General features: G+C 52.0%; 7 protein-coding genes across 13 annotated transcripts in view; 5 read left to right on the top strand and 2 right to left on the bottom strand.

Moving 5' to 3' along the window:
- Positions 1 to 20,684, bottom strand: part of TBC1D16 (TBC1 domain family member 16) — a 26,894-nt gene extending 6,210 nt beyond the window's left edge. The window contains exons 1-6 of one of the 5 annotated variants that reach the window (XM_075719660.1): positions 20,501 to 20,684; positions 18,818 to 19,448; positions 2,886 to 3,083; positions 1,897 to 2,044; positions 1,570 to 1,584; positions 677 to 841 (exon numbers count right to left, since the gene is read on the bottom strand). In XM_075719660.1, coding sequence (XP_075575775.1) covers positions 677 to 841; positions 1,570 to 1,584; positions 1,897 to 2,044; positions 2,886 to 3,083; positions 18,818 to 19,448; positions 20,501 to 20,678 — 1,335 coding nt within the window. In that variant the 5' untranslated portion in view covers positions 20,679 to 20,684. Of the gene's footprint in view, positions 1 to 676; positions 845 to 1,569; positions 1,585 to 1,896; positions 2,045 to 2,885; positions 3,084 to 18,817; positions 19,449 to 20,500 lie in introns of all 5 variants that reach the window. The other 4 variants (XM_075719663.1, XM_075719659.1, XM_075719661.1 and 1 more) reach the window with 4 other exon arrangements.
- Positions 20,685 to 28,283: 7,599 nt separating this feature from the next.
- Positions 28,284 to 41,064, top strand: CCDC40 (coiled-coil domain 40 molecular ruler complex subunit). The gene is made up of 19 exons (XM_075719869.1): positions 28,284 to 28,382; positions 29,094 to 29,225; positions 29,591 to 29,762; positions 29,916 to 30,094; positions 30,621 to 30,704; positions 30,793 to 31,012; positions 31,867 to 32,024; positions 32,860 to 32,982; positions 33,356 to 33,477; positions 34,222 to 34,465; positions 34,574 to 34,756; positions 36,061 to 36,306; positions 37,077 to 37,290; positions 37,808 to 37,977; positions 38,101 to 38,192; positions 38,787 to 38,907; positions 39,557 to 39,745; positions 40,009 to 40,167; positions 40,803 to 41,064. Exons 1-19 carry the CDS (start codon positions 28,284 to 28,286, stop codon positions 41,046 to 41,048), a joined length of 3,153 nt encoding a protein of 1,050 aa, XP_075575984.1. The 3' UTR covers positions 41,049 to 41,064.
- Positions 41,065 to 42,011: 947 nt separating this feature from the next.
- On the top strand, positions 42,012 to 49,294 carry GAA (alpha glucosidase). Its single transcript, XM_075720169.1, has 19 exons — positions 42,012 to 42,383; positions 43,126 to 43,271; positions 43,643 to 43,808; positions 44,216 to 44,312; positions 44,397 to 44,516; positions 44,675 to 44,793; positions 44,934 to 45,065; positions 45,197 to 45,307; positions 45,498 to 45,611; positions 45,728 to 45,812; positions 45,931 to 46,048; positions 46,444 to 46,577; positions 46,711 to 46,862; positions 47,102 to 47,250; positions 47,346 to 47,487; positions 47,664 to 47,762; positions 47,966 to 48,130; positions 48,620 to 48,772; positions 49,235 to 49,294. The coding sequence occupies exons 1-19, from the start codon at positions 42,012 to 42,014 to the stop codon at positions 49,292 to 49,294; spliced, it is 2,634 nt and encodes an 877-aa protein (XP_075576284.1).
- A 1,157-nt stretch (positions 49,295 to 50,451) lies between these two features.
- Positions 50,452 to 56,789, bottom strand: SGSH (N-sulfoglucosamine sulfohydrolase). Its single transcript, XM_075720043.1, has 9 exons — positions 56,716 to 56,789; positions 55,962 to 56,101; positions 55,496 to 55,656; positions 55,190 to 55,295; positions 54,465 to 54,615; positions 54,041 to 54,197; positions 52,353 to 52,434; positions 52,066 to 52,269; positions 50,452 to 51,011 (listed from the first exon to the last, which is right to left on the bottom strand). The coding sequence occupies exons 2-9, from the start codon at positions 56,047 to 56,049 to the stop codon at positions 50,452 to 50,454; spliced, it is 1,509 nt and encodes a 502-aa protein (XP_075576158.1). The 5' UTR covers positions 56,050 to 56,101; positions 56,716 to 56,789.
- Positions 56,790 to 56,908: 119 nt separating this feature from the next.
- On the top strand, positions 56,909 to 64,755 carry SLC26A11 (solute carrier family 26 member 11). The gene is made up of 16 exons (XM_075720168.1): positions 56,909 to 57,100; positions 57,391 to 57,583; positions 57,776 to 57,861; positions 58,775 to 58,854; positions 59,677 to 59,819; positions 60,104 to 60,279; positions 60,435 to 60,507; positions 60,927 to 60,977; positions 61,780 to 61,840; positions 62,220 to 62,275; positions 62,396 to 62,536; positions 62,661 to 62,788; positions 63,202 to 63,301; positions 63,881 to 64,017; positions 64,362 to 64,434; positions 64,661 to 64,755. The coding sequence occupies exons 1-16, from the start codon at positions 56,909 to 56,911 to the stop codon at positions 64,753 to 64,755; spliced, it is 1,785 nt and encodes a 594-aa protein (XP_075576283.1).
- Positions 64,756 to 68,646: 3,891 nt separating this feature from the next.
- RNF213 (ring finger protein 213) lies at positions 68,647 to 122,643 on the top strand. Its single transcript, XM_075720066.1, has 67 exons — positions 68,647 to 68,766; positions 71,171 to 71,353; positions 71,477 to 71,634; positions 72,190 to 72,876; positions 73,524 to 73,705; positions 74,448 to 74,591; positions 74,872 to 75,065; positions 75,250 to 75,530; positions 76,737 to 77,005; positions 78,101 to 78,289; positions 78,813 to 79,011; positions 79,690 to 79,745; positions 80,016 to 80,169; positions 80,671 to 80,826; positions 81,521 to 81,619; positions 82,426 to 82,548; positions 82,956 to 83,136; positions 83,744 to 83,917; positions 84,199 to 84,357; positions 84,648 to 85,240; positions 85,544 to 85,709; positions 86,355 to 86,572; positions 87,132 to 87,272; positions 87,480 to 87,641; positions 88,095 to 89,235; positions 91,493 to 91,686; positions 92,085 to 92,228; positions 92,933 to 96,526; positions 97,445 to 97,581; positions 97,906 to 98,001; positions 98,437 to 98,555; positions 99,157 to 99,267; positions 100,000 to 100,079; positions 100,909 to 101,056; positions 101,421 to 101,556; positions 101,994 to 102,182; positions 102,649 to 102,788; positions 103,231 to 103,385; positions 103,746 to 103,955; positions 104,342 to 104,523; positions 105,319 to 105,439; positions 105,550 to 105,650; positions 105,922 to 106,101; positions 106,639 to 106,802; positions 106,898 to 107,000; positions 107,714 to 107,828; positions 108,903 to 109,113; positions 110,119 to 110,309; positions 110,628 to 110,756; positions 111,611 to 111,721; positions 111,965 to 112,207; positions 112,910 to 112,991; positions 113,619 to 113,653; positions 113,983 to 114,077; positions 114,838 to 114,997; positions 115,315 to 115,495; positions 116,334 to 116,428; positions 117,011 to 117,262; positions 117,577 to 117,709; positions 118,413 to 118,496; positions 119,400 to 119,580; positions 119,705 to 119,906; positions 120,054 to 120,131; positions 120,447 to 120,644; positions 121,437 to 121,526; positions 121,650 to 121,828; positions 122,360 to 122,643. Exons 1-67 carry the CDS (start codon positions 68,664 to 68,666, stop codon positions 122,511 to 122,513), a joined length of 15,615 nt encoding a protein of 5,204 aa, XP_075576181.1. The 5' UTR covers positions 68,647 to 68,663; the 3' UTR covers positions 122,514 to 122,643.
- A 649-nt stretch (positions 122,644 to 123,292) lies between these two features.
- On the top strand, positions 123,293 to 134,353 carry ENDOV (endonuclease V). Of its 3 annotated transcripts, none has more exons than XM_075719814.1 (9): positions 123,293 to 123,333; positions 123,758 to 123,929; positions 125,104 to 125,238; positions 125,681 to 125,720; positions 125,823 to 125,935; positions 126,042 to 126,110; positions 126,767 to 126,892; positions 132,970 to 133,046; positions 134,134 to 134,353. In XM_075719814.1, exons 1-9 carry the CDS (start codon positions 123,293 to 123,295, stop codon positions 134,159 to 134,161), a joined length of 801 nt encoding a protein of 266 aa, XP_075575929.1. In that variant the 3' UTR covers positions 134,162 to 134,353. The 3 variants fall into 3 exon arrangements, with proteins under 3 accessions (XP_075575929.1, XP_009483846.2, XP_075575930.1); XM_009485571.2 differs by having other exon boundaries at positions 134,131 to 134,353; XM_075719815.1 differs by having other exon boundaries at positions 132,970 to 133,050; positions 134,134 to 134,161.
- The last annotated feature ends 2,571 nt before the right edge of the window (positions 134,354 to 136,924 follow it).

Genomic DNA, 136,924 nt, shown 5'->3' with positions numbered 1-136,924 from the left:
TTATGACTGGTACAGTTTTAACCTTCCCAAAAACAGCAACAAGAAACTGCCAGCTACTATGCTTTGGTGGCTTTGCAGTTCTTTCCTGACAAGTGAAGCCTTGATTCAAGCTCCTGCAATTTGCACATGTTTAGAGGGAAAGTGCTGGCCTTCTATTCCCAGACAAGACACAAATCGGGCTCATTTCAATGTCAATAACCCCCCCTGGAGAGGCTCTATGATTAACGTGTCGTTCTCATGTCACGGCTTAATCCCCAATCTTGGAGACACTGCATTTCACTGCAAACTTCTCTCTCAGGACCTGGACCCAGTGGTCCCCCACAAGCCCTGCATTATTTCATACAGTAATCTCAATTTTTCTTTCTTTGGTTTGCTCACACTGCATTTTGCAAACACGTCTTAGCACTGCACGCTTTGGTTTACTAATTCCAGCTGGCAGCAGAAGCCGGACAGCTCGCCCTCCTCGGTCAGAGAGATGCTCTACCATCCTGCCCGTGGCGGACTCATCTGCAGGCCCAGCAAGACCTCCAGCCAAGCCCTACACGCCAGTCTTTATACTCTCAAGCACCCCGTTCTTGCTCCCAGCATCAAAGCAAACTCTTGCAGCTTCCACCTGGGGACTCGCGCTCTGCGGCAGGAGAGGAAGGATCAAACCCGCAGCAGCCAGCCCTCTCACCTTCTGCAGTTTGTACTCCTCTTCCACCTGTCCGGATTCATTCAGGTGATGGAGCCAGGCAGACACATCGAGACGCTTGTACGTGTTCTCCTCCGGGTGGGTTTCCGAGGAGGGCAGCTTGGGACGGCGGATAGAGAACTGCATACATGTTTTCTCATCAGTAAGCTGCTGAACGGGGGGAAACGAAACAAAAAAACTGGAGGTAGGAGTCAGTGGTAGCAGCAGAGTATAAAACCCAGCAATTTTCAGAGCAGGAAAACCTTTTTGCATGGTTCGTGTAGGATTAAGCACTGAGGCGCTGCACTTGGGAAGTTTTTTTTTTAAATTCCAACCATTACAATAGCAAGAGTGATTAGAATAATTAAAAATCTGAGTACCACAAAACAGCTTCGTCTTAAAAAAAATTGTTTCCATTCCTCCCCCAATCTTATCCCTGACCTGAAACTGAATTAATGCTGCTTACAGCAAAACTTCACCCTGCCAGGAATGCCTGCAATAAATTACATATGATTGGCCATATACAAAGGGATTGCTGTTAGGCAAGCAGGGAACTGCACTGCCAGGCTCTCTAAGGGCACTCATGATCCCAGTGCAAGACTGCAGCTGACATTTAATTTAAAAATCAAAGGTTGTTCAATGCAAAAAGTGAGCCCATGCGACCATAATAAGAAAAGCAGCAGGGGGCTCTGTGGGAAGGATGGAAATTTAAAAATCACTGTTTCTAATAAGCACATACAGTATCTTAAACAGATAATTAAAGAGCTCTTATCACATTTGTATGTAGATTGAACAAAATATGGCAAGATGCCTTGTCAAAACATTTTCCAATGCAGTGTTGCTACGCTTCACAAAATGGATGAAAGACTCTGACAGAATTTCAGACCTACCACTGCAGATTTCCCAGCCACCTTACATGCCTAAAGCATAGTGCTGACCTGTTGGGTCTAGCAAAATAACTGCTTAAGCAAGTCTCCTGGATTATCTTCCCCCATCTTCCACAGGCAGAACAGAAATGGATGGGGACAAGCAAGTACAACAGAGACCTCGCGTCCGGCGCGCAGTTGCATCCTAAACAACATCCAACACATCGTAGCTTTCTGCCTGACTTGGTGACACGAACTCATAGCTTCATTTCTCCAACACACTCCCCTGGCTAAAAACCTAAGTGTGAAACGTCTGCTGGAAAAGCCCCCTTTGCCCCATGAGCCTTGCTCAGGTACCTGGTCCTTGAGATGGGTCTCTGTGCAGTACTTCCATTGCTGAAACACCTCGGACAGTTTATCCAGGCCACCATGGTGAAAATGGAAGATCTTGTACTGGCTCTCCCTGCTCGCAACCACCAGTTGTCCACAGGTGCACGCCTCATCGCTGTGGGGCAGAACAAGGGGGAAGAACAACCTGCATTTACCACCCAGGATAACGAGGGGCCCAGCAGGAACGGGGAACAGCAGATGAGAGAGAGCGGAAAGCAAATTACAAAGAAGCGTAGCATCAAGTTGTTCCTTAAAACAGGGCGCAGCAGTAATTTCACAGCTCCGGGACTCGATGATCCTTATGGGTCCCTTCCAACGTGAGACATTCTATGATTCTATGACAGGGCCATCGTGACCATTTTCCCCAAGAAGCTCCACTCATGCCTGGTAACGGCACTCTTTTACCCTTCCACCCTGTGAAGGAATTAAATTTTGTCTTCCCTGGAGAAAAAAACCCCAAGAAGTCTGCCACAGCAACGCTAAGGCAGTACGCAAAGTCAGCTCCTAGCGATGAGCTGACCTGGTCGCACACCGCATTGTCTAAAGAAGCGGGGAGCGAGAGCAAAAAGAGAGAGTAAAAATGTTTTTAGTAACTTTTGTAATAATTTGAAAGATAACTGAGGAGGCTAAGAGCAGCAAGACCCTAGAGGAGCCTGGGTGAGGGGCAGGCAAGGGAGAAGGTACCACAGATAAAGAGACGTTCTCCACACCTCCAGGTTATTTTAAACATTTTTGGCAAGATAGCTAAGAGCAACCTTTACCTTACTAGGGAAAAAAATCCTTGAGGCCCCATAACTGTAATTCAGAGGCTCTCCTGGGGAAGGCTGACACTCGCTTTCCTGGAGACAACCATTAGGGAAAGACTTCCAAGGAGGATTGCAGAAGCCATCTGCCCCCGGAGCCCAGCGCGCACTGATCCAGAGCACACGCAAATATCACACGCATGAATACGTTACCTAAAGAAGAGGCGAAGGGATCTCATTTGTCCCAGGTCCACTCTAAAGACACCACAGACTTGCTCTAGGGCGAACACTTTCTGCTGTTCGTCCCATCTGGTGCTCTGCGTTTGCCCATTATTCTCCTGGCACTGGGCACCGGTGTCGAGGCTGGAGGCAGAGCTGGTGGAGCAGGTCATGCGATTGTCACACGTGTCCCTGCAGACAAGAGCATGGGGGAAGAGAGCCCCGCAAGACGTCAGGCAAAGACGCCGGCAGTTACGTGCAATATCCAAGTTAAAACGCTCCAAGTTAAAAATCCTTTGACAGAGCTCTGAAATTGGAATTCAGTGCAGGTCTAAGGACTCAATAACCGACAGCCCACATAAGAGATGGAATTGGGTTTATTTAAATTAACTCCCTACCATCCCCAAAACCGATGCTGTTTTTGGTCCGTTCCTGAATTCCACACAGAACCGGGGAGAGCGGAAACCATTCCTCAAAACACTGACTTTTGAGAAGGCAAAATTCAGAAGCCCGGAGCGGGAAGAGCCCAGAGTGCTCCGAGGAGCAGCCCGGCCCCTGCTCCCTCATCGCAGCACAGACCAGTTTGGGGATCCCGCCAGCGCAGCAGGCGCTTGCCGGCCCTCCAGCCCACACCACAGAGCCCACGCCACTGCAAACCCTTGTGCCTCTGGGACTGACGACCCCCGGGCTTGGAAAGCGTCGGGCCGTTGACAAAACACGGCTGCAGAAGCACGGGCGCTCGCCAGGCTGCTTCAGCAGCTCCAGCAGCACGCAGCGAATAGCTTCCAAAGGAAGAGACTTCTCGCCCCACAGCTCAAGCAACCTCCTCAGCACGCAGCTCGGCTGCTCCGCGCCGGCCCGGGGACGGGAGGAGTGAGCGCGTTCAGACGGCGGCGTTGACTAGGGATCCCGGCTGGCAAATTCCCTCCGTGACCGGCAAGATCCAAAGGTATGTCCCCTGAACTCGGGTTTCTCATTCCGCCTTTGCAAGCAGGCCTGACAAGCCTGGATTCATGTGTATAAACTTCAGACAAATGGTTTCCGCTTGTAAACTCGAAACTTCGGAGAGTTAAGGAGCGGGAAATCACACCTGAGCTCTTTAACCCACTGCAAAGTAAGAGAAAGCGAACCCAACCGTCTTCCAATACTCTAGGAGCTCACCGTGCCCCAGATATTTAAGAGTAAACTCAGTTTAGATTAAAAAAACCCACATGCCTGCCACCAGCCCCGATCCCAAAAGAAAAATATCACTACTTGGAGAATTAAGTGAATCTGAAACTGTGACCCCTTGATTCTTAAAAAGGCCAATACATGTGAACAATCTCAGCGCAAGCTCTGAATGGGTTCCGCTGTGAAATCAGGGTTTGCAAAACAAGGCAAGTAGCAGGTATAAAGACAGCCCCCTGCAATGCCACTTTATGCAATGTTTTCTAATCCGCTTATCTAACAATGTAGGCACTGAACGCTGAAAATCACACACTCAGCATGCATCTGCAGCACACCACATCAGTATGCTTTCCAAGCCCGGCTCCAGCGCCTCTTCCACAGGGACGAGCCTTATTTGCAGCATCTACCCATGGTTCAGGTCATTGCATTCCAATGGACAGGTCTTTGGACATCCCAGTTAGTTGTGGGTTAAATTTTTAACCAAGCCCCTGCGAGCCCCCCAGTTCAAATGTACGACTCAAAACCTTGGCGCCCACACGCATGGGAAATAAATCCCCGAGCCCCCTTCTCTAGTTCTGCAGCATTATGTAGATGAGACGAAGTCTGTTTTACTTTCAGCTAAAAGAGCGGCTTCGCTACTCTGTTCATGAAGTTCTGCTGCTCCATTTTTCTGAAAGAAAGCATCAAAGCAAAACTTACATTCAAGCCGTTCGGAGGTTTTGGTCTTAGCAGTGACATGGCAATATCGCCGTGTGAGCAGGGATCGTACGACATGCCCAAACTCACTCAAAGAGGAACGACAGGAGTTTCTCTAGACACTGGGATGCTTCCAGTCTCACAAGCGTGGCTATACGCCACCACCTGCACCTTGCAAATTTTTCCGTGAAAATTGTACTGGCCTTTGTGAAAAATCAAGCGTTACTTTCTGATAAAGCTGCAAAATATAACGTTTTCCTACAACATTTAGTATCTCGTGTCAATGCAGATGTAATAGGAGTCCTGGTACAAGACACTTGTGCTGGACTGCTTGCTATAAGCAGCTGGTATTTATGGAGCAACACTTCATAACAGCCACAGCTGGTTACACAGGATTTTCCTGGAAGAGATGACTCAAGCTAGCTCAAAGACTAAACAGAGGCAACCAATTTTCTAAAACTCTTGCAAAGATGAACTGGCCAGTACGACGAAGAGCTGGAAGATGCGTTGGCTGCGAGGACTGTCGTCCCTGCGGTTCCCTTGTCGCAGAGGCCAACGTGCCCGTTCTTCAAGAGCGTTATCTCAAACGGCCAGCGGGCAGACGGACGACTGCCAAGAAACGATAGTTACCAGCAGAGCTGGGCAGCTCGCTTTCATCCCGGGGACTCGTGTAGCTCCTCAGTATGGAATGCTATTGCCAGCTGCAGTTACTTGCCACGTAACCAAAACCTGCTTCAGGCACACAAGTAGCTACCCGAAAACTCAGAGGCTGGAGAGCCTGGTCACAAAGGTGCTGGCAATGTTGTATTTTCTAGAAATGCTTCCTCAAGAGAAACGTTTACAGTTCACATTTAGCCACTAGTTACAAGCTTGTACACGCATCCAACGTACATGGAAGCGATCTGAAGCAACACGTGTAAGCGGATCTGCCCTTTCTGGACAGCAAAAAGCCAGTGAGTGTAAGCACAGTGCCTCAGAGTGTGCAGCCCGGGGAAATTCCAATGTTTTCATTGATGTAGAAGATGAAATCTGAAAGAGACATCTGTGCGCCCCATGCCCTTCAGAGAGGTCGATAAACACGTACATTCACACAGAGTATAGAGGAGAGAGAGCACCACCTCGCACCTTGGTGCATACTCAGTCACTGGGGAAATTAAGAAAAAAAGGCTCACTGTGTTTAAAATTACTTTTTCCTGTATATATTGATTGAAAAAACCTGAAATTATTCTAATCTGTTGGACTACTTTTTAAAATAATTCTAACATGGAGATCATCCTGTACTTAAGTAACAACAAGTAGTATGAATGCTAATTTCATGGATTTTGGGGAGTCCTCTAACTAGGCACACAAGATACACAGATGCAAGGGACGAATTCTCCAATTTATTGTTTGTCAGACTATGATATCTGTTAGATGAGGGATTTATACCAGAGTGCCCTGCAAAAGCAGGGAGCTGAAGCTCTGCAAGGCAAATAGCTGGAGGAACATTCCAGAGAGACTTCGGGTTGTGAGATCCAGGAAAAACAGAGCGCCAGCTGATATACAGCACTGCTCAGCAAAACAGGAGGACAAGTGCAATGGTCCATGGGAATAAAACAGACAGGGAAAAAAAAGTAGGGAGGATTAGCAAAACCTGAGGCAGGAAACCCGCGGACATATTCACGGTTCCACTTAAGACTTTTCCCCTTCCTTAAGTCCCATTACTCTTTTTTGTCTCAAAATACGTCTCACTCTTGCTGGTGAGCAAGACCAGGCGGTGATGTATTTTCTCCACTCAGCAATCAACGACAGCAATCAACCCTACCTACATTCCCCGAGCTTTTGTAGCCCCTAAGAAAGCAAGCGCTTGCAGAAGGCAGCCACCGTCCTCCTCTCACCGCACGGAAACTCTCGCACAGCCGATCGCGGAGGTCAGCCACGCTCGGCAAGCGAGACTTGCGACGTGCAGTAACGCAGTAATGGGACCTGACTTACTGTTCGGTCAAAGCATTTGTAGGCACCTACAGCATAAAGAGAGATAAAACCGATTATTACTTCTGTTATAGAGCCAGGGCAGAGACCCGCACCAATTACATGGGAAGACTATTTCAGCAACAAAGATCTAATAACTCATTTTACGACACGATGCGACAAATGTAATTATAAGAGGCAAAGAGGCTGGAGGTTACAGCCCTGATGTGGCACTCCCCTAAGCTGTCGGCGCGCACTGCCCGATTCCCAAAGAGCCTCTTGCAAGAGCCAAACCCTCCCCACTGGCTCTCCATCGCCACTGTACTAAAGCGTGCCTTCACTAATAACAGCTTTCCTCACAGCCCGAGCTACTCCTGCACACTGGCTTGTGAAGCATCGTTTACAGACAATAAGTATCATCATCATGTATGAGCATCCATGTAATGGGAATTACATGCCCTTTTTCCTCCCCAGGGGTGAGCATTTCTCTGTTTCTCCACTATTCCCCACAGGCACTGACCTTCTAGGTTCCTCTTCTTTCCAGCAAGGTGAAACAGCTCGTGGCGGCATCAGCTACCTAAGATGTCTAAGACAGATAGCTTCAAATAAATAATCCATCAATAAAAGTTCAAAGCTATCCTGAAACGCCTAAAAATTTAGCGCAGCAACTATTACAAAGAGGTAATACGGGGCAGCTGGAACCCAAATCTATTGTTCTGCTTAAAGAAAGTGTCCTTGACAATATACATATATAATGAGTTGTGAAACATGCTGACTTCAGCAACATATAAAAGAATGTGCAAAAGAAAACAGATTGGTAATTTGGGATTAGGAACAATTTGTCGAAACATTTCTGGTCGTTCCGAGTCGCGCTGCAGAGAAGGACTGAAGGACATCGTGGGATGGCACCAGCTTCCAGCGGATCGTGGCCACGCAGAGCCAGACGGTGACAGTGAAACGCCGCAGTCGCGCCGGCTACTCGCATCTGATCGGCACAGACGAGGAACTAGGTTAAGAATTGTGCTAAATTCACCCTTTGGCTGAAAATATTTGGAACTCAAAGTCCCTTTGCCTCAGAGAGCCCGAACAGCATAGATTTACACTGACCTCGGTGAATCGGGAAAAAGGTGTTAGATAGTCTGGATGAAAGCCTAACCAGAATTTCTGAAATGAAATGTCACAACATCCTCGCATGGAAGCGTAGCTACACGTCTGCAACACGCGTGGAAACGAATCTAACCATTCTTCCCATTTGTCCGGGAAACCCGTGAACAACTGCCCAGGACGTTACAGTACAAAGTACATGAATGTCAACACGGACTTTCCAAAAGCTTGTTCCACAGGCTTTCCATTGATCTGTTTGCTTTCAAAACATAAATTTCCCCACGTCAAACTGCACTAAATGCTATTTAGTAGCTAATTAACTTTCTGTGCTGAAAACCTCCTGTAATTGCACTTCTTTCACCTTTTTTAGCCTGCGTCCTCCAGGGAACCCGAGCTGTCCTACAGCATTTGTTCTGCTCATTTCTATCTCACAGGCACAAGTTCCTTCCTGACACCGGGCTGCCAATCACGGCTGCAGAGGTCACTGGAGACCAAATTAGGAGCACTCTGCCGCTGACAAACTTGCTTTGCTTAGCTTGCCGTACAGGGAAAATAAAAGGTTATGAAAAATAATTGTATCCCTTCATGCTCGGCAGCAGGAAGCAGATTCAACGGCGCTTCTGGAAGTCAGCGTGTTGTTAGTCACTCTTCGTATTAACGATATTGGGAGGACAGGCTGTGTACATCTCAAAAGCGCTGGAATCCCTCCCGCTCCCCGCAGAGGAAAAGAGCAGGAGGAGGTTTGTGGTCACCGGCCACCTCCACCTCGGCCACCTCCCCCAGGCTGCGGGGAGGGCAGCAACTTCTGCGCTCCCCCTCTGACCCTGGACTGCGACAGCAAGTTGACGATCAGGGATGGGGCTCCGAATTAACATCAGCTCTGCGAACACGAGCCCGACAAATACAGCGTTTAAACGCAGTGAAAGGAGGGACTCGCGGAAACCCGGTTATAGAATCATAGAATCGTAGAATGGTTTAGGTTGGAAAAGCCCTTTAAGATCAGCCAGTCCAACCATTACCCTACACTACCAAGTCTACTCTAAGCCAACCAAGGGTAGACCAGACTGAACCATGTCCCCAAGTGCCACCTCTGCCCGTTTTTTGAACACTTCCAGGGATGGGGACTCCACCACCTCTCTGGGCAGCCTGTTCCAATGCTTGACCACCCTTTCCGTAAAGAAATTTTTCCTAATTTCCAACCTAAACCTCCCCTGGCGCAGCTTGAGCCCATTTCCTCTCGTCCTATCGCTAACTCCGCGGGAGACCAACACCCCCCTCACTGCCCCCTCCTTTCAGGTGGTTGTAGAGAGCGATAAGGGCTCCCCTCAGCCTATGCGGCGTTGCCTTCTGATAGGCGTAATTAGTTCGTCCTTGAGAAATGAAGATTGAACCAATTTGCTACGCTATCGCAACCCGCACCCACAGCACCCCGACCGCCTTCCCGGAGCACGCACGCAGCCGCCCAGCGCAGGTAGAGCCCGCGGCGGCCGCCTCCGCCGCCGGCGCATCGTCCCGAAGTCATCGTCCCAAACCTGGGATGACCCACCTCCGCGGCAGCGCCGGCTGCTGCCGTCCTGCCCCGCTGCGCCCAGGAGGGCGGCAGCTGAGCGAGAAGCCTCGCTACACTGGGGGCTTTGTTGCTCCGGATTCCTTCCTCCACGTCCTCCTGGCCTGAAGGGAAGCCGAGCGGTTCCAGCCAGCGAGAGGGGGCATTAGAAAAACAGCCCCGCTCGCCTCCGAAGGGTTCCCCCCAACTGCTGTAAATCAAAGCGAAAGGAAACCAAAACAAACAGAATTCTTGAGTTAATTATTTTGAATGTAAATGGGAAGGGGGAAGGGGGGGAAAAAAAAAAAGCAGATGTTTGTAGTGAATTAATGTGCGTTTTAATCTCTTCTACCCCATCGAATCCTGGAATGTGACACGCACGTGCCCTCCGCTGAAAGACAAGCAATCTGTTTTTCACGGATGCGACTTCCAGACAGGTGGAGGCTACTCAGGCACAACCCAAGCAAGGTTCTTCTCTGTGACTTCTTGTTGCAGCGAGGCAGCGGGGGCAGAATTAGCAGTTTGATGCTTATGAATAAAATACACACAGCTCCCGCGAAGCCAAACACAGCAAATCATTTAGAGCCGAGCGTATGCTGCTCCATGATGCAAATGTTACCTTCATTTGAAGGAAGGAAAATATTCCAAAAGCCGAATGGCAGATTTTTACAATCCATGCAGAGAAGGGGCACCTCATGCCTAGGCTTTAGCTCATTAATAAATCAATCGAAATGCAACACTTAAAAAAAAAAAAAAAATTCCTTAGATGGAAAAAGTGATTTGTCAGCAAAGCCCGAAAAAGAATGTTTGCTTTTCAGCCTATTCCAGACTGGAAAAGGGGACCTTTCTTACCAGTGTTTATTTTATATTTAAAATCAATGGATTATTTTGCTTTTTTCTTTCAGTTCTATCCATGCAAAAATAAAATTCTACACTAATTATGCTAATTACAATCAAGCCTTCAAAGCGCCGGTCCCTTGAAAGCCCTGAAGATTACCTTTGTTCTTGCATTCTTGGCTCTAAGCAATGGATTGGGAATTTCGGGGGGACTTTTTACTGAGAAAGTTAACCAAGCCGCCGGACTCTGCGCTGCCGCCGCCCCAGCATTAGCAGGGCCAGCACCACCCAGAGAGCTGCGCCCTTTCCACAGCACAATGCGGATTTCCCAAGGGGAGAGCTTGCTTCAAGTAGCAGAAAAGGGAGAGGAAAAAGGAGAGCTGCCTAAAAGCGTGTCGCAGAGTTATTGCAAATGCTTGGTGCTGTTATAATTGCGAGGACCGGGCCAAGACGACGGAGACTATGCAGATTTATTCGCATATGCTGCTGTACTTTTCGAGGGGACGTGCTCTTTATTTTGATCCACTTAACGCAATTCTTCCCTCACAAAGCTGTGGATACCTGCCAGCGCCATTTATCGCCGCTCTCGGGGTTTCTGGGCGTTACGATCGTACAAACAAGCACCAGAAGAAACGCACGAACATCCTGGGAAGGGCACTGTATGGCAATGCCCCCGCAGCCCCTGCCAGCCCGGGCCCCCCAAGCCCCCCGCCCGCTCGGAGCGGCCCTGCGCTCCCTCAGCAAGCCTCCCTGCCCCCGGGACGAGCCCACGCTGCCGTCTGCGGCAAACGACCCCGTCCCCTTGCAGCCGCACAAGCGAGGGGCGCGGGCAGGGACCCCCCCGCCCCTCAGCCCCGGGGGCCGCGGCGCCGGCCCCGCGCCCTCGGCCGAAGCGCTGCCCCGCGCGGCTCCGCTGCGGCACGGCGGGGCCGGGAAGGAGGGGCCGGGCCCTGGGCTTGGCCGGCCCGGCGGAGAGCGGCTGCCCCGCCGCGGGGAACCGGGCCGGGGGGAACGGGGCCGGGGGGGAACCGGGCCGGGGGGGAACGGGGCCGGGGGGGAACCGGGCCGGGGGGGAACCGGGCCAGGGGGAACGGGGCCGGGGGGGGGAACCGGGCCGGGGGGAACGGGGCCGGGGGGGAACCGGGCCGGGGGGGGAACGGGGCCGGGGGGGAACCGGGCCGGGGGGAACGGGGCCGGGGGGGAACCGGGCCGGGGGGGAACGGGGCCGGGAAGGAACCGGGCCGGGGGGGAACCGGGCCGGGGGGAACGGGGCCGGGGGGGAACCGGGCCGGGGGGGAACGGGGCCGGGGGAACGGGGCCGGGGGGGAACCGGGCCGGGGGGGAACCGGGCCGGGGGGAACGGGGCCGGGGGGGAACCGGGCCGGGGGGGAACGGGGCCGGGGGAACGGGGCCGGGGGGGAACGGGGCCGGGGGAACCGGGCCGGGGGGGGAACGGGGCCGGGAGGGAACGGGGCCGGGGGGGAACGGGGCCGGGGGGGAACCGGGCCGGGGGGGAACGGGGCCGGGGGGGAACGGGGCCGGGGGAACGGGGCCGGGGGGGAACCGGGCCGGGGGAACCGGGCCGGCGGGGAACGGGACCGGGGGGGAACCGGGTCGGGGGGGAACGGGGCCGGGGGGGAACGGGGCCGGGGGGGAACCGGGCCGGGGGGGGGCGAGGGGCTGCGGGGCCGGGAGAGCCCGGCCGCGCCGCTGGGCAGAGCCCGCCCCCTGGCGGCCGCGCCCGGCCCCCGCCCGGCCCCGCGCCCTCGGCCTCGGCCACGGCCACGGCCCGGCCCCACGGCCACGGCTCAGCCCCACGGCCCAGCCCCACGGCCACAGCCCGGCCCCACGGCCCAGCCCCACAGCCCAGCCCCACGGCCACGGTCCGGCCCCATGGCCACAGCCACGGCCCTGCGCCCACCACCCGGCCCCGTGCCCACAGCCACGGCCCAGCTCCGCAGCCACGGCCCGGCACCCACTGCCCAGCCCCGTGCCCACGGCCACTGCCTGACCCCACGGCCACCGCCCAGCCCTGCTGCCCACGGCCACCGCCCAGCCCTGCCGCCCACGGCTACAGCCACGGCCTGGCCCCACAGCCACAGCCATGGCCACCACCCAGCCCCACGGCTATGGCCACAGCCACACCACCCAGCCCCATGGCCACCACCCGACCCCACGGCCACTGCCCAGCCCTGCGGCCATGGCCACAGCCAAGCTGCACAGCCACCACCTGCCCCACGCCCACTGCCTGGCCCCTCGCTGACAGCCACGGCCACGGCCCAGCTCCACGGCCACGACCCAGCCCCCACGGCCCAGCCCCACGGCCACAACCCAGCCCCACGGCCACGGCCCGGCCCCATGGCCACGGCCCGGCCCCACAGCCTGGTCCCACAGCCACAGCCAAGCCCCATGGCCCAGCCCCACGGCCACGGCCTGGCCCCATGGCCACGGCCCAGCCCCACAGCCCGGTCCCACGGCCACAGCCAAGCCCCACGGCCACCACCTGCCCCACGCCCACTGCCTGGCCCCTCACTAACAGCCATGGCCACAGCCCAGCCCCACGGCCACGGCCCCCCAGCTCACCCCACGGCCCCTGCCCGAAGCAGGCCTTTAGAGCATCCCCGTCCTCGTGAGCAAACCCGCACCATGCCCCAGGAACATGAGGGGGCCAAAGCGGTTCCTCTCCGCTCCTCCATCGCTCCTGTTTGCGTGGCCGTGGGATCTCGTCCTTAGGCATCACCTGCTCTCGTCACTGACTATTCCTCCCCCAAAGTCCTGAATAAATAGCTTCACGATCGCGCTAGCTGCAATTCCCGATCTCAAGTTAGCTGTCACTATTTTCTTCCACAGAAATCTGGCAGCGAACCAACGGAGGGAAAAAACAAACCTGCTATAATTAATGTTCTTGCTGTTCAAATATTTATATAAAGCAAGATAGAGCCGTATGCCTCTGCAATCTCTTAGATCTGTCCGACCTTCTCAGCTTTGCAGCTGGTAACAACTTTAATTGATTACGCAGCATTGCTGACAGCAATCGGCTAAGGCCAGCTCCTCTTCCCGGTACCCGGCTCTGTGCAGACCACCTGAAAGCGCTGCCTTAGATGAAGTTTACACCTACCCCATGGCTTGGACAGAAGGGAGAAAGGACTGTCCTTCTGACGGAAGAAGGATTTGGGGATATTTTTTTTCCCGGGCATTGGTTTGGATACAAATGGTGCTTTGGTGTCTTCCATCATAAATTGCACCAGTTCAGGCAAGGTTCTGGGGAATCGGGGCCTGAACCAGAAGCAGCGAGGCACCCGTGCACTCATCCTCGAGGCTGAAATCATAAAAAGACAGCATGACACAAGATGCTGCAAGAAGTTACAGGCAATTTGGAAGTCTGTGGCCAATTCCGCTGGTTCTAAGAATATAATCACTTCTGTTACAACAGCGATGAATTCCCAACCTCTTGATGACTCCAGAGCTCCTGGCAGTTCACACTAATTTCAGCTCATTTCCCCTATAATTTTGCCTCCTGTTTATTCTGCAGAGGTCTGAACGGCACTAAGCCTTTCAGGTGAGCTGCCAAAACAACATGATGCAACACCGTACGCTCTGTTACCGCCCGCTCTGGCAGCTGCTGCCACCCTCCGTAACGCTGCGCCTCCGCTCCCTCCTGAGAAGGTAATTTACTGATTAGCTCCCTGGGAAGAGGCTTAACAACAGGATGTGCAACACATCTGTAAAAATTGCATCAACTGTGACGCCAAAGGAGTTTTTCCTTGTGTTGTGTGCTTTGCCTAGACCATCTGTAATCGTTCTGTTATGTGAATTCGTGTCTGCTGAAGAACATGAGAACTGTACCGTTGTTTAGCTGCATTACGAAAATGTTTCATTATTTTTATTACTGGTTGCTAAAATTATCACCTTCTTATGAAAGACGTTTCCTTCGTGCATTGATATCCATGACCACATCGGCGACATCGCTTCTGCTTGTCCATCAAAGCAAGTGCTGTGGAAGCGCGAGCTGGCATCTATTCCATTGCCCGCGGGACTGCTCGCAGAGCTCCAGCCTCTGGCCAGATGTTGCCCCAAGCTCCACTCACACAATTCCACCACTGAGGCTTCTCGGTCCAAATTCTGACTGTATCGGCCAACATCCCAACCTGAAGTCAGTGAAGGAACCAACGCCAGCGCTTATTTGTCCTCTTCAGCATTTTTATATGGTGCTCGTCAGGTAACAGCAACTGCAGTTTATTACCAAAGCGAAAAGCCTTTGGCAGCCCTCCCACCCATTGCTAGGGAAAGCTCCTGTTAACCAGGGATCACTCCGGCACGTAACAAAAAAACCCCAACAACCCCACTTACAGAGCACTAAGTACTTCTGCAACCGGTTGGTATAGATCTGATGTCACGGTCAGTTCAAATAACTTCAGAAGCGTTGGTTGAAAGACATTATATAGGTGTCAGATGCTATTTGGTCGCCAGGGTGTAACAAAAGGCTTTTAGCTTCACTTTACTGATGGGGAAAATGGAAGCTGAGTAATTTAGCAGGGCAGCGACAAGCCAAAGCTAGGTACAGAGTGCAGTTGTCCTGAATCAGTGCCCTTCAGACCACAAGGCAAATGTTTCCTTACAGACAGCAAACAACGATGACGGGAGAAAAGGAACAGAACGGAACGATTTTATTTCCAGTATCCCCCTCCTTTCCTACAGAACTGCGGTCAATGACAAAGCCACTATCAACACAGGCACTTCCCACACTGGCTACCTCCCTGCAGGAACCACGTACTAGGAGCAGAAAGGGGCCCCCAAAGTTAACAAGGACACAAACCCCAAGAGAGTAAAGCCACCTTTCCACGAGAGATGAGCGCGCTACGCAGAAGTGCCAGACTCATCTAAAAAGAGAAGCAAGAATGTGTGCGCTGGTGATGGGACACTCCCATAGCTCCTAGCCTGAGGAGTTGTGTAAATGGGAGGAAAGCATCGATCGCTGCATGGGATCCCTGGCAGCCTGTCAAACTGAGAAGCAAAGAGGAAAAAAAAAAACCCTAAAAACAATGGATATGTTTTTATTTCCTTATGTTCTACAAGGCGAGTTGTTGACTTAAAGTGACTGACTTGTTGTGCAACTCAAACGCTTCCAAGCCTACCTCCCTTCTTTCTCCCTGTCCCTGTCCTGCACGCACCGGTACGTGTTTGCTGGCTCCCTTCTGCCCAGGAGGCCAGGCCACCTTCTCAGAGGATGCTCCAAGGACTTGTGGCTCCTGGTCATACAGTTATTTTGGCAAGCAGCTTGCTGAGCCGTGGAAGTTGCCCACCCTGATCTTATCTGATCCAAGTCCACGTGTACAGCCCAATTCTTCCACAATGTCACATTTTTCCATTTCTGACAATATCTAATTGCACGGAAAGAAAGATGGCTGGACTGAAACACCCATGCAAGGCATTGCTTCAGCTCCTGAAACAATCACGGGGAAATGCAGAGTTCTCCTTACAACAGCTCCCCAATGCAGAGGGAAATAACCAGAAACATTCGTTCGTCTTTGCAGGGAGGAGGTGGTGACCGGGGGGTAGGGAGGGAAAAGAGTTGAAACAATCTGCCAGCAGCACAAACTTTGTTCGCACTCCAATTCTGGCTCAGATGGGAAACAGCAAACAGGAAAAAAAAAAAAAAACAAACCAAAAACCAACCCTTAAGAAGCAAGGAAGCTGTTCTCATGCTTGTAGTGACTTCTGAAACAGCATCCCCCGCCCCCCAAAACGCTGGGATGAACGCAGGGAATAAGAGAATGCTTTTTGACAAGACTTTTGCAAAGTATTCTATGCAAAATCTCCGACTCAAAACAGTTTATAAGATCCTGCAGATATCATGCAAGGGGGCTCTACGGGGAAGAATAAATTGGCATAAAAAATGGACACACTGGACAAAAGCCTTTCAAGTCTGAAGTCCCAAACAATGAAAGGTCTGTTTTATTAATCTGCTGCAAATTATGAGTGCCGCAGACACTGTACGAGGCTTCCAGACTGGTGCCAGAGGAGTTAAAAAAAAAAAAAAAAGAAAAGAAAAGAAAAGAAAAGAAAAGAAAAGAAAAGAAAAGAAAAGAAAAGAAAAGAAAAGAAAAGAAAAGAAAAGAAAAGAAAAGAAAAGAAAAGAAAAGAAAAGAAAAGAAAAGAAAAGAAAAGAAAAAGAAAAGAAAAGTCCATCAGGACCACGAGCAGTGTGTTTGCAAAGCCAGCCTCTGCGTCGCTGGAGCTGTCAGGACTCCGGCAGCACGAGAGGAAAGCCGGCAGAGGGCTCGCCCGAGCCAGGCTGCGAAACAACAGGGAAGGGCTGCACGAATTCACAGGTAGCGAAGACGCAATAAACTCTATTTCCTTCCTTCCCTGACACTATTAGCAGCTCAGAGCGTCCGCGTTGCAAAACAGTTAAACCGCAGTGCTCCGTGCCTGCGTGCCGTGCTCCCAAGCTCCTCTCCCGGCGCACGCCATCGGGTGCAGAATGCTCTCCGAGACTGCTGCACGCCCTGGACAGCACATGGCCTTGTGTCCCAGGCCGAGGGCTGGGATTTCTCCAGGATGAGCTCAGTCTCCTGGTTTTCAGCAGTTAGGATATTATTCTGAACGCGTCCCTCGCTACTCCCGCTTCTAACCACTAATGCGGGGCTAATGACCCCTTACTCGGGGTGTGCGGATGAACCGGGCCACGGCTGGGGCCACAGCTTCCCCACACACACGCTGCAAGACAGGAACGTTCTTCCTTTAAGAGTCTTACTGTTGCAACTCAGAAGTGTTCACAGAAGCATTTTAATTACACTTTATTTACCAAAAAAAATGCTTAACCCCCCCCACCCCCCAACCTTCACTTTTTTCAGAGTGACAGAGATAGGTCAAACACACAGATTATCAGTGCTGCTTCAAGGAAAAAAAAACTTACACACCTTAAACAGAGGCTTTGGTTGCAGTGGATTTGGGGGTTTTCTGGTTTTTAAGTCAAGACCAAGATCAACCAACCTGACATTCTCTGAAAGCCTATGCAACTGAAGTTTCAACCCCCAAGCAGTAGCCCAGTGCTAGAACGCAATCTGAACGGGACAAAAAGCTTAGGAACCAACAAAAACAAGTCAGTTATTAGGAATGATATTTAATCATGCAAATGCCTCCTGTAAAATTTTTTCAAAGTGTGTTTCGTTACATTTATGCAGTTTCCAAAGCCGTCTACATTCCTACTAACAGTTGTCAAAAAAGACTGTCAGACATCACGTTTAGAGAGCTAAAAGGGATGCTGGCAAACTGACGTCGTTCAGCACAATTTGGAAACCAAAGGCCCATCCTGGGCACCCTGCAGCTGCTTTGCAAAGCCCTCTGCAGCCAGGGGAGAGCTGCGGTGGGATGGGATGGGATGGGATGGGATGGGACGGGACGGGACGGGACGGGACGGGACGGGACGGGACGGGACGGAATGGAACGGGACGGGATGGAACGGGATGGGATGGAATGGAACGGGACGGGATGGGACGGGACGGGATGGGATGGAACGGGATGGGACAGCCGTGCCGGCCGTGCTGAGGTGCTGCTCAAACCCCTGCCCACCCAACTGCTGCAGAGCTCAAGCCCAGGAAACCCTGTGGGCTCGCAGTTAATTAGAAGCACACTGCTAGGACACATATCAAATGCAAAGCTGATACAAAGTCTGAGATCACCGCACTGAAGTGTTTTAAAATATCCAGAGAGAGTTGAATCAATTAGAATACTTCCTTCACAAACCTTGTCCTTACTGGCATTCTCTGGGCTTGAGATTAGCCCGTGAAATAAAGAGGCAAAATCTCTTTAAATGTCAAGTCTTAAATGTAGCCTGTACATTGCCGATATGCACAAAGGAGAACTTGTTTTTCCTAATTTCAGGCGTAGTTTCAAAGTTGAGCTATAGTGCCTTGTGAACGCAGCACGCCCGTGCTCCCCAAGACGGAAATGAGTGATACACCGCGCAGAACACAGGCCAGAAAGCCAGAAACGCTGCGTATCAACACAGTGAATGATATAGGCATCCTAGTGTTCACTATTCCTTTGCCAAGGTGCCCTCTTTCCCCTACGCAGAGTTTACTGCAGATGCCATTGAGAAGCGCTGACATTTAGATACACCAGCGTCGACTAAAACATCCAGGTTAGCCATGTAAGAATTAAAATGTGTATGTCTTCAGTGGCACCGCGTTCTGAACACCAGCAAAACAAGCTCATACACGCAGACTTCATGTCAACACGGTGCCTTGCAGAGAGGCACCCATGGCTCAGAGGAAGTCAAGCAGACGCTTTGATGTGGCTCTCCACAAGGAGTAACTAGCACATCTCCTCAGCAGAGCCAATTAGACCAACAAAGGGCCTTTTTAATTTAGTAACGCTGCTTCCAGGGCTCAAGATAGTTCACCTGAGAGACTGTACACATAGACAGTCGGGGCCAGGGTTCAGTGAGCAGAAGCAGAACTGGCCGCCAAACAATTTCCTGTAAATCACGCAGGTGTCTGAAGCAAGACAGAATATTCAGCTCAATGCCACTGCAATGCTTCTCAGTTCCTTCAGCATCTCCAAGCTCAGCAACCAGCACCCCAGCTATTCGCCCAGAAACTAGAGAAAAGGATGGACTCACCTGCTTTCATTATCCAGAAACACAGAACTACTGCTTTTCCCGAGGGCTTCACTAATGGGAGAGAGGCAGAAGGGGGAAGAGAAGGCATCAGAATCAGAGTCAAAAGTACTGTCCCTGCTCACGTCGTCAGCAGACAGCTCCAAGGAGCCCTCGTCCTCCCCTGGCTCTGGTCTGCAGTCCAGACCTTCCTCCGTCCCCTCCACCGACAGCTCCGACCTGTTCTGCTCCTCCTGAGAACTGATTGTCGATAGGATTCCTGAGTCACTGCGGGCAGGCTGGGGGGACCGGCGGGTGCCGTCTGCCGCGGGGCAGCACTGGGAGAGCTTCTCCCCTTCCGAAGAGGGGGAGCTGATGTAAGCCACATCTTTCACAAGCTGTGAGACAGTCAAGATGTCTTCTCCTTTCAGGATCAATGCCCCTCTCTGCTCGGTGGGGGAAGCCTGCCGGACAATGCCGAAACCCTGAGTGTGGCGGCCGCGCTTGCGGGGAGCTTTACGGACAGGGGAACTCTCGGGAGTGATGTAGCGCAGGGCTTCTTCATCCTGCCTCTGAATGCGGGAGTTTGGCACCCAGGCAAGGATAAGCGTGGTTCCGAGTAGCTCATCTTTCTCCATGTACAAGCACAAATAGCCTTCGAGAGAGCAAAGGAGCAATCGGTTATGACACAGCTTTACGCTTAGGAAACTGCGTAAGCCTGAAATTTGCCCATCTCCATCTCCCCCCACTTCACCACCATTACACACGGGCAAAACAAACCCTTTTATTTACCAGGAGAGAGTTCTGCCAAATGAATTGTAGAGTGCTCAACATTATCCAGTATTTACAAATAATTTCAAGTCTGCATATGGTTTTTGAATAGTCTAAATTCCCTCTGGCCTCAGTGGACATAGAAATGATATGCAATTACTTCAACTTCCTGGACGGATTACTAATCAAGAGTAAATGCTGGAATATGCTGCCACATGAAAAACTTCTACTGTTTGTTAGCTAAACAATTTCAAGTGCCAGCTAAACATTTCCTTCTCAAGAATATTTACCTTAGTGTAGCTAAAAGGCTACAATTTTCATGGAAAGTCAATTGAAAAAAAAAAAAAGTCATGCACACAAAAAGGGAAGCGTGGGTCAATGTTCGCAGAATAATCAGTTTTGTGAAGCTAAGCCAGTAGCCACTGCTCTCTTTGATGAAAACATGAAAGAGCACAGTAACAGATGAGAATAAAGGCACAGGGCAGTATTTATCTTCATTTACTCCAGTGCATGCAGCCACAATCAGGTTTTCTTTCTTTTCCCTTTACCAATGGTTGCTGAGGCCACTCTAGCAATGAGAGTTACAAGATGATACTTGGCTTTCCTGAACAATACACATATTTGAAAGAGCAACAGAAGTTACTGCCCTCAAATGACAACCATCCATCTTCTGGCAATACAAAAGGACTTACTAAAACAGGTAGACCCATGCTAGACCAGAAGAGAAAGGAGAAATATCATCAATTTTCCTACTAAAAGAAGAGCTGATGGATCAGCTTGTGGATGGCTTTCCTTAGTCTTCCATAAGACTGCCTCGCCCTGTCCCCCACTGGCACCTCTCCATTCTTTAGAGCCCAAGATGTAGAATTTGATACAAACACACACCCCAGGACAGAGGAAAAGAGTGAGTGAGCAGTGTCTGCAACGCCCTATCACCTGGATGATGCTCCCCGATGCCTTGTAGCAGCTCAGGCGGATGGACACAGACATTGTTCTTGGAGTAGATAATCTCCCCATCAAGTATGGAAGATGAACTGCTGCCACCACCAGGATTCAAGGTCAGGAGGTCTGAAGCTTTTGAAGAGGCACGTCGGAGGAGTCGCCCCAGAGACATCGCCAAGGAAATGTTTCCATTATCTGTCAGCTTTAATCAGGAGCCAAATTCAGAAGATCTGCCAAGAAGGAGGAAAGCCTAGTGTTAGAATAAATATACCAGCAGCACAGCATGTGCCTACCGCTGTCTGAGAAGGAAGAGGTCTCCCATCAACCGCTGCATCAATCCTACAACTCAAGCTAGAGCCTCCAAGTGCTCTGGATCTGTAACATCACCTCTATGTTTTAAAGACGCTGAAGTACAGAACCCTGGGATGTTTTTCTCTGCAACGAAGAAATGCGAAGGCAGCAAAAAACCACATTTCAATAGTTACTGTGGGGAGAAAGCAGAAAAGTAATGCTTGTCACTGAAAATTGCCCATTAAGGGAATAGCTCAGCAATGCAGAGCGGCCTGATGTGTCACTGTCCGGGGGATGTCAACGGGAGTCAGAGCAGACCCCAGAGGATTCCTTCAGCACAGAAAAACTGCTGAGACCATGACATTAAACAAGGAGCTGCTGCTTCATCCACAGTAACCACTCATCTCCAGAAAAACATGAATCAAAACAAGTTCATCTTGTGCTTACCAATTTTTGGCATAATCCTGCTGTGCAACTGAGGTTTTTGGGCTGGGGTTTTGTTTTGATTTGTTTTTTGAACAGTGATTGGTTAAATAGAGCTTTTTCAGAGATAAGTGGCAAGAGACCTGTGCTCAACAGAGCGGACAGACTCCAACAGCAGCGTACGGCACGCCAACTCAAGGCAAACATTTCATCTGTCAATAGGCAACTTTAGCTAACTGTGGAGTCTGATCCCCAACTAGTCACCAAGTAAGCTTTGTCCTCAAATGAGACACGCTCCTCATCGGGGCTGTTGATGAGGAGCTCTACCGTGAATCCAGAGGGGTCACCCAAGCTATAAACTATTTAGCAGACAGATCGGGAAGACGACTTGATGTGTGGAAACAGCAAGCGGGTCTTGCGCGAAGCAATCCCACAGGCAGCCCAACACAGTTCAATGCAGAGCAGGCTCGACCTGCTGCCGCCGTGCCTAGCTGGGAAGCAGACCATCAGAGGCACGGCAGTTTCTGTTCTGCCAAAAGTACACAAGGAGAGGAAACATCTACTTTTGTTCCTTTGTATTTACACGGCCTTACTCGCTCCTGAACAGGCCAGTCCGACCTAGCACGCACCACGCATCGCCATGGTGCCGGGTCCAGGGCCAGCGCGGGGAGAGATCAGCTCAGCGTGTTCCTCGCGACAAGCCCCACACCATGCTCTGCAGAGCATGCAACAGGGGTAGCCAGAAATAAAAAGAAAAGCAGACAGGCCTTGACTTGTACTATCAGGGGCACTGTACGCAGGAAACATTTAGAGGCCTAAAGCAAGCATCGTCAAACACTGAATAGCTCTGATTTCTTTAAACACGGTTTTAACGCTATCTCCAGACAAATGAGGAAGCGAGAAGGCAGAGGGGGCAAACAGAAACCAGCGCTTCCCAAAGAGCAGAGTGAAAGCTGCAGGGAATGAAAATAGCTGTCCTGATTCCGACAGATTTGTACACACAGAAGGTTGCAAATGAGACCGCCAAGTAGTTGACAGAGCCTTCAGTAAAGGACAAACTATTGGTTTAACGGGCAATCGCGAGATTTGTCAGCTTGAATCACAGCATAAGCAGTTTCTGCATTTCAGGCGTTGCTGGAACTTGATGAAGAAGCCTCAACCCTGCTACATACTGCTCCCAGCAAGTGTTTAGGATAAGAGAATTACTTTGCAAGTCCTTTGCACCCGCGTCTCCTTCTAGCAGCAAACACAACAGGTATCTTCACGTCTCAGCCCAAAAAAACAAACACCAATGGAGCCATCTGCTTGTTCTTGTCCAGACTGCCAAAAACCACAGTAAGGATTTAAGGCTCTGGGTTATATCTTGGAGAAAGTAATTTGCCTCAACCATATTTAAAGAGCAAGTCACCTTTCCTCGCATTGCACCCTGCAAGAATACAGACAGTAAACTCTGCTGCAATTCCTCCTTCCCATCACCAAGTTACAACACACCATTTCAACGCAGCATCGAGGGAGTCCAAAGCAGTGATGTGGAGCAACCTGTACGGCATCGGAGGCCCTCAGCCTCCGGCATGTCGGAAGAGGGTCATCGGTTACCACAACGTTTTGCAGGCCGCACAGTCTGCTCAGCTATGCCCCGTTGCTGTCAAGACTGAAACCAGCCGAGATATCCAGACCTTTAGCTACGTCAGCTATTTCATCAGAACTCTAAAAGCGCAAAACCAGCGTACGCAAAAGAGGAAGGTAGTATCAGATGGCTGCGGCTGTTGACCAGGGAATGCTTCCTCAGAAAATGCAAGTGAGCTTTTCCTCCTAAGGACAGCAGATGGAGATGCATGTATGAAACAAGAGCTTGTGCGATGTCCTACTGCAGCTCTCCAGGGGCTCTCAGGAATGCAGGCAGAGGTGCAGGACTTCTGTGCCAACAGAGGCAACATTTAATTAGCTTTTACCTAGCAGAGAAAGAACAAAGCAACAGGTAAAAGATCAAAAGCTGCTCCCTGGAAAGCAGGAGGAATTTAAAGGGAAATACCGCTTTGATCCTGCAGAACACCTGCTGCTTCAGCACTGCCTTGATGTGCAGGTGGACGGCGCCACAGGTACACACACGCATACGCAGGTTGGGAAGAGGAAACAAAAAAAAAAAAGACAGGAGGTGAAGAACATGACGTCCTGCCAGCATAGAAAATTAGTCTGTTGCATTTGTCTTGCAGAAGAGTTATGCATCAGAAATCGGAGACCGCTACAATGCTGCAAACAGCCAAATATATTGGGATATATAAATACAATCAGTGAGACTCAAATTAATCCATTCACTGTTGCCACAGGCTAGGGAATTCTGTGTAGCTTTGGTTGCAGCATTAAAGAAAAACAAATGCAAAACACTGGACAGTTTCAGGGAGTGTGACAAGAGCATCTGGGGCATGGAAAGAGATTGCCAAGGGAAGATTAAAGAAAGGGAAATGTATTAGAAGTCTTTATACACGTGAATTGTCACTGCCAAACAAAGGAAGAGCTGTCTATGGAGGACAGGAGAAGTAGCAGGGCAGCTGAGCTGTGGCAAGGAATATCTAGCTTAGTCATTCTAACAGCAGTTGTACCAGAATAGGGCAACCTGAAGAGGCCATCTCCATCGCTGGGGAGTTTCAGACAGGCTGCAGAAACAGACAGGCAGTCGGTCCCAGCGAGGGCCAGGTGACGGACTGGACCTCTGAAGGTCACCTAGTCTACTCGTACAACCCTAAAAGTCTCTGAAACACAGCTTGTGAACGTGCCTCTCCTTCCCAGAAGACAGGATTTCATAGAACACAAACCAGCAGGTAACAAAAAGAGCAAATCCGCAGGGTTTGCTCCATTCTGAGCCCTCTTCTGTGTGGGACAACGTCTGCACACGCAGTCCGTGGGGCCTGGGTCGTGAGGAGAAGCAGGTATTGCTGCTGCCTCTTGCACGAGCTTGGGTTGGCAGGCGGGAATTGTCCTACAGCTAAGTCAGCACTGAAGTAGCATCATTCAAAAAAATGTATTTTTCATATTAATTTACTATTTATCCCCTGATCTGAAGGGATTCTTTTCAACGTGGCAGAGACAACCCAGCTCTCCAGAAGCTGCAGCACTGAATTAGCTGATAAGCTCTTGCTGAGTGCCAATATTTATTAAGCACACATACATTTTCTTCTCCCACACATCAACTGTTGCCACTAAAAATCTTTGCTACAGCTACCGAGCCTGTTCGCACAGCCCTTGGCTGCTCTCCCAGTCAATGCCAGCTCTTCTCAGCTACATGAGATCTCACAAACGCGCTGGGGAGCCAGCTCCTGAGATCACCCCGGGAGCCTCTTCGCAAGAGCCTGACCAGTTCCAGCCAAGCAGCACCTCAAATAACACCGGCTGCTCGCCTCCCTTAGAAATGCCCTTCCCCTTCTCACAAACCGATCAACAACAAAATCCTGTTTGGCTTGGCAGATTGCACCCTCACCTTGGCAGACGCTGCTGGACCAAATGTTGCTGCCTCCGGTTGCACAAGACTCCTGCATTCTGGCAATGAAGGGCAACGCAGGGCTCCTGCACAGGCTGACACAGGCTCCAGCACATCACTCCCGGCCCGTGCAGCACACACTGACACCGGCGCGGCTCACGAGCACACACGGCAGCAAGGTTGCTCTCACAAATAAATTTAGCCTACAGAGGCATACGACGGCCTGCGCTTGGGGGTCGGCTGCAGCCGGCAAGTCACACTGCCGAGCACTTTGTGCCTGGCAGCGCGTCTTGCGGCTCCGAGAGCAAATTTGCTGTGCAAGAGTTTAATAGCTTTACAAGCAAAATCAGCCAAGCTACGGGGCTCTTGAAGCGAAACATGAGACCTACAGCATGCCTGGGCACAGAGGAGAAATGAGAGCTGTCAAACATCGGCAACAATTTTAAGCATGAAATGCCTTAAGTAAGAAAAACGCAACAGGCTTTTTTTCTTTTTTTTGCCCTTAATAACTTAGATTTGATTTTACACGTTTAAGGGGTACAGAGTCACCACACTGGGGAGGTCTCAAACACTGCAGAAGTTCCTGCCTCTTCCTCCCCTTGGGAAAAGCAAATGCAGGGTTTGCATCGCCGGTAGCTCAAGCACAGGTTACAGCGCGCTCGAAGGCAGAGCGACCGGAGACGGAGAACAGGAGCCCAGGAGTCAGGACTCGCAGCTTCTTTCCAGTGGATTGGAAAGAAGCTGACTGGATTATTCTGTGCCACTCAGCTGGTCACTCGCTTGATCTATACTTCTCTATGTATACACGAGAGCCCTTGTAACGACCTTCCCTTTGTATTGCAATGCCTCTATGCTGGGGGGGGTGAGGCTTTCAAAACTACTAGCTATTAGCTGGAGCTATTTAAGATGACCTAGCCAAATCAAGGCAAAAAGTTTACCATAGGGAGCCATTCTGAAGTCATCCCATTTCATGGGGAGAATTATGTAGGTCACCAAAAAGCCTTTCATTCCTGACTGCTGGTGCAGCAGTGGCACGCAGAGTACAGAGCAAAGGAAAAGTAACAGCCGTCACCGGCGAAGGCTGGAATCCCGACACTCGCACAACTCCAATTCCAGTCACTTCGGTGGAACAGATTCCGCTGAGATGCATCTCAGAAGGTAAAAAAGGGACAGCAGACTAAATACTGCAAGTTTGTGACGCAGAGATAAACAGGCAAAGGAAATGCTATCATGGGGGCCTGCCTGCTGCTCCCAGCCACACGTGCTTAGGCATAAAAAAGCAAACAAAAAGCTCACCCCCCACCCAGCACTAAAAGTCAAACCACAACACACGCTTTAGCACTGAGAAATTGTTTGTGCCATATGTCCCTCCATCCCAAGATTAAATACAATTTCATATTACCTAACTGCAGCGCCTGTGCAGTAGGTAACACTTTTATGGCTTTTTATCTCCAACATCCTGTAGCCGTGGCCTGATAACGCTCGCAGCGCTAGAGCCCTCAATATCAGCAGCTAAACAATCCCAGGAACCTGGTTTCACAGCTGAACCGATGAACTAATTGCAAAGTTTTTTCTTAATACGATGGACACCAGACCAGGCGTCTCTGCCACTCTGAAACAGTCTCCTCTGCACCCTGCCTTGCCCCCCTCCTTTCTTGCCTCCCGGACAGAGAACGCAATGCTCTGCCCCATCCCGGCTCTCCAGCTTTACGCCAGCCACACAGCGAGCCACGCAGAATAAACCCGGACATTCGGCGCATCCAACGCAGGGTCAGAGAAGCAGCTTTTGGAGACTTCTCTGCTTTTAGCCAAGTTATCGGCAGAACGAGCTCCTCTAAGCCTACAAACCTACAGGAGGCTTCTCCAAAAGCAGCAGCAAGCCCGTGAGCTGTCCTGGTCTTAAGATTTCTACTGTTTTCTCTTACAAGATCTCTCATTTTTATGACTTTCTAGTCAGAGTGAGCAACTAAGAACATAATACCTTCGCAAGACAAGCTACCCGTCTGAGAACAGAGAAGACGGGCGGACGTCGGGGAGGCAGAAGCGGAGTTATTTTACAGAGCATCAGCAGCGCGGCGAGCCACGCCGCACCGCAGAATCCCTGCCCCGCAGCGCCTGAAGGCCACGCATCAACTAATGGCCAAGGATGCAGCCCGTCCATCCTCACGCCTCCGCGGGCGGCAGGGCTCGGCGAGCGCAGAGGGGATGTCGGGGTCATGCGAGAGCAGATCGCCTCCCAAAAGCAAAATGGTGACAGTGCTCCGGCTGCCCGCGGCCGCTCCAAAACGGCAGAAGGCAAAGTTTGGGAGCCGCTCCGCGTTCCTCCCTGCGGCCCCGAGCCGGCAGCGCTCACCGGCGGCGGGGGCTGCGCAGGCGGCGGTAGGAAGGGAAGACAAAGGGAAGATTAAAAAAAAAAAAATGGATGCATCCCATCCCCAGGGGTGCCGGGCAGGGCAGCCGGCGCGCCCTTCACCGCGCACGGACCCGAGTGGCAGCGACACGCGTGACGAGCAGCGGGCCCGTGGGCCCGGGACCCCCGCCAGCCCCCCCGCAGCCCGGGAGCGCGGCCCCGGCCCGGCCCCGCCGCTTTTACCGGCAAAGACGAGCCCGGGGGAAACTTCTGGCGGCTCCCGCCGGCTGCACGGCCCGGCCCGGCCCCGGGCGCGCTGCGAATCCCCGCGCCCCCACCGGGCCCTGCGCGGGGGCCGCTGCCACCGCCCCGCCCCGCCCCGCCCGGCCCGGCCCGGCGGGGGTGAGCCCGCCCGGGGCCCCGCCCGCCGCCGGCGTGACCGGGGCTGCCCGGTAGCCGCCTCAGGCGGGGCCGCCTCGGCGGGGGAAGGGCAAAGAGGGGTGTGTGTCCCCCCCCCCGCCGCCGCCGCGCACAGCACAGCCCGCCCCGCCCGCCGCCGTTACCTGCTGCCCCGCACCGGCGCGGCCATGGCGCCCGGGGCGCCGCGGGGCTCGCCCGGGCCCGGCGCGCTGAGGGAGCGCGGCCCGAGGTGGTGCGGCCCCAGCGCCCCCCCCCCTCACGGACCGAGGTGGTGCGGCCCGAGGCGCCCCCCCCTCCCCCCCGCGGGCTGAGGTGGTGCGGCCCGCAGCGCTCACGTGACCGGGTGTTGACGCGTTGCCTGGCAACGGGGCGATGGCGCGGCCGGCGGCGGGTGAGTGCGGGGTCTGCGGCCCGGTACGGCGGCCCGGCTCCGCCCGGCTTGGCCCCGCGGCCCGGTACGGCGGCCCGGCTCCGCCCGGCTTGGCCCCGCGGCCCGGTACCGCGGCCCGGCACCGCCCTGCTTGGCCCCGCCGCCTGGTACCGCCCGGCCCAGTACCGCGGCCTGTCCCCGCGGCCTGGCAGCGCCCGGCCTGTCCCCGCGGCCCGGTACCGCGGCCCGGCACCGCCCGGCTTGGCCCCGCGGCCCCGTAGCGCCCGGCTGGGCACCGCTCGGCCCGGTACCGGCCGGCCTCCCCGGGCCTGTGCGCGCCTGTGCCCGGCGGAGGGGCGGCCTGCGGGCGGCGGGCCCCGGGGAGCCGGGCGCTGGGCGGGGGCTGACTCCCTCTCCCCGCTTGCAGGCGGGGGCCGGCCCCAGCAGCATGGAGGAGGCTCCCGGTGCCGCAGCAGAGGGATCCGGGATGGAATTCGGCTCCGCTGAGCGGGATGTAATCAGAGTTCCGTCGCATCTTGCTATGGAGGTGATTTCCTTTGAAGCGTTCACAGGGCAGCATGTTCCCATGCGTTCCTCACAGAGCAATGTCTTCATGCAAGCAGTTTCAATGGGAAGTAAACAAGCGCGCAATTATTGCAGTCTTGCCCTGCATAGTAAAAAAAGCCATGAGAATGTAAATTTAGTTACTGTCCTGTGTGTCAGCAGCATCTTGAAGTCGGTGCTTCTCACTCGGTTCTTAGGTAGCGCGTTTCTGCTGTAGATGCTTTAAAAAGGAAGTTATCCACACTTCATAGGTGCACATACTCGGGCTCTTTTTTTGAGGTTTGTTGGTGATAAGGTTTTTTTTCTTCCATTGGTACTGCACAGTATTTGAATTTGGCAAACGATGATACGGAATTAAACAGTGCCTCTCTAAAAGGAAAGAAGAGAATAATTTGGCTACACATAGTGCAAGCTGGAAGACTTTAATAAAGCCCTAAGGGCATTTTTTTTTTTAATAGGTGTGAGCTAGAAACATATGTGAAATTAAAAGTGGTGTGTAGAATTTTCGTCAGCGTCTTTACTACCTTAATGCTAGCTGGATGGCTGTTTTTGCAAATGAGATTAAACTTTGAAATTAAACTTCCGTACCCTGTGACAAAAAGCAGTTGTGACAATGCTGTGGCGTTAACATTAAACAAAGTGCACAGCCCGTTACAACGCTGCTATTCTGCTGTTTGCCTGTGTTGCATGCTAGGCAGTAGAGGCAGAGAACGGGAACGACAATGAAGAGGAAGAGTCTGTGCCTCTGGAGGACCAAGAAGAGACGTTTCCCCCAGCAGAAAGAGGAGTCTGTGGAGCGACAGAGCTGCCCGTTGGTTCTGCAGAAGTGAGGCACTACAATAATATATATACTCTTATTCACTGAATGCATGACCAGTATTTGTAACTTCAAATTCTCTTGTTTTATTGCTAAAACCACAAAACCAATCAGAACTGGAACAGAGAGAAGCTAATTGGTCAAGCACAAAGTATACAAAAACTCTGATAAAACTGGAGAGGTTCCTTTGTTGTGCTATCTATGTCTAAAGGTTTTTTTTCATCCGGAGTGACGCAGCTTTGCTGATTTTAGAACAAGGCCCTCTTGTTGATTCTTTGTCTGTGGTGTTCATGACTCATGATGACAAAAATAGGCACATTTTTAGGGGAAAATAGATTGAAAAGCTGTTTCAGGTGATGGATTTTATGTTTCAGGAAAAATCTCCTGAGACTTTCTCGGATGACGTGGAATTAGACAGTTGTCCTCCTGAATTGGGTGACATGGAGCAGCCGATAGCAGACAGAGGAAACCATTCCCCTACGTCTTCCGGAGCTCCTCTGCAGGCACCTGCGTTGCCAGTGGAGTTGAACAGCTGCACAGAGTCAGGTATCGTTCAGTTCCTTATTAACGGTACGATACTCGATACCTTCTGTCAAGCATGGTTTCTAGTTTTCTCCCTTTCTGATCATTGTTAACCCAGCTGGAGGCATAATACTATGAAATTTAAGTCTTTTTCTTTTTTAGGGGGCTGGGGTCCAGGTAACATTGGAGAAGCCATTTCTCTCTATTCAGAGCCTGCCTTTGAGCAATCTGGTCAGCTTACTAGTGAGCACGGTGACCAAGGATGGGAAAAGGAACACCAGCAGCATGGAGCTGAGGAAAATGAAATAAGCAGAAAAAGTGAAGAAACAGAGCTGGTTGTCTTGGATCCAGAACATGTGAGAAGTCCTCAAATCTTGACATTCTTCTTTGCAGACTTGATATTTTTGTTTGTATAAAAATACCTTTGTGTGAGGTAAATTGTAAGCAGTGGCTTAGCTGTATGCTAAAGCTACATGTTTAAAAATAGCTTTTGTAAAAGTAGTAACTCCTGAATGTGTCTACTCCCTCAATATTAACGCCGAAGTTGCAGGTTCGGGAGTGACCAATGTAGCGGGGCAAATCTGATACTCTTCAGTACTCCTGCAAGAGAAGTACTTGCAGTAAGAGTGGATGGATCCTCAGATGTAGCTCTTCCTATATGTTTCTGACTTTCAAATATTCTCAGTAGTCACTTTCTGATGTCAACAAATACCCACTATATCACTCTTCTCACTTGTTACAGTGAGTGTAGCTCAAATAAGAATGCGAGTGTCTATGGCAGAAAATATGATGTTTTATTTAATAGTGGGAGTGGCAGTAAGGTTTCTTCATAATTTATTTACACAAGAATGTTAAAGTTACAAACATCATACTTCTTTACAGCCTCTGATGAGAAGATTCCAGGCTGCCCTGAAGAATTACCTTACTAAGCAGATGGAAAAAGTGAACCTAGAGCTTCAGGAACTGGTATACGGCATTCTTTCTTTGCCTTCCCACAGCAGCCTGTCCCTGCCCAAGCTGAAGCGAGATAGCTGATTTCCTCTTGCGTTTGCAGAGGACAGCAGCGAAGAAGGGCAAAGTACAGAGAGAAGAGCTCGGGGTGATTCTTTACGGAGCGCAGCAGCAGCTGGCCCATCTGCAGATGGAACTGGAGAAGAGCCGTGACCGCCGTTCTCAGACGGCCGCGGCGCGTCAGCAGCTGGAAGAGGAACTGGAGGGCCTCAGGCTTACTCACAAGAAAATGTGTCAGAACACAGATGATGAACGCAAGAAAGGTGACTGAGGCAGTCCTTGCAATATTTCCTAATTCTAGTACTATGTGGGGAAATGAATTTGAATATAAGTCAAGCATTGGATTGAAAAATACAGTAAAATTAATCAGGAATAATGCACTCATTGAAAAGTTTCACAGATATTCCTGGTTGCCATATAATTTCTATTGTTTCTAAGACCACGTTGCTACGCTGTACTCGTAAGAAGGTCTTTAGGGCTAAAACATAAACTGTTCCTGGCAGGTAGGCTGTTCTGTGACTTAGCAGGAGGGAAACTCCCATCTCTCTGTTACATTTGCCTGTGTCTCGGTAAGGGTGTGATGAGATTGCAAAGGTTGTAGGGCGTTAGGGGCACCCAGGAGTATGAGAGCACCATCCAAGTGGCAGCCCATTCCAGCCAAAGAAAGGGACTCGACTCATTCTTTTTGTGTTGCAGGATAGAAAACAGTAAAACAATTGCAATGGCAAGGATAGCTAAGCATTAAAATAAATTGCCCAGAAAGTTTTTGCAGGTTATTGAAAAAATTAGAGAAGCATTCCACAAACTGAGAAAGCGACAGTTCTGGTTTGGGGCAGAGGAGTGGTTTCACAGCCTCCTGAGGCCCCTTCTTTGATTTCCTGGGATTCTGTGTGCTGGGAATCAAGGAATCACTTACCAAGATTTTTAGCTTTGCTTGTGGAGCTATACTGCAAACCTGATGCAAATTTCTCATTCTCGTTTCAGGGAGGGCTGATTTAGCTGGTATGTGTGCGGGTTTTGCTTTGGGTGCTTCTATATTTGTTTCCCTTTTATCTTTGTTTAAAGTGTGTCCTACAAACATACTTTTCTGTAAATATTTTTCCTCCTGCCTCCCCAGTTTCTGCTAAGCAGACCCAAGTTGAAAACCTGGCCTTGCATCTCTTCTACATGCAGAATATGGAGCAGGATATGCATCATAATATTTTACTAATGAAACACTCAACAAAGAAGGCTGAGGCAGAGAAGGCCCAGGCTGAGGTGGAAAAGAAAAAACAGGTATCAAGTAAAACTGTCTTCTTTAAAATAAATACAGATGACAGTGGTGAGTCTGGGAGGACTTGCTGCCTCGTCAGAAGGAAGGCTATAGTGATTGAGTCACGGAAGATGTGTGGGGATTTTTTTCCCAAATAATTGAAAAAAACCCCACAGGCTTTTCTAAAAATGAGAAGAATCCCCACCACCAAGGTGGTGCCATGTACTGCCCATAGGTTTTTGACAAGCCTTATAATAGTAAATCGCTCTTCACTCAAGCAAAGGGGGTGTGGGGGCAGAAAGATATTTAGTGAAGAAGTATCCTGTGTTCAAGTGTAGAGAATTATTCGGAGTCACGATGAGTTTCACAATGAAAAGTGAACTTTGAAAATGAACGGAGCCGGCTGGTGTGCTGGAGCTCCCTCTGCTGCCTTCTGCTTGCAGCAGGACAGAGACTGACTATTATTAATGCAGAATTGCATGCAAACAGTTGAAATCAAATGGATTTAGATGTTTTTTTAACAAAGAATTGTAAAACATAAAGTATTAAGATTCCCAGATTCCCAGGTGGCACAATATAATCCATGCTGACAGGAATGAATCCTGCTTCAGATCTGAAGTATCAATTTACTACTGCAAGTGGAATAATAAAAAAGATCAGCAAAGGAGGTCTTGTTCTCTTGAAAGTTATCACATTCATGAGTCATTTGTATAGGAATGGAAAAGTTTCAGTACGAATCAAATCTAACCCAGTTGCCAATTTAATCCCTTTTCTAGCCTAGGTTATTCTTGTAGAATATAGTTGGTTAAGACTGAGATTCTATTGCTCATCCTGAACTGTTTGGCTCTGACTCTTTAGGATCTTCTAGTAGACCGCTTAACAAGAAAAGCCTACGAACTACAAGAACAGATTGCTCTGTTTGAAGCTCAACTTGTGGCCCAGGCAGAGGACACAAAAGCAACTCGGCAAGCAGTAAATGAGGTAGGAGGGTGTTTTTTTCACTTCTGGTTAATATTTCCCCTCTGGAAGGACTGACTGCTTTGGCTCATCCTCACGTGGTATGTATAATCTAGGCCAGAGTTACTTGGTTTGTTCCTGTTTGCAGGAATGAAGACTTCCCCCCACCCCGCCCCGAAGAATTGCCTGTAAATCACTTCCTCCCCCACCTCCGCAGGTTTTTTTTCTTGCAGACCTATGCTTTGTGGTCTGGTGTGGCAATAAACCAGACACATATTAGTTGAAGCTGTTCCTGCCCATCGTATTATGAACAGAAGAAAAACACTGCATTGTAACATGAATTTAGTTTTTCAGCACAGTATAGATTTATCCTGTCTACCGACTCTCTCTTCCCTAGGCTTGTATGGAGGTACAGGCTATTAACATGGAGAAAAAGCGATTGATGAACCACTGGAATAGCAGCTTGGCTGGAATGAAGCAAAGGGATGAGGCCTATATTGCCACACAAGAGTTGCTGAGGTATGGGATCTGAAAACAGTCCCAGGAGAGACAGACCTCAAAGAATTTGGACAGGAGGGATTCTAAAAGGGGCAGTATGTCTTCTGTCAAGTTTATTACTGTATGTGCAGGATATTTCAGACAGAACAAGTTTGCTGCTCTAAAGCACATAATAAGGTTAAAGGATAAGAAGTACAGTTCTTTGTTACTATTTTCCTTATCCAAAACGCAACTCTTCCTTGAAATGTGTGGGGTTTTAAAACTGTTTAGAGTTTTTCCATTCATATTTTCTTCCTTTAAAAGGGTTCCTTTGCCTTTGCAACATCTCTCAAGCCAAAGAGCTAGACAGCAAGAAGGATTTATCTATCACTTTCAGTTAGGATTTTCTGATGCTTCTAGAAATCTTCAGGACAATCTTCCTATTATTGCCAAAAGAAGTGTTTATTTGGTTGGGAGTCTTAAAACTTGACGGATTCTCTGAGAGCATACAATATGCTTTTATATGGTGGCATCCTGGTAAGAATGGGAAGGTGAGGACAGGACTGAAAGAAGGAATTAATTTTCCTACGTACATTCCCTTTTAAATCTTAATGTCTCCATCTGTCTTCTGATGACTCTGCACTGTCACAGCAGACTAGCCTTTATAAAGATCTTCCTTCTTGGTCAGTTGTTGCTGCAACAGCGTGTTTGAAAAGAGGAATTTGTAGATGACTGTTCAGCACACGAATCAATCCCTCTGATTTGCCATCCTCTCTGCCTCTCTAGCAAGTACAGACATGACCTCAAGTCCCTAGAAATGGACATCCATGGCTGTAGAAAGTCAATCAGGAAGGAGGAGGAGAAGAATGAGTTGCTTGTCACCATCCTGAGCCGTTCACAGAACGATGCCAACACGACGAAGAAACTGATTGCCCAGTGCCTTTCAAGGCAGGAGGCCTTGAAGGTTGAATCTGGCACCTACACTCGCGTTCTCCGTGAGACAGAGCAGGTCCTCAACAGGACCAAGATGGTGAGAAGAGTTACTTGGAAGAAGAATCCTTTTGAATCGGACACAGGTATTTAATCCCCTTCCCCAAACAGTTGTAGTGATCCTGTCTCTGTCTTCCCTGCTTTTTAGGATCAAGCTGCTCGTCTGAATGAGTTGCTGTCCATCAGTAAGGATATAGAGAAAGGGACTGATGCCAAAGAGCAGATGGAGAATGAAATCATGGCAAAGCTTCAGGACCAGATGATGTCCAGCAAAGCCACAAAGCACTTCTCACAGCTGGCTGCAAAACTTCACAGGAGAAAAACAGATCTGGTGTGGTATCTCCTCTGTTTGGGAGGGCACGGGAAGGAAACAGCCTAGAGCGGTGTTTCTCAAGTGTGTTTTGTCAGTGTCTTCATTTTGTTTTTCATGTCTGCAATTGAAGCTCTGCTGGGTTTGCAAATTCAATTTAGTTCTTGAAGTGATCTTATTGCAGGATTCTTGTGTATGCGAGAGAGTTTGGCCAACAAGCCCTGACACATAACATACTATTCTTTCTTTGCTTAAAGAATGGGGCAGAATGGTGAATCCTGGGAGTGTTTACTATAAACTGGTTCAAGTTCTTAGGTGTTGCAGGAAGACGGTGGATATGTGCTACTTCTATACTCCACATTCAACTAACTTGTATCTCTATACTGCATTGTGGAATGTGATACCGGCATACTCTCGGTTTCCAAATAAGGATTACAGTTCAAGGAACAGTCAAACCAGACCCACAGTTTTTCAAAGTTGCTCTCTTTGGGAGTGTGTAACTGGTACAGATAGAAAAACTAGAAGATTCAGCATAGTATTTACCATATGGAGTTGTGTGGGCTGGCACTAACACAACGCGCTCACACCTCTGTATTTCCATGGGTTACTTCAGCCTGCCCCTGTGTTTTTTAAATCAGGTGCATGTCTTAAGTAACTGGAAGACTTCCAGGGTTGGCTTTCATTGAGAGAAAGGCCCCTCCACCCCTCTTTCTGACAGATACACAAACAGGTGGATACTCTGCGTTGACTCCTATTAGCGTCTGCGTTGCACAGTAGAATATAACGCAGAGACTACGGACTTGGAAAAGACCAAATTGCAACCTCTCGCAGTGTGGTCCAGGCTGTGCAGAAGTAGCAGACAGGCTCTTGAAAGTTACCTGGCTGCATTCACACTGCACTCAAACAAAAGGCATACCCACGCTTTCTGGCTAGCGCAGTTGTTAGGCGAGGGATGCGTTTGTCAGGCATGGCGGAGGAGGTACAATATGGTAACGTCCTACTGCTGTTAGCCAGGTAACTAGAGGCGTCCGGGCAGGGAAGATAATTGCGGAAGTGATGAGCGTGGTCTCTTAAAGGGTTTTGGGATGTTTAGGCTCCTTAATGCTTTTCAACAGCCTTATGGCAGAGGTAAATATTGCTATCTCCTGTCAATAGATGGAGAAACAGAAGTACGGAGAGGGTAAGTAGCTCGCTTACAGCTTGTAGCACAGACCTGGGAGTAGAATCTAAATCCCCCAATTCCTGTGCTTTGATAAGTGGGTGTTACAAATCAATGAGTTGCTCTTGGTGACAGTAATTTGTTTTCTATCTATTGATATTCCTAGGAGCTGCATTTTTCCAAGGTTGAGAATGATATGGCCCAGGTTATTCTGAATGCAACTCATACCAACTGCAGGCTGACAATTCTCCAAAAAACACTTTGTGAGCTGGACAAGGAAATAAAAAATATCCATGATCTGATCAGCTGCAGGGAAAGTGAGATTGCAAAGTGCAGCCTCCTGACTGAGAACAAGCAGGGGGTCATCAGCCAGTACAACAAGAGGTTGGAGATGATTCTTTCTCAGCAGGGGGTATGTACATTTACATTTCAATCCCAAACTTGATTTTGTTCTTTGTGGTGACCACAGATGCCCTTGATAAATGTAACTGCGTAAGTGCTGGATAGTTAAAACTTTCAGGCATTGGTATTGTGATTTGAAAGCTGCACTAGTTAATGTACATGTTTACATTTGTCAAACAGTTCTTAACGCATGTGAAGAGGAGCTGGCCGTTAGGGAATTGTGAAATGAGGGTGTACCTAAGCAGAGATTTCTGCAGGGAGTTGTCTACACCTGATAAAAATGTCGAATGGCATAAATACTCTGGGAGTAAATAGGATCTCATTATAAAATCTGCAAAGACTGATGAGGGGAGAATGGAACAGGCAGAGTGACTTAAGTCGCTTGATGGTTGTCCTCGTTCCGATGATACCCGGGTCTGTCCATAGCACTGTGAGCTGTAAGACCTTTATGGATACCGATGCAAAAATGATTACTGTGGCATGCGCTTCGTCAACTTTTGAATGTCCAGATGTACCTGTTGTAAGAGCTTAGGCGGCCTTCTCGCCGCAGAGTCTGAGAACCTTTTGGGCTTCTGTTGCATTTATTCCGGTGAGGCCAGGAATTATTAGTCCCATCCAACTTGTGGGAAATGGAGGCAGAAAGTAACTAACTGACAAAATAACAGTATACTTGAGTATTTAGTAGGCATCTCAGCAGTTGGGCTGGCCTTCTGCAATGGTGCTATAAAAAGTGCTCCAGCAAATTCTGCCTGATTAATCTCAAACCTTGCCTTCATACAGGGGCAAGAATTAGGACCATTGGAAATTGAGATCAACAAGCTGACCAAGCAGATCGAAGAATATAATTCTGAGGTGATGACACTACAGAAGTACTGGCTCAATCTGCAGAAAGAGCTGGTGAAGTTAACACACGAGCGGGAGGAACAAATAGCCTCCTTGGATATGTTAAAGAAACAGATCACAATAATGCAGCAGAAGAAAATACGCACTGAAAGTAAGTCATTCCCTAGTTCGTTCTCAAAACGTTCATCCATGAATGGACAAAAAAAGGGAGCGAAGGCTTACAGACGGGTAATGCTAGACCTTCACCAAAGAAGGCCCTCGGTGCTCCTACATATGTGTGAGCAATAATGCAAAGAGCCAGGCACCTTCTGCTGTTTTGCGTGTCGTTATTTCCTATAACGATCGAGCCTGCTGTCTTAACTGACCCAGTCGAACCCTAAGTGACCATGTCACGTGTTACACTCAAATAAAGTTTGCAAGTAGTTGGTAGGTAAGTGTCCCCACCCATGATAGCACTTTCCTTGGCCAAAACCAACTCTTTTCCACAGTAGTCTCCTCCAAAACCTTATTTGATTTTTGGGGTTGATGAAAAAGGTTTTGGCTGGGTATGTGGGACACAGGTGGCTCTGCATGCAGTGTTGTCTGGTCTAATAGCAGTTTGTCACACCTTGCCTGCATTCAACCCAGTGCTCCTGGGAATTTTCAGACTTTCTTCCGTTTGCCTGTAGATGAAATTCAGCAGGAAACAAAAGAACAGAAAGACATCGAACGTCATATGAGGAACATGTCAAATGACTTGATAAAGTTGAATGTGTTGATCAACAAGAACAACAACAGCTTCGAGGAGCTGCAGTATGGCAACATTATCACGGAGAACGAGTTTGTACGCTCTCTCAAGGTACGGAAGCTTGACGTCTTATTTCCAGGTCTCAACCTCCCATGCAGATCAGAGGCAAATAGTGATCCTGTAAATCTTTCTCAGTCTGACAATGTCATATTGGTTTATGCTTCTCAACTCTAGGCAGCAGAAAAAGAGTCAGTTGAGATGCAGGAGAAGCACAGTCAATTGACTGAAGAGAAGGAAAGACTCCTAAACAGCCTGGTGGAAGCAGAGTAGGTACCAGAGAGATTCTTGCTTTGTGCATCAGTCTTTGAACTTTTGTATAAGTGTCCATGTTACCTTTCTTCTCCAGTCATCAAATTGAACCAGCACCAGCAAATGGGCTTCTGTCCTTGGGGAAGATGAAAGGAGTTTAATGAGTTTTTGAAACGCAGAAACTGAAAGGTGCTTTAGCCATCTGTGGAACCAGCAAGAGCTGAGAGGACGTTGGCTGTAACAATTCCAGCATGCTTGTGCTGGATGTTGCCAAGATCTGTACGGGAAGACTCTGCATGCAATCTCCTCTGCCAGTAACTCAGAGCAAGGGTGCTGCACTGGGCAATTAATTGGGGTCCATCATCCCCCTGTCAGCCTGGGCTTGCTTGTTTTTACAGTCATCATGCCCTTTTCTGAATTGTGGAGCTTCCTGTCTGATTTCACGCTGCTCTGTTGCTGCCCTTTTATATATCCCGTATGCAAATTCTTAGTTTCTTGCCAAACTATTCAGCTCTGTGTTCTGAATCGATCTCGGGAGCATGCTGCCACTGACGCAGCCCACTCCTCTCTGTTGTTTACAAACGCGCTGCTTTCCCTTTCTGTCATTGAAGGCATCAAATCATGTTATGGGAGAAAAAGATCCAGCTGACAAAAGAGATGCGTGCAGCGGTGGATTCTGAGACCGGACAAGGCGAAATCCAAGCCATGAGAACAGAGATTCACAGGATGCAAGTAAGCCACTGTGAAAGAGGACTGAGGAGGGGAAGCCGCACACAATGTATTCGGCTTTGGAGTTGCTGAAACTTAAGGCAGGAGATGAGAAACAGGCTGGAGAAGCAGCATCCTCAAGGCCATTGCAGTACTGGAAATCTTACCACCCTGCAGCTAGATGGAATTAAATACATCCAGCGTGCGTGCACTTTATGCGTTCCTTGTGCATGCTATGTAATAGGCTGCAGCAGAATCTAGATATACCTGAGAAATCTATTTAAAATGTAATGTGTCTGCCACCTTATTCTGTGACCCCAATTTATAAATGGTGATTACTAAATACTGCATCGTCTTAATCACTGGTTAGGGAAGTCTTCTGGCAAAGCAACTCTTTCCTTTCATTCTCAGGATGCTTCTGCTCTTCTGCTTTTGCTATTGCTAAGGAGTTCCAGTGAAACATTTTGAAGGTTAGACAAGTTGATAATCCAACCCTCTGCCTTCCAGATCTACACAGGGCAAACTAGGTTTGGATTTAGAGCAAATTTGGCTTGCCAAGTCTCGTGTGTATCTGGTTTACGTTCAGGGGGTGTGCCACACAGAAGACTTCAGTTAGGTGCCATTCGTAACCGTTTGTTATTTTCAGCCTATTTTGTATCTTGACAAATGGCAGGTCCGCTACGGCCGGCTGATGAAGCAGCAGGAGAAGATGATTTGTGATATGGAGGCATCTGTTTCTCGTAGAGAGGCGATAGCGATTCGTGGAGAGGGTCAGAACAAAGCAGATAAGAAACGTATCACCAAGAGCGACTTGCACCGCAAGAACCAGGAGCTGAGAAAGAAGATCAGCGAAACCCAGAAGGTGAGCACGTAAAGCAGGGCCGCAAGCGTTCATGCAGCCTGTGTTTGCCTTGTGGTGAGCACCCATGCGCACTTGCACAGACACACGGGGTGTCAGGACACGGACCCTGCACAGGTGCAGCACCACGCAGGGGCAGGCTTTGGAAACTCATTAAAACAAAAAATAAAAGGAGGGGGGGGAGGGGGGGAAGAGTTCTGGGAAGATGGCTGGGAATGCAGGTGAGCTAAAGAACCAGAACCATTTCCTTCTCTTCCATTTACTAGAACGCTCAAGACTGCAACAAAACCATCCTGGAGCTGGAGAGCGCCCAAGCGTCCCTTAGTGCCACCTTCTCGGAAAAGCAGCAAGAACTGCGCGGGCTGCAGGCTGAGTCCGATGGCCTCCATTCAGAAGCAGAATGTCTTCGGAACAAGAAACGCTGGGTGAGCGCATCCACTGCCTCGCGGCAGGCGAGCCAAATCGAACCTGCTGCTCCCTTCTGTTGCCAGCTGCCTGGCTCTTGGTCTCGCCGCCATCCTGAACTGGGCGCGCTTGGCGTGTCATTTTAGCAAGACCTTAAGTTAACCGAGCACATTTTGAGGGCTCATAGTGGTCCTGAGTTGATGCTGCAGTTGCACCCTTAGCGAGGCAGCATTCCCCTGGAACCGCCAGCCTGAAGGACATGGTTTGTGTCTTGAAAATACCTAGTGGCAGCTTCGTCAGCGCTCGCTGGCTACTCATAAGCGCGTTACAAGTTTGAGAGCCAGCTCAAGGTCTTGAATGACCTCCTATAATGTTTTTAAGTTGGTGAAACTCTGTCCTGGCAAGGGTTGCCTTGTATGCACGGGTATTTCTCTGACTTAGAGTTCTGTGATGTGACTGTACCTCTACAGCACTCGGAATGGGGCTGCTGTTTGCCCGTTATAACGGGGACTTCATAGCAGTACCCTTCTCAAGAAGCCCTTCTCTTTCAAAATACGATGGTTTCAGTACCTGTGACACGAATCACGTCATTTTCTTAGTTCTTTCCTGTGTGCAAGTCTGCTGTCAAAGCAATTCCCGTTCTTGCTTTTCTCAGAACCTTTTGGAGATTGTGGCCTACCAGACACGCCAGAAGCACCTGCAGGCGCTGAAGGAAGGGAAGTACGCTCCCCTGTGCCGCACCGAACAAGCCTGGAGAACCGAGCAGCAGAAACTGCAGGACCGGCTCCGTACCATTAACGCCATTGTCCAGCAGATCCAGCGGGAATATCCTGGGCACCAAAGGGCTCTCCAGTGGCTCAGTCAGTGCTTGGAATCCAGGCTGGGCTCGCAGGAAGGCTGACGGAGACACGGACACGGTGCATCTAACTGTCTGCTCTCGTTCTTCCGGAGGCTGTGGGCTTTGTAGATGAATAAAGACAGAACCAAACGTGTATGGCGCGATATTTATTAAATATGTGGCATCACAGCTTTTTCTTTTTTGTTTGTTTGTTTCTTTTTACGTTTCCCCGTTGCCACCTGTCGTGGTTCAGCCCCAGGCAGCGCTCAGCACCACACAGCCGCTTGCTCACTCCCCCTGCCCTGGTGGGATGGGGGAGAGAATTGGAGGAGTAAGAGTGAGAAACACTCCTGGGGTGAGATAAGAACAGTTTAATAATGGAAATAAAGTAAAATAGTAATGATAATAATAACAATAAAATAATAATAACAATATACCAAGCAAGTGATGCCCAATGCAATTGCTCCCCACCTGCCGACCGATGCCCAGCCAGTTCCCAGCAGCGATCGCTGCTCCCCGGCCAACCCCCCCAGTTTCCATACTGCCCATGACGCCGTATGGTATGGAACGGCCCTTGGGGCAGTTGGGGTCAGCTCTCCTGGCTGTGCCCCCTCCCAGCTCCTTGTGCCCCTGGCAGAGCGTGGGAAGCTGAAAAGTCCTTGACTGGCATAAGCAGCGCTGAGCAACAACTCAAACATCGGTGTGTTATCAACATTCTTCTCCTACTAAACCCAAACCACAGCACTGTGCCTGCTGCTGGGAAGAAAATGAACTCTGTCCCAGCCGGAACCGGGACACCGCCACAGCCAGCTTCATCGCTCTCCCTGGCCCCGCTGCCCCGGCCTGGCCCCGGCGCTTCGGGAGCCGCTTCCCGGCCGGCGCGGCCGCGCTCGCCGCTCTCCCAGCGCCCTTCCCGGTGTTGCTCGGGCGGCGGCGGCGGCGGCGGGGCCCGGGCGGGGGGGGCGTGCCCGGAGTGACGCGGAGCGGGGCCGCCGCGCCTGCTGGGAGCCCGGGCCGGCGGGGGCCATGGCGGGGCTGCCGGGGCTGCCGGGGCTGCTGGCGCTGCTGGCGCTGCTGGGCTCCGCCGCGGGCAGCGCCGGGGCCGCCGGCTGCGAGGTGCCCCCGGGCGGCCGCTTCGACTGCGGCCCCGAGCGGCTGCTGCCGCGGGCGGGCTGCGAGGCGCGGGGCTGCTGCTACGCCGACCCCGGCCCCGGCCCCGGCCCGCCGTGGTGCTTCTTCCCCCGCGGCTACCGCAGCTACCGGGCGGAGAACCTGACGGTCACGGCCAGCGGCTACAGCGCCCGGCTCCGCCGCGTCGCCGCCAGCTTCCTGCCCGGGGACGTGGGCAGCCTGCGGCTGGACGTGGCCATGGAGACCCCCGCCCGTCTGCGCCTCACGGTGGGCACCGGTACCGGTCCCGGCTCCCCGGGCCCCCGGTCCTGGCACCGGCTCCCCGGCTCCCCCGCCCCGGTCCCCCAGCCCCCGGCCCCCCGGTCCTGGCACCGGCTCCCCGGCTCCCCCCTCCCCGGCTCCCCGGCACCGGTCCCGGTCCCCCGGTCCTGGCACCGGCTCCCCCGCCCCGGTCCCCCAGCCCCCTGTCCTGGTATCGGCTCCCCCGCTCCAGCCCCGGTCCCGGCTCCCCGGTCCCCCGGTCCTGGCACCGGCTCCCCCGCCCCGGTCCCCCAGCCCCCTGTCCTGGTATCGGCTCCCCGGCTCCCCCGCTCCAGCCCCGGTCCCAGCTCCCCCGGCCCCATCTCCCCGGCCCCGGTCCCCCAGCCCCCGGCCCCGAATCCCCTGCCCTGGATCCCCGGCCCCGGTCCTGGTATCGGCTCCCCAGCTCCCCAGCTCCCCTGCCCCGACCCCAGTCCCAACTCCCCCGCCCCGGCTCCCCAGCCCTGGTCCCCCAGCCCCCGGTCCTGGCACCGGCTCCCCTGCCCCAGCCCCGGCCCCCTCCCCGGCTCCCTGCCCCGGCCCCCTGCCCCAGTCCCGTCCCCGGCTCCCCAGCCCCCTGCCCCGGCCCCCCTGCCCTGGTCCCTTGGCCCCCACCCCAGCTCCCCAGCCCTGGTCCCCCGGCTCCCCGGCTCCAGCTCCTCGGTCCCGGCCCCCCGGCCCCGGCCGACCCTCCTCTCCGCCCCCGCAGCTGCGGGACCCTGCCCGGCAGCGCTACGAGGTGCCCCTGGCCACGCCGCGGGTGAGCGGCCGAGCCGCGTCCCCGCTCTACGGCCTGCAGATCAACCAGGATCCCTTCGGCCTCGTCGTCTACCGGCAGCACGGCGGGCAGGTCCTGTAAGTGCCCGTCCTGCCCCGAGCAGGGTGAAGGCTCCCCTCGCCTTCCCGAAGGGATTCGGTCTGGAAGCGGGACCTGACAGCAGCAGTGCACGGGCCGGGAGCAGGGATGTGGCAGGGGATGCTGGTGACGGCAGCGGGGTGGCAGCCAGCGGCTGCGGGGGCTTTGCTTTCACCCCCTCTGCGGTTCGGTGGCTGAGAAGGGAAGCGGGAATGGCAGAGCTCAGCCGAAACTTGGTTTTGTTTCACGTGGCAACGAGCATCCCTGTCCCTCCCCAGAGCTGATGGTGCTCCAGCTCCGTGCCTCCCTCCTCCCCGGCTGCCGGGCGCCGCCGGGGCCGTTTGCCGGAGCCTCCCTTTCCCTCCGGCAGGCTGAACACCACCGTCGCGCCCCTCTTCTTCGCAGACCAGTTCCTGCAGATCTCCACCTCCTTGCCCTCCCATTTCATTTCTGGGCTGGGGGAGCACCTGACGCCGCTGGTCCTCGACACGGCGTGGACCAGGGTCACCCTCTGGAATCGGGACATGGCGCCCAAGGTATGGAGCGGGGCTGGGGGAAGGGGAGACGGCTCGCCTGCGCTTGCAGGGGTGGCCCCACGGCCTCTGGCCGGGGCTGGGGAAAGGCGTCCGTGCCGGTTGAGCTCTGCAACCTGGCCTCAGCCCCGGGCAAGCCCATGGGACCGTCGTCCCCAGGTCAGGCTTTGTCCCCCCTGGGGCTCCGCTCTGCGCTGCTCAGGAGCTGCTTTCCCCCCGCCACCGATCCAGGGCTCTTGCTTGCGGCAGAGCTCTGCTGACTGGGGCGGTGTTTGGGGCTGCGAGCCCTGGGTTTGCCCCCTGAGCCGTGACGGTGCCTCTGGCCGGAGGCGAGGGCCAGGTGGGTGGGTGGGTGCTGCACCGGGGTCTCCGGCGGAGCCTCGCCGGCACCGCGCTGTGCTCTGCTCCAGCCCCGGGTCAACCTCTACGGCTCCCACCCTTTCTACCTGGGGATGGAGGACGACGGTTCGGCCCACGGCGTCTTTCTGCTGAACAGCAACGCGATGGGTGAGTCCCGCGGAGGTGCTGGGCGTGGGCTTGGCCCCCCGTCCCCATCCTCAGCTTGTTCCTCCGGCGCTCGTGCTTCCCCAGATGTGCTCCTGCAGCCCAGCCCGGCCCTGACCTGGCGCACGACGGGCGGGATCCTGGACTTCTACGTCTTCCTGGGCCCCGACCCCAAGAGCGTGGTGCGGCAGTACCTGGACGTCGTCGGTAGGGCCGAGCTGCGGGTGGGGGGCACGGGCGCTCCCGGGATGGCTTTGCCGGGATGCTGTGAGCTGTGTGGCGTGGCGGAGCGGGGCTGCGGGGGAGTGCGATGCTGGGGCCGTCCCTGTGCCTGCCTGGCCAGCACCCACCCTCCTGGCTTCCAGGGTACCCCTTCATGCCCCCGTACTGGGGCCTGGGCTTCCACCTCTGCCGCTGGGGCTACTCCTCCACCGCCATCACCCGGCAGGTCGTGGCCAACATGACGGCAGCCCGCTTCCCCCTGGTAGGTCTCGGCTGCTCCCTGGGAGCCTCTGCCCGAAAGCGGCCGTGGGGGGGTGATGGGGAGCCCCGGTGGGGCGGGGGTCCCGCGGTGGCATGCGGGGGTCCCTGCTCCTCCCTGAGCACCGGTGCCGCCGTCCACAGGACGTGCAGTGGAACGACCTGGATTACATGGACGCCAAGAGGGATTTCACCTTCAACAAGAAAAGCTTTGAGGACTACCCGGAGATGGTGCGGGACTTCCACCGCCGCGGCCTGAGGTACATCATGATCGTGGTGAGTGACACTCCCCGCTGCACCGGGGTTTCCGGCTGCCCCCAAGGGTGGAGACGGAGCTTCCGAGGAGGAGGGAGGGGGAGGCCGTTCCCTGCCCTCGCTGGTGAAGCCCCGGCTTTGTGCCCTGCCAGGATCCCGGGATCAGCAGCTCGGGGCCCCCCGGCACCTACAAGCCCTACGATGAGGGACTGAAGCGAGGGGTGTTCATCCGAAACGCCACGGGGCAGCCCCTGATCGGGAAGGTGCGTGTGAGGAGCAGCCCCGGTCCCCGCGGGAGGGGGCTGGAGCGGGGCCGTGGGAGCGGGACCCCGAGAGCCGGATGGGAACGCCCGGGGAATGGCCGTGGTGCAAAGTGGGGTGGCACGCGGGGGCTGTGGGGTGCAGCGCGTTGGGGACAGCGGGGCTTCGCCTGTTGCTGCCTCCCTCCCGCAGGTCTGGCCGGGCCCGACAGCCTTCCCGGATTTCACCAACCCAGAGACTCACGAGTGGTGGCACGACATGGTGAAGGACTTCCACGACCAAGTGCCCTTCGATGGCATGTGGATTGTGAGTGGCCCTGGCAGAGCTGCCGGCTGCGGCTCCCCTGCTCCTGCCCTGCGCCTCTGCTGGGCCCTGGTGCGGCAGCGACGGTGTCCATTCCCCGCCCACCCTTCCCTCCCCAGGACATGAACGAGCCGTCGAACTTCGTGGAGGGCTCCCAGGATGGCTGCCCCAACAACAGCCTGGAGCAGCCGCCCTACGTGCCAGGTACGGGGAGCGGGTACCAGCCTCTGCCCAGGGCTGCGGGGAGCCCCGGCAGGAGCCCGGGGGCTGCTCCGGTGCCGGCCGAGCGGGCTCCGAGCTTGCCCCCACCTCTCCCGTGCAGGTGTGTTCGGGGGACGCCTCCAAGCCGGCACCATCTGTGCCTCCAGCCAGCAGTACCTGTCCTCCCACTACAACCTGCACAGCCTGTACGGGCTGACCGAGGCCATCGCCTCCCACGAGTAAGCCTGTTGTGCCGCAGCTCCTGCTATCCCGGAGGATGCGCGTCCCAGGGGAGGGACCCCTCCCCACGCTGCAGCGGGGGCAGTTTGGGCATGGGGGGCATTCGGTGGGTGGGCAAGGGTTTGATTTATAATCCAGCGCGCTGCCTGCCGCTGCCAGCCCGGCACTGGAGGGGGCTGGGAGCAGCCCCCCGAGCTGGAGCTGGTGCAGTGCGGCCGTGCTGGCTCCTGGCCTGGGGGATTGTGTCCTGAGCACTGTCCCATGTCACCTGCCCCGAGGGCGAGGTGGCCCCGGGCATCTGCCCCGGCTCTGTGCTGCTGCCGGGAGCCGCTGGAGCGGGGCTGAGCCCCTTCCCCAGCTGGGTGGTGCTGAGCTGGCCCTGCCCTGCCCGCAGCGCGCTGCTGAGGGTCCGGGGCAAGCGCCCCTTCGTCATCTCCCGCTCCACGTTCGCTGGGCATGGGCGCTATGCGGGGCACTGGACAGGGGACGTCGGCAGTGACTGGGAGCAGCTGTATTACTCCATACCAGGTAGGCTGTGGGGCGCTGGGGCTGTGACCGCCCCCGCTTCCCCCCCGTGCCTCCCCCGCAGCCGCCGGCTTCTCTGTGGGCTCCGTGCCTGAGGCACCGCGGAGCCCCGATGCCCTCTGCACCCCCTCCGCAGAGGTGCTGCTCTTCAACCTCTTTGGGGTGCCGCTGGTGGGTGCCGACATCTGCGGCTTCGCGGGCGACACGTCCGAGGAGCTGTGCGTGCGCTGGACCCAGCTGGGCGCCTTCTACCCCTTCATGAGGAACCACAACGACCACGGCGCCCGGGTGAGCACCGGGAGGCCTCACCCCGCCGGGCAGCGGGCAGGGGGGCGGCTGGGTGGACGGGGCAGGGGTGGGTGCTCTGGGGCTGCCCTGCCTGCGGGGCAGGCGGCTGGTGCAGCTGCGGGGCTGCGTGCCGCCGGTGCCGGGCTCACACCGGGGGGAGTTCATCCCGTGTCCCCGGAAAGCGCCCACTGTTCCTTTCCGTGGGGTCCAAGCATCCCCCTTTGGCTTCTCCCCTGCAGCCGCAGGAGCCGTACGCCTTCAGCCCGGTCGCCCAGGCCGCCATGAGGAACGCCCTCCACCTCCGCTACTCCCTCCTGCCCTTCCTCTACACCCTCTTCCACCGGGCTCACTCCGCCGGAGAGACGGTGGCACGGCCCCTCTTCCTCGAGTGAGTGCCGCCGGGTGCCGGTCCCCGCCGGGCTCAGTGCGGGGTGGGTGCAGGGTCTCCCTGATGCTGCACTGCCCCTCCCCATCCTTCCCCAGATTCCCCAAGGACCCCAACACCTGGGCCGTGGACCGCCAGCTCATGTGGGGCGGGGGGCTGCTCGTCACGCCCGTGCTGGAGGCAGGAAAGACCAAAGTCAGCGGCTACTTCCCGGCGGGGACTTGGTACAGCCTCGCCGGGGTGCGTACTCCCCCGCCGCGCCGCGGGGCTTTCGGACGGCTGCGCGGGGGCTGTGTTGAGGACTGGCGCCTCACCTGCCTTCGCTCGTGGCTGTTCGAGGGCTGCGGCGCTGGGCTGGGACCCCCTTGGCTCGCTGTGCCCTACGCCTGCTCTTTCCTCTTTTTGTTGTTGTTTAGGACTCCACCATCCACAGCAAAGGGCAGTGGATCCTCTTGCAGGCTCCCCTGGACACCATCAACGTCCATGTCCGCGCAGGGCACATCTTGCCCCTGCAGGTAAGCCCCCTCCGCGCCGCGGTGACGCCGCGGTGACCTGTCTGGCCAGCCCCTGCCCGCGCGCGGGGCAGGGCGGAGGGCCGCAACGCGGTCACCGGCAGACTGGAACGGTGCTGGATGAGCCGTCAGCCCGCGGTGCTCAGCCGGGGCTGGGGGAAAGTGGCTGCGGCAGCGCTCGAGCTGTGCCTGATCCTGCGCCCCAGGAGCCTGCGTTCAGCACTGCTGAGTCCCGCAAGAAGGGGATGGCCTTGGTCGTGGCGCTGACGCCGGACGGCTTTGCCAGGGGAGACCTGTTCTGGGACGACGGGGAGAGCTGGCAGACCTTTGAGAAGGGGGACTACACTGAGATCCTCTTCCTGGCCACGCAGGTGAGCGAGGAGGGGGCTGCTGGCGGGGGCATCCGGGCACGGGCGTTCGCTGCCACGCGCAGGTCCCGGTGCCCCTGGGGCACACCCGGTCACGGGCAGCACCGTGCCCTGGTGCAGCCAAGCTGTGTTGTGCCGAAATTGCCAGTGAGCCGCAGCGGGTGCTCAGCGTGGGCTACAGCACTGTGAGGTGGGGGGGTCCCGTGGGCACTGTGCCCCCCCAGGAGCCCATTAGGAGGGGGACAGGCTGTGCCGGGGAGTTGGCTGCTCTCTTCTTGCACCCGCGGCACTGCGCAGCAGCGGATGCTCTCCAGTCCTGGCCCTCTGATAGACGCCTTGACCACTCTCCAGTGACGGTGGAGCGCCTGTGCCCCGGGGCTCCGTGCCCTGCAGATGGGCAGCGCGTCGGGCAGGGCACGTCGAGAAGCCCTGGGTGCGTGGGGGGTGGCTGGGCCCCGGCAGCGCGGGGTGACGGCCCCCCTGTCCCCGCAGGGCGCCGTGCTCAGCCAGCTCCTGCGGGCGAGCGCCCACCTCAATGGGGTCCTGCTGGAGGCCGTGACCGTGCTGGGCGTCACCAGCCCTCCCCGGCAAGTCCTGGCCAACGGTGCCCTCGTCGGCGACTTCTCCTACCGCAGCGACACCCAGGTGAGTGCTCGTCCCCACCGTGGGAGGGGGCAGCGGCGGGGGGGAGCTGCCGGCCAGCAGCTGGGAAGGGACCCGGGGCTCAGCCTCAGGTTTGACCCGAGCGATGGCACCGGACTCACTTTGTTGGCACCAAGGAGCGTAAAGGGCTGCCCAGCATGGGCTGGGTCGCTGCCCTGGGCTGGGGCAGGATTAGGCCGTGCAAGGGGGGCAAGGACGGGGAGATGGAGGATGGAAGGGATGCGTGGTGATGGGGCTGGAGCTCTGCGAGGAGCAGTGGCACGGCTCTGCTCATGGGGCTGTCTGCCATGGGCACCCTTCCCGGGGGTCTCCGGGATGGGGGCCATGCCGGGCTGCATCTCTGCGTGCAGCCCAGGGCGGCAGGACACCCCACTCAGCTCCGACACCCTCTGGGCTCCGTCCCGGCTGCTTCTCACCGTGCTGACCCTTCCTTCTCTTCCCCAGGTGCTGAGAGTCCCCGTGTCGCTGCCCATGTGGGAGCAGTTTGTGATCTCTTGGTCCTGAGCCTGTGCCGGCCCCGCGCTGCTCGGTGGGGAGAGGCGACGCTGCTCCCTCCGGCTCTGGGGCCGAATCTGTCCCGTCCTTTGTAAAACCAGAGCTGCTGCTGCTCTGCTCACGCAGCGCGGCTCGGAGGTGTGTGTGCTGGACTTGTATCGGGGGGGAGCTTGCACAGCCCCTGGAGATAGGGAAACACTCATCCCCTCCAAAATGGGGGAAAAAAATGTCCAAGTGCCTTGTGAGACAGCAAACCTGTTGACATGCGGACGCGGTAACCTGTTGAGGGACTGTGGGGAGTGTCCGGGCTGTGATTTTGGGGAGGGGGATCCACGCGGGGGGGTGAGGGAGCAGTGCTGTGAATAAAGTTGCTGTTTGCTGGGAGCAGCCCCAGGCCATGGCCGTGCCCCTTTCTGCCGGCACCTGTCCTGAAAGTGCTGCTGAGCCCTGGCTCAGCCCTGTCCCCGCAGCTGGGACCCCCCAGCTCCATCCCTGCCTGGGAGCCTCCAGCGGGACCACCTGTGCCCCTTGCTGGCTTCACCCCATCTCCCAGCGCGCTGGGGGATCCCCGGCTGCTCCCGCAGCCCCCAGCCGTGCCGTGGAGCCCCTTGGCCCGTCTGTCCTGCCGGCTCCGAGCCTGGGGACTGCTGCCCTCGGGGGGCTGCCAGCCCCAGCCCCCGCCGCGCCGCTCTGGTCGAGCCTCTGCCGCGCGGGGAGGGAGCAGACGCCATCACCCCACGCCTCAGGGACTCTGGGCACTTTGTATATTTTGTTAAATTAAACCGTACCCCTGCCGCCTCCTCGCCGGTACCCCGCTGGCCCGTTTTCCCCCGGGCTGCCCCTCCGCAGCAGGGCTGGCAGCAGGCAGGGCTGCACAGAGACCTCGGCGCTGGGAGCTGGCAGCGACGTGCTCAGCTCCGGGTAAAAACGGGGAGACCTCTCCTCCAGAGGCTTTATTGAGGAGCAACTCGCCCCTGCGGCTCCTCTGGCCGAGGATAAAGGCACGAGGATCCCTGAATGCTCCAGGCAGCATTTGCGATACTGAGAGCCGAGCCTCGGGGTGTCACCCAGGGATTTGGGGCTGGCCCAGCCGGGATCCTGCTCCGACCCCCTCGTGCGCGACGGGCAGCGCACGGCTCCTCCATGGCGATGGGGAGAGCTGAGGCTCACAGCTCGTTGTGCAGCGGCCGGCACGGGGGGCTCAGTTTCTCCTCCAGGACAGCGTCGGGGGCACACACCCACGGGTCACCCGTGTCCCACTGCCACTTCAAGAGCTGCGCGCGGAGCAGCTGGAAGATGGTGGCGTAGCGGGGGTCGGGGGCCAGGTTCTGGCTCTCGGTGGGGTCGTGGCTGCAGTCAAAGAGCTCCCAGCGGTCCCTGTAGTAGTACTGGTGCAGGGTCTTGTTCCAGTGGGTTGGCTGCCCGGCCCTGGTGCGGTTGAGCAGGTCTTGGAAAGTGGGCGAGACGTAGAAGTCCTGGTCGATGGGAAAGGGCATCTTGTAGTTGAGGTTGTGAATGAGGCGGAACTGCTGGTGCTGGATGGCTCGCATGGGGTAGTACATGGTCACCTCGTGGTGGCTCTGGCTGCTGAAGGCAGTGGCCCAGGGCTGCTCCGACTCCAGTGCTGGCAGGAGAGACTTTCCGGTGAGCTGCACCCGCTTTGTGCCAAAGATGCTGTAAGAAGGGTAGGGGATGGAGAACCAGTCCAAAATGGTTGGCGTGAGATCTGGAGGGGAAGAGAAGGGTGAGAGGAGGGGCTGGCGCCCTGTCCTGGTTCCGGCTGGGACAGAGTTAATTTTCTTCCTAGTAGCAGGCACAGTGCTGTGTTTGGATTTAGTAGGAGAAGAATGTTGATAACACACCGATGTTTGAGTTGTTGCTCAGCACTGCTTATGCCAGTCAAGGACTTTTCAGCTTCCCACGCTCTGCCAGGGGCACAAGAAGCTGGGAGGGGGCACAGCCAGGAGAGCTGACCCCAACTGCCCCAAGGGCCATTCCATACCATACGGCGTCATGGGCAGTATAGAAACTGGGGGGGTTGGCCGGGGAGCAGCGATCGCTGCTCGGGAACTGGCTGGGCATCGGTCGGTGGGTGGTGAGCAACTGCATTGTGCATCACTTGCTTTGTATATTATTATTACGGTTATTATGATATTGTTATTATTGCTACTACTATTTTACTTTATTTCTATTATTAAACTGTTCTTATCTCAACCCAGGAGTTTTTCTCACTCCTACTCTTCCAATTTAATTGGTTGGTTTAGTGGTGGACTTGGTAGTGTAGGTTAATGGTTGGACTGGATGATCTTAAAGGTCTTTTCTAACCTAAACGATTCTATGATTCTGTGATCTTAAAGGTCTTTTCCAACCTCAGCGATTCGATGATTCTCTCCCCCATCCCACCGGGGCAGGGGATGTGAGCAAGTGGCTGCGTGGTGCTCAGTTGCTGGCTGGGGCTGAACCCCAACACACCCGTGGGAGGAAACTCAGCCCTGGAGAGGGGCAGAAGGGTCCCGGGGGTCTGCGGCCGCGTGGGCTGCGGGTGGTCCTGGGATGAGCTGCAGAGCTGCGCCCGGGGATGACGTCCCCGCAGGGGACCCTGCTGCTCCGTCGTCCCCCCTCTCCCTTCCCGGAGCTGGCCGCGCCGATGCCGAGGGCCGCAGGCTGTCCTCTGGGAGAGGACCCTGGGTTTCGGCGTGGGGAGGGTGGGGACCAGCTCATGCCCACCCTGGCACAGCTCTGCATGCCCCTGCTCGCTCCTGGGGGGCACGGGCTCTTACCCAGGAGGGTGGCGAAGGCCTGGCTGACCTGCCCCCAGCGCTCAGCGTGCTCAGGGGAGGAGATCAGCAGGGGCTCGGCGGTGCCCGACCGGTAGAGGTTGGTCCTGCCGCTGGGGAAGGGGATGCCGTTGTCGGAGGTGTAGATCACCAGCGTGCTGTTGTGGAAGCCGGCGCGCCGCAGCTCCTCCAGGACCAGCCCGATCCCTGCGGGCGGAGGGGCGGAGGTGAGCGGGGGCAGGAGGGACCGTGGTGCTCGCCGGCACCAGCCGGGCCCCCGCGGCTCCCACCTTGGTCCATGCGCCCGATGGTGGTGTACTGGGCTGCCAGGTCCGCCCGGGCAGCCGGCGTGTCTGGGACAAAGTGGGGCACCTAAACGGAGAAAGGGAAAGCGGCACGTGGCAGCCACGGGGAAGGAGGTTGTCGGTACGCCGGGGTGGCCTTTGCCAGCTCTCGCCCTTAATCCTGACGGCAGCGACCGAGGCGGGGGCCAGCCTGCAGCCACCCCGGCTCCGGCGGAGGCTGCTGTCACCTGCAGCCCCCATATAGCCCTGCACAGCCCCCATATAGCCCTGCACAGCCCCATACAGCCCTGCACAGCCTCATACAGCCCTGCACAGCCCCATATAGCCCTGCACAGCCCCCATATAGCCCTGCACAGCCCCATACAGCCCTGCACAGCCCCCATACAGCCCTGCACAGCCCCATACAGCCCCACGCAGCCCCATACAGCCCTGCACAGCCCCCATACAGCCCTGCACAGCCCCATATAGCCCTGCACAGCCCCATACAGCCCTGCACAGCCCCATACAGCCCTGCACAGCCCCCATATAGCCCTGCACAGCCCCCATACAGCCCTGCACAGCCCCATATAGCCCTGCACAGCCCCATACAGCCCCACACAGCCCCGCACAGCCCCCATACAGCCCTGCACAGCCCCCATATAGCCCTGCACAGCCCCACGCAGCCCCATACAGCCCCGCACAGCCCCCATATAGCCCTGCACAGCCCCCATACAGCCCTGCACAGCCTCATACAGCCCTGCACAGCCCCCATATAGCCCTGCACAGCCTCATACAGCCCCACGCAGCCCCATACAGCCCTGCACAGCCTCATACAGCCCTGCACAGCCCCATACAGCCCTGCACAGCCCCCATATAGCCCTGCACAGCCCCCATACAGCCCTGCACAGCCCCCATACAGCCCTGCACAGCCTCATACAGCCCTGCACAGCCCCCATATAGCCCTGCACAGCCTCATACAGCCCCACGCAGCCCCCATACAGCCCTGCACAGCCCCCATATAGCCCTGCACAGCCTCATACAGCCCTGCACAGCCCCCATACAGCCCTGCACAGCCCCATGCAGCCCCATATAGCCCTGCACAGCCCCATACAGCCCCATATAGCCCCACGCAGCCCCATATAGCCCTGCACAGCCCCCATATAGCCCTGCACAGCCCCATACAGCCCCACGCAGCCCCATACAGCCCCATGCAGCCCCACATAGCCCTGCACAGCCCCACGCAGCCCCACGCAGCCCCATGCAGCCCCACGCAGCCCCACACAGCCCCGCGCAGCCCCATGCAGCCCCACATAGCCCTGCACAGCCCCATACAGCCCTGCACAGCCCCCATATAGCCCTGCACAGCCTCATATAGCCCCGCACAGCCCCATACAGCCCCACGCAGCCCCATACAGCCCTGCACAGCCCCCATATAGCCCTGCACAGCCCCACGCAGCCCCATATAGCCCTGCACAGCCCCATACAGCCCCATATAGCCCCACGCAGCCCCATATAGCCCTGCACAGCCCCCATACAGCCCTGCACAGCCCCCATATAGCCCTGCACAGCCCCCTGCAGCCCTATACAGCCCCATGCAGCCCCATACAGCCCCACGCAGCCCCATACAGCCCCACGCAGCCCCACATAGCCCTGCACAGCCCCATACAGCCCCACGCAGCCCCACAGACTCCCACCTGCACTTGCTCTGGGCTGTAGAGCTGTGGCTTCCAGTCTGGGATCCAGCCCATGCCGCTCTCTCCGTTGCCGAATTTCTCACAAAAGGCTCCATATTGGGGCTGGGAGTGCCCGCAGCGGTGGGGGTCGTGGAAGGCGACGTAGAGGAAGAAAGGCCTAGAGATGGAGGGGGGGAGGTGGGGGTGGTGTAGCGAAGGGCTGCCCACACCCCCCCGAGACCAACCCCGGGCTGTGCAGGGGTGAGCTGGGGTCGGCAGGAGGACTTGCACCTAATCTGGGCTTCTGGATATGGGGTGACCCAGACGGTGTCCCTTGCTATTTGTGACCAGCTGGGACATGGAGACATGTCTTCAGCGAGGCCGGTTTCCCTCTCCTCTCCCGGGACGCCTCGCAGCCTGCCCAGGGACACAGGGCCCGTCTCACCTCTCGTCCTGGCTCTGCAGGAACCGCCGGACCAGCGCTCTGATTCGAGTGATGTTTCTGCCAACCTGCAAGACCGAACTGTTCTCCTCTGTGTAGGCGAAGTCGAAGGGGTAGACAGCCTCGGGCCCAACGTGCTTCTTCCCAATTATCCCTGCAAGAATGCAGACATGCGGTGTGCCAGGAGCAGCGGGGAGCGGGGGGTAGGACGCTGGCTGCTGCTGCTGTCTTCTCCCCGGGGGCTGACGCAAATCATCTGCTCCGGCACAGCGCGGGCTGCGCTCAGCAAACGCCGGTGAAAGCGGAAGATGCTGCTGGCTTCTCCAGTCATTTCTGCCGGTTGCAGAGGCACTTCCACATCTGCTCAGAAAACGGGACCCACCCGGGGACCACGCTGCCCCAGGTCACCGGCGTGGGTAAGTGCTAGAGCAGTGAGGAGCGGCCCGGGTGGAAGTTTGGGGCAAGCGTGAGCCTTGTGTGAACCTGGGAACCAGGAAGGAGCAGGATGAGGAACGGAAGTGAAAGTGAGGTGTAACGAGGATGGCAGGGGAGCACTGGTGGGAGGAAGCAAAGTGAAACCCAGGTGTCAGCACAGAGCATGGGCACGGGTCCAGTCGGTGCTGCCAAGCTCGCAGGCGGGCCAGCCGTCAAGCTCTCCCGCCGGAGGGGGTTCGGTGCACGGCAGAGGGGTGTTGCCTTGCCCGTGTCACTCGCCCCGGGCTCCCTACCTGTCCGGACACGTGCTTGGCTGAGCAGCCAGGGCAGGCTCCGCACGCCGTCGAAGGAGTTGAAGTGGTGCACGTCCTGGTGCAGCCCGTACATCCCATTCTGGTGCTGCAGGCGGGAGGAGACAACACGGTTGGACGATGCCTGCCAGCCTGGCCCCAAAACAAGTCCAGCCGCGCACCAAGCGCACGGGAAGCAGGTCCCAGGGGACCTGGTCAGTGGGCACAGGGGGATTGCCAGGACCTGTGACCATGCTGTAAGCACGCCGGCTCTGGTCACCCCCGAGCGCCCACCGCGCGTGTCCCTACCTGCGGTAAGCCGGTCAGGATGCTGGCCCGGCTCGGGGAGCAGCTGCTGACGGAGGTGAAGGCGTTCTGGAAGACCACGCTGCGCCGGGCCAGCGCGTCCAGGTTGGGTGTCCGGATGGCCGAGTTGTTGTAGGCGCCGCTCTCAAAGCCACCGTCATCCGCTGCAGCGGGAGGGGTGCGGGGTGAGCCCTGCAGCACCGGGCCTGACCCCCGGCATGTCCCCAGCTGTGCGGGGGGCAAAGCCCAGGGGACACTGATGACCCCGGGAGCATCCCTGGCCTGAGGATGGCCCGGGCTGGGCCCAGTGCTGCGGTGACCATCCCAGCAGAGGGGATGCAGCGGGACCCCCGGGGCCGTCCCTCTGCTGCCCACGGGACACCCCGAGCCCGGGGCGGGGGTACCCCAGGGCTGGGGGCAGCGGGCTCGGATCTGGGACTGGTCCCAGGGCTCCGCCGGACACACTCACCCAGGAGGAGCAGCACGTTGCGGGTCGGGGCCGGGGCCCCGCCGGTCCGGAGCGCGGACAGAAGCAGCGACAGCGCCCAGAGCCGCATGGCAGTGGCACTGGCAGTGGCACCGGTACCGGCACCAGTACCGGCAGCGGCACCAGTACCGGCACCAATACCGGCAGCGGCACCGGCAGCAGCACCAGTACCGGCAGCGGCACCGGCAGCAGCACCAGTACCAGCAGCGGCAGCGGCAGCGGCAGCAGCACCAGTACCGGCAGCGGCACCGGTACCGGCAGCAGCACCAGCACCGGCAGCGGCACCGGCACCGGCAGCGGCACCGGCAGCAGCACCAGTACCAGCAGCGGCACCGGTACCGGCAGCGGCAGCAGCACCAGTACCGGCAGCGGCAGCGGCAGCAGCACCGGTACCGGCAGCGGCACCGGTACCGGCAGCAGCACCAGCACCGGCAGCAGCACCGGCACCGGTACCGGCAGCGGCAGCAGCACCGGCAGCGGCAGCGGCAGCGGCAGCAGCACCAGTACCGGCAGCGGCACCGGTACCGGCAGCAGCACCAGCACCGGCAGCAGCACCGGCAGCGGCAGCGGCAGCAGCACCGGTACCAGCAGCGGCACCGGTACCGGCAGCAGCAGCGGCACCGGCAGCAGCACCGGCACCGGCAGCGGCAGCGGCAGCAGCACCAGTACCGGCAGCGGCACCGGTACCGGCAGCAGCACCAGCACCGGCAGCGGCCCGGGGCTCGGCGGCTCCTCCGGCGGCCCCGGCTCCTCCTCTGCCCCGGTCACATGAGGCGGCCCCGGCGGCTCAGATCCGGCCCGGGCGGAGCTGCCGGATGCTCCGGGAGCAGGGAGCGCGGTGGCCCTGAGCCCGCCGTCCCTCCGCCTGCGAGGGGAGCCCGGGGCGGCCGGGCCGGGGGCGGAGGGGCCCGGGGGCAGCAGCCCCGGCCATGTCGGCGCCGGGGCCCCGGCAGCGGGGGCTGAGCTGCCCGTGGCTGTGGCCGGGGCTGCCCGTGCTGCGCTGGCTCCCGCGCTATTCCCTGGCCTGGCTGCAGCTCGACCTGCTCGCCGGGCTGACCGTGGGGCTGACCGTGGTGCCGCAGGCGCTGGCCTACGCCGAGGTGGCCGGGCTGCCTCTCCAGGTGGGTGGCGATGCCCCTGCGGCGTGGGTGCCCGGGGGTGCCCGCTCCCGACCCGCTGCCTGCAGCCTGGCGGCACGGCGGGCAGGGCAGGGAGCGCCGGCCGGCCAAGGGCTGGCCCTCTGCGGTCGCCCGTTTCCCGGGCGCTGGGAGCCGCAGACGCCCTGTGCTTGCCCAGGGCTGGCTGCGGGCGCTGGCGGGACCGGGGGGCAGCCCAGCCCTCCTCGTCCCGGGGGCGTCTGGCATTGCCAGCTCCCAGCGTTGTGCCCGTGCGCCTTTTTGTCCCCGTGCAGTACGGCCTCTATTCTTCCTTCATGGGCTGCTTTGTCTACTGCTTCCTGGGCACCGCCAAGGACGTGACGCTGGGTCCCACGGCCATCATGTCGCTGCTTGTCTCTTCTTACGCGTTCCACGAGCCTGTCTATGCCATCCTGCTCGCCTTCCTCTCCGGCTGCGTCCAGCTGGCCATGGGGCTCCTGCACCTCGGTGAGATGCTCTTGCCATGCCTGGTTGTTGTAGGATATCGCTGTGCATCCTGTAGTTGTTCCCCCCATCCCCTGTGTTTTCTGAGATGCTTCGGTTGGCCTGCTAACGCTTGTGATAGCTCTGTGTGCATGCAAACCCCCTGTGCTCCCCGTCGGGGCCAGCAGCGTGCTTAATGCCACCCATCCCGTGCAGGTTTCCTTCTGGATTTCATTTCCTGCCCAGTCATTAAAGGGTTTACATCAGCTGCTTCCATCACCATTAGCTTCAACCAGATCAAGGTAGGGTCTGCTGGTCTGCTCTGGATGCCTTGCCTGCTCCCTCCTGGAGCCGGCCGTGCTGCCGAGCTGGGGTATTTAGTGCCAATCTGGGGTATTTAGTGCCAATCTGGGGTATTTAGCGCCAATCTGGGGTATTTAGCGCCAATCTGGGGTATTTAGCACCGAGCTGGGGTATTTAGCGCCAGGCTGGGCGATGTGCTCAGTGTGAGGAGAAGGAGCTGCAAAGGGGGCACAGGTCCCCCCTGCCAGTGGTTTTGGTGCGTCTCGGAGTGCGCTGTTCTGAGCAGACCAAGCTGAACGCCTCTGCCTGTGACCAGCTGGTGGCATTCAGGACGCCAGTAAAACCAGGCCATTTGATTTGGTCACCTGCGGGAGGTGCTGGGTGATTCTCGGGCATGGCGGGTTTGCAGCTGCACCGGTCCCTCGCTGGCCTCAGGGGCCTGAGCCCCTCCAGCTCTTCTGGGGCTGCAATGCTTCCTTTGTGGTTAACCAAAATCAGAGACTCGGGGAGATGGTGGCAGGCTGTGCGAGGAGCCCGCGGGCCGGTGTTGGCTAATGGCTGCGGTTGCAGCCGGGGCTGCTGCGAAGGTGCTGGGCTCTTGCTGCTGCTCCCGGCATGGGGCCGGGGATGGCAGGGCTGCGCAGGCTGGGCTGGGGCCCCGAACTGAGCCCCTTCCTGGGAGCTGCGCAGTCGTGCGTGCAGGATGGGGTGGAAGCATCTCAGAGCACCTCGGAGCCCTGCCCGCATGGAGCCGCACAGGGAAAGGGCTGTCCTGGAGTGTGTGCGGGAGCGCGGCGTGGTTGCTGAGGAGTTCTCCCACCGGCTGAGCCCCGGTGCTCCTGGCCGTCCCTCCGTGGCACCCGGCAGCTTGGGTTACGCCAGGCTTTCACCAGGCTTTGTCTTCCTGCACAGAACATCCTGGGGCTGCAGGGGATCCCTCGGCAGTTTTTCCTGCAGGTGTATGAGACGCTGCGGAGGATCGGGGAGACCAGGTCAGCACCGTCCCTGCGCCTGCCCTGCTCCGTCCCCCTGCAGCTGCGGGGTCTCGGGCTCTGCTGCTTCGCTCCCCTTCTCTTTGGTCACACCTTGGACTGATTTCTCGGTCCCTGCCCAGTGCTGTGACACAAGTGCTTGTTCTCAGCCTTTTCCATTTGAGCTGGAAATGTGAAGACGAGGGAGCACGTGGGCTCCCAAGCTGCTAAAGGGGAAGGACGGGGCAGCGTTGTCCTGTTTTCCGCTCCCAGTTAGGTACACCAGGATTTTGCCAGCCCAAAGACACATCTTTGGGACTGTCTGTGTTGTAAGTTCTCCAATTTTTGACAGTCCACGAGGGAGCTCAGGCATCCCCGTGCCCCCTGCCCTCTCCCGTTAGCTGCACTCGTGGCTCGGGGTCTGTGCCGCAGCCTGGGTGTTGCACAGGGCACCGTGACACGCAGGCTCAGCTTCATCACGGCCGGCAGAAGACCTCCCTCCTAGCTGCGAGGGGCAGCAGCGGGATGGGGAGGAGGCAGATCCCACTGCACGCATCCTGCCTGTCGCAGGGGTCCTGCTTCCCGCTTTACGAAGAACCCACAAACCCATTAGCATCATGCCGCTGACTGGGGGCCCCCCTCCTCCCTCTCCTGCTGCCCTCCGGGGAGGTGACGCATTTTGCCGCTGGTGCGGAGGTGCCAGCAGCGTCCCTGCGAGCTACGCACCTCCCTGCAGAGCCGCGGCACGTGCCCCGGCACACGCTCTTCCTCCCGCGGGGCTTTGCGGTAGCTCTCCCTGTGCCCCGCAGCGTGTTTGGGCTGGCACCGATGTGCCTGTTGCAGGGCTGGGGACGCCGTCCTGGGGCTGGCCTGCCTGGCCGCGCTGGCAGGGCTCCGGGCAATGAAGAGCCGCTTGCCCCGAGCTGCCCGTGCGGAGCCGCTGGCTGCCAGGGTCAGCCACCTGATCGTCTGGACCTCCGCCACGGGTGCGTTGGCCATCCCCTGCCCTCTCCCCTCCCGCGGCCGTCCCTCCGGAGGTCTCGCCTCTTCTGGGCAAGGAAGAGGCAGCCCGAAACTGGTAAAGCCCAGGTCGGCAGGAGCTGAGACCCGGAGGTGGGTCGGGGAGGACAAAGTCCCAAGGATGGTCCTGCTGCTGTGCATGCCCCTTCCTGGCTTGGAAGACCTCGGCAGCCCGGGTACCCACCTCCTGCCGTCCCTCCCGCTGCCCTGGGCTCCGGGCAGGTTTTCACAGTTGCTCTCTCTGCTGCAGCACGCAACGCCCTCGTAGTCCTCTTTGCTGGCCTGGTTGCTTACTCCTTCCAGGTGATGGGCTCCCAGCCATTCACGCTCACCGGCAGCATCCCCCGGGGCCTCCCTGCCTTCCGGCTGCCGCGCTTCTCCATGGCTGCACCCAACGGCACCGTCCCCTTCAGGAGCATGGTGGAGGTGGGTGCCAGGCTGGCTGGCAGAGGCTGGGCTCCCCGTGGGCTGCTGTCTCCTTCCTCCTGCGTTTGCTGGCTCCCCGTGCAGCGGGAGGAGGCTCTGCTGCGGGGTGGCCCTTGTCCCTCGGTGGCAACGCTCACCATGTCCTTCCCTCCCAGGACATGGGGGTCGGGCTGGCCGTGGTCCCGCTCATGGGTCTGCTGGAGACGGTTGCGATTGCCAAGGCTTTTGGTACGGCTGCGCCAGGCTCCCGCACCTGCGCTCGCAGGAGGGGTCTCTGCGGGGAATTGGGGTGCTGGGGACGTTGCTGTTCGCACAGGGGCAGTGGGGAGGGACTGGGCTGCCCGTGCCAAGCCCGGTTCATAGCATGGGCTGGCAGGCAGGGTCCCGTGGGGTGCTGCTGGCCCCCTCCCCGGGCTGGGCAGCTGCCCCGTGCCTGACTGGGGAGCGGGCTGCGGGGGTCCTGCACTGCGCACGGCTGGAGTTTGCACAGGAGCTGAGCGTCGCCTTGGGCTGCTCGGGGGGTGCTGGGACAGGGGGGTGCCAGGATGGGGTCCCACGGCTGTCCCAGGCGCTGCCAGCCCCGCTCCGCGCGCGTGGCGGGTCGTGCCTGTGGGAAGCTCTGGGCGATGCCGCTCATCTCCTTTCAGCCTCGCAGAACGATTACAGGATTGATCCCAACCAGGAGCTGCTGGCTATGGGTAAGAGCCCGCTCGGAGCAGGAGGGCAGGGGGTGGGGATCCGGCCTGACCACCGCTGTGTGTCCCCGTGTGAGCCAGCACAGGCAGGATGCAGGAACAACCACAAAACCATGGGTGAAATGCAAAGAATAAATTTATTTTCATCACCTCGCTAACTGGGGCATCCCTGCAGCAGCACCCGGGCAGGGGCACACCAGCGGGAACGCAGGCACGGCGGAGCTCGGTCCATGCTGGAGGATCACCCAACTGGCTGTTTTCGCCTGTTTATCAGGGATTCGCGCAGGCGTAGTTCACCACTGTGCTTTGATCTTTCCCGTCGCAGCGCAGGAATCTGAAGCATGTTTGATAGGGTGCCTCTAAGTCTATCACAGGCCTGTGTCATCTAAACACAGATGTTCTACTTGTCCAACACACAAGGCCAAACAACAGCTAGTATGATATAGGTGTTTTTTGACACCCCAGCTGCAAGTCACTTGAGCGTGTTTACAATCCTCGCCAGCCTTCCGCTATTTTCCCACAGTCCTGCAGCCCCGGAGCTACCAGAGATCCCCATCTCAGCAGTCCCACCTCTTCCTGAAGTTCTACCTTTCCCATCTTGCATGGTGCCCCCCCAGCCTTTCTCATAGCTTAGCAATTTCCCGAGCAGCCTGAGCCCAGCACGCATGGCCGGACCGGCTCCGATCCAGCCGTGGGTACCAGCCTGGGGATGGAGGAGGTGACGACAGGGGCACAGACCGGTCTCAGCCCGGGCAGTGCCTCCCATAGCTGCTGCATCGCCAGCCCCTCTCCTTCCCCACTGCAGGCTTCGCCAACGTCCTGGGCTCCTTCGTCTCATCGTATCCCATCACGGGCAGCTTTGGCCGGTGGGTAGCAGGAGGGGGAGCGGAGCCCCAGCCCGCAGGACGCTCGCTGGGGCTGCGGCGAGGGGGCTCTGCGAGATCTTGGGCGGAAGGTCGTGCGGACCCCGGTGGGTCCCTGGGCTCGTGTCCGGGTCCCCGGCTGCCCACCTCGGCTGCCGGGCTATGCATGGGTCCTGCGGCGACCTTCCCTCCCACCTCCCGTGCCCTGTGGTCCCGCTGCGGGCTGGGAGCTGCGGGCTCGTGCGTGTTTCTCCCCGGTGGGGTCTGACAGGGTGGGGGGTTTTCCTGGGTGGGGTTTTCCTGGGTGGGGTCTCTGGGCAGCGGGTGGGGGCAGCTGCTGGCCCCGGCCAGCCTCGGCGCAGCGTGTTGCTTTGCATTTCAGGACGGCGGTGAACGCGCAGTCGGGCGTCTGCACCCCCGCGGGAGGGCTCGTCACAGGTAGAGCCCCCCGACCCTCGCCGTGGGCTGCTCTGCAGGCCCCCGTGCCCAGCACCCGCTCCCCCCGGGCACCCCGGGCGTCGGGGGCCGCAGGGCTCAGGTGCTCCCCATCTCCCGCAGGCACCCTGGTCCTGCTCTCGCTGGCGTACCTCACCTCGCTCTTCTACTACATCCCCAAAGCGGCGCTGGCCGCCGTCATCATCTCGGCTGTGGTCCCCATGTTTGACGCTGGGATCTTCAGGACGCTCTGGCGGGTTAAGAGTGAGGGCACGAGCCGGGGGCGGTCGATCCCCCCGTGCAATCCGGCTCTGCCTGCGGAGCAGGCGCTGTCCCCGAGGGCCCTGTGGTACAGGATGAGGCGCAGCCTTGGTCATCTCTCTTGCAGGGCTGGACCTTGTGCCCCTCTGCGTGACGTTCCTGCTCTGCTTCTGGGAGGTCCAGTACGGCATCATGGCCGGGGTGCTGGTCTCAGGGATTCTTCTCCTCTACCCCATCGCCAGGCCCCCAATAAAGGTGGGCTTCACACCTCGCCTTGGATGCGGCGGGGCCAGCCGGGCTCAGCAGGGAGCAGGGAGCTGGGAGAGGGCTCCCAAGGACAGCGGGGTGTTGGGGTGCGGGATGCTCCTGACCTGCTCCCACCCTATCCCGTGTCCCCAGCCGGCCATGGGCACGGCGCAGGGACCCCTTTCAAGGAGCACGAGGAAAGGGTATCCCAGGAGCTGAGAGCAGGAGAGGGAGGCATCGCTGTCCCTGCTCCTGCTGACACCTGGGGTGTGCGCGGGAGGGGACTTTCCCTGAGGGATGGGGGCTCCCGCGTGTCCCCCGCCAGCAGGAAGGACAGTGCTTTGCTTGTTGTCCCCGCCGGGGGAAGGTCACAGCCCCGAGCCCTCCCGGGACTCATCCCCCGCCTCCGGGGTCTTGCACAGGTGTCGGAGGGGGACGTGCTCCTCGTGCAGCCGGGGAGCAGCCTGCACTTCCCAGCCATCGAGTACCTCCAGGATGCCGTGTGCAGCCGTGCCCTGGCAGGTACGGTGCTCCCCGGCCCGCTGGCTTGTCCCGGCGACTCGGCTGTAACCCGGTGCCCACCGGGATCACTGCTGAGGGGGGTGGGAAGCGCTGCCCAGGCCTGCAGGCTGCGGGCGCAAGGTTCCCTGCGGCCGGGACCAGCCCCTGGCCGCTGCCGCTCTCCCACGGCTCTGGCTCTAAGGGCTGTCCCCTGTGAGCTGGTCATTTCTGGACTCGTCAGGGATGTGACAGGCATTGGAATGGGCTTCCCAGAGAAGTGGTGGGGTCCCCATCCCCGGAGGGGTTCAAAAAACGGGCAGACGTGGCACTTTGGGACATGGTTTAGTGGGCATGGGGGTGTTGGGTTGATGGTTGGACTGATCTTAGAGGTCCTTTCCAACCTTAGTGATTGTATTCTAGTTTTACTTCCATTAAAAAATAATCCAGACACCAAGCTAGGAAACATTCATTATTACTCTACCCTTAATTGGCTTAGTGGTGGACTTGGTAGTGTAGGTTAATGGTTGGACTGGATGATCTTAAAGGTCTTTTCCAACCTCAACGATTCGATGATTCTATGACTGCATGCTCTTCTTCCAGCAGCATCTCCACCACGCTCCGTCATCCTGGACTGTCGCCACATCAGCAGCATCGATTACACGGTGGTGGTGGGGCTGGCAGAGCTGCTGCAGGAGCTGCGCAAGCACGGCCTCTCTCCGGCCTTCTGCAGCCTGCAGGTACGTGGGACGCAGCCTTGGCCGGCCCCGTGCCAGCTCCTGCAGCCTCTCCCCGCGCCCGGCGTCCGCGCTGCTCCCCGGGGGAGGCTCTGCGCCCATGGGCTCAGCGCGGCTGCCTTCCCCGCCTGGTCTGCGCTGCCCGCTGGCACCTGCCACGGGGATGCTGCTGCTTCTCTTCTGTCTCCAAGAGGCAGAGGCTGCGGCGTCTGAGCCCAGCTGGGGGGTGCAGGGCGGCAGGGAAGGGCTGCATGCTCTGCACTGGGCTGGCTGGGGGGCTCACAGCCCCGGAGAGATGGGAAGCGGCCAGCAGCAGGCTCCCCCAGCCCAGGTCTCTCTGCCCTCAGGACCCCGTTCTCCGAGTCCTGCTGTCCGCAGATTTAGAAGGATTCCAGCATTTCCCCAGCCGGGAGGAGGCAGGTGAGGCTCTGGGCTGCCCTGGGTGCTCTCCTGGGGCTGGGGTCCCCCAGGCTGCTGCTGAGCGGGGCTCTGAGGGTGAGCCCCTGCAGCGCGGGGGGCTGCGGGGGCCTGGCTCCCGGGAAGGCGAGCGGGAGCCGCTCTGGGAAGCGGGGTCACCCCGGCCTCGGGGATCTGTGGCAAGCCTTGGCTTAACTCTCCGTCCTGCTTCTCCCCCTTCCTGGCTCAGAGCGGTGTGGAGCAGCGGAGCCGGGGGCCGGTGGGGCAGCCCCCTTCACCAGCACCAGCGAGAGCTCGCTGCTGCCCGCGGGGCTCATCCAGTGAGCCGAGGAGCCGCCTGGGACCTCGGGGGCAGCCTCGCCACGCTGGCTCCTCGCCTCCGATTACGCCGGGGCTGTACGTCCTGTGCGGTGGCTGTGACACCCCGGTGACATCCGACCAAGACCCTCCATGGGAGCCGCCCGGCCCTGTCCTCCCTCCTGGGCGGCTGGTGGGACGGATGCGTGGCGGGGCTGAGCCCATCCCCGTGTCCCACGCTGGGGAGGGCAGAGCGAGACCAAGGACAAACGGTCCGTGGAAGGGATTAGTGGGACAAAACCGTTCCCTATCACCGTCATCAGGAAAAACCCATCCCTCCTTCCAGGTCTTCTCCATCCTCAAAGCCACCGTTGTTTTTAAATCAGCTGTTTTAATTCTGGACCCTTTTCTTATTCTGGGACGTACTGAACCCTAACGCGGCGCGTACTCTCGTCAAAGCGTGTTTCAAGGATGTTGGCACAGCACTCCAAGCCCAAGGGCATGCTGCAGCTCCCAGCCTCAGGCTGCTGGGAGATGAAAAGCATCAGTGATTTTACTCCTTACTGATCCCTCTTGGTTTGTGGGGTTTTCTGCCAAATGCTGCCGTCGGGCAGGGCTGGGCTGTCGCCCCGTGGGTGCAGCCCCTCGCCTGACTCCTGCCAGGCACCCGAGGGGACAGGCACCGTGACACCAGCTTGTGCTTGCCTTGCTGTGAAATGGGTGCAAACAGCGCTGGCAGGCAGCAGGGTTGCGGGGCAAGGTTCAGGAGAAAGCGGTTTTCCTGAACTGCCCTTGGTTGACGTTCCTGCGAGGAGGGTATAATAAAGCAGTAATTGCAAATGAGTCAGTGTGATCGCTGTCTTCCTTTGGGGAAAGCTTTTGCCTTTTGTGCGGGAAGGAAAAATTAAGCCCTAATGTCTGGGTGCTGCTGATCAAACCAAGGAAAAGAAACTGAAACCAGGCGGTTGCTCAGTGCTCGAAGGCACGCTCCAGCACAGCTCTTCCTGCCAACGATTTCGCAGGTTTTGCAGGGAGGGTAGAGGTGCCTGGGAGCCACAAAACTGCGAGAGCCGCTGCCGCCGGAGGCTAGAGGAGCATTTCTGCGGCGGAGCCGCGCTGGGCGGCGAGTTCCTCGCTGCACCGGCAGCAGAGAAGCGTTTGCAGAACTGGAGAGGCACACATGCCATCTCTGGCCGTCCACCCGTCCATCTGTCTCCCCGGCCAAGGAGCGACCAGCACAGAGGTGGAGCAGGTTTGATGCATTTCTCTTCATGTCGTATGGGAGCTGGCTGCTGCCCTGCGCCGCGTCAGGTTGTGCTGCGAAAGCTGCTCCGTGCGCCTGGGGAGCAGCTCAGCGGGGCAGCGGCAGAAGGGGGCTCAGGCAACCCTCTGCCCGGGGACGCTGGGCGGAGCGGGAGTGGGGAAAGAGAGGGCAAGGGGGTAAAAAGGGCCAATTGTGTGTAGATAGCGTGTGTGCTCGAACCCGTGTGTGCGAGTGCGTGAGCGCTAGCGAAGATCAGGCCAGCTCGGTCCCGGTTGGATCCGCGGACAGGGTGACAGCCGCGTCCCCACTTTCCGCTGTTGGATCCAGCACTGTATATTTTCTCCGACACACTTGCCCTCCCCACCGCTGCTGGCAGGCCCCGTCCCGCATCCCTGCGCTGTCCGGGGGAGCAAGCGCATTTAACAGAAGGGTGAAACCCCCCACAGCCGCCCCCAGCGCCGACAGCCCCGCTACGGCGGCCTGAGGAGCCTGTTGGCGACCATTTGCTGCCCATGCTACTGCAGCAGCTCGGAGACGGGATGGGAACAAGAAATGCTCCATAGCGGCCTCTGGGACGCTTCCTAACCCTAGCGCTAACCCTAACGCTAACCCTAGCGTTAACCCTAGCGCTAACCCTAACGCTAACCCGAGCCGCGCGGGCAGTGGTGGAGGGTTGGTACGTCCCCACGTCACAAGCCAAAAGTAGAAGAAAAGGGGGCTTTGCTGGGGATCTGGGAGCTGCTAAAGCCGGGCTGGGAAGGAGGAGCAGGGGCTGAGCTCCATGCGCGTCCCCGCTGGCCCGGGGCAGCCGGAGCGGGCAGCGGGCATCCAGCTCCGGGCTAGGATTAGCCATCGGACCACCGACAAGCCTCCCCCGTGCCCTGCCCAAGGGGCCGGGCTGCCGGAGGTCCCGGGCCGGTTTTGGGGGTCCCGGGGAGGGCAGAGCGCCCGCTCCCCCCCGCCGGCAGCGGCCCTTTGCCGCGCTCCTCCGGTGCCCAGCCCCCCCGGGGACCCCCGCCCGGCTCCGGCAGCCGCCGCAGGGCCGGGAGCCGCCCGGTGGGAAGGGGCCGGGGCCGGGGCGGGGCGGGGCGGGGGGCGGTGGCGGTGACGTCCCAGAAACGAAACTTGGCGGCTCGGCCAGAAAGCGAAACTTCGCCGGCCGGGAGGCGGCGGCGGGGCCGTGCGGAGCGGGAGCGGGAGCGGCGGGGCCCCGGCCCCGGCCCGGCGGGGAGGTGCGTTACCGGGAGCGGAGCGGAGCGGGGCGGGCGGCCGGGGCAGCGGGCCTGGGCTTGCGGGGGGCTCGGCTGCGGGCGGGGCGGGGGCTCCGCTGCCGGGACCGGCTGGGTTCCGGGCTCCGCTGCAGCCCCCCGGTGCCCTCCGGTCCCCCCCGGTGCACCCCGGTCCCCCCCGCCCTCCTCTCTCCTCCCGCTGCACCCGGGACACCCCTACCCCTTGGTGGTCCCGGTCCTCCCCGCCATGCACCCCGGCCGTACCGGACCCCCCAGCGCCACCCCGGTGCCCCGGCCCCCTCCGCGGTGCCCAGGCCCCTCCCCCCCCGGTGCGCCCTGCCCTCCTCTCTCCTCCCGCTGCACCCGGGACACCCCTATCCCTTGGTGGTCCCGGTCCTCCCCGCCGTGCACCCCGGCCGTACCGGACCCCCCGGCCCCCTCCGCGGTGCCCCGGCCCCCTCCGCGGTGCCCCGGCCCCCCCCCCCGGTGCTCTCCGGTACCCCCGGTCCCCCCCGCCCTCCTCTCTCCTCCCGCTGCACCCGGGACACCCCTACCCCTTGGTGGTCCCGGTCCTCCCGGACGTACCGGCCCCCCCCGGTGCCCCCCGGCCCCCCCGCGCAGGCTGGGAGCCGCAGGAAGCCCCGCCCCCTGCCGGCCGGCCCGCACCTAACGGGCCTCATTTACATCCCGCCGGCCCTTCGCCACGCCATTGGTCCATCCCCCCGGCTCGTTTGCATAGAGCTGCGCGGGAGAGGCGGCAGTCGCTGCCTATCCGCGGGGGGGGGGGGGGCGAGCGGCGCCTCTTTTGCATACAGGCTCCGCCCAGGGGTCAGCCCCGCCTCCCGCCCCAGGAGGTGCGGGTCGGGGCTGCGGCCTGCGGGGTCGGCCCAGCCCCCCCCCCCCCCCCGGTTCGGGTCCCCAGTCCCCCCCCCCCCCCCCCCGGTTCGGGTCCCCCCCCCGGTCCCGCCGGCCCCAACCGGGACGGGTCTGCCGGCCTGTGGGGCGGGAGCAGCGCCCTGCAGACCTCCGGGGGCAGGGAGGCGGCGGGGCACAGCCAGGGCTGCGTTCGGGCCTGCTCGGCCGCGCTGCCTTCCCGAATGAGTTTAATTGCCAACGGTCTGTGTGTCAGCGTGGAGTAGCTATTTTTATTTGTTTGGGGTTTTTTAAAGCGCTTACGGTTCCCCCCCTCGCCAGCCCGTGAGCTGGCGCAGCTGGGGGCCGGGGCCGCTGGCTCGATGGCGGCCGGCTGGCGAAGCCCCCGCAGCTGAGGGCCTTGCTCTTGGCTATCACAGGTGGCTTCCTGAAAATAAAACCAGTGCCGGGAGGAAGGCTGTGTGACAAAGGTGCATTACTTCACATTAACACTTGTATTTCTCTTTCTGCCCCGTCCTTTCCCTCTGTGGCCTCGAAAAAGCTTACCGCAGGGTTCGCGGCTGGGAAACATGAAGTGCCATGTGTGTCACGCTCTTCCTGGGGATGATTCTCCTGCTTCTTGCAGCAAATGCGGGGCCCAGCTGGCTCCCGGCGCTGGGGGCGAGGATTCAGGTAGGAGGACGCGGTGCGGGGTGAGCTGGGGGACGCTGCGTGGGGGGCTGGCGTGCCCTGCGGCCGCACGGCGACCAGAGGCTGTGGGGGCCCGGTGGTTCTTCTGGTAGCCCCGGTGCTTGTCTGGCTCTGGGCTGCTCTGCTCTGGCCGGGTTGTTCCATGCTGCTCTCGTCTTGAGCGTCCTGTGCGTTACTTGCTAGAGACAGAGTTTTTCCTCGCTTTGCAGTGACTGGTGGGGGATGGAGAGAGAAGCGAGCGAGTCGCTGACGCCTCCTACACACATGCTCCACGCTCGGATCATAGAATCATAGAATGCTTTGGGTTGGAAGGGACCTTGAGAGATCATCGAGCCCAATCCCCCTGCAGTGAGCAGGGATTGAACCTGTGAACTTGGTGTTATTAGCGCCGTGTTCTAACCAACTGAGCTAACCGCCAGTGTTGAACTAGTTTCCGTTTTGCCAATGAACTGGTGCCATTTTTATGGAATGCTGTATTACAAAGACCAGTTCCGTTATCTGGGTTTGGCTGGGATAGAGTTAATTTTTTTCCTAGTAGCTGGCACAGTGCTGTGTTTTGGATTTAGGGTGAGAATAGTGTTGATAACACGCTGATGTTTCAGTTGTTGCTGAGCAGTGCTTACATAGAGTCAAGGCCTTTTCCTGCTTCTCGTCCTGCCCTGCCAGCGAGGAGGCTGGAGGTGCACAAGAAGCTGGGAGAGGACACGGCTGGGACAGCTGACCCAAGCTGGCCAAAGGGATATTCCAGACCCTACGGCATCATGCTGGACAAAAACAGAAGTGGGGGGATTTGGCTGGGGGGGGGGCATGGCCACTGCTTGGGAGCTGGCTGGGCATCGGTCAGCGGGTGGTGAGCAATTGCATTGTGCAGCACTTGTTTTGTATATTCTTTTATCACTATTATTATTTTCCCTTCCTTTTCTGTCCTATTAAATTGTCTTTATCTCAACCCACCAGTTTTACTTTTTTTTTTTAATTCTCTCACACCACAACACTGGTCTAGTCCCTCTTGAACCAGAATGTCCTATCTTCAGCTTATCGTTAGGTTTAGAATTCAGTGCCTGAACTTCTGTTTGACAACACACTAATTCTGCCTCCGTGAACACTAATAGAGCCAAGTACACAATTAATACAGTTACACAGGGGGAAGTATTTCCTTATCCTTTATTTGCTTAAAGAGAGAATGACCCGGGCCACCAGAATTGCTTTTGGTGTGTTGATATGAAGAAGTAGGGTCCTATAAAAGAATATGCTAAATCAGAATCAGCCTGCTGTAGTCCTGATAAGATCAATTCTTAGCAAATCCCTCTGCAATCTGGAATGGCAAGGTAACAAACCCAGGATCTCCAGGTCTTAAATGCTGTAGGAAAAACATCTCGAGCATCTGTTCTGGTGGTCTGAAAGCTTTGTCCCCGCTTCTGGTAATGATTGAAAGTGGTGGAAGGAGTTGTAGTGCTTTACCAGGTGAATATGCTCTCTGTCTGGGGGACCAGGGAGTTCTACCAAGTAAATGTGTGCAGGTCAAGCCCTGTCAACAGAGGAGTCACTGAGGAGCAGGAAAAGCTCAGGGAAGAGTTTAAACGTTCCAGGTAATGGCATGATAGTAAATTGGATGTGAAACAATATTGCGAAGGGTGCCTGCTTCAGGTACAAAACAACCCGCTGTCATTAAGCTTGGTGCAGCCTTTGGGCTGTAATACTCAAAAAGAGGCTGTGAGCTACCTTCACCTTGATTTTTTTTTTGGGTGCTCCTGCTCCCAAAAATACCCAGAGGAAATCAATGTCTTTTGGTGTTGACTGATCTCCACTCAAGGAGGTTAAAAGCTTCTGCTCTCAAATTTGGGGTAGAGACACTGCTGAAGAGCCCGTAAAACAGGTCTGTAGAAAGTGGGGATCTACTCTGATGCCTGACTCAGGTCTGAGCTGCCTTTTCACAGGTTTTAGGGTCTGGATAAAACTCTCGAAGATAAAAAGGGAGTTTCCCATGCCTTCCTGGACACAACACTCAGCAGCATGGTAGAGGTCACACAGCCAGTCCAGAAGGCTGAGAAAGCTGAGAAGTGCCAGCGTACTGTCACCGCACATCTTGGGGGTCCTCAAGCGTTTCGACAGGCAGTTGTGGTTCCCAGCGCCTGCTGCTTTGGCCAGTAGCACGTTAGCTGGAGGTAGTATGGAGAACGTCAGTACCTGAATACAGTGGTTTCTTAATTATTCTGCTGCTGACTGGTGTCATTGCTAGTAGTAGTTGTTGAACAGGGAACAGCAAAGCGGCTCCTGTGTGTTCAACTGATACACTTAGCAGCAGACCCTGCTTGCTCACCACCAGCTGAGAACCATCTTCTTTCCCGACTCTTTAGTTTAACAACAAACCTTGCCTCCATTGCAGAAAGAAGAGAGGTGAAGCTTGCACCAGTCCCTGATACAGGAGCAGAGCCTGGGAGAGATGTGAGGGGAGAAGGTGCCAACGGGCCTTCTTCCACCACTGAAACAAAGGAGGAGGAGGAGGGAGGATCACTGATGGAGAACGCAAGAGCTCTGATTGATACCTCAGAGACCACACCTGAATGCAGTGCAGGTGGGCCTCCTTCCTCTACTGCAACCCAGGCGGAGGAGGAGGAGGAGGGAGCATCGCTGCTGGAGAACGCAAGAGCTCTGATTGATACCTCAGAGACCACACCTGAATGCAGTGGAGGTGGGCCTCCTTCCTCTACTGCAACCCAGGCGGAGGAGGAGGAGGAAGAGGAGGAGGAGGGAGCATCGCTGCTGGAGGGTGTAACAGCTCCAAGTGGTAGCTCAGAGGCTGCACCTCAGTGCGTGGCTGGTAATTCTTCTGAGAAGTCACGGAAGAGGGTAAGGCTCTTTGTGGGTGCTGAGGAGCAGGAGTAGCTGGTAACTTGTTGCTCTCTCTGTTGTAAAGCAATGAGGCTGGGCTGCATCACCACAAATCCCTTTGGCCCGCACCTGGATGCTGCTGCCGGTGTTCCTAGGCAAACTGTAGATGTATTTGCTTACGTTAAGCGTTGCGTGTGCAGATAGCTGATGTGCTGAGTGGTACAGCTCCCCATGACAGTACCCTTGCTGCACTGAGGGAAATGGCATCGAATTCAGCTTAGTAATTGGTCTGACCTTGTTAGTGAGCATCATGCTCAGCGCTGTTCTGTGTTCCTGCTGAGAAAGTCTTGAATATTAAAACTACAGAATTCTCAAGAGTTACTTGCATTTCACCTACAATAGAAGATGGTAGCTGGTCTTGTCCCTTCTCTTACTGATCGTTTTCCATTAACCCATTGTAGCAGGAAGATGTTGGTACTAGCTGCAATGGAGGAGGTGACAAAAGAATTTCTCTTCAACAGTGAATAAATAGACATTATGGTGTTCCGTCCTTTTTTTTTTTTTTTTAAATAGAAAAAGAAGAGGAATAAAAAAATGAAGGGTCCTCCCAGCTCCAGGGAGCAGGAGTCTCTGCCTCCTCTAAGCTCAGCACCAGCTCAAACCACAGAATTGCCTGATACATGTGTTATTCCACAAGAAATCCAAACCCCGGGCAGTGAAGCAGCCAAACCGGGTGCTGATGTCCTTGCTGGTGACAGCGGAGGCGCACAGGAAAGCGACAGGGCATTGGATCACCTGGGAAAGGAAGCTGGAAGTCTGGAAGCAGTTGCAGAAGGCAGTCACTGCAGCGTAGACGCGATGACCCCACCAAAGCAGAGCAGCACGGATAATGTGGCTGCGCCGTCTCCGAGCTCTGCAGCCCCAAAGGAGAAGGTGGAGGGTGGAAGTACCACGGAGTGCGGAGAAGTGGTCAGGAGTAACGTGGAAGGGGGCAGTCATGCCCCTGGTGCTGGCCAGCTTCCAGAAACCAGACCAGCTTCCCAGCCCTCGGGTAGCAGTAAGAAACCAGCCTCAACAGGAGAGCAAGCGAGCGTTTCCTCTGGGTTGGCTCCTGGTACAGAAGCGCCTAAAAGTAAGCCTGCAGCTCCTTGTGCTGAACGTCGAAGTCAAGACACAAAGACTCCACCTGTGGTCAAAAACTCGCAGGCTGGGAAGGATAAAGAAGACGCCAGCCAGAAAGTGAGCTGTTCGCCTTCCAAGGTAAGTGCGCGAGTGAACACTCTGGTGAGTATTTGGTTGAGTTGGGCAAAGTTTCCCTTTGTAACTATGATTCTTTTGTGCTGTCAGAAAAGCTGAAGACCACAAGGCTGGGGATATGGGGAGAAAGCAGGGAACGCTATGAAGTGTTTCTTTTTTGAGTTTTGCTCTCCCGTGTGTTCTAGCACGGCGCTGTCACTGAGCGGTTGCTCAGTTACCCCCCAGGAGCTGTGAACTTGTCCCTTCTCCAGCCAGCTCTTCCAGTGAGCTCTGTCGGATCTCCTCTGACAAGGAGATCTTCGTGCTTTGTAGGGGTCTGTGCTCCACTCACGGACAGGCCTGTAAAGCTCTAAGTTGCTGTTGGTTGTCTTTCACTTTCTTTATGCCCCGTCCTCTGGGGACCCGTGGCATATTGACCTGCCTTGTTGTCAATGCTTGTAGATTGGATTCCTCTTGCAATCCATGCATTATTTTCCTTAACCAGTAGCTTCTCTCAGTGAGGGATTAGTATTTCCAGAAGTGTGAAGCTAGCTGGTATGCTGTGATTTCTGGGTATCCCCACCTGTCTGAAGAAATGTTGGATATTTCTGCGGATGTTGTACTGCCAGGGTCTCCTGTTTAATTGGGCATTGTCTGTCTTCCTATCGCAGAATGAAAACACAAAGGAGAAGAAGAAGGCCCCAAGTGAGAAAATGCATGAGGAAACTGAGAAGGCAAGTCAGACCAAAGGACCTGAGGTTGCTAGAAAGGATGATGCCTCAGCTGTAACAGACAGCTGTAAGGACAAAAAGCAAAAAAGGAACCAGAAACCCGTGGATAAGATTACAGAAAGGTGAGAACACCCCTGCTGCTCCCCAGCATTCTTCACTTACAGGTTTTGGTGTGAGGTGGACTAGGGGACTCCAGACTGAGGCAGGGGATTGAAGTACTAAGATTAGGTCTGCATGTGTCTTGGATATGTGGAAATAGAATTCCTTAAAACTGAGGTAAACTACTGCTCATGCAAAAGGGACCCAATGTTTAATTGGGAGTTGCAGCACAGGTCATGTACTGGGTGATGTGGTACAGTTGGTACTTGAACCTTTTTTGAGTATCTGATGAATACCAAAAAAAAAAAAAAGAGATCGTCTTCTTATTTCTTACTCTTACAAGCAACATGTGCTTCACACGTGTGACTCTAATGGTGTGAAGAGCTGTTTTGATTAGTATAACTTGTTTTGCTTAATTTGTGTGAACGGGAAGAGGGATAAAGCTTAGCCATTTCAGGTGACTCTGCTGGGTGAGCTATTTCTGTTGGCTTACAATGCGGTGACCCAGATGCACCATGGCCAGAGCGTTTCATGCTGCCGTTAGGAACCCATTTTCCCTTTTGCACTAAGCTTTACACTAGGCCTCTTATGTAGCATCAGTTTGAGTGAACTGCTGACAGAGCTTATGGGTCTTGCATCCAGTAAGTTAGTGGCTCAGATCTTATTTGTTGTTTATAATGATCTGTGCAATTTAAAAAAAAAAGTAAAAACTAGAATTCTTTCTATTTTCCTTCTAATTCATTCTTGTAGTTATGTGAACCGAAGTGATGGTGTTACAGTATATTTCCACGCGGTATTGTCCAAACACTTCAAACTAAACCTTGACACCCACAAAATATTCATCAGGGGTGAAGGCATTTCTCCCTATGAAAACTGGAAGGACAACATTTGTGAGCTGACCTGCAGCAAGTAAGTACCTTCTTGCGTCACGCAGGGGCACAGGAGTGTTTTGGCTCTGGAGAACAGGATGCAATGTGGTACTTCATTTTAATACCTAAGACTGTAGCTATATGTCCATTGGTGGGTATTGCTACAAAGGGTTTTCATAGTGGAGATAACTATCCTAAAATTTTCATCATGAAAGAATAATCACCATTGCTATTAAAAATGGAGTGATGTGTGGAAAAGGAAGTATCTAGATCAGCTGACATGTCCTTTGCCCTCCTTTGCTGTGTTTTGTGTTTCCTAGGCATCTAGGAGAACATGGATACCTCATTGAAGGCACTGTAACTCTTGCAAAAGAAAATATGGATAGATTCATTCCTTACAAATACTGGGTTACCTGTGGTGGAGGGGAGTATGAATTTATTTACAAGCGTTCAGTATCAAATAATCATGTGAATCGCTGCTTATTCATAAGACGTGACTTGCTCAACAACGGAGGTGAGCTTTTCTGACTGGATCTGCATATTGGGATGATCTCTAACTTCCTATGGACTAACATTATTATTAGACAGCACTTCTGAAGTCGGAAACTTGCTGGGTCAGTGGGGGTATTTCTGTGGACAGCTGAAAGAGTGAAGGCACATGCAAATGTGTGTTTTCTCATCTGTGTTGCTTATTCTAGAATGGCATCAGTATGACGATATTGTGTGTGCAAAGCCTTCCGGAATTAAAAACATTTGGAACAGGCTTTCTGGCAATGAAAACAGAGAAGTGGTGGAAGGGAAGAAAATAGCTGCAAATATTATGTTAGAAAATATCTTCAGCATTCTTGGAACCTGGAGTCCCAACAACCTGAGAAACTTCATCTTCCAGCTGAGGCAGTTTTGTGTGGTTACAGGAAGACCACTGGTACATGACGGCAATGTAATGCCATGGATGGAGTTAAACTTCGGCATGGAGCAGGTAATCTGTTTTCTTTTAACAGATACTAGAAAACAGACATTCAGTTAGTAAACACAGGACTTTAATTTTGCTGTTGACCTTGTTGGGTTAATTTTGCTTTTCCAGTCAAAAAGTTCAGGTGTGACAGAAGCAGCAGGAATCTTTTCGGGGTGACTGCCACCATCTGCCTTGGGAACTTCAGTCGCACCTTTGCAATTAGGTGCTGTTCTGAATATCTCATACTGGTCAGCAGCAGAGCAGTGATGTGGCGACATCTTACCTGAGTGGGTTTTGTGTACGGATATTAATTTCCGAAGCCTGGCCCTTTAGTTTTGCTGCCAGTCACTCTGTTGCTGACTTCTCTGCATATGTCTCGGACTTCAAGCCTGCCTTTTTTTTTTTTTTTTTTTTTTTTTTTTTTTTTTTTTTTGAGACAAGCTCCTCCTGGTCCAGTTCTAAGCAGTGGTGCAGACAGGGCTTCTGTCCTGGTCCTAAATTTCTTACCTGGCATAATTATGAAATGTGGCAGAAACGTCACGTTGTCTTTTTGGGGGCTTTGGACTGGTGTCAGGGCTGCTCGTTTCTAACTCTCCACAGCCTCCCTCCTCCTGGTGACGCGGGAGAGGCCACAAGATGGCATACCCACCCAGTTCAGCAGAGCCCACGGGTGTTTCGTGTCTCTGCCGGTTTTCGGAGGGGTGATTTTGGTATCACCAAGCACCACAGTACTATGGACCCCTTGGATGTGGATTCAGAGTAGCTTTTGGGGGCTGTGGGTAAGGACAGAAAGCTCTCACCTTTTGCTGACTCCCAAGCAAGCCTGATCCACTGGGAAGCTGGAGTCTGCTTGCGGTGTGTGATGGTGACATAAGACAGCATTGGGCGTACGGCTGCTCAGCTCGCCGGTTCCCTTCCTGATGTCTGCCCCAGTCCCTTGACGCTCCCCAGCTCTGCTGGGCACGGGAGGCTGCAGCAGTAGCTGAACGGTGGGAGCCGGTAGCACAGAGGGGCACCAAACCGTCACAGGTACTGGGGTACCAGGCCTGATGTGGTGGTGGTGGTCAGTACCATGTGTGCTTAGATCCCGGTACCACCATGGTGCCGCGGGGCGTACAGGGCTATCGAGTGTCCTTGCTGTAACCGGCAGAAGAAAATGGCTTCAGAAGAAAAAGACTTGTTGGGGAACTAATGCTGTGGTTGCTTTGTTTCTTCCCTTCTTTATCCCAGGTGACTGATTTGCTGCTAAACTACATGAAGAAAATAGCTCTTCCTTTCCTTGCGCCAGGAGGTGCAAAAGCATCGCAGGAGGACATAGTAATAAAAAGTAAACTAGCTCTGGGGCTCACCATTCTCGCAGTAGTTGACATGCTCGGGCTGCCAGCATTTAAAAGCGATCTGGTTGACCTGTGTAGCCTCTTGTGCTTGGATAAGGTGTCACAACAAGCTGTACTGGATGAATTTCATCATATCAACAAGGCTTTTCTAGCAGTTACTAGGTATGTATGTTACTGGAGCACTTACAAGGTAGCTAACTGGGCTGGTTTTGCTGCAAGCATAGCACCCTGTGATAAAGCAATAAGGGATTCGGTGCTCTAGTGTCAGAGAATCAGAAAAAAAAAAAAAATCAGATTTGAAGGGATCTTTGGAGGTGTCTGTTCCAACCTCCTGCTCAAAGCAGAGCTAACATCCAGGCAAGGTTGCAGTTGAGTTCTGGAAAACTCCTGGGATGAAGATTGCACAACTCTCTTTGGCCCTCTTACAGTCACCTTTTTTGATGCGACTGATGTTTTACTATTGTCCAAGCAGGACTTCCCTTATTGCAACTTGTCGCTGTTGCCAGAGTAGTAGATTGAGTTAAAACTATTGGTTTTTCTTTATATATATAAATCTTATTTGTTATCCTCTTCTGTCAAACAGTATCTAGCTTCTTACCTGTTTGCTATTCATACTTACAAACTCCAATGATCGGGATCATGGTGTATTTACTCCTTTAAATTTAAATGCCATATTTGAATTCTTCTGTCTCCTCTGACGTGCATCATTACACATGTTTTTTGTTGATTTTTTTTTTCCCCTCAGAGTGCCTGCTTATTAGACTGTTATCTAACTGCTTATCTGGCACTCGGTTTTTCTAGTTCTTCACTTGCACAAGCTGCAGCTATTACATTTCCTTTTGGAGGCCTTTGTAGTACTTCAGCCCAACCGAGGAAGCCAAGAATTGTCCCTAGAATGCCTGGCTCTGTGCATCCGTGTCACCTGATCCCTGACTGAGCTGGGGGTCTCACGTGGAAACTGTGGATAAAGTATTGGCACTTCTTAGTGCTATATTAGTAGGGTTTGTGCAGAGAGATTCAGGTAAGATTAGAGCTTTGAGTCTTAAACTTTTACCATATATAGTCTTCAATAAAGATAAGATTGAGCTAAAATAATTAGCAGAAGTGATTTGAAGGTAATAGCAAGACTGAGATGTAGCTTCCCCCCCTGCCCAGGACATTCCTGAGTCCCGTAAAAAGCTATTCTTTTACTGTGTGTGTTTGTTTTGGGTTTTTTGTATTGTTTGGTTTTGTGGTTTTTTTTTTTTTTTTTTTCAGTTTGAAGATACACCTGACAAAATTTTGCGAAAGCTGCATTTATGACGAAGTAGATCAGTGGGTGTGGGTTCTTCCTCTTCTGCATTTCTCTGCTGCTCCTTCGCAACACAACCACTTGCCAATGCAAGAAGATATCTGGGCGGGGCTGGAAGGGCTTCCATTTGCTGAAACAAGGAAGCAGCAACATAGGTGAGTTTTCCAGAATTGCGGGTTATATCCAGTGCCTTGACATTGTAGTTGGTGGTGGTCACCTTTCTATCTTTTTTTTCTAACTCTCTTGTTTTCAAAAAAATAGGAAATGTAGCATGTTGATGGTTGATATTTGTGATATAGGAACACAGACCGTATTGGTTGCTCAGACTGTGGTGTATAGCAAAGCTGTGCAGTATGTTACCTTTCAGACACAAACAACCCTTAATTCTGCAAGCCATGGAGCAGCTTGCATGGTTGGTGATGCCTGCTGTGAGTTAAAGCAGCTCATGATAGGTGTTGTGCAGAATCTGAGCAAGACCTGGAGTTTATTTTCCTTGAGTGCTTCTGCTCAGTAGTTTGACACTGCTTCTGCGACTACTGGGTCTTGGGGTCTTCTACTGATCTTCAGCTGTAAATGAGAAAAGCAGAGGAGTGGGAATAAGAGTCCTTCATGGGCTGAACAAGCTTTTAGCCTTTTGTACCTTGAGAACTTGAAGATTTTGTTTTGTCTTCCATCCAGGGGGACCCTACTGCAACTAATGAAAGAAAAGAGATACTTGATGGAATTAGATAGGACTCTGGTCAAGTCCTGGATCTGTGTGCTGCCCCTGGAGAACCTGGCTGAATTTATAAAAGACTTCTCCACTGATTTGTTAGCTACTCTTCAAGGTGTTTCTTACAGATTAGAGGACATTGACCTTTCGTGGAGCAGTTCTGAGGTTTGTCTTCTGGCAGCTTTATGCAGCTAAGGGATAAAGGCTGGAACTGGGCTGTAGTGTGCCTTTTAGCAGAACTGACTGTCACTGAAGGGAATGTCGTTGGTAGCAAGTCAAAGCGCAAAGAGCTTAAAACTTAGCTAAAAGCAAAACCAGTTGTTCTGAAATAGGAGACTCCTAAGAGGAGATGAGAGGGTCTATCTGTAGCAAAAAATGTTGTTGGCATTGATGAGAGAAGGGTCTGCTTATCTGGATTTGCTCTCAGTCATTGATGGCAAATATTTTAATCCTGAGATCCTCAGATGGCTGCCTGAAATTATTTTTTGCACAGCTCTTGGGCATTTGGGCAAGGTGCTGCGGGTTTGAGAGATTTTCCTGCCTGTTGTGAAAACGCTTGTATTTGTATGAGAACAGCAGGAACTGGACAGTGCAATTAATAATAAATTTTAAACCCCTAGTCTGTAAGAAGCGCAGGTTTTGTTTGTAGAAATAATAGCCACCTATATGTTGACTCTGACATCCAGTAAATAACTTCTGCAATTTTATAGCGTATTTATAAACATGTTGGAGAAGGCATGGAAGAATACTGAATTCCCTCTTTCACAGCATCCCCTCAATTAATGAGGCACCAGTCTGTAAAATTCCTTCCACAGTTTAATATTTCTATCTTTCCATTCTTAGGTAGTAGACAGTCTTCTAAAGACACTGCTGCGTACCTTGGATGAGAAACAGGCCAGGTAACTGAAGCGCACTTTTGTGAGAACATCGTCCTTTTTATTTGCACCGTGCCTGTGGGGCGGGGTTATGCTTGTAGCTTGAATGTGTGCATTGAAATCTGTATGAATAAAAGAATCCTGTACTTCTAGCCCTCTGTCAGATAGCAACATTTTTTTAAATCCATCTGAGGGAGGGATGGTTAGTTGCCACACTGTATTGAATTTGGTGGGGTTTTTTCTTTCTTCCCCCTTCATTCAGAAAATAAATTCTTCTTTATTCCTGTCCTTCAGAGCTCTGGAAGCTCACTCTTGGCAGTCCTGCTTGATCTGTTGCCTCCAGCTGTACAAGAGGGTCTGCAAGTGCGTGAAGCGGGTACGGTGGTTCACGATTCCTGCCACTTCTGCCATGATGATTTCGAAAGTTGCCAAACTTCAGCCCACAGCAGTGAGTACCAAGGAACCATTCGTGGGTTGATATGAGCAAGATATCTAGAAGTATTACAAAAATGGTACAGCAGACTGGTTTTAGATCATATCCATTCTCAATTTGGAAAACTTAATACTCTAAATTAACCAAGATTGTGGTACGTTGTTAGATCATTTAATGATTTTGATTCTTCTTAGTCAAAATAAGGTCAAATGCCTAAGTTGGCTGTCATGGGTTTTGTTTTATGTCTGGGTTTTTTCCCTTAAATATATGTTGTCTTTACTTCCCGCAATAAGCGTCCCTAGGCACAAACTATTTGTAAGCATTGCATTTTCCCAGCCTCCCTCTATCCTTTATTCAACTAGTGGTGGGTCTCTGTTGCTGGGCATGTTTGTGCTGTGGATGCATTTAGGCTGTCTCTTTCAGAAATATTTATTTAAATCAGTTGTATGTTGCTCTCCTGCTTGAACTGTTCTCTTTTTTTTCCTTTTTCCACCTCTCCCCACCCCATGAGTGCAGCAGGTTCCAAGAGATGCTGTGCAGGAAGTTCCAGAGGTAGAAGTATTCAGTGAAGCTCTGAGAGACACTCGAACCTGGTTCAGAAATGTTTTAAACCAGAAGTTACTGAAAGATTACCCAGAGCCTGTGACGTTCTCTTCTGGTTACGAACTTTGGGTTTGTCATCTTCTAATAATATGAATAAAAATGTGTTTTACCGTAGCTTAAGCATATAGTCTTTAGTCTAACGGCTCTTTGCTGGGAGCTGTATCTGCTCTGGCTGGGTGAGGAGTGCGATGGGGACAGGCAGTACAGACTACAAGCTGAGAAGCTGCATTGTTTTAAACGCTACTGGGCTGAAAAGCAAAGGGCTGTAATTGGTGCTGCTTAGCTCACCTTATTTCTCCTTTTTCTCGGCTGTTCCAAGAGGTGTTGCTGGAATGAGGAGCTGCCACTTGTTGGCGTGTAGCTGGAGCTGTTGTCTTGCTCAGCCTGTATGTCCTACTGGCTGTTCTTCAGGCCTTCCAGCAGGCAAAGCACAGAGCAACTCCTTACAGCCTGACTCGCTCTGCTCCCAGCCTCCCTGGGACAGTTTCCAGCATCAAGGTGGAAATGGTTCATCCAAATGCCTCCTTTAGCAACTGGGACATTTTGACACTGTTTGGGCTTAAAAGCTGCCTTTTGCAGCTCTGGGAGTGCTCTTTTTTTTTTTGTCTGGATGGAAACATCTGAAAGGGCTGCAGACTGTCTGAGGAGTGTGGGGCCTCTCCTCAGCATAGTTCTTCTAATTTCCTTATTTGATTTCCTTTTTAATTTCCTAATTTAAATCTCAGCACTTAGTGTTTTGGGTTTGTTTGCTTCTCACCTGCAGGCCTGGGATGAATTTGTGAAGATCAGCTTTCCAGATGAACAGTTCACTGAGAGGTGGAAGAAGACTTTACTTGCAGATCTGGAGAGAAGAATTCAGGAGGTAGGGGGGACTACAGGCAGTCACTGCATGCTGGTGGGCCAAGCTCAGAGCGGATAGACAGTCTTCTGCTGTGCTTAGAGAGTAGCTTCTAGAGCCTGAATGGGCACGTGAAAACACTGTGGCTTTGGTGATAAAAATTGCCATTGCTGTTATAAACCATGTTCTGGAGGCTCAAAAATTGGACATGAAACTGTAGCATGCTGTATTCTTGGTGTCAGAGACTCCAGTAGCCTGCCACCCTGTCTGCAGTGCTGGTCTGTTTCTAGCAGTGACCGATGTCCTGATGCTTTAAAGGGAATTGCACATTTTGAGCAATTACCACCCCTATAGTTTTAAGAAACAGTGGGTGTTAAGTAAGCATGCAAGGACTTACAGAAGCAAAGTTGGCGCTTGTCTCTTTTCATTCATTGTGCAGAAATTGTGTTGTCCAGTCTCCCAAATGCACACCCAGATGTGTAGGTCCTTTCCAAATTGAACTTGTGTATCTTCTCATCTCCTTTCTATGTCAGCTGCAAAATTCTTTTCATGGTATAATCAGGACGCAAATATTTCCTGGTGGAAGCTTAGCTTGGAGAGATGCATATTAAGTAATCACACATTTTAGACGGAAAGATTTTCCAAGCATTTATTTGTGTCTCATCTCTCTTCCAGGCCATGATAAATGGGCTGATAGTTGGCTCCAGTAGGAAACTTACATTTTTTGACTCTGTTCCTTTTATTGTCTTAATAGCAGCACTCCTTCATGCTTTCAGAAGAAACACTTTGGAAACTTTGAGTTGATAAGAAATCTTCATTTTTCCCTGTAGGAGCCTCCAGTTAACCAAATCTTAGTCTACTGCCGTCATCAACCCAAATTTAAGCAACTTGACTCTTCCATTGACCGGTGTTTCTGTAACTGTGCCACAGAGGCTGTAACTGCAGCTTGCCAGGTATTGTATTTTCCTTCAAGGTAGGAAAAGGCAAATTTCCTGATGCCTAGAAAATTCTGTTGCGTAGTAGAGGGATGTACATTGTGGCGGAAGGAGAGTTGTGTATTCAGTCTCTTATTGCTTGAGCTGCTTGTGGATTGTTTAAGTTTGTTAAACCTATAAAAAAAAATACTGACAAGAAACCAGGAAATGAGGATCCACTTACAAAGGGTCCATGAAAAATACTTGCAATGCTTTTGCCATCATGGCTTCTGGTGTCAGTCATGTCATGCGGCTTTTTTGGAAAATGCCTCAGCACTGGAGGTGTGACTTCTTGATATCAGTGCCTGATCCCGAGAGAAAGACGGACGCAGTAGAATCCAAAACACTGATGCGTTCCTCCTCTCTGCCTTGTGTGCCTTGTGTAGACTCAGAGCAATCTTCTTGAGAAGATATCTCCCTACAACATGGGCCAGTTCAGCCAGCTTGTATCAGCTATTATTGTGAAGTCATGGCCAATCAAGAGTGGGAAGTCTGAGGATGATTTTGATGAGATTTTGCACCACATGCTTACGTGGCCTGACATCAAACATATCTTCTGCTTTAATGGTATGTCTGTTAGTTATATTTATAGGAGTCTATGAAAAGCTGTTCTGTGCCTTGCCACTCCCACTTTGCAGAGCAGCAAACAAATAAATAAAAATTGTCCTGCTCTTGTTTTATTCCCTGTCTCACAGCTCAAGGCATTCAGCCTGGTTTTGGAGAGGAAAGGCTAAGGAGAGGGAGCTAGTATTCCTCTTGCGCTAGTCCACTGCAGCCAATTCAGGATTTGTACTGGACTGCTGAACCTGTAGATAAAGTGGTTTTGTGGAACATAACTTCTTTCTCTGAGAAGTTCTAATATGTGATTGCTACACAAAAATGCACAAGTGTTTGTCATGTGAATGGATCAAAATGGCTTGTGTTTCCTCCACAGGTTTTGGGTATGGGCTTGCCATGGGAAGGTTTCTGAATTGGTTTCCTGAGATCCTGGCTGTTTCTGTTCAGAAAAACATGAGGGGTTGGAGGGTGGTGTGATGAGTTCACAGGCTTTTGGGCAGGGATTTGAATGGGAAATGGAAGCACTCTGTATCAAGACACTGAATAGTTATTGATTCTGCCTAGTTTTTGTGAAGCAGGGCTGATCTAGGTTTTACATGCTTTGTTTCTGGAACAGGAACAAACACAACACTCCTAGAAAAACTTACAGATGAAGCAAAGAATATAATGGCCACAGCAGACTCTGTGTTTATGAGTGTCCTCGATGACATCCAGGAAGGGTGTATCCTTGTGAAACATCTGGAAGAGATTTTCCGGCATGAGGAACAGTTCACCTGTATCTGGGAGATAAGTAAGAACACCATTCAAAGGTGGCATTGTTGGCTTATGGCATCACTGTAGTGATCGATGGCCTACTCTGTTAACCTACTTCAGTGATTAGTATTGTTAATTAGGTGCTTCAGCAGTTAGCGGTGCTGCCTTTGTCTTTGTCCTTTGTATGGAGTTCCCAGCTCCAGTTTTTGTTGTCTGCATTTCACTGTAGTGTTTGTGACTCTGCAAATCCAAACCTGAGTTATAGGTGCAGGGGGTGGGGAGTATCTGCCTTGTGACTACAGATGAGTTTTCTTTCAGAGCACCAGCAGCTGTCACGTGAAGACAAAGAACTACTCCAGAGTGAACTGAAAGAATTGCTGCAGAAGAGGCAAGAAGAAGTAACGCTTCTCAGACAAGACAAAAAAGCAATAGGAACCTTTCTGAGCATGTGTAGGAAGGTGAAGGCATCTGTGAAAGGTAGTGTTTTGGGGCAGCAATTTGAAAGTGGCAACTCCAGAAAACATAATTTTCTTTGAAAACGACTAGGCTTTGTAAATGGGTTTTATTTGAAACCACAGCAAGGATGAGGAGGGGTGGGGGAAGTAAACCTAGAGCATTTGAGGGATCAAGTGAGTGCTTATGCATCAAATGATATTTGTAGGGGTCTGCATGCCCAATAACATTTTGTGACTTGGTGGATTAGATGAAGTAAGCCAGGCAGAGGCTTGATATCTGATCTCTCTCTGACCTATCTCTCTGTTTTAAAGTGGATGTAGGCAAAGTGGAATTTCAACACTTGGAAGATCTTTGCTTAAAACGACTAAATACGGTTGTGAATGTGGGAGAGAGACCCATACAGACCTACTACAGCTTGAGCCCAAAGCTGAAACAATTTGCCCAGAAAATGCACTCTTTTAAGGATAGCCTGATCTTCCAGCAGTTCTGGGAGGAAGCAGCGGAGAAGGCAGGAGAGGAGTATGACAGTTCAGAAGAGGAGGAAGAGGACAGCATTGTTCCTGCATTGGACCTTGATAGTGTTTTGAGCTGTCTAATCACCCCTTGTTTTGTGAGCTATGAAAGGTTGTATGATGATCTCAGATCTGGAAGTCTCACACTTTCTGCAGTTGATACAATTTTTCAGGAATTCACAAATCATCCTGAAGATATCAAAACTGAACTAAATACCATATGTAAGCTTAGACCTGGAGAAGCTGGAGATTGGGTTGATCAGCGATTTGAGCAGATCCAGCAGTACCATGAAATGCACTTAACTTTTGATGCTGCGAAGATCATTGCCAGTGTCAAAGAGAGTTTAAGCCTCTCTGGTGACTTCAGTATCCTGGAAAACTTGTTGGACATAGTAAGTATCCACTTCTTCAGCTCTGTACTGTCCAGGTGTTGGCTAGAAAGCTTGGGTAAATCTGAACCTTCTCACAAGTCTATCCCAGTCTGTCAAGAGCCATTCCTTGTCCCAAAATGCTTATCTGAGATAAAAATTAAGTGTTCAAACAAAGTGCTTTTGTGTAATCTTTCTCAGAAGAGAGGAGATGGTATTCCTCTGTTTGGTGTGTGGCTTTGCAGAGGGCTTTCCTTTCCCTGCTGGAGAACGGGTTGTGTTTCCCCTTTCCAGACTGAATATTTGTTTGCACTGCTTGCTTTGTAGACAGAAAAGCTTGAATCATACAAGACACAAAAGCTGGACTCCATCAGCCCTGAGCTTATGCGTGCCAAGACACTGCTGCAGGGGATCACAGTGAAACGACGTGGGTGTCTGAGGGAGCTGGCCCAGCAGAAGGAGTTTGTCTGCTGGGTCAGAGAAGCACTGAAAGGTGTGTGCTGCTCACCCAGGAATTAGGCAGCTAGTACTAGAAGGGATGCCAGTTTGTGTGGGGGCAGAAGGAATGCCATGTCCCTGACCCATCTGCTATCTTTATGCCTTCACAGCTTCTGGTATTGATAGAGTTACAAGCATCTCTTATGGGTTTTGGTGTGGAACGTGCTATGAAGTAGTCCCTTTAAACATGCCTGTGCCACTGTAGTCTCGTGCAGCACACAGTAGTTACCCAGCCCGATAGCTGGGCTTGGTCTGAAGGTTTGTAATAGCTGCCACTATTCGGTTCAGACCGGTTATTTAAGAGAACAGAGGCCATCCGTTTAACAGGATGGCAGTGGTCTGGGTTGTATGTCTGCCAGCTCAGTTGTCTTACATGCACAGACACACACCCCCTTTGCGTTGCTTCCGTCCTGGCTGTGAATTTGCCGTTTGTGGCAATGTGGAGAAAAGCCAGGGCCAGGGATGTCATTAATGTGAATGAATCACCTACTAAGGTTGCTGGTAGGATGGGTGGAGGGAAGTTGCACAGGAGATGCTGTTCAAAGGCATTCTTTCTGCAGTTTCTATAAAAGGTGGTGATGTGGAATTGCATTAGGGGTGCCTCATTTCTTATTCATTCATGTGTTTTATCTCATTTAAGATATAAATGAGCTGAAGGTATTTGTAGACTTGGCCTCCATATCTGCTGGGGAGAATGACATGGATGTGGACCGTGTGGCGTGTTTCCACGACACTGTGCATGGCTACTCTTCCCTGCTCTACGAGCTTAGGCAAGAGTCAGGGTTTGAGGACTTCATGCACTGCTTGAGGAAGCTGTGGCGAGCCCTGGACAGTGATGAGAATCTTCCCAAGAAACTGGTGAGTTCTGCTGGAGCAGGTCCTCTCTATCCTCTTGTGTTTCTGCCTTCCAAGAGTGGCTGGAAGATTGACTGCACAGGGCAAATTGCGCTTGTCTGGGGACATCACAGCAGCTCTTGTTATTGGAAGAAAAATGTCTTGTGTTTCCGTGGCACAAAAATTCACTGCAGCAACTGTATCTGGAATAGCACAGATTTCTCCAGAGCGCTGCTGAGGCTTTCAAGTGTGGCATGGTGTAGCTTTGCTCTTGCAAGAGTTTGATGATGCAGAAAAGGGAAGGCACGTGGCTGGGAACTCTCTTATTCTTTGCAGCAGGGCATGTTTCTACAGCAAGAGGCATTGAAGCACTGTGGGCTCTGTTTGTTTAGCCTCCCATGGTGTTGGTAAAGAACAGCTGTGCAGAAAGATTAGGCTGTGGCCAGTAGTCGTTCCTTTCTTCCTTCCCCATCCTGAAACTCTTATGCCAGCCCAAGCTGTTTGTCCTGGACACAAATGTAATCCTGGAAAGAAGTGCCAAGTCAGAGTGATTAGGGCAGTGCCATGTCTTCTCTTCCCACAGCGTGCTTCAGCTCAACACTTAGAGTGGTTGAAAACAGTGAAAGAGAGCCACGGGTCTGTGGAGCTCTCATCGCTGTCGCTGGCAGCTGCCATCAACAGGAGAGGAATATATGTTCTCAGAGCACCAGCTGATGGCCAAAAGGTGAGGCTGCCTGGCTTCCCCCCCCTCCTGCAGATAACACTGCTGTTACGTCGGTGACTGTCAGAAATGTGCTGTAGCTTTTCTCCCACTTTGCACAGTTCCTTTTTGGGGGCTGCTGCCTCCTAAGTGCTCACCTTGCTGGGTGTAGCACTGCCTCAGGAGTGGGACCTCAGTGCACATCAGCACTAATGACTTGCTCTCTGGCAGGTTACTTTGGACAATGTCCTGTGCTTCACCCTCCCAGGGAGCTCTGGGGATAATGAAGCGTCATGGAAATACTCTCTGGCAGAGCTCCATGAACTGCAGAACAAACTGATGCTCATGTCGGCAAAGGGAGAGCAAGGCTTGGAGGTGGAGAAGTTCTCTGAGGTCAGATTTCAAACCCAGTGGGTTACTGATGTTGAGGCTGGGATTGGATTTTGCCTTGAATATCAGCTTTTAAGACTGTGGTTTACAGCTGAGTTGCTGGGGATGAATAGTAGCAGGCAGATAGATGTTCCTACCTCTTTGGTTCCCTATTAAGGTGGAACTAAGCTGGAAAGTGGACAGTGGACTGGTACCCTCATCCTCTGGCTCCACTGGGGATGGCTCCTGGCTGGGAGGGTTGCTTGTGGTTTTGTAGCAAGCTGGGGATTCCTTACTGGCTTTCTGGGGATACTGCTGTTAAAGCCAGAGAGTCTTTTGTTACTGTACAAGGCCTGACACACCTGGCTTGGGACCAAAGCCTTTATTTTGATTGAAAGTCTCTCCTGTGGTTTCATGACTGGGACTTGTCTTGGTAAATGGTTTAGTATTTTTAATCTCTCCTCTATCCTCACACAGATCTTTTTCAATGTCCGAAGACTTGCACAGGCCTTTATAGACCTTTATTCAGCTGGGAACATGCTCTTCCGCTCCTGGCTTGCTCGTGTGTATTGTTCACCCAAAATAGAATCACGTGTTCTTATAGACTTCTCTTTGGGACCGATCCCAGTGCTAGAAGGGCAAGGAGATGTGGCGGCTGTGCTCCCAGGCCTCTGCAAGACAATGGAGAGTTTCCTGGAGAGTTGGAAAAGCTTCATGTATGAAAAACGACTCCAGCATTTCTACCTGAACTACTACACTGCTGAGCAGCTGGTCTATTTGTGCACAGAACTGGGGCAGAGGGTGCCCAGCCAGGGTGCCCTGATGATGCTTTCGTTCCTAAAACACAACTGCACCAAGCAGGATGTCCATAGAGCCTCCAGGGGTGAGGCGCCTCCCAGCTCAAGGAAGGCTATTTCTGACTTCCAAGTGACGCTGGATGGGATGAAGGACCTGACTGCACGGCTGGAGTACATCTGGGAGTGCTACATGAGCAACATGGCCTCCTTCCTTCCGAACTGCCTGGATATTGATACGCTTGGCGGGTGGCTGAAGAATCTGGCCAGCTGGGAGAGAGAGCATGTCACACGAGACTTTCCACAGGATCTTCTCTATGTTGGTCAGCCCAACCTCATCACATGCCCTCGCTCCGAGGTGCTCACATCTGCTCTGGCTATTTACATGAACAGCCCCAACCAGCCCCTTCCCACTTTTGACGAAGTTCTCCTGTGCACTCCTCAGACCACTGCTGAGCAAGTGGGGCTCTTCCTCAGGAGGTGCCTCATTCCCTGCAGCGGAGGAGAGAAAATTTACACCATGCTATATGCAGATGAGCTGAGTTACGATGTCAGCTGCAGAGCAGAGGAGCTATTCCAGTACCTGCAGCACTACAACAAGACCTATCGCCTTGTCATTCTGTGCAACTGCGAGAGGGAGCACAGCTACATCCCTTCTGTCTTCAGCCAGTACAAAGTGCACATGATACCCCAGAGGCCACTAGCTGAAATCCAGCAATACCTTCAGCACCACTACAGAGTCGCTCAGCCTTCAAGCTCAGCTGCTTCTGTGTTCAAGGACAATATGTGCGTTGGGATTGTGTCCTCCAAAAGAGCTGGTGTGGGTAAGATGTCACATGCAAAGCAGGGTCTGCTGAGTGTTAAACTGGAGCGGGGTTCACCTTGCCAAGATTTCTGCCCAAGTCGTAAACATCTAGGCAAAAAGAATGATGCAGACTATAGTCAGTGGAGTGAGGTGAAAGCTGTAAGGACAGCTCATCTTGTCCTGAGATAGGCATCTCTACAGATGGTTCATCTTGCTAATCTGACACCTGTCTCTTTCTACTGACTTACATCATTAACATAAACTAGATAGCTAATGCTTGATAAGATGAATCTGACCTCCTGAGGTTAAAAGATGCCTGCAGGAAAACATATGTGAGATGGGACAAGGGTTGTAAAGCCTGCCTGTTTTTCTTGCATAGCAAATGATTTTTGGCTGTCTCTTAATGCAAAAAGCTAGGGGGCATTAAGTAAAACTACTTGGCAGGCTGAAAAGCAAACAGAAGGAGGTGGTTCTTCAAACAGTGCTTAGTTAAATTGTGGAACCCAAAGCTTTACACAGGCTTAAAAAGTGATTAGATATAGTCATGAGAGAAACATCCATCAAGGGCTATTAAACACAAAGATGCTATCTCTGACATCGGAGTTCCTGAGCTGCAAATCACTAAAAAAAAATACTGGGAGAGAGTTGCTGTGTGTCAGCTGTGTTCTTATCCTATTCCTTAGCTGCTGTGCCCTGTTAGAGGTTGGTGGTCCAGTAAGTGCTTTGGCTGTCCAGCTGTGCGTGTCTCTTGCATAGGCTTTGAGTCTGAAGTACTTCTAGTGCATGCATAGAGGAGCAACATCAGACCTTGCTTTTTCCTTACAGCAGCCATTCTTGGGTGCAGGCAAGCAAAGCAAAACAAGGAATTCATTCCCTACTTCCCATGGGCAGGCAGGTGTTCAGCCACCTCCAGGAAAGCAGGGTCCCATCACCTGTAACGGTTACTTGGGAAGACAAAACGCCATAACTCCAAACATCCCCCCTTCTTTCTTCTTCCCCCAACTCTATACGCTGAGCATGACGTCATACGGTATGGAATATCCCTTGGGTCAGCTGGGGTCAGCTGTCCCGGTTGTGTCCCCTCCCAGCTCCTTGTGCCCCCCAGCCTGCTCGCTGCTGGCGTGAGGAGCAGAAAAGGGCTTGGCTCTGTGTAAGCACTGCTCAGCAGGAACGAAAACACCCCTCTGTTATCAACACTTGTTTCCAGCACGAATCCAAAACATAGCCCCACGCTAGCTGCTGTGAAGAAAATTAACTCTATCCCAGCCAAAACCAGCACAACTTTAAACTCTCTGTATCTCAACCAACGAGTTTTCTCACTTCTACTCTTCCGATTCTCTCCCCCATCCCATGGGTGCTTAGTTGCTGGCTGGGGTTAAACCACAACAACTACCACCCCAATGAGAAAGGTTGGGCTCAAAAGGGAAAGTGTACTATGTTGTTTTCCAGGGATTAGTGAGAAAATCCAAAACAGTTTTGGTAACAAATGGCATCCTTTGTCACACTTGAACCCAGGGCAGCTCTTGGGTATTATCTATGAATGGTTGCTGCCTCAGCTTCAGTCTGAAAAGCTATATAAACCCACCTTTTTTGTTGTGTTACAAACCTTTCATAGTGCTGAGGGTGAGTTTGGAGTTTCCAGAAGATTAGAAGAGACAGCTTCACCCAGACACCCATAACTGGGAAGCATTCGTGGAATGAACCTCCCACAGCCAGCTCCTGCACTACATATGGCATAAAGGGTGCGATGGGGTGTAGCCAGTGGACATGGAACGGTCTTTCCATTCCCTGTGTTAATCTGGGGAACAACAGTTGCAGACTACAGCCAACCACCAAGAGCAAACCCAAATCATTGGCATTGGCCGAATGCTGGCAAAATTAGCTCCTATAGGATAAGATAGGAAACTTGAGGGTGCTTTTATCTTTGACAGCAACCGTTTCCCTCCACCCCCCATGTTTTGACTTTAGAAACAACCACATAATAGAACAGATTTAAGTCCTAATAAAAAGTAAAGCCTTTCTCAGGTAGTCTAGGCAAAACAAGCCACATGGATAATGGCAGCCTTCAGTAGCCAACAACAGCAATGGCTTCGATTCCAGGCTGCGGCTGCTCTAACCAGATTTAGGCTTTCTTCTGGAATGCCTTTTAGGAAGGTTCAGAGATCTCAGAGGATAGGGTACTTAAGCATTTGACTTCCTTCTTTCTATTATGACCTTAATATGATGCGTTTGATATTGATGTCTTTAAATTCTTTTGGTGTTTTTTATGATGAAAGGGAAATCTCTGTATGTGAAGAGGTTACATGAGAGACTGCAAGCAGAGCAGCCTGACTATACAAAACTTCTGAAAACCATCAGACTAATTGAACCAGAAGTGGATGAGGATGAAGTGCTAAAATCTCTTCTGCCTTTTCTGAAGAGAAAACACCAGACAAAGCCCATGATATTCCACTTTGATATTACCTCTTCAGTAAGTACATCCCTCCCACAGGTGCCTTGTCCTAGAAGTCCTGTGTGGATCCTTGCAGAAGTTGTTTCTTTAAAGCTTTTGTTTCTTAGTAAGCCATTTCACTAGGACGTGTTTTCTAATTGTTGTGTAAGTAAGTAACATAAAGAACTCTTTACCATCAAGGTGGTTGAACTCTGGAACAGGTTGCCCAGAGAAGCTGTAGAGTCTCCAACCCTGGAGATATTAAAAACCTGACTGGACGTGGTCTTGGGCAACCTGCTCTAGCTGAGCCTGCTTTGAGCAGGGGGTTGGACAAGGTGCTCTGCAGAGGTCCTTTCCACCCTCAACTGTTCTATGACTCTGTGAAGTTATGATGAGTAAATAAAGAGGAAATGCGTTTGTGTCTGTTCTTGTCATAGGTACGAAGTGGAATTCCAGAGTTTCTATTCAAGCTGTTGGTTTTGCAGTATCTGACAGATAATAATGGAAATATGTGGCTGCGACAGAAATGCCATTTGTATATCATTGAAATCCTGGAGATATCACCAGTGCCAAAGAAAGCAGCAAGACATGTATGTACACAGCAATACTTGATTTCTTTGAATTTCTCAGTCGTTTTGTACATATGTTTGTATATAGCTGCACGTGAGCTGCAGAGACTATAACTGTAAACATAGTATAGGAATTCCCTGTTTGTATCAGGGTGTACCGCACATCTCCATTACAAAGTGGTGTCCCTGGTGTTGTACAAAGTGGTATTAAAACTAGACAGTAAATTATACCTGTTGTGGTTTTCTTGGGTTGGTAATTTCTGAAGGCCTCTTAGTCCAAGCCTCACTGGCCCCACTGTAATAACAGGAAACACAAAATGCAAAATCTAATCTTCCTCATGTTACTTTGCATGTTTGAAAGTACTAGAATATTTATGTGCAGCCATAAGAACAGAGTGTAGAAGTGACAGGGATAAATAACAGTTTCTTGGGTTTAGTTTTCTTTTTCTTTGATGTAGCACTGAGAAGGGGTTGGAGGTAACAAAGGACTAATGTTATGGGAAGGAGACTGTAGGAGGAAATAGGATTAATTGTTGTGATTCTCTTTAAGCAGAAAAAGTGATGCATAGAGGAAGAAGTGTCACAGTTGTATAGGCTAGCTGCTGTTACTCAGGTCTGTGATTTTAGGCAAGAATACTGTAAGAACAGATTAAATAAACTGAAGATGTTTAGGACTACAACTTTGTGATGATGTATTTTCTTTTCCTTTACTCCAGATGTCAGCGAGCCAGAAGTACAATTTCTTTGATGTATTCCCTAAAGTAACATGCAAGTCTCCCAAGGAAGTACTAGAAATGGAGACACTTGGGAACCAGTCTGGGGACGTTTCAGATCCAGGAATGGACCAGGAAGAATTTTGCAGCGAGGCTTTCCAGAGACCTTTCCAGTATCTGAAAAGATTTGACCAGGGGTGCAATCTGGACACATTCTGTTATGAAGCATGCTCTGTAGAAGGGAGTCCAGCAGAATGCCTGCAGCAGTTCCTCCTGCACTGTGGGATCACAGATCCCTCCTGGTCGGAACTCCGAAACTTCACATGGTTTCTCAATGTTCAGTTGAGAGACTGTGAAGCTTCTGTCTTTTGCAACCCTGACTTTGTCCAGGACACTTTGCAAGGTTTCAAAAAGTTTGTTGTTACCTTCATGATTTTAATGGCAAGGGATTTTGCAACACCCTCCCTAAACATTTCTGATCAAAGTTCAGAAAGGCAGTCCTTCAACCTGGAGAACATTGCAGAAGAAGATCTTCTTCCTTTCCGCATTCGGAAAAAGTGGGAGTCTGAGCCTCATCCATATTTGTTTTTCAATGAAGATCGTGTGTCCATGACATTCATTGGTTTCCACTTTCAGCCTGATGGTAGTGGCGGTGTTGATGCCGTTAATCCTTTGAATGGCAACATTATAAAGAAAAATGTCATGACTTCACGGTTGTACAAGGGCTTGTTACTCCAAAGAGTTCCCTTCAATATTCCATTTGATCAGTTGCCTCGTCATGAGAAGCTAGAGAGGCTTTGCATGGTTTTGGGGATCCCCTGGGTAATAGACCCCGATGAGACATACGAACTCACAACAGACAATGTGCTAAAAATCTTGGCTATTGAGATGCGATTCAGATGCAACATCCCAGTTGTCATCATGGGAGAAACAGGCTGTGGAAAAACCAGACTTATAAAGTTTCTGTGCAAGTTACGCAGAAGCTACGTAGAGGTGGAGAACATGAAGCTTGTAAAAGTTCATGGAGGTACTACTGCAGAGATGATTTATGCCAGGATCAAAGAAGCAGAAGCCCTTGCTAAAACCAATAAGGAGCGGCATGGGTTGGACACAGTCCTCTTTTTCGATGAAGCCAACACAACAGAGGCTGTAAGCAGCATCAAGGAAGTTCTGTGTGACCACACAGTACAGGGGAAGCCTTTGGCCTCTTGCTCTGGCTTGCAGATCATAGCAGCCTGCAACCCTTATCGTAAGCACACACCAAAGATGATTCAACGCTTGGAATTAGCTGGGTTGGGCTACCGTGTCAAAGCAGATGAGACAAAGGATAAGCTTGGATCAATTCCACTGAGACAGCTTGTGTACCGGGTCCATGCGCTCCCACCCAGCATGATCCCATTAGTGTGGGATTTTGGGCAGCTGAACAACTTAACTGAAAAAATGTATATACAACAGATTGTACAGAGGGTTACTGAACAGGTCCCAATGGAGCAGTTTGAAGCAGAGGTAATTACAGAAGTGCTTTTTGCTTCCCAGCAATACATGAGGCAGAGGGACGATGAATGCAGCTTTGTCAGCCTGCGGGATGTGGAACGTTGCATGGAAGTTTTCAAGTGGTTTCACAAGCACAGTAAACTACTGCTGAGAGAACTGGAGAAGTACCTTGCCGAGAAGAAAGCTCCAAAGAACACCTTTGAGAGAAACAATGTTATCTGGTCCTTAGTGCTGGCAGTCGGGGTCTGCTATCATGCATCCTTGGAAAAGAAGGAGGCATATAGGAGTGCTATCAGCCAGGTCCTTCCAAAACCTTATGATACCCAGAAAAAGATTTTGGAAGAAATCTCCCTGATGCAAGACTTATTCTTGAGTGGTGTGCGCCTCCGAGATACCATAGCAAGAAACTTGGCCTTGAAGGAAAATGTCTTTATGATGGTCATCTGCATTGAGTTGAAAATCCCGCTTTTTCTTGTTGGGAAGCCCGGGAGCTCCAAATCCCTTGCGAAAACCATTGTGGCTGATGCTATGCAGGGCCAAGCAGCTCATTCAGATTTGTTCAAGGACCTGAAGCAGATCCATCTAGTGTCTTTTCAGTGCAGTCCTCTCTCCACTCCAGAGGGAATCATAGGCACTTTCAAGCACTGTGCTCGATTCCAGGAAGGGAAGAACTTGGAGGAGTATGTCTCAGTGGTGGTTTTGGATGAGATTGGGCTGGCAGAAGACTCTCCCAAAATGCCCTTGAAGACTTTGCATCCACTTTTGGAAGATGGCTGCATAGATGATGTCCCTCTTCCTCACAAAAAGGTTGGCTTCATCGGGATTTCCAACTGGGCTTTGGATCCTGCTAAAATGAATCGCGGCATCTTTGTCTCACGTGGTGACCCTAGCAAAGAAGAACTCATAGAAAGTGCGAAGGGGATTTGTCGCTCAGCACGCGGGGCTTTGCAGAAGGTCGAACAGTACTTTTGTCACTTTGCAAATGCATATGAAAATATTTGTAAGGCCCAAGACAGGGAGTTCTTTGGTCTGCGTGACTACTACAGCCTCATAAAGATGCTTTTTGCCTTAGCTAAGAGCTCCAACAGTGAGCCGACACCTCAAGACATAGCTGAAGTTGTTCTTCGTAACTTTGGTGGCAAAGATGATGTCAATGCCTTGGAAATATTCACCTCACAGTTACCAGAAAAAGGAGAAGTACATGCTCATGATATCAGTAGAATTGAGCTGGTTCGACAAAACATTTACAGCAGTGGTCAGGATGGTGATTGCAGGTACCTGCTTGTGTTGACTGAGAATTATGCAGCACTGCAGATCCTCCAGCAAACTTTTTTTACTGCCCGGCAACAGCCAGAAATTATCTTTGGCTCCAGTTTCCCTAAGGACCAAGAGTATACCCAGATATGCAGGAACATCAACCGTGTGAAGGTCTGCATGGAAACTGGCCAAATGGTTGTGCTGCTCAACTTGCAAAACCTTTATGAAAGCCTCTACGATGCCCTCAATCAATACTATGTGTACCTTGCTGGCCAGAAGTATGTTGATTTGGGACTGGGCACCCACCGGGTGAAGTGCCGAGTGCACCCGAAGTTCCGTTTGATAGTCATCGAGGAGAAAGACGTGGTATATAAGCACTTTCCCATCCCACTGATCAACAGGCTGGAAAAGCACTACCTGGATATCAGTACTGTCCTGGACAAGGGGCAAAGAGAAACTGTGAAAGAGCTGAAGAAGTGGGTGCACGAGTTCACTGCAGCCAATACAGAAGAGCACTTCATAAGCAAGCAGAAATACAGCCCTTCTGACGTGTTTGTGGGCTACCACTCCAATACTTGTGCCTCAGTGGTCCTGCAGACAACGGAAAGGCTGAAAACAGCGTGTCCTGCTAGTGAACTCATGTCCTGTGTGAAGAAAGAAGCCCAGCTGGCACTGCTGAACTGTGCCACCCCGGACTCTGTGATCCGCCTCTGCAACTCAGTGGGTTTGTTTATGGCAGGTTCTCTGGCCAATATATACTTCAAGCAGCAGCAACACACGTCTTTTGCAGACTTCCTCCGAGCTCACGTCCGCGCTGGCTCTGGGTACCAAACGGTCTTTACAGAGGTGAGTACCTTGCAGCATCCTCTCAAAAACCTCCCAGCCTGCACTGAGGTTTTTGCTTTATAACTGCTGGGGCTGTATTATGGCTACACCTGAGTAAACTTGGTAACAGCCTTGCTGCTTGGCGGCCAGATGTGCAGAGGTGGGTGTTTCAGCAGGTGTGGTGTTGCATCCTGAAGAACCTAATACCTCCGCTATGTGTGAAGCAGTATTTGATGCTCCCTGTCAAGCAGGGATTTTAAGTGAGTTTGGGCAGCTGATGCATCTCTTTACTTTGAAAGTAGTTCTGTCTCCATGAACGCAGCCAGCAAAACAGGCTGCTGGCTGCAGAAAAAGTCGTCGGGAGCCTTTGAACTCTCATTTCTTTGTGTCTGCCTCTGGTCTTAAAGATACAAAAGATTTTAACCCAGCTAAGCCACAGACAGCCAGAGATCTTGCGGGCCTTTAATGGGATAGCTCTGGTTTACTTTTGCCTAGTACCAAAACTAAAGAACTTTGGCTGAGATTGGCTGGAGAATTTTTCCCTCTCCTGCCTCACATGGAAACAACACGCTTTGTTTTGGGGCTGGACTTGCTGCCCCCTGAGAGTGCTGCAGGGAAGGCGGCCTAGCAGGGAAGGCATGATACAGGAGTTCGCAAGAAGCTTCTCCAAAGCCTTGGCTGCCCCTTCTCAGCTGCCCCGCTGCCCCATCTCTGACCGCACCAAGAGTCATTGTGTCCAGCCACCCAGCAGTGGCTCTGGGTTGGTGCAACAGCCCATGTTGACCCTTTGCCTACTGGCAGGGCAAATAAATGTTTTTTTTGGGGTGCAGTCCAGCTCTGCAGCAAGTTAGCAGCATCTGGGAGCATAGATGAGTAAGTCTCTACTGCCTTTCTGCTGCATTCCTGAGCAAAGAATAAACCTGTATCTTGCACTCCCAGGTCACCACCTTCTCGAGGCTTCTCACCAGTGCTGATGCTGCTTGCCTGGAGAGAGAAGTGCAGGGTAAAGCGCAAAGGCCTCAAATTCTGTTCCTGCAGCAGTTTGACACAGAGTACTCATTCCTGAAGGCCATCCGGTGAGTCTGGTTTTGCATTATCCTGCTCTGAATAGGCTGTCATCTGGGTGGAAGATGCATGGGCAGAACATTTGGAGTAACACGTATGGAAAAGGGAGGCAAGAGGCCATGCTGTGCTGAACAGTGGCTGGCTCGGTGCAAACTATATTAGCTCCATCATACTGAGATGGGCTTTTGAAGTTAGACCATCCCTACAGGATGGGTGTTTTAATCTCTCCTTCTCCCTGCAGCAGCCAAAGCTAATGTGGAGTGACTGCTTCTACAGTCTTTAATGTTTTGTTTTTACACTTAGTGACTTCTTTTAAATCCCCTTTCACTCTTCAGAGATTTTCTTGACACCACATCAGGAAATAAAGTCCTTATTATTCAGACAGACTTTGAAGATGGCTCTCAAAATGCCCAGCTCATCGCCTCAGCCAAGTAAGTCAAGTGTGAAGTGGTTCCCAGCTAGCTGTTCTGGTTGGTGACTCCTCACCCCCATTTGATTATTAGTGCTGTTTGGGGGATTTCAGAATCAGGAATGCGTAATCCTTTGTTTATTCTGTAGTGGAATGAATCTAGAAGCACTAATTGTATTTCAAATAATAATTCATAACCCAAGTCAAAATAAACTAAGCTGAGTCAAATTACCCAATAATCCCCTTTGAAGTGTGAATTCTTGCCACTGGCTGCAGAAGTCCTGAAGAGCTGAGGATCAGGGTTATCATTTGAGGGACAGCCAGCTGGGAGGAGGGGGTGAGCGAGTCGCTTACACCTGTATGGGGGAAGAAACGTGCCCTCTTATAGAGGAAAGACTTGTGGTCATGAACTTTTGTCTGTCTTTGATCTGTCAACAGCATTTGCTCTTTGTTGTAGATACACTGTTGTTAATGAAATCAACAAGGTGGATCTGGGAGAAGTCTCTGTCTTTGTTTACTTTATTATGAAGCTTTCCCGGGTGGAAGGAGGAACGTCCTATGTGGGATTCCATGGAGGTGGGTCTGGCCATCTGTTGCTCCTCACTCTTCAACTGGCTTCAGGCAAACATACCAGAGCAGCACTTTGCTTGTTCACCTTCCTTTTTAATGCTTAAAAACTGGAATCAGTGTGTCCTGTGGGTTGTCAGAGCTGCTTCCCTTACCCACAAGGACTGTTCCTTGGGGGGTCAGTTCCTTGGAGTCCTAGTCTCCTTTATGAGAGCACCTTGCCTTGCCCACTGACAGATGAGTCCTCTTTCTAGTCAGCTGGAGAGCAGCAAACAAACGTGATGCTAACTGCATTGGCATATTGTCCTCCAGGAGGCTCCTGAGTACGTGCTTACATGTTCTGCTTTCAGCAGCAAGGCTTCTACTGCGTGTGATGGGTTCTAAGAGCCTCAAAGTAGTAGTGTGCATGCCCTGTCAGTCAGGGCAGTGTGCGTTAGCATGGTCAAAGCGAATTGCTGCTTTCCCTTTCTACATCAAGAAGTGAGAGTAAGTGAATGCTGAATGTGAACTAGTCCACAGGTACTGGGAGATAATTTTTGGGAAGCTCTTGCAGAAGAGCATGCTGCAGGCATGAAATTACTTTTTTTTTTTTTTGGTCCTCTGTCTTTAGGACTGTGGCAGTCGGTGCATATAGACGATCTCCGCAGATCCAAGGACATGATCTCTGATATGACTGCCCTGCAGAACCTCACCATCAGCCAGTTGTTCTGTGAGGATTCAGGTAAAACCAAAGGTGAGCTGCATGCTGGCTGTGCCAGCCAGTGGCGTCGATATGCCAGTGGGGAAAAGGGGAGATGTAGTCCCAGACTTGGTGCTAGTGGATCTTATGCCTGGTACAACGTATCTAATTGATTTTCCCTGCTCAGCATCTGTTTTTTGTGGAGGTCACCACATGGCTACCAACTTGTATTTGTGTTTAGTTCGTTATTGCAACTTTGGGTCATCGAAGTTAATTTGGTAGTTTTCCCTTTTTCTTTTGACAAAAATGTTGTATTTGTACTGCTCAACACCCTGAGTGCTCTGTCTCAGCACGGGAGGCAGCAGATACTGCATGGCAGAGACCACTGACAAGGAGTCACTCCAGAGAATATCTCATTTGCATGAATATAGATCTGTTCACCTAAACCTGTAGGAAGGGTAGAAAAGACTTTTTCTTCCCCCTCAGTTTTTTCTTACACTTTTTCCTTTCACCATACGGCCTTACAGGCTTCTGTTAGAGCTTAGTGCGTTAGCTCCGAGAGTCGTTTCTTCCAGTTCTTGCTGCATGAAGCTTGACAGCCCTAACAGCTGTAGGTGTGTTTAGACAGGTGGATCTCAGCCATTCGTGCAGGTGATAGTAGATCTCTGACAGATGTTCTGGTGCTCTGGGATGCAGTTGCTAAATAAATTCTTATCTGGCTGATGCAGAAGTGTACTGCTTCTTTCTAATAAAAATTCTACACCTTAGTTGTAGCTCTGCCTGTGAATGGAGAAGAACAGGGGGAAAATGAGGTGCCGGTTGAAACACCAGTGCCAGAAGCAGAGCACTGTGAGGTCAGTTCAGAATACATTTGTTTGCTTCTCAGCTGTCAATATGTCTCTCCGCTCTTTGTCATCGATAGGTGCAACACGCCTTTTGCATCCCCATTCACCTGAAATCCATCAGGAATATTATTTGCATCATGAATGTTAATGATCAGATACAAATTCCTCCCCCTGTAGCCCAATCAAAATCAGCATCATTAAAGAAGTAAACTATTCTAAGGATCCTCTAATTCCTTAGCCATTTCATTCTCCTGATTTTTAAAAATCAGTTTTAAAAGTATCTGTTGTCTTTCTACACCCTGAAGCTGAGAAATATGCTTCTGAGCCTGCCATTACAGCTGTTTGTGCTTTGACAGAGGCGTGCCTTTGAAGCCATGCTGGAGTTGGCTGTGGACTTTGCTGTGCTACAGCCATGTTAAGACTGGCTTGTGTTCCCCTGACAGCATAAGCTGGAGGATTCCCAGTATAAGACTGCATGTGCCTTTTGCCCCTCTGGTGCCTAAGCATCTCCCAGAGAGGGCATATTTTCCCTAGTCATGTTTATAATTTACACTTTTTTTCCCTGAACTACTTAATTTTCCCCCTATAGGAGTCTTATCTTAACGCAAATGCTGTGTTGCATGCCAGTTTGAAAGGGCCACAGAAGCTGCATCGTGTACTTGATAGCAAAAGAAGAACTTAGATTTGCAGCCTGAGATGAGAGGAAAACTGGAAGGTGGGATGCCAGGGGGACGGGCTTTTTCTAGAGAGCACTATAATCATTTTAAGAGGGATGTGTTGGGGGAAAGGGTGTAAAACTGCAGAGTAATGAACTTGCTTCCACGCTGTTCCTGGGAAGCGTGAAATCCTGGACACTACTGTACTCCTGAGGACCTGTGTACAAAGTGCTGTAGGGATGCTACAGGACCAAAATGAAGATCTTAGTCGAAGCAGAAAGCGAATTAAGATCCTCCTTGGCCTTCTCTCCAAAGAAGATGACTTGAAAGGTACGTGCTCCCTGGCTGCAGCGAGTAGTGTCCCTGAGCATCTAGGGGACCACCAAACCATCTAAGTTAATTCAATGGGGACCCAAAGGTCAGTGGTCCTTGCTGTAGTGTAGACAAGGTGGATCTCCCAGGCAATCTCCCGAGAGTGTGTGTGTCTGTGCTCCAGTCTGTTGCTCCTTTAGCTGACGGGTTTTCCTGGAGTTCAGATTGTGGCTTTTTCTATGGCTGTGCTAGCTCCGGTGGCTGTTTTTTTTTTCCCCCTCCGCCAATTATTGAAACAACCGTAAAATTCTATGCTTGGTGTGATATTTGGGTTTGGATGCAATGCCAGTAGAGAAAATATAAGTTCCCTGTTGTTTTCTAGCCTCTTTCCTGAAGATAACAAAGGCTCGTCTCTCCAACCTTTTGAAGAAGCAAGAAGAAAATTCCCTTCACCCAAAAAACTGGGTGCTTCGGGAGGCTTCTAACCTCAGTGCTCTCCAGGAGGCAGGCACCTTCAGGTGAGGACAGCAACAATATCTTGTAACCTGCAGGCTTCCAAGAAAAGTCTGCAAATGGCAACTGTGCAGCAGAGACAGCACTTTTGTGTAATCTGAATATTTGCAGTGTCAGTCTCCAGCCTGTGCTGGAACCTCTCTGAAGGCAGTTTTGTCCTCTCCTGGCTCCTGAGGGAGGGTGACTTACAGCTGAATGGGCTGTGCTGGGACAGGAACGCACGAATGCACAAGTGCTTTGAGTGGAACAGTGGGATTACAGGCGAGCCACGAGTGAGAGATATGTAGGGTTTTTTGGTGGTGGTATTTTTTCCCCTTAAAGGCAGGATTAGGACTTTCTCACATGCAAGTGTCAGCAATTTTTCAGGACAACCAGCTCCCAATTTGCTGATATTGTTGCTCACCTTCCCTCTGGGTTTCTTGGTCTCTTTCTGCCCCCAAAGGCACACCTTGTGGAAGCGAGTCCAGAACATGATCACTCCGTTCCTGGCTCTCCTGATTGCTGTCATAGACAGAAATGGCAATCTGGAGCTGTTGGTCAGGCCGGCAGCTGAGTGGGTGACAAACCTGTGGATGTTCATCTTCAGTGATACAAAACTTCTGACTGTCCCTTACAGTGTGGGTAAGAACAGGTGAGCCACCGGAGAGAGCAGCAGGAGGGCTTGGCTGGCAGCACTGAGACCAGTCCAGCACTGGCTTTAAATCCGCATGGGAGAGTAACACTCTTGGTTGCTCCCCTGTGCTGTGCTGAAGGCAGCAGGGCAGTTCTCGGTGACTTCAGAAGTCTGTTCTTTCTACCTTGTCCCCAGTACTCCTGGGCTTTGCTCTCTAGCTCTTGGCATGCTCACACTTCTTACCCAGCCCTTGAAGCCCCCACGTCCTGCCATTACAGCCCTTTTGCCAGGGAACGCTTACTGAGTAAGTCCTAATGCTACACAGTTGGCAGGATCAGCTGTGTTAATGAGTCCTTCAGTTCTTTCCCCTTCCCTCATCCCCTTCTAGGGCTAATTTCTTGCTTTCTGCAGCTTCCTGCCTCTGTTGTCTGAATATGTTTCCCAGGCAAAAGCCCAGTGCATTAATGACCTTTTAATCTCCTAGCTCTCAGCCAGAGGTAATTCTGGTGCAGAACAACATGACGGTGTCTGCTGATACTGGGAATGAGATGCCCTTCAGCTGGAGGATAAAAGAGTACTTGGATGAGATGTGGTTGGAAGCTCAATACCTCCAAAACACTGAAGGTGAGAGCCTTGCTTGAGCTCGTGACACAAAGCATCTCCATCCACCTGCCCTGTAAACTCTGGTTTGTTGCTACCATGCCTCTACCTTTCTGTCACCCTGGGATTTGCCTTCAATCCCTCTGTGGTCGTATGAGCCAGCAGAGCTTTGTGCAACTAGCTTTTCTTTGTGCTTCTCACTATTAGTCTTTCTCACATATCTTGTGCCCTTGTATTCAAAATGCTGTGGAAAGGCAAAGAGTTAATGACAAGATGAGATTCCATAAATGTGACACTGCTGCCTGGGCTGAGAACGCTTGGCCTCAAATCTCTTGTTAGTGCGCTGAATGAGGGGAGTGCTGTATGCATTAGTGATTAATTAGGCGTCAGTCTCTTTAGGATGGAAACTGTGCCAAACCCAGCCTCCTCCTAATATTCAGCTTTTCTCTGCATTCTCATTTTCCAGACCAAGCTGAGAAGTTTGTGGATATCTTCCAGAAAACTTCACTGGGAAAATTTATCTCTGCTCTGACTGAGGAAGAAAGGCAGATGCTCTTCCAGTGCTATATCACAGACTTTATTGTCTTGACCATTGGTGTGTCTTCCCTAGAGGAGCTGCAGGTCAGTGTCTGGAACAAGAACTGGAAACCCTTTGGATGGAGAGAAGATCATGATGCCCGTGAATATGCCATTCTGTATCAATCTTGCCTTCTCAGCCAAAATTCCCCTCTGAGACAGACTAATAGCAAGGTAGCCACAAATCAGATGCATTTGGTGCTGAATGGCTGCTGAAATTGCTGCAACCTTACTCAGAAAAGCACTTCCATAGGAGCACCTATAAAAATTGACACATCATCTAAGGCTATCTTTGTAAAGTACTGATTCTCTTCTTTCAGAGAATTTTGCCAGCATTTCCAGTACGAAATGAATTATAAAAGTTCTTTTTTTAATTTTGATTCTAACTTTCTTCTAAACTTTCAGTGTCTGCAAATTGCGTTCTTATCCTGCATAGAGGAATGGAAGGCAACATCTCCCAGAAGAGAGGAGACGGTACCATCTTTGCCTTGGGTCCACCTTGGATACAATCAGTTCAAGAGCCGCCTGCAGAACTTTTCTAGGATCCTGGCTGTACACCCCCGTGCAGTTGACTACCTTAACCAGGAAGGACATGGAATAGCACATTCAGAGATGGTAGAGTCACTACCAGGCATTTTGTGATCCTCAACCCTAGCAGAGAGCTCTGTCTTCACTGAATTCAGTGTTCAGCCTCCTTTTGATTTCAGCAACAGTAAACTGGGATGCACAAGCTCAGTCAGGATCCTAGTATTAGGAATCATCTCCTATGTTACCACTTTTAGTAGCAGGATTTAAAATAGTTTGCCCTGCTTTCTCATCAGTTAATAGGATGTGCTAATGATCCGAGCCATGAGCATGAGAATTCCAGAGCTTAAGATAATCAAGTAGAACATTATTCAGTAGAACACATACTACAGCAAACCAGATTGAGAGCCCAAAGTTCATAAATAATTCTGAAATGCAGCTGTTGTGTTATACTTACAGCCTGTGTGTCTGTCTAGGTTTTAGATGTGTTAGCTGCAGTGGCTTGTACTGAAGAGCTGGAGCATCAAGTCCAGACAGCCCATCCAGAGATCTGGCTGCAGAAAGTGAAGAATCTTCGCATGCCTGTTGAATTTATTTGTAAAGAGAAGGATTTACAGAGGAGTGGGAGTCGGTGCCATCAGCTGCTAAAAAAACTTGAGTACGTACCACAGATCTTGATCTTTTGCCTTGCTGTTAGTAAGAATGTTAGTACGGGCTGAAAGCTGCTCTGATGCTGCTTTTCTCAGACGAAGACTTTGCAAACTTTTCCAGGTTCCTGCTAGGCTCAATTACATACCAAGCATCAAGAACCAGATTTTTTTTTTTTCCCCCCTTGTCTCACGTAGATTCTCCTTCTAAATCTGGCAGTATCATCCAGTGCATTCCAGCTGGATTCAGGGGTTATTTAAAGCTCTCATTAGGTTCCTATTAACCAGCAATGTCTCCCCACTGCATTCCATGTGTATAAAGACTGTGAGAGATGGGGAACTTCATTGTGTTTAAGACTGAGACTTGTCTCTTGAAAGACAAGCCCAGAGAGCTACCCTGGTTTTTCTCATAGTCCTTGTTTAGTTTAACTGAAGTGAAGGAAGTGTAGTTAATGGTGATTTTTTTTTTTTTTTTTTTTTTTTTTTTGTAATTACTTCCTATGATATAGAAGTTAGAGGTGTGGGAAGGTCTTTGCAGTGGTCTTAATTCTGCTGCAGCGCTGTCTACAGGACAGGCTCCTATGCCATAAGCTCACTGTGTTAGGTGCTGTTACATGCTTTGTCCTTGACAAAAAGCAGGGCTGATAACCAAAAGGGCAAAGCAAGAAGTTGCATGAGAAGTACACAAATGCTGTAGTGGTGAGCATGAAAAGCAGTGAGATCATTCGAATGACCTGATATTGCACTTCCATTCATGCTCTCAGCTCATAATTGTACTTTTTGAAATGACGCTTTCCTTCCCACAGAGTCTGCTGGAACCGGGTTTTCTCCATGTCTCTGTTTATAGAACACGTGTTGTTAGGCATCAACACTCTGATGCCAGAATTTGAGAATTTAGTGAAAAAATATACTTTGCTTCTTGCCAAGGTAAGCAAAGATGTGATTTCACCTCTTCCCTGTTTGCTTCTGCTGATCATGTGAATTTTTGTCTTAGGTATTAGAGCTGAGTCATTTAGCTTTGTCCTTTTCCTCTGCAGTGTTTTCAGCACGATTCAGACATGAAGACTCACCCAACTTTTGTTGCAGTGATGAAAGTACTGTGTGAATGTAAGGATGAAGTCAGCAACAGGCTCTACAGGTAGTGACATTGAGATAAGTTGCAGGGTCCAGTAGGAATATTGTCTATGTTGCCAGCATATTTCTGTGTGTAAGGCAGCGCTGCATACAATGTAATGAAAGGCAAATGAAGAGCAGTAACTTCCATTTTATTCTGCACCCTGAAGCTAAGCAGTTAGCCAACAGGTTTTACATTATTTCTCCTTGGTCTAGTTGCAGATGAACATCATCTTAAAGGTGTTTGGTAAGACGACATTGAAGCAATTGTGTTCATTACTGTTTCTGAATTACAGATATGGTCTGAAGTCATGTCCAATCTGCCTAGGAGAGCCGAAGGATCCAGTCTGCCTGCCTTGCTGCCATGTGTTCTGTCAGAAGTGCATCAGAACGTGGCTAGTACCAGCACAGATGCATTGTCCGTACTGCAGAGTTGCCATGGGGGATGTTCATTTAAATGTCTCCGTGGAACTCAGGTATTCCACCCTGTCCAAGGTGGAAGCATTGCAGTGGGGCTGGTTGTGTGAGGAAATTCTGATTCGCACCTCTGAAGTTGTCAACACGAGCAGAATGGGTGGAGGGAACTCTGCTCCGCTCTTGCTGGAACCAGAACAGGTCCTGTCCGTTTTCTGTTTATTGTGTCAAAAGAAGGGAGGAAGTTGCCTTGGCCCTTGTAAGAAAATTGTAGTTACAAAACCCTGTAAAGCCAAAGCACTGTCAGTGGCTGAATCAGAAAAGGGAACTGTTTGTCACCTTGAATTGCTTTGTGATAGCTTAGCAAAAAAACTCTCGGTGAATGTATCTGGCATCACATTGCCATTGGTGATCTTAGTTGTCAATGTGATACAGCCTTTGCAGACAATACTACTGACGTGTTGCACAAATCCAGCCTTTTGGACAGCTGGAAAAGTATCTCACCTTGGTGGCTTTTGCCTGTGTCTGCTTTGCTTCATCCATTATTTAAGTGGTTCTGTACTTGAACATTGTCCTAATGCTTTTTATCCTTCCCCTAGAGATGCCATAGCAAGAAATGCCCTGTTCCGGCAGAGATGCAATAATTTCTTCATAGATGTGGTCACCACCATGTGCTTCAAGGACAATGAACCCCCTGAGGCAGAGGTGATCCAAGAGCTCCTTAATCTGCTGTTTGTTCACAGAAGTCTCCTGAAAGGTTCAGGTGAGCTCCCTTCATCCTGACGCTCAGCATCATGGAGCTGATTCTCTTGCCACTTTCTCTCACCTGCCAAACTTGTCTTTTTCTTATCTCCACAGATCACCCTGCTATCTACACAAAATTTCTATCGCCATTTAATGACGAAGTGGATGAAACTCCCATCATCCGCTCAGTAATGCTGAAGCTCCTCTTGAAGTACAGGTGAGCACAGTCAGACAGTTGGTGGATGTTACAATAGGGGGTGGTTGTTTTTCCATGACCTCATCAAACCAATCTGATTGTTCTTCTCACTTCCATGCTATTCATTGAATTTGAATCATTCCAGGTGAAGTTCATCCTGTGCCTTTGTATTAGTTATGCAACTTGTCTGGCTTGCATGTAGTTTGTGTTGAAGTATCTGACCAGTCTGTGCCAAGGTTTACTTAGCTATTCTTAACCTAAACCTGTGCTGAACGTGGGTGGCTTGGGTAACTTAAAGATAGGCGACTAATTAACACGCTCTTGATCAGCAAAGCAATACTCTTCATCTGCAGACATTTAATCAAGAATGGTCTTCTGTATGCTTACACAGACCTCTCCGGTCACACTAGCTCCACCAGCCTCCCTTTGCAGTCAGTGCACAGAAAGCCATTTCTCAAGCGTGATCATCTCCTAAATCAGATGCCTAAAATAGATCAGATCGCTTATGCCCTAGAAATGCTAATTTGGCATTGTTGATGATAAAAGCCTAGCTCAGAGTGTGAAGCTAGATGACATCTGGCAAAAGGTGGCACAACTGCTTTTCCATCTTCCAGATGGATCCAGGGTGACCCCCACCTGTTACATGGATATAACTAGTAGTTTGATCATGATTTAGAGCATTAGTAGCCGTCAGTATTGCAGTTGTGGTAAGGGGGCGTTTCTCTCTCCTCTAGCTTCAATGAAGTGAAAAATGATGTGCAACACTACCTGTCCCTGGTAGAGCACAACGAGATCCTAGAGCAAAATGATAAAAAAGAACTCTACTTGCTTTTTGTCAACTGCTTGGAGGTAAGAGTGCTGGGTAGGTAAAAGCTGGGCATTAAACTGTTGCAGGAATAAAAAAGTCAAGAATAGAAATTCATCTGCAATTTTAGGCAAGTTTCTTGTGCACATAAATAGCTGCCCAAGTAGAAAGCCCAAAAGGAAGATTATATCAAATCACCTGGTCAGAACCTGCTCTCCAGTAACTAGCCTTGCTTTCCAAAGTAAGGCTTGTGTGTGTTTGCAGCATTACATAAATTATTCTTTCTCTTGGACACCTTGGACAGTCTTAAGTGTTAAGTGAGGCCCGACAGGACCCAAACTGCAGCATAGGAGTGCAGCAAGCAGGGGCTTTCTAGGTGCAGTAGTCCAAAGTTTTTTGTGTTCAAAAAACGGGTAGATGTGGCACTTCGGGACATGGTTTAGTCTAGTCTACCCTTGATTGGCTTAGAGTAGACTTGGTAGTGTAGGTTAATGGTTGGACTGGATGATCTTAAAGGGCTTTTCCAACCTAAACGATTCTATGATTCTGTGATTCTACTCTCTTGTTTTCACAGACATTTCTTTGTTTGCAGAGCTTTAGATTATTATGCTGTTTGGATTGCTCCCTTTCCTCCCCTTGCATAACTTTTAATGCTTTGGACAACTTTAAACAAACTTGACAGCAGGGTAGAGGTTTCATTTCTTACAGTTTTCATTAAAATGGTGACTTTGTAGATAAGATCAAAATTTGTATCCTCGCTAAGGGAAAGACAGGTAGAGCTTGGCATCTTGGAACATGGGACGTGTGTTTCAGCATGTGTGGCCAGTCAGCATGCTTATAACAATCTCGCTCAGCTACATGCTTAGGAAATATTGGGGAGAGCTTGGGTGTGTTGCTGAAGGAGGTGTTTGGCGATGTGGCAGAGGTTTAGGATAAGCACCAGAGAGATCACAGGGAGGAGCTAATGACGTTGGGGCGGAGGGTGCTGTGAGAGACATGAAAGTTTAATGTGCTTACTGCAGTGTGGTTGCATTGGAGATATAAAGTACCATGCCAATGCACAGGACATCCGATTCAAGTGGTTCTGCCACTCATGCGATATTCTGGCCCATCTTTAGGATTCTATGTGTGAAAAGTCTGAGGGCGGCCTTGGATATGAGCATATAAACTATCTGCCTGGAGGCAGAGGCTTTCCAGCGAACTATCTCCCAAAGAACAATCAAGAAACTCCTCAGGAATCATCTGTTGAATATCTGCAGGCAGTAGCCAAGGTTCGCTTGTACCTGAGTAAGGCTGCAGAGCTGCTCTTTGACTTGCATGAGTGCACAGGTAAGTCTAATTGTTCTGCTATCGAACGGAAATGCTGCATGCAGAGCAAAGTCACCACGGGAGATGAGCTGGACGTAGTCAGCGTGCCTGTGCTATGCTGCAGTTTGTTTTGATGCATGGCCAAGAACGAGCACATCAGCTTTTTTCTTTTCTCTTTCATTAGGAGCGTCAGTCATTATTTGTCCTCTTTACCACATATTAGCAGTGCTCTGTACCTAGTAGCAAGGCTGTGCCAGTGACCCCTAGGGTGTAGTTACATAGCGGTTGTGCCTTTGGAAGGAGATTTATTTTATCCTCCAGATGCTAACAATGAAATTTTATTTAGGACCAACTAAATTGAACTTTAATGAATAAATGAATAACGCATAAATGATGCTTCAGATACGTGACTGCTTTAAGGCTTCTTGTTTTATATGAATGAGAGCTCTGCACAGCTAAAAAGGATGAAGAGATACTTCAAAAAAATAAGTTAAAGAATTTTTGAGCTGATTTGCTGACTCGATAAAGGAGAACAGTATGTGGAGAGTCTTGGATACTTACACAGTCCGTGAAGCATCGAAGTGCGGTAACGTAACTAATTCCAAGGGACTTGTGTCCAGCCCTTGCGTCGAGGATGTCAGGCTAGCAAAATGCATCCCAGGAGATCATCCTTAGGGAGCACCATCACCTTGGCAGTTGAGACAGCGGAAAGCCATCATTGAGCAAGATGGAAGAGCTCTGAGAATGAGCTCTCTGAGAATGACCAGTAAATGGGAAGATTTGTCCCTGAGAGAAGGAAATGGAAGTAGAGTATGTCATCCTCTGTTGAAGAAATGAATCATTGCCTGAAATCCATCTGAGGAAACACTCTAGATAAGCTTCTGAGGAAGAGAGGGCTCTGAAGTGCTCCTGTGTAATTAGTCAGTACTAGTAAAAGGAGCTTGGCGCTACAGCTAGCGCTGACAGAAATGTTTTACAAGGTAGGATGTGGTTTTACCATTTTCTTTTTCCTTTTTTCCCCTCCAGAGCAAGACCAGGTAGAGGAGAAGCAGCGTTACCTGGCAAACGTGAGGGTGTTCTTTAGCCTTGCCAAGAACGACTGGCACCGTGTTTACCTAGTCCGGAAAATTGCTAGTCAGTATGGGATGGAATTTGCTCAGAAGCTTGTCACAGAGGCACAGTTTAAGTGGGTGTTCCCAGTGGAAATTCTGCACCAGGTAAAGAAGAGATGTTTCCTTGGAGATGGCTCTGGTCTCCTCTTAGTCTTCAGTTTGTGCTGCTTTGGGGTTTTTCTGCTGTTGTGTGGCTCTGGGGGACTCACCACAGTGGGAGTGGTTGTGGAGATGACTTATCTTCACTCTCTATTAAATGGAGTCTGTTACGGCAGTGAGAGGCTATTTGGGCTGCCATGCCTGCCTGCTGTCTTTCTGCAAAGGCTGAAATGCTGCAGTTCTTGGGAGGAAGAGGGGAGATTCTGCCTTGTCCAATGGCTGGTTAATGTCCACAGTGCTCACCATGGGCTGTTCCCTTTCTAGGTACAGAACAGCCAGTCTAAACACATCGATCGTTATCTGGCATGTGGCAAGAATTACGGAGTCCTACGTGATGCTGTGGGGAAAGCCATGATTGAGTGTAAGACTGAGGGTCTTCTGGAGGCAGAGAAGGTAGGGCACGCTCTCCTCACCATAATCCTGTTGTGGGCTCTGGATGGCCAACGTTTAAGCTTTATGCATTCCTGTTGGCAGTGTCTCTTCCGGTGCAGATACCTGGGTTGCCTTTGCTTGAAAGTTACTGTGGGTTATGCTGGCAGGCACACATATGTTTGTTCTAGCATGCATGACTGAGGTTATTTCTGTTGGTTGCCTCATCTCGCTTTTCTCCCTTTGTAATCTATCGCAGCAGTTTGTATTGCAGTAAGCAATACAGGCACCTTGTAGCCAACTGACTGGAGAGTAGGCAGATAATCAAAGAAACTTTATGCCCCCTCCCTGCCAGCCCGTATCTGCCTAGCCTTGTGTCTTGCCATGCAAAAATCAAACAGGTGATTTCTGTGTAATTGTAACCTTTTTCCAATATGTAGTTTGTATATGAAAATCTTCAGGAGGAATTTTGCAAACAATGCGCCTTTGAATGTCTCTGTACCATCTATTATACACTGGTTGTGATTTTTTTTTTTTTTTTTTTTTTTCTTTTTCACTTGCGTGTTGATTTGGTTTGAATTTGAAGGCAGGCATGTACAGGTTGCTGCCTAATAAGATTGCAATTCCGACTGGATATTAGAAGAATAAAATACTTGAGAGTTTTCTGATGTAAAACCCTCAATCAGCTTGAGTGCTGTCAGATGACTCATTTATGGCTTGAACAGCCATTTCTGCACTATCCCCCTTCATGTGTGGGGAGAGCTTTCCCACAGACCTGCTGAAGCCTGCATATCCAGTAACCAGCTGAAACCTCGTCAAACTTCAGCTGTGACAGCTATAGCCTCTTCTCTGCCATATCATCAGTTCTTCTTTTCTAGGTTTCTAGCAGCTCCCCAGCTGTACAATCTGTCCATCTGCTCCTGGCTATTTTCAGAGAAGTCACTGCCCTATATGGAGTTAGTGACTCAAATCTTCATCCCAAACAGCAGGTAAGATACTTCACTTTGGAAGCTTGTGACAAACACGCTTCATTGATAAGGATGAATGAGATTTAAATCATTGGTGGAAGAGCCTTCTGTTCTTCTGCCCCAAGCAGAGTTATGTCCTGATCAGAGCAGACTGAAAATGTTTTCAAAGCAGGGGCAACGCAGCATGGGAAGCAGCTGATAGTCCTCTTCTGTTTGGTGGACAATATCATGCTGGTTTTATTTCTTTTAAATATGTGCTTTCAGCAAACACATGCTATGACTGAGTTCATCCAGAATTCCCAAGTCCTGAATTCTCCAGAGCTGCAGCAGTTTGCAGCTTCTCTTGTGATGAATGCACTGCCATCTCTGCGAGTGGATCCTCAAAGCTTTGGCCACAATGGAGCACTAATCGAAATGGCTGTTCATACCGCAGCTGTCTTGCTGTGCGGGCAGAACCCCGTCCTGCAGCCCCTGAGGAATCTGGCATTCCGTCCGCACACCATGGAGGTAAAGAGATTTAACAGTTCAGCATATGTTAGGTTAATGGTTGGACTGGATGATCTTAAAGGTCTTTTCTAGCCTAAACGATTCTATGATTCTATGATATTGCTAGTTCTTTCATGTATCTGCTGGATCCTCTATAACCTAACCTTTCTTAACATCAAAAGCACCAACTTACTGTTTTAGCTGTGAGTTACCAATATATGATTATTTCAGTGTTGTTGGCACAACAACAAGCTCTGGACTGGTGCCTTTTCAAAGCACCTCTGCATCCTGAGCAGTATCAGGCAAATACTTTTGCTGGTATTTGAGTGAGCAAGCCTAAAAGCAGTTGGCAGGACATACTGTTGCAACAATGGCTCGTGGAGCCCTAGGCTGAGTCAGGGTGCAGGGATCTGCTGCTCTGCTGCTTCTGGCTATCCAAGGCGTAAGGAAATGTGCTGGTACACACCAGCGTGCATCAGGCCACCCCAAGAGGAATCCAGTTCAGGATGTCTGCAGAGTGTGTACGCAAGGCTTAACAATATTAACAGTACTTAAGAGTGGATTTTCAAAGGTGGAATTTGAAAATGTGCATGTACATCATCTGCATGACCTCTGCTTTCAGATGTCTCTTGTTCCCCATCATGAATAAGGAACCAGTGAGCAACTGCTACAGGGAAGAACTGATTTATATATTCATCACCTTTCTTTCTTTTTCCTCCTTAGCAATCTTTTCTACCTACAATGCCAGAAGATATAATGGCTCAGGCGAGGGCCTGGGAAGGAGTTGCCACTCTGCGCTGGTACAGTAAGTGGTCCTGACTGGCTGTGAAAGAAATTGAAGGATAATCCTTGGTTTTTGAATGAAACTGTTCCAAATGTGAGGACAGATGTGCTCCTCTTCTCAGCATGAGTTATCCTTTGTAAATGAAAATTTGGAGCTATGGTTTATGTGGGTAATGCACCAAGGTGCATCGAGCTTCTGTTTAGTCTCAAGCTTACAGCTGTTTACAAAGTTTGAGAGTGCAGAAGACCTGCCCTGTTACTTCTGGCAACGTTAAAGTGGTGTGAGCAGCAGCGGAGCACTTTGCCACCTTCCTGGCCAGCTTTCAGTTCTCTGCTTTCCACAGTAGATCGTACTGCAGACTAGGAATCCAGGGCTGGGAGCATTCGTGCTTACCAGCCCATTTGGTACTCGGCAGCAGAATCTTTCAGACTTTCATTCCTTGTTTCTCAAGGCGAGAAGCACTGAAAACTTCCTCTGGTTCCTATGTGGGTCTATCACTCCTTTGAGCTTTGGGACTGTCAGTGCTTTTGATTAGATCTTGAAGCATATTTCTTGCTCCAAGATGATGGTCCCTATGAAAGGAAATAACAGGGGCTTGATAAATGTCTGTCTTATAATACTGTCCTGTTTGTTTCTCTTTCTTGATAGTTTGTCCAAATGGCCATCCCTGCACTGTAGGAGAGGTAAGGATTTGAGACCGGTGGGTTTTTAAGCAGGTGGTGTTTTCAACAATAAACTGTTTTATTTTGTTTACTGGTTTTAATGTTCTGTTGCACAGTGGATCATTTTCTAAACTCTATATTATTAATCATTTTGCCATTGTAATGTACAATTTAGAATAGCTCTAACACAGCTTATACCATAAATCTAGGAAACAAGAGAGGCAGAGGTCCTTTGCCCAGTAACAGTTTTCGAATTAACCAGTTACAGCTTGGATTTTTGTTTCATTCTCTTTCTCTGCTGGAGAGGCTCTTACTCTGGAATTCAGTGTTCTCATTTTGCTTTTTGTTAGTGTGGCCGCCCCGTGGAAACTAGCCTCTGTGTCGACTGTGGTGCCCAAGTTGGAGGGGTACAGCATAAACCAGTGCCTGGCTTTCAAGAATTCCGGTATGCTTTGATTCATTAACCTTTTCAGTGCTAAATGATGTAGTACTTGCCTGTCATGCCTTCTGGGCAAAAGGTACCAGCCACTTCGTGGTGCTACGTGAAGGGTGGCATGTGGAATTCCCCTTTAGCTTGGACTTTGGCCTCTGAGGGGAAGAGGCTCAGCTGTTAGGAGTGCTGGGATAACTCTGACTTTGCAGAAACTGCCTTAACATAAGATCTTGTCAAGCTGCTGGTTTAGGGTTTTCATCTCCCTGCTCATCTGGGCTGATATAGGCGATGTGGTTCTACACCAACATATGGTAATAGGCAGCATTTTCTTAAATGGATCAGCATGACTGAAGAACTTTTACCAGAGCTCCGGCAACTATAACTTGTACTCTCTCCTCCTCAATTCTCTGGATTAGCACTTAGAGCCCTTATGTACGAATGTTAAAGTTACTAATTCTAACAGCAGTAGTTTCTCATCTCTCCAGCACAGAGTTGGCTAATCTTGCCCTCCAGGGCTGGATGTTGCCTCTTTCGTAGAAAACTTATTAGGAAGAGATGTCCAAGGAAGAGTAATCAGCCAGCAAAACCAAATAAATTGGCTTATTTGTGTACAAAACTTACTGGAAGTCCTCGTTCCCATGTAGCACTTTTAATTGGCAGCTTTTATGGCATTCAGATGGGTCAAAAAGACACTACTGGATATCAAAGACATCTCTTGTGTGGTTTTTGTCAAGGCAAAAAAAAAAAATACTATTTATACACTTTCCAACAGGAGTAGTGAAGACAGAACTCAAACTGGCCACATACTCGGAGATGCTCAACACAGAAAAACAATGGGAGTGTCTGATCGGGCCATGTCCCCAGTTGTCTTCGTTCTGATACGCTTGCTCACACATTTGGCAATGATGCTGGGAGCCACAGAACATCCTCAGGTACCTTCCAATAATAGTTCCAAGTGGCCACATGAAATATAGTGAAACTTTTGCATGATGCTGGTCCTTTTCATCATATTGCCAAGTAACTAGGGCAGTCTTTCAAGAAGTTCACTTCCCTCCTTGCCCACGAGTGATTTTGATTCCTTCATGCACTTGCATGAACGCATATACACACATCCCTCCCTTTATTTGTTCAAGCGGTAGGAATCCTATAGGATGGAGTTGACTTTCTGGTAAGACTGTAGTTCTGCATGCCTTGTGCTCGAGCTGGACGTTATTGGCTATGCTCATTCTTGCCTTTTGTTGCTCTTTAGCCATTCCAAAACATTATCAAGCCACCGGTGCACAACTCAGTGAGTTTCCTGCAGCAGCATATTCGGGAGGACTTGGCACAGCTGACAAAAATTTTGGGGAAGAGTGTGGATGAGACTATCAACATCCTTCATCTCATCCTCAGCAGCCTCCTCAAGGACCCCCATCAGCACCCAGGCCAGTGTAAGGAAAACTACCTGCCATATCACATCTGCAAGCTATATCAGCGTTTTGAGGGCAGCAGTTATTTAGCTGCTTTGCTAATAGACCATTTCCAACAGGCAGTAGCTGAGCTGATGAGGAAGATCCAGAAATTTGAGGCTTTTTTCTTGCTGTAGGGAATGAAGAATTTCTGTCCATTTGCTTCTCTTTCGGTCAAGTATGTGGGATCTGCAAGGTTTGGTGCATAATTCTGAAAAGGAATTATTGAATAAATAACATCATAACATATTGACAGAGCTTTCTGCTCACAAGCAGAGGTACTACTCAAAGCACAATAGCTCATGCTGTGTATAATCTATATACTTTTCTGCCCTCTAAAAGACTACCAAGAAGCTATTTGGTTTAGAAGAGGGATGGCAGAGTGTGGTTCACAGTAGAATCTGGAGTTCAAGTTGACATGAGTTATTGTGTCACAGAGGGGTTTATATGTAATAACCATATTTTTTGTGTGACAGCACAAATCGGTATTCCAAACTCTGTTCTTTGGTCTGCCATTGATCGTGGTCTGACCTTGGACAACTTGTTTAACCTTTCTGGGATTATGAATGACTTGTATAAATGTCCATGTCATTCAAACGAATGACTGGACTGAAACGTCTGAAAACCCACAATCACTGTGCTGTTTTGGGTGACAGTCTCCAGCTAGACTAGGATACTCGTTTAGCTTCTAGGAGCTCTGTAATCACTCTTAGGTCATCGTGCGAACTTGCAAGGATGTCACATCTGGAAGCTAAAGGAATCTGTGCTTTCTTTTAACTGAAATATTGCAAATACGAGAGGCTAAATATTCCTGTTGCAGGGCCAGTTCAGTTTGATGATGTGCTCTCCACAAAAGAGAAGAGAAACAAATGGGAAGAAATTGTTGCAAACACAATTATTGTTCCTGAATTGGAGGTAAGAAACCTGCTGTATAAAATTTCAGTAACTGAGCAGTTCAAAATCCACTTATTTGGAAATCTGACCTGCTGTAATATCTGTGCTACACTTTTCACCCAGCTATTCCTAAAGCCAAGCCATCTATGACACAGCTGCGACTTAGCTTTAATTTGTAAGGGTCAGCCAACTTTATTCTACCTGTGGAAATGAGTATCTCGGACTAGAGTTGTGCTATGATGATTTTGTATAGCTGGAAAAGCAGAACTGTCTTAGCTCAGTTGAAAGTATTTGTTCAAGTGAGTATATGGTTGCCCCAAATGAATCCTGTCTGCCTTTTTTTCCCCACCATATACGTCATCTAAAGAATGAAAGACCTGTGAGTTAGATGAGCTGGAGAACAAAGAATAACTTTATGGTATAAACAACTGTCTTGCAGTATGTGTTCTACATGCCTTCCCTAGGAGTTCATCTGCTTTGATGTATTTCTGTGTCAATTGGTCATCAAGCTATTAGGGAAATACACTCTAGTGGAGGTTTAACATGGCAGGACACTGCCAATTCTGATATAAATTATTTTTTTTCTTTTTTTTTTTAATGCAGGATTTGGATAAAAAACTTCTGAAGTTAAATAGACAAATACAAGAGGATGAGAGAATTTCTTCCAATCCAATAGTGAAAATAGTGTATGGTGACCCAGTCACTTTCCTGTCCCAGCTGCCAAAGGACAGTCACATACATCATTCCAAGATGTGGAGCTGCCGAAAGAGAATTTCAGTGGAGAACCTGGGCCATGTAGTCCAGCAAAAGAATGCCAAGGACGCTGTCCCTCTCCTTTGGAAGTTTCTGCAGAAGGTGGGTGTGGCAGAGGGATGAGAGACTGCAATGTTCAGAGATAGGTGCACAAATCATCGACTGGTTGAGGTTGGAAGGGACCTCTGGAGGTCATCTGGTCCAACCCCCTGCTCAGGCAGGTCGCCTGCAGCCGCTTGCCCAGGACCTGTTTGCTTATACAGTGTCTTTATTCTCATAACTTTCTATAATCTTGAGAACTGCACGTGTAAATTTTTTTTTTCTTTTAAACAATTTAAAAAACTAATTCCATAAAAGTATTGAAAACTGGTTTGTCCAAGGGCAACCTTATTCATAGGCCCCCTTTCCTCTTCCAGGAAACAGAACTGAGGCTGGTTAAATTCTTACCAGAGATTCTGGCTCTGCAGAGAGACTTGGTGAGGCGATTTCAGAACACTGCTGATGTCAAGCACTGCTCGATCAGAGACTTCCTCAACGAACCCCTCTCAGGTGAGAAGGCTGTGCCAAAACTGTAATTAGTGAAACAAAAAGCGCTGGATAGTCCAGTTGAAAACGAAAGTGAAAACTTCTCTTGTGCTTGCAATCTTAAGCTCTCGTATTTTCCTTTCAAATCCCATCCAAATGAACTGGAGACCTTAACCCTGGCATTATGCTTGGAAAAGTCATCAAATGGCTTTTTAAAGAGAATTAAGCACAGGAAGATTGTTCACGAGGGGTGGGGACTGCTCAGAGATAGGCAAGATAAATCCCTGAATGGAGCAGTGGGTATATTGAATTTTTAAGCTCTGCCCTAGAGTAGGGCCTGCCTAAAAGATGGAATAGATGTCCTTCCCCTTCTATTCATGAGCAGAATACAGACGTTTGGTGGCAACTCCTTCAATTGTACTTTAGTACAATTACTTATGGTTTTAAGTACTTATGGAAAAGTACTTAAAGGTCATACAGAATCAGACCAGGGATCCGTCCAGCCTTGTAGCCTGGGCCAATAGCAGACAATAATGGAAGAATATAAACAATCAGAGCAAATGATTTGATACCATTAGAAAACTGTTTAATGTCTATTTAGTCTCTTGATCTGTTTGAGCAGTTGCCTAGAGTTCAATGTTGTGCTTTGAAAATTCTTATATTATAGAGCTTCACAGTGTTGCGAATAAAAAGCATTTCAAGGATTTGTCTTTCCGTTATTCCTCAGATGTGATGAGGGACCTGTTACAGAGGAGAGTGAATGTGTTTCTGTCTGTCTGGAACAAGCTAAGAAGCTCGCTGGACACCAGTGGTGAGCACCTTTCTTTCCCAGCACTGTTTTGAGAGTGATGGAAGCAAGAGCTTGCCAGCTGTCAGACAATACTCCTCTACTACCCTTTGACAGTTCAAGTTCCTCCCATCAGTGATGCTGAGACGTATCCTCAAAACTGACCTTGGCCGTTGTCCTGGGTTTGGCTGGGATAGAGTTAATTTTTTTCCCAGTAGCTGGCACAGTGCTGTGTTTTGGATTTAGGGTGAGAATAGTGTTGATAACACGCTGATGTTTCAGTTGTTGCTGAGCAGTGCTTACATAGAGTCAAGGCCTTTTCCTGCTTCTCGTCCTGCCCTGCCAGCGAGGAGGCTGGAGGTGCACAAGAAGCTGGGAGAGGACACGGCTGGGACAGCTGACCCAAGCTGGCCAAAGGGATATTCCAGACCCTACGGCATCATGCTGGACAAAAACAGAAGTGGGGGGATTTGGCTGGGGGGGGGCACGGCCACTGCTTGGGAGCTGGCTGGGCATCGGTCAGCGGGTGGTGAGCAATTGCATTGTGCAGCACTTGTTTTGTATATTCTTTTATAGCTATTATTATTTTCCCTTCCTTTTCTGTCCTATTAAATTGCCTTTTTCTCAACCCACGAGTTTTACCTTTTGTCTGATTCTCTCCCCCATCCCACCGGGGGGGAGTGAGCAAATGGCTGTGTGGTGTTCAGCTGCTTGCCGGGTTAAACCACCACAGCCATTAAATGTTTAAGATTATCTAGGTGCAAATGGAAGAATTTGTTTCCCTCTTGTAGTATTCTGACCTGAACTTGCTCCCTTTAGCATTTATAAGTAATGGAAAGAGTGCTGCTTTTTTCGGGGTCTATACTTTCTCCTGACCTGCGTCAGCTCAGGACCACCTCAAGCAGTCTTCTCTGCCTTTTATTTCAGGGGAAATTAAGCTTCCTAAAGGCTACTGTGATGCTGACCTGACCCTCGACAGCATGCTTGAGGTCATTCTGCCACGTCGACAGGGGCTGGGCCTCTGCTCCACAGCCTTAGCCAGTTATCTCATTAGTCTGCACAATGACTTTGTCCACTCAGTGAACAAACACATCAAGGAAGATGATAGGTATGTTGCTATTCCAGCTAGGCACTTTTTTGGGCTCTGTCGTATTACCTGCTACCACACAATCAGCTTTCCCTGCTTCATAAAGGCTTCTCGCTCTAAACGTAGACTGTTTTCTCTTCTGCAGGTACTTGGTCAGTCCATCAGAAGTGGCTGACCTGCACTTGATCAGTTATGAGGTTGAGAGAGACCTGATTCCTCTGATCTTGTCCAACTGCCAGTACAGCATGGAGAAGGGCGGGGAGACGTTGCAGGACTTTGATCTGGAGAGGATCCAGCAGCAAGTCATCAGCAAGTTCCTGCAGGGCAAACCACTCATCACTCTAACGGTAGGAGAAAGCAGCTAGCTGTGTTTTCTGCAGACAACTTCTTGGCTGATGTTGGAGCCCTGCAGTGTTTGCTGCAGTCAGGCATGCACTGTAGCAGGGCTAGCAATGTTACCAAAGCTTTACAAGCATGGGTTTCTCTCCTGACAGGGGATACCTACCCTTGTGTACAGACATGATCGGAATTATGAACAGCTGTTTAATGATGTCAGGAATAAGCTGGATCAGGTGGGTGTCTGCATTGGATGAAACGGGGCAAGCATGTGACCCCTGGCATCCCAAGAAACGTCAGGCTTGTCTTCTGTCGCTTGTCTTGTTCACCTGCTCTGAACGCTTGTCCGCTAATCTCTTGGCATGCCTGGAATATGTGCAAACTGGGCGTCTTTTGCCAGTCAGGATTTACAAAGGAAGGGAATATAGTTAAGCATTTTCAGTTTCCTAAATCTGCATCTCTGTCGTGTTCAATGACTTTAGCAACTTGAGCAGCGATAAGGAATGGCTCTGAACTAATATTAGCAACTGCTTTGACTTCATGGTTTTCAGAGTGCTCTCCCCAGTTCTGTGATGAACATGATCAGTGGGGAGCTACAGTCTTACAGTGATGTCTGTGATGCTCTGTCCATCACTGAAATTACCTTGGGATTCCTGGCCAAGGCTGGAGAGAATGCTGAAATGCTTCTGACTGACTACATAGAAAAAATTCTGCAGATGGGTGATCAGACAAACCCTCATGTACTGCAGGTGAGTCCTAAGAGCAAAGCTCTTATTCTTACAGGATAAAATCTGCACTGGTTTATACTAAATCCATCCAACCTGATCTCCAAGCCCAGCAAAAGTTCAGCTCGAAAAAAGCATGTGATAGAATTCCCTCCCCACCATATTCAGAAGCCGGGGGGGGAACCATTTTCACTTCCCCTGCAACCAGTGTTTGCAAGGTGGGAGCATCTAATAGCTTGTGATGCTCAGCAGGTTCTTGCAAAACCCTGCAGAAAGGTCAGATGCGGGATGTGCAGAAGGTTGAACTCCTCTGTGCAGATCCAAGTTCTTCTGTCAGCACCAGGAAGGAGAATTCTTGGTTGAGTGTCAGCATAATTAGTTGCAATGCTAAAACTGAGAAAAGGGAGAAATTTCAATTATGAGCCAGCTTTCAGTGACACTGGCTTGCCTGGTGCTGAGAAGGATTGAAAATACCCCTTAACCTCTGAAAAGTCACGATAGGGGAAGGTTTTATCTCCTAAAGGTATGTGAAAAGAGGCCCCTTACTGACAGGGGGCAAAGGCGCTACGTTATGACAAGTATGTGTGAGATAGCCCTATTGCTTTCCCACTCCCTTTCATGATACCAAAAAGATGGATTATTGGAGGTGAAGAGGGAGAGAGAAGCCTATTGCAGGTGGGCTTCTACACCCAAGTTAAAAGGGCTCGATGAACTCCCTGCGGTTGTGCTTCTCTGCGGTTTTGACCTGGCTGGGCAGGGCAGGGTGTGGACAGGTTCCTAAATACATCCCTTACATCCATGTGTGTTTTCTTTCAGGCCTTTAGACGATGCCACCTAAAGCACATCATAGCCCTATGGCAACTTCTCTCTACCCACAAATCTGAGCAGCTTCTGCGCCTCAAAAGGGTAAGGTACACTGATAACTTCAGTGTCTAATCAGCAGTTTCTTCTTCTCTAAATGAAGTTACTCAAATGTATATGGTTGGTTGTGTGTGGTTTGTTTTTTTTTTCCCCTCGCTGCATTTTTAGGATCCTTTTGTAGGCGTCAGTACAGTCTACAAAGCTGAGCTCAGTCCAGAGATTGCCAAGCTCCTCAACGCCTTCCTTGTCCACTCAAGGCTGGAAACTTTCCTGCAGGAGCTCCATGAAGTGATCGTCCTGAAGCTGAGACGTGTCCAAGCTGAGAATGAATTCAGACCCATGTGGAGGTAACAGCCCAAACCAACCCACAGTTGTTGTTAATAACTTAAGCTTCTCCGCCTCTGAAAACGCATGCGATGGCACCGCTTCCCCTGGCAAATGACTGCCCTGCTGCCCACAAAGCACAACCGTCAACATTAAGAATATGCAGCTAGTTCTAAGAGACACTGCCTGTTTCTGGCATGTATGACTCTGCTTCATCTTGCACAGGCTGTTTTGGGAGCGCTGCTGGAATATACCAGGAGCTGCTGTTCATGAGCATTAAACACAAGCACTTCTGCAGTCACTCAGATGAGCACGCTCAGCTTTCCACACACACAGCTTGGCCCTCACCGCTTGGTTCTGACCTGCAGCCTCCCGTTCCTGGGTTCTTTTAGGGTTCTATAAATCTGACGGGCTGTTTAATCCTTCTCACCGCAAAATGCGCGTGTGTAAGACTCTGTGTACTTTGGTGCATTCCAACCACACAAAATATTATGCGGCATTTGTAGTTTGCTGTATGCCATCTATTAATACTACTTTTGCTCTTTGTTTTCCAGCCTGAAGGAATCGCTCATTCCTTACCTTGATGCAAAAGACTCTGAGTTAGCTACAGAGCTGGAAGAGATGTTCCCGGATGAGATTCTTCTCTCTCACGCTACCGCTACATGGAAAGCAGCCGCCCTCTTCAAAAGGGAGCGTAGGGAAAGCTAGGAGCACTAGCGCTAGTCTGACCTTCCTCCTACCCAGGGAATTTTAGTGCCACAGACACAGGGTGTTGGTGAGCTTCTGGAAGCTCAGGGGGGTGGTTTTTTGGGCTTGTTTTTGGGTTTGAGGGGTTTTGTTTTTTTTTTTTTTAACTAACTTAATACCAGAAGAATGAAGCAAAGCAGAAGGATGGCGGAGGAACAGAAGGCTGTATGTGTGAGCAGGGACTTCTCAAGGCACCATTAAAAAAAGACCAAAACCCTAAAGCCACCTGATGAAGATGACTGATGAAGATGAAGGATTTTCTCTTTTTTTTTTTTTTTTTTTTTTTTTTTTTAAAAGCATCACACTTTAGTGCTGGGAAAGGTGTTTGGGGTTTGGTGTTTTTTTTTTTCTTTTTTGCAGTCTGCATTTCTCTTACTTGTCCCCAAGCTGCAGACCGGGCTCTTTCTCCCAGCCGCCTCCTCCTTGCTGCTCCGGTACCGCAGCTGGGCCGCTGCCCTCGCTCCGTTCCCTCGGGGAGTTGGGACCAAGTTGGAAAAAAACCAACCCCGCCGAAGGCAGCTTCCCCTCCGCCGCCTCAACCTCTCGCTGCGGCAAAGCCCCAGGCGCCGCCGGTGCTCGCTGCCGCGTTATTCCAGGGGCAGGGCCCCCCTCCCGGGCCGTGTTTCCCAATAAAGCTCGTTGTGGCTGCTCCCGCCTCCTTCCCCGCCGCGCCCGGAACGGCCGCGCCCGCCCGCCTTCCCGGGGGGGTGGGTGTGCGTGTGACACGGGGCCGCCGCGCCATGGCGGGGCCGCCGCCCGCCACGCTCCGCCGCTGGGAACGGTAACGGCGCCGCGCATGCGCCCCGGGGGGAGGGGGGGGCGCACACCGGTGGCCATGGCAACCGTGCGCGGCTGCGGGTTCTGGGTTGGGCCTTGTGTGGCGGGGTGGGCCCGGCCCCGCTTCTCTCCCGCTCGGTACCGGGCCGGCCGCGGCGGGGCCCGCTCCCCTTCGCCCGGCCCTGGCGAGGGCAAGCGCAGAGTGCGGGGGGTCGCATGCGAGAAGGCGGCGGGGCTCCCGCGGCCCCTCCAGAAGACACACACACACACCCCCAGTGCCCTGCCCCCGCGGCGGGGCCGTGGGCTCCGCCCGGCCCCGCGGTGCGGCTCGGTTGGCGCTGACCGGGCTGGAGCGGGGCCTCGGCGTCGGGCGAGGCCTGGAGCCGCGGAGGAAGGGGCCGCCATTTCACTGTGTGGTCTTTCGCTAGCGAGCAGGCCCAGTTAAAAGGCGGCGTGGTTGAGGAGGACACCGAGGAGTGGCAGAAAGATTCGAGTTTTACAGGACTGGAGAGAGTGGGAGGCGTGGATTTATCTTATATCAAAGGAGACGACACCAGCGCCTGCGCTTCCCTGGTCGTTCTCAGCTACCCGGCTCTTGAGGTAACGGCAAGCGAACGGCCTCACTCCTTAGGGCTGTCTCCAGGCGTGCAATAACGCGAGGGGGTTTAGAGAAAACTCACACAAAGGCCGTTACCTGCTGCGCCTCTGCTTCATCAGTCAGTTACCACATGTATGTCCAACAAAGCCTCCAACCGTACGTTCCGCAAGAAAGAAAAACAGAGAAAAAAAACAAAAACCCCTGCACGTTAAGGATTTAGGTATAAGTTTACGAAGATGCGATGCAGACCACTCCTCGCTGCGAGAGGTTCGTAGGATTACGGGGAACATGCAAGGCGCTGAGGGATAGCTCTAGTACGCATTTGAGTTAGCCAGTTATTCAAAAAATACCGCGCCGAGATGAGTCTGTGGTCAGGCACAGAAGTCTGTGACTGGTTTAGGCATACATTGAAAATAATCAGTCTGGGCCACTACCCAGGAGACAAAAAGGACCATTGGTATTCAGGGCCGATCAAGAGAGGAAATGAAAGCATTTGTAGCACTCAGACAGCAGATGTCTTGCTTGTGAGTTCTTGCTGGGAATCAATTAATAATATGGGATGTAACGTATAAAAAGCCTTTTCAAAATTGCCATGAATCCCACATCCTGCAGTCATTTTACTTGAATTCATAAAGACATTTGGTCTCTTTCCCAGCTTTCAAAATGATATAAAAATTATCTTTAACTATAAAACCTATAACAAGCAGAGAATTAAAGTTTGATACTGGCCACTGGGATTTTTATGAACTGAATTTCAAATCCTGCCTTGATTCTTGACTTGCCCTGCATGAATGATTTTGGCCTGTCCTGTCTTTTGGCCTGTCCCTGCATGGAGACAGACGCCCTTTGATAATGCTCTGACTGGGTGAACTTTGAGGTCCCCTGCTGCCTATTTGAAGAGCTGCCCTAATTCTGTTTCAAGGACTTCACTCTCGAGCAGGGTACAGTAGGTGATGTCCAGCCCTCTTCTGGCAGCCGTCCATTATCCAGCCCCTTCTCTGAGTGGCAGAATGACGCAACCCAACGGCCTTGGCTTTGTGGGAGAGATCCAGAAGCAGAGTATTTTAAAAAAGATGAGATTAGGGGACATAAACCAGAGGAGATGCCTCCGAAACAGTCAGGAACTAACCAGCAAAGCCCTGGAGGTCATTGTCTGCACTGTCCCACTGCTCCCAGGTGCTGTACGAGGACTGCCGGATGGTGGCTGTCAGCGCCCCGTACGTGGCAGGATTCTTAGCCTTCCGGGAGGTCTCTTTCCTGGTGGAAGCTGTTCAGAGACTTCAGCAGGAGGAGCCCAGGCTCAAACCTCAGGTGTGGTATATTTCTTTGTCCCGAGTTGAGCTGTCATGAGGGCGCAGAGCACTGCTGAAAGGGGTTCTTCCCTCTTCTGAGACCTCACTGCCTAGCTGTTTTCCACTGGCAGGGCAGAAAGCGCAGTGCCAGAGCTGTGTTGAAGCACCTGTTGCCCTTTCCTTAGGGACTAGGGATGCTAAGCCATCAACAGCCAGGCCTCCCTTGGCAGTGGGAGTCCTGCTCTGGGTGCAGCACCGGTGAAGAGTGCTGCCAGCCACAAAGAGCTCATGCTGCTGATCATTTGGAGTCAGGTGGAGACAGCACCGCAGGAAGACTCTTATAGAGAGAAGTAAAAGAACTGAGAGAGACTTCTGCTTCCTCACAGGGCCAGCATCGCTGTTTGCTTATCAGAGTGGCTCTCAGCGCACAGGAAATAACATTTCTTTTTTGGCTTTTTCAGGTACTTCTTGTAGATGGGAATGGCCTGCTCCATCCCAGAGGTAGGACTTTACTGGAGAGCCCTGCTCTCCAGGGTCCCCATGCTGCTGCTTGAGATGCCTGTTCTCTGGTGTCCTGCAGTTACAGTGACTCCTTGTTGGCAGGATTTGGTGTGGCCTGTCACCTCGGGGTCCTGACGGATCTACCATGCATCGGAGTGGCCAAGAACCTCCTGCAGGTAGACGGCTTGGTCAGGGATGAGCTGCACAGAGAGCAGGTTAGGCCAGGCTGGGAATTTATTTCCACTCCTTAACATCCCAAGAGAACTGGGACAGCCGCATACAGGTACCTTCTAACCAACTGACGTATGTGTTTATCCCTAGATCCGTTCCCTGCAGAGGGGAGGAGATACGTTCCCACTGACAGGCACTTCGGGGAGAGTCCTGGGCATGGTAAGCTGCGGGGAGTTTCCGATTTGCTTGGCTGTTAAGTATTCCAGCTTTGTGTAGCTGGGAGCGCTGGAGGATGTTGTCTCTATAGTGGGACCATCTCCGTGATATTAGTTCAGGGAGACATGGTTGTCAACGGGTGACTACTAACACTGCTTTCCCCTTCCCGTGAGCTCAGGCATTTGCAGAAGGAGTTGACGGTTCAGGTGTTGGCTCTATTCAGGTCCATGGCTGTGGCATCTGAGGTGCCATGCTCCAGCACCCCGTTTGTGAACTGCAATCATGGAGAGGTGCCGATTCTGTAGCAGCTTACCAGGTTGAAATATGGGAGCGTCTGACTCGGAATGCACAGGAAATGGGCAGATGCGAGAAACCTCCTGCATCTGGTGTTATTTCAACATAGTCTGCATCAGCAAGTCTCACCGCTTCCCAGAGTGGTGCGAGGCATTTGGGGAAGGGCCACAGGGGTCCAAGAGAGCAAACAGTCCCTATGAGGAGATACTGGGAAGTAGAGGATCAGGAAGGCTGGGAGTTACCAAATACAGCGCCATCATCCCACCTTCTGAAGGCAACTAGCTAGCTTGTAATTCATCTGCCACCCTGTGTTTGTTAAAATAAGCCTCTTAAGTATTTTATGGTTCTTGTTTCTGAATGCACAGGTCCTGCGTAGCTGCAACAGCTCGAAGCCACTTTATATCTCTGTGGGTCACAGGGTGAGCCTGGAGACAGCCGTGCGCCTGGTCAAGTCCTGCTGCAGGTACCGGATCCCAGAGCCCATCCGTCAGGTACAAAAGCAGGGGAGCTGAGGAAGGGGAAGGCAGGCCTGGAGTAGGGAAGCAGGCAGTGGAGGGGGCTGTGGATGCCAAGCTCGTGGCGATGTTACGGAGCCTTAGTTTACCACTCATCTGCAACTGACAGTTCTGCAGCTGGCACCCTTCTTGCTGGCCTCTTCTTCCCCAGCCTGTTGTGGTGTTTATGTTAACCAATCCTTCCTTCTTCCATGCTTGTTCTTCTGACGCAGTGCCTGGAAGCACGCACGGCCCTTACTGCAGACCCAGCCTGACTGATTTCTTGGTCCTTCTCTGCAGGCAACTTCTGTCATGCTGCTGTTAATACACGGGAGCTGGAAATGCAGCTTTCCTGGGCACTTTGAGCCTAGCACAGACCGCAGTGCTGCTCCTCTGGGCTTTTCCCTGCTACTGCACTCCGCAAGGAGCTGCAGGCTCTGGGGCGGCAGCCAGCCAGTAGGTGACAGCACTGGATCACCATCAGTGAGCCGCAGCTGCCACCAAGGCTCAGCTTCAGACTAATTAAATCGCAGCAGGGCTGGAGGAAAGGATCTGGAGAAGCGTAAAGCCTCTGGGACTTCTAGCCTGACAAGTGCTTCCCTTCTCTCAGGGTCACCCTGCTCTTAGTGGCTCAGGCAGGCCAGACCCAGCGACTGCCCAGGGAGCGGGGCCCGTTCAGATGTCGGTGTTCGTAACGTTGCCCTGCAACATGCCGTTCGCGTTGCCGCACCGCCGTGCTTGTCAGGTGTCTGGCCACCTTTGCTCTGCAGCTCCTCAGAGCAACACTGAGATGATCCTGCTGAGGGCTGTTATGTAGTCTCTGCACACAGGAGCTTCTCGTTGCTACTGCAGTGTTTTCTGAAAACAGTCTTGAGTCTATAGTTATAAACCAGGCAAAAATCTAACACCTTAGAGCAAAAACAAACCTTGAAGCATCCATACCAGAAAACTGGAGTTTCTGATCTCATAAACCACTACCTGCCAGACGGGAGTAGGCTGATAGATCTTCTTATGTAATTTCTTCCAGCAAGGGACAGATGCCTCCGCAGAGCTCTGAGCTAGCTCTGCAGTTTGGCATGTTCAGAAGAAAGGGGGAAAGCATTCCTTTTGGAAACAAAAAGGTGTCTTGAGCTTTTCATCACCCTCATTTAATTTCCAACTATCTCCAGTCTGAGACTCTTCCCGTTCTCTAGCTGCGACCTTTATTTAAAGTGATGGAATGAATTGTTGTCACTTGCCTTACAGAGAGATTACAAATCCAAAAGGGAGTATGTTTACTGTAGAGGTAGAGGGATGGCAGGAGATAAGAACACTTAAAGCTGGAGTTAGGGTGTAGAAGGCTGCGGGCAGTCCTGCCGTGGATGACTGTCTTGGCCTTTTTGCTATGGTATGTGCCCAGAACAAGCTTGCAGACCTGATGGGTGATGTGTTTACTGCTTTCCCAGTGTTGTGAAAGACTTCTGGATCATCAGCTCTTTCTTTGTAAGTTCTGGTAGCCCTAGAAGTACGATGCTCTTAAGAGAGCTCAGCTGCCCGTACCTTCCTGAGGCTGTGTTTATGGTTTGTACGAAGGCAGTGTTATGCTGCAGTGTGTGTAGTGCTGTGCAGTTGTTGTGGGAGCTTAAACCTTCTCCTTTCCTAGAGGTATGGCTGGCCGGTCTGTATAGGGTACGTTTTGCTTCTTGGGCATGCAGCAGTATCTAGGCAGCAGTCAGAAACGGTTTGATTTGCATTTAGCGCACAATGTGGTCGTGCTGCCAAAGGAACTGTGGCTGCGATGCAGGTGAGAGAAGTGATCTTTCAGAGAAAGCAGAGGGAAGTGCCTCCTGCAATCAGTATTTGCATCCCACTTAGTCCTTATTCTATGTGCAAGTGCAAGGCCGATCTGGGAGAATTTTGCTTGCATGGCGGTGATCTCTCTGCCCAGCCAGCTTGTGAGATTTTGAGGTTCTTCTGCAGAGATTTGGTCATTTGGAGCTACCCAGACGGGAGTTGAGGTGGGCAGGAGCTGTCATCCCAGAATAATAAGCAAAGCATTCAAACTGAGCAGAGCTGGAAAAATACCAAGCCCTTCTGAGAGCAACTGCCCTTGCCTGCTTCTGGCAGAGGTCAGAACCCCTCTCCAGCGCTCGCCCACGCTCCAAGCCTGCTCAGACCCAGGATCCCCACGCACAGCGGGGAAACAGAAACTTTTTTAACTCTCTCCAGCTGACAAGGATTGCATCGGGACTGATTCTTCGGCTCTCGCTGTTTCAGGTTCCTGGTTGGCTGCACACCAGCCTCCAGCTCACTTGATGATCCTTTTAGCTCCAGTGGCAGCTTGCCCAGCTGGCTCCTGCTGCCTCAGGACGTGGCTGATGGGACAGCCTGATGTTGCTCCAGCCCACCAAGAAGGACAGAAGTAGGCCTGCCCAGGGCTGTGAATTTCTGCAGGTCACTTCATGTTAAACACTTGCCCTTAGGAGAAGTGAGAAATAAGCCAGCACCCCTCTCCTCGGTGTGAATGGCTCCTGCTGCGCAGCGGGGAAATCAGTGGCCGATACCCTGAAACTCGTAACTCCCTTCAGATGTAGCCCCCGCTGCAAGCTTGCTGTGTACACAGGGATCACCACCGCCCCTCATAAAACAGGCAAAGCAACAATTCCAGACCCTAATGCCAGCACTAGTCCCCTCTGAAAATAGAAACAATCTGTGAGGATTATTACAGGACAGTTATCCATCTTATTGATTAGCCTCTTGGTTAATACGCTGGGTTAAGCTGTCTCTCAGCACTGCAGCAGGAGTGAGGACTGGCCAGTAATTTGCAACCTAATCAAGCATTAGCTTATGTTATCAGCAGAACAGGGTTTTTCTTCCCTAGAAAAAGAGTCTGTAGATCTGACTCTTGCTACCTTGGTCTCCCAGTAGGGACTCTATTGAACAACCTCCTTCCCTTGTTATAAAATACATCACGTAATCTCTTATCCTGAAGAGTGATCAAAGTTATTTGTCAGTTTGGTTATGAAACTGTCCAATTATAGAGAGAAGGGAAAAAGCTCTCCCAAACAAACCACCCCTTATGTAACTACTTTTCATTCTCGAGCTTGCAGAATTGTTAAGCAGTTGTGGAGCTGCGTTTCCAGCAGTAAGCAGGCAGAGCCTCCACCCGAGAGGTCTGACTAGGAGCGGCAGGGATGGAGGGGCGGTGGGGAGCTTCTTGAGGTACGGGAGAGACTCTTCAGAAGTAGAACAGCAATGAGAGTGGCAAATGCTTCAAGGACAGCCACTGGGGAGGCGTTAACCCACTTTATTAGCATGATCATCATATGCTGTGAAGCTTTTCCAGCTGGGAAGGTCACGTACTGCTTTTTAAGTGGAGAGAGACACTGCCTTTGAGGTGGGGCACAGCAGCTGTTCTAAAATGTCACGGCGAAGCAGTGTTTTTGAGAAAGGAAGTTTCTGAAAAAGAAAAAAACTGAGGGAATGTAAAAACCAACTGCCAATTCTCAAAGTTGTCCAAGAGCCCAGGATCTGCATGCTTGTGATAGCATCTAAGGGTCTTCTGCACTGGAAAGCTGAACAATAACACTTCTGGGGAATGAGAACATCCAGTAAAGTCCAGCAACACTTTCTGTAGCTCTTGGGATTTCTGTTGGTGTTCTCCTTGCCCTGCTCTGACCGCATGCTATCCTGTGTTGCTGATAAGACGCAGCAATGCAGTTTTCCTGGTGAGCTCAGGAGGGCTCACGTGCAGAAGAGGAAGGAACTGGACACTTGCATGAGGATGTGTTTGATGAGGTTTGGTGATGGCTCCAAGCTCCATTTCAAATGGAGAGGGCAGTAAACCGTGAATTTGGTAGCATCTCAACATTACTCCTTTTGATTTTGGTCCTGGAAAGCAGAGCCCAGAGCACGGATGCAGCCTGGCGTGTAAACCGCTCCCGTTGTCTTCCTTGGCAGCTTTGCCTTTGGACTCATGAGGCAGGACAGCGTGAAAGGTGCGTCAGTCACTCGCCTTGCCGCTGCTGCCGAGAAGCAATAGAGCCAAGGATGTGCTTGTGTCTTGTCTCTGTTTGCTTTTAGTGGATGTTTTTACCTGCTATAGCTGCATAATTACCATCGCACAGCCGGCCCATCAGGCGCATAGGCAGGATGAGCCAAGCTCTTGCCTAGGGAAAAGGATATGCAGCAGACGAGTGGTGTGCTTCTCCATCTGTTGCTGCATCATACAACTGCTGGAACAGAGGAAGGAAAGGAATGGGTACAAGAATGGGCAATGCCAACTTCTCTCTTTTCATCCCATGTCCTGTTGAGAACTCGCCTGCTGGACTGCCGTATTCCCACTCTTCACAGCCCTCTCCGTAGCCTTGTTCCCCTTCTCAATTTACAGTTTCCTGTGGAGGGCAGAGTCCCATTTCTCAGCTGATGAGTGACCAGAAAAGCTAATCCTTTGGGAACATCACAGTGTCACAGCTATAAAGACCACGGATGATCTTGGAGTGCTCCGAGCCTGGAGGCTGCAGCCTGCACCTGCGTGCAATGCCAGTGGGAGTCCCTGTTGGCACAGTCCTGGGACACAGCTTCTGTTTCACTGAGTGTACAGTGAAGGTTGCTGCAGCAGAGTCCACGGGGCATTCTCCTGCTCTGGGAAAAGTCAATAAAATGCTCCAGTAGTTCCCCACGTTTTGAGAAGGGATCTATGAGCCACCGTCTTGTGCTAAATTGCCTTGCAACGCTGCAGAGATCTGCCTTCACATCCATATGGTTTTGGCACTCCAGCAACTTTCTGGGGGCCAGGGGACATACTACTTTTGTACATCAGTATAGGCTGAAGGATTTTGGTAGCTTTGAGCAAAAGGGATGAGGAAGATCCCAAGAAACAGAAGGGTGGGCAGAGTCCTGGGCTGAAGGGGAGTAATTTGTTTTGGGCATCTTTATTTGCGAGCATTTTGCTGATGCACAGGAACTCCTCAGCACTGCGGCGACCTGCATGCGATCCTGGCATGCGATCCCTTTACAGAGTGAGGGTGGTGGAGCAGCTTCTGTTGGTTCAGTGGGAGAGCTGGTTTCCTTTGTGGAGTATCTCCTCTTGAGGGAAGGCAGACTTACCCTGCCCTCAATTTTCTAACAAGTCCATTCCATCTCTCATCAGACAGTGATGAGCTGTTGCTGGGGAAGGCCTGTGAAGGAGCTTAGCTGCTTGAGACATTTTCCCACATTTCATTTGGAGGTGCCTACATGTGGAAGAAGTCAGTTGGGTTGGTTCAGAGGATGAAAGCACTAGACCACTCTCAGACTCCCAGGTCTCTCCTGGCTCTGCTGCCAGGGTTCAGGAAAGGGGAGTTGCAGTTCTGGCACAGAGACAGGGCAAAATGGAAAAGCAGCTCATCACCTCAGCAACTCTCCCTTTGCCAGTGAGCCCCTCTTCTCACTAAGCCTCTGGAAGTCCTTGCTGGCCTGTCACATCCCTGGATGATGAGGAGTAGCCATTCCGTGTAGGTGTAAGGTGAGGGATTCCAGCTGGGTCCGTGCTTGCTGCAAGAAGGCTCGCTGTGCTGCAGCGTGTGCTGGAAGCCTGGGCCAGTTCGTCCTCTGGGTCTCATAGGGACCCTCGGTGAAGGCAATTGCACTCAGCTGCAGCTGGGATTTGCCGAGGGAGCCTGCTCTGGGTCCTGCTTTGGCTGTTCATCCTGACATGCATGGGGTAGGTCGGGGCCAAGCAGACCTTACGCGCCGGCTGGCAGGAGCTGTCTGCGCTCAATGTCTCACCTCCTTACACCTGTGAGAAGTAAAGGGGCAGACAGCAAGGGTTCAGCGAATGTCACTTGCACAATAGACTGTATTCCAGTAAGGCTGTTTGGTCCAGGACCCTCTGTTTCTTCATTTTAAGTCTTCACTCTCCCAAGCAGCTTGCAGTGAGGCACAGAAACCGAACAAGGAGAGAAACATGCAGGGTCCTCTTTGCAACACAGTCGTACAAGAGCGATTTGTGATGTACTGACATCAGGGTGTGCAGGGGCATACTGACATAACAAAGGGGAGGCACCAAGCAGGCCGATCAATCCATTTTCACTTATTTTCCTCCTTAATTCCAGGCTGATATTAGATCGAGGGAGTATATTCGGAAGCAGCTGTGTTCACCGCTGGAGGTCGTATCTTCTGGGCCAGAGAGGTAGGTGTGTGGGCAGCCCAAGCAGCTGCCTCTCCAAAGGGGATCTGCTCATGTAATGATCTTCAGTAATGGCATTAAGGGGACAGACGGGGTAACAAAGTGAGCTCAAGTGACATCAGGACATATGCTGCCTCCACAAAGGGTGATTTCTGGCGATTGTAGCCATGCTACTTCACACGTTTCTTCCGCAGAGCACTGTGTCCTAGGCCGGGGAAGGTCGTTGGGGATTTGGTTTGTTTCCGGCGCCTGCGATAAGCAAAGCGCTAACGCCTACAGGTGTGACACGAGGCTGAACAGAAGTACCCTGCGGGGAGCCGGTTTCTGCCCCCAGAAAGCAAGGGGAGGGTCAGACTCCCCCACTCTTACATAACGTAGGCCAGCGGCTCCGTTAAACGGTGTAAATCCATCGCAAGCCCACTGGCGCGTGGGAGTTCCTCGTGTTGTGGCTACGCTGCCTCCTCAGCCTAACGCGAGGGTGCTGTCGGGTTCCCTCAGACCCGCAGCGGTACCAGGCTGGGCACATCCCAGATGGCTGAGGAGCTGCTCGGGGATGAGCAGAGTGTGTCAGGACGCCAAGCCCGCTCTGCTCTGAGGGTCCTGATGGACCAGAAAGAGTGAAGGCTGCCAGTGGGCAGCAGTGAGGGATTGCTTACGCTGACTGAGGCAGCTCCTGTGGATTCTGTAGGACAGCCGGCTGGTGCTCTGCTCAGCTCCTCTCTTCTTTCAGTCATGCAGCCAGAAGCAAAAGAAGGGGCTTTCTCTGCTCTTGTAGTGGCAGCGGCGCGGCGTGGCCAGGCCACGGGGGCAGCCCTATGCAGTGCCAGGCTGGCTGTCCCCAGTGTGTGCTGGAGCTCCATCTCTAACACCCCCAGCACCTCCCTGCCACGGCAGATGCTGAAGCTCACACAGAGGCTAGCTGGTGCGGGGGTCTGTGCAGCAGGAGAACCAAACTCATTCCAGTTATGACCATATATCTCAAAAGCTGTGTATCTGAGCCCCTTATCCACCAAGTGGCGTAGTTATTTGGTCTTCTTGGTTTCTACTTTTTTTAAAGTCTGTGACACTTCCTTGTTTTTGTTCCTAGCAGAAAAAAGGAGGCTGAACTGGATGATTAGCCTGATGCCAGAAGAAACTGCAGGGCTCCTCTTCACTGGATCGTCTCCTCCACCAAGACTGTGGTTCTGCCGAGTGCCAGAGCCGAGTGCCAGCCCGGGGGCGAGCAGTGCAAGGCCGTGTCAGCGGGGACAACGCCAGCCCCTGGGTGTGGTTCTGGCGGGCAGGCAGACCAGCTTCTGTTCGAGGATAATGTTTAGGGCATATTTCTCAGGGTTGATTTTTAAGCATTGTAAAAATATTTGTGTAAGTAAAGGTATGCTTGTAAGTTTGCTACAACCTACTTCAGTGCTTGGGCAGTTGCAGGAAGTGATTTACAAAGAGATGCTGAGGCACTTCACGTAGTTATAAACAAACTCCAGAGCTGGCCTTTGGCTCCCACCACACCTCTGTGGCACAGAGACTTCCCTTCTTGTCATTTCTGGAGCAGCTTCCACCCAGTACTCTCACATTCACTCTGCACGTCTCCGGGGAACAGAAGCCCAGTACGCAGCTCCGGCTGGTCCCGACAGACGGGCAGAGGACGCTGTGTTTCAGGTGGGCGTGTGACTCACGAGGGAGGGGACGGAGCCAACAGTCTGCTGCGGATTTTGGAGGAGGCTCGGAGGTCTGAGCACCAGTACCTGAGCAGCTTTCTGTCTGTTTGGTGTCGGTGGCTTCTGCGTGCCTGCTGCCTTGGTGCCACGCAGCAGCGACCAGACCTCGGTGGCTGCGTGCGGGTCATTGTCTGTGCTCCAGTGTTGCTGGTCTTGGTGGGAACTTGCTCTGCACTGCTGCCGAAGCGTGATTCAGATGGAGGGGCGTCGTGGTACCCAGACCTGCTTGGTGTTACTGTGACCCTCTGCGCAGCGACTGAGGCGGGGGGCTCACGGGGCAGACCAGCTCTTCCCGAAGGAAAGCTCGTCTCAGGGGAAAGGAGAACTTCCCATCAAGGAGAATGGGGAGGGAGGACCTTCCTAACACACAAATCAGTCAGGGTGGCCAGAGCCCAGGCTTGAGGTTTTGCAGCCTGAGTGGACGGGGAGCGCTCTGTGCCCAGGCGCTTGGACCGACACCCATCAGTTACGCCATTTGGGAAGCTTTGCTTTAACCACAGAGCACAGGACAGTTTCTACCCCTGAATGAATACGGCGAGTCTTCTCCAATTTGCAGGGCTAAAGCTTTTCCTCCAAAGCTGTGGGTTCGCGGTTGTGTTCGGCAGGTTATTCCTGACCATTTCCGAAGAAAATCGGAGCAGATATAGGAGCTCTTGAACACAGCCAAAACTCTGGCATGTTGATTTAAAAAACCTGGCTGTGTAAGATTCCAGCCTGAAGAGGAAAAAGGATGTTTTCCTGGGATTGGGGAGGGGTGCTCAGGGTCAGGACTCCTGTGGTCTGTTTTAAATGCTGCCAAGCACTTCGCTCTCGCATAAATTTATCCTACAGCTTTTGTTGCTCTTTTCTCGCCGCCACCTCAGTCTCGGTGCTGCTTTGGGTACAGAGGACATTGAGCCCCTTTCGCAAGTCTGTGCAGCATCTGCTAGAGCGGAGCCGGGGCTGGTTCCTCCTTCAGCGCTACGCCCTGAAACTCGGCTGGGGAAAAGGGAGGAAGCAATGAACTTGGCTCCCCAGGGCCCGTGTGGGGAGCTTTGTTGGGCCGGTCTGCGGGAGTGCTGAAGAGGGGGACAGGTGCTGACAGGGTGCTTCCCAAAAAACCCCTTGCTGATTGATCTGTTTTAAGACAAAAGCCAGAAGCAGCTGCAGTTTTCAAGCGCCGGGAGGGAGCGTGCCATCTCCTGGGAAGCCTCAAAGCCGTTTTCCCACGGGAGTTTGTTACGTGGGTGGACAGAGACCGGGAAGGAAAAAAAGGTCGCAGCGAAAGCGTGCTCCTTTGATCCCGGTGAAGTGTGTGGGATCAGGGGGGCTGAGGGCAAGGGGAAGCGTTTGGGTTTGCATCTGACGCTGGCTTTGGCGGGGGACAGGGGTGCGGGGGGCCGGTGGGCAGCCCTCCCCGGCCGAGGGGACGCGAGGGCAGGCTTCTCCCCTCGCTCCCAACACCACGGACTAAAACGCAACCCCGCGGCCGCGCTGACTGCCCGCTGGAGAAGCCAGTGAAACAACCAAGCGCCGCGGGAACAGCCTCCCTCATCCGCTGTGAAGACACCGGGAGCGGTCCGGGGGGCAGCGGGAGCCCGGCCGAAACTCCGCGTCCCAGCTCCCAGGTGTGATGGGGAGGGGACCCTGGCAGTGACCTCTTGGAGGGAGGAGTATTGGTTGTGTAATTAGCAGCGGTGGCCCACTCCCTGCAACAAGAAACTCAATCTGGCTTAACGAGGAAGGGCCTGCTGCTGCTGGGAGCCCCCAGACCTGCTTTGGGAGGTGCCTCTGCCCGGAGGGGTGAAGTGGGGAAAAAAGCGAACAGTAACCAAAAAAAGCGCCCCCAAAACTCTCCAAAAGACAAAAAAGCGTCGCTCTGCACTGCTTCCCCCAGGCACCGCTGCCGCTTCCCTCTGCGTGAGCTGCTGTGCCTCTCCGCTGCTCTTATTGTGAGCGCAGGTGAACGCCTGAGGCGAGGTGACTTTGGCTTAAAGCCCCTTTACAGGGCTGGGGAAAGAGGGGCGTTGCCTTTGGGGTGGGACCTTGCAGCCCTCTCTGCAGAGCCGGCGGGGCCGAGGGCTCGGTTCTGCTCGGGTTTAGTATTTACCCGTATTTAGTATTTACCCCCTCCTGCTCCCCCCTCGGCACGCGGCTGGCTGCCTTCGGCTCTGAGCACAAGCACCCTCC

This window comes from Pelecanus crispus, chromosome 12 (assembly GCF_030463565.1).
Source record: "Pelecanus crispus isolate bPelCri1 chromosome 12, bPelCri1.pri, whole genome shotgun sequence".
NCBI lineage: Eukaryota > Metazoa > Chordata > Aves > Pelecaniformes > Pelecanidae > Pelecanus > Pelecanus crispus.
Note: the sequence above shows the minus strand (reverse complement) of the source record. Positions and strands in the feature narration are given on the sequence as shown.

Coding starts and splice junctions, on each gene's coding strand:
- SLC26A11 (XM_075720168.1), top strand. CDS start 56,909: ATGTCGGCGCCGGGGCCCCGGCAGCGGGGGCTGAGCTGCCCGTGGCTG. Junction 57,101..57,390: donor TGGCCGGGCTGCCTCTCCAG/GTGGGTGGCGAT, acceptor GTCCCCGTGCAG/TACGGCCTCTATTCTTCCTT. Junction 57,584..57,775: donor CATGGGGCTCCTGCACCTCG/GTGAGATGCTCT, acceptor CATCCCGTGCAG/GTTTCCTTCTGGATTTCATT.
- ENDOV (XM_009485571.2), top strand. CDS start 123,293: ATGGCGGGGCCGCCGCCCGCCACGCTCCGCCGCTGGGAACG. Junction 125,936..126,041: donor ATGAGCTGCACAGAGAGCAG/GTTAGGCCAGGC, acceptor GTTTATCCCTAG/ATCCGTTCCCTGCAGAGGGG. Junction 126,893..132,969: donor TCCCAGAGCCCATCCGTCAG/GTACAAAAGCAG, acceptor CCTTAATTCCAG/GCTGATATTAGATCGAGGGA.
- SGSH (XM_075720043.1), bottom strand. CDS start 56,049: ATGCGGCTCTGGGCGCTGTCGCTGCTTCTGTCCGCGCTCCGGACCGGC. Junction 54,616..55,189: donor CCAAGCACGTGTCCGGACAG/GTAGGGAGCCCG, acceptor GCATTCTTGCAG/GGATAATTGGGAAGAAGCAC. Junction 52,270..52,352: donor CATCGGGCGCATGGACCAAG/GTGGGAGCCGCG, acceptor CTCCGCCCGCAG/GGATCGGGCTGGTCCTGGAG.
- RNF213 (XM_075720066.1), top strand. CDS start 68,664: ATGAAGTGCCATGTGTGTCACGCTCTTCCTGGGGATGATTCTCCTGCT. Junction 109,114..110,118: donor TGACTTGCATGAGTGCACAG/GTAAGTCTAATT, acceptor TTTCCCCTCCAG/AGCAAGACCAGGTAGAGGAG. Junction 117,263..117,576: donor TTTGGAAGTTTCTGCAGAAG/GTGGGTGTGGCA, acceptor TTCCTCTTCCAG/GAAACAGAACTGAGGCTGGT.
- CCDC40 (XM_075719869.1), top strand. CDS start 28,284: ATGGAGGAGGCTCCCGGTGCCGCAGCAGAGGGATCCGGGATGGAATTC. Junction 31,013..31,866: donor AGATGATGAACGCAAGAAAG/GTGACTGAGGCA, acceptor CTGCCTCCCCAG/TTTCTGCTAAGCAGACCCAA. Junction 34,466..34,573: donor TCCTCAACAGGACCAAGATG/GTGAGAAGAGTT, acceptor CCTGCTTTTTAG/GATCAAGCTGCTCGTCTGAA.
- GAA (XM_075720169.1), top strand. CDS start 42,012: ATGGCGGGGCTGCCGGGGCTGCCGGGGCTGCTGGCGCTGCTGGCGCTG. Junction 45,612..45,727: donor CCTTCGATGGCATGTGGATT/GTGAGTGGCCCT, acceptor TTCCCTCCCCAG/GACATGAACGAGCCGTCGAA. Junction 46,863..47,101: donor ACAACGACCACGGCGCCCGG/GTGAGCACCGGG, acceptor TCTCCCCTGCAG/CCGCAGGAGCCGTACGCCTT.